At 37.6% G+C, this 111,077-nt stretch overlaps 1 protein-coding gene across 2 annotated transcripts; it reads right to left on the bottom strand.

Moving 5' to 3' along the window:
• Positions 1 to 6,272: 6,272 nt before the first annotated feature.
• TSG101 (tumor susceptibility gene 101) lies at positions 6,273 to 110,614 on the bottom strand. 2 transcript variants are annotated; one of them, XM_083114366.1, is made up of 11 exons: positions 110,492 to 110,604; positions 102,631 to 102,715; positions 90,531 to 90,629; positions 84,051 to 84,135; positions 82,314 to 82,379; positions 57,236 to 57,399; positions 51,790 to 51,913; positions 46,502 to 46,722; positions 32,024 to 32,245; positions 17,283 to 17,416; positions 6,273 to 6,931 (listed from the first exon to the last, which is right to left on the bottom strand). In XM_083114366.1, the coding sequence occupies exons 2-11, from the start codon at positions 102,631 to 102,633 to the stop codon at positions 6,745 to 6,747; spliced, it is 1,305 nt and encodes a 434-aa protein (XP_082970492.1). In that variant the 5' UTR covers positions 102,634 to 102,715; positions 110,492 to 110,604; the 3' UTR covers positions 6,273 to 6,744. The 2 variants fall into 2 exon arrangements, with proteins under 2 accessions (XP_082970492.1, XP_082970493.1); XM_083114367.1 differs by lacking the exon at positions 102,631 to 102,715 and having other exon boundaries at positions 110,492 to 110,614.
• Positions 110,615 to 111,077: the final 463 nt, after the last annotated feature.

The raw sequence follows: 111,077 nt of genomic DNA, 5'->3' as shown, positions 1-111,077 counted from the left end.
AATTACTTGCCGCAATAGAAGAATCATTAATTTTGAAATGTACGAGGGGATGCTGAAAAGTTCGTAGCCCAGCGTAGAAGGGATGCACTTGGAATGATGAAACTTCATAGATACTCAACATACTCCCCTCGAAGCTCAATGCACTTTCTAGCCTGGTGCTCTAACTTTTGCAAACCACTTTAAAATATTCTGAAGTTTGCTTCTCGCACCAATGCTCTGTGACCATAATCACCTCCTGATCTGGGGCAAAATGACGTCCCTTCAGGTGTTTTTTTGAGCTGAGGAAGCAGAAAATAGCCCGATGGAGCCAGATCAAGACACTGAAAACCCAGATCTTGCAATTTCTGCTGTGTTGCTGCTGCTCGATGGGTAGGGGCATTGTCATGGAGAAACAGGACACTCTTTTTGAGTTCGCTTACTGAGCAGACATGGTCACTTAGTAAACCTGAAGCAACAAGAAAGCCTATCAATTATGCAACACTTTTGGTATATGTACATGCAAGGATATGTACTTTCAAGACATAATGTGAGCTTGCTCTAAACAGTTTGGGAACTTGGTCGGGCTACAAACTTTTCAGCATCCCCTCATATATAGGGTGATTCAGAATTCTTATTACACACTTCTAGGGGTTGTAGAGTGGACTGAGCACATCAATTTTTGATAAGGAACCTATGTCCGGAAACGTACCATTTTGCTACTACACAGATGACAAGATCACATAATTTCACATCTCAATGGTTGACAACCCACATTGACAGCTGGCGACATCTTCAGTCACCTGATGTCATGTGTGCTGCTTCCAACGTCCTCTGTTTACAATCTGGTGTGCTTCGACCTTCACGTCAGTTCCTATTCAGTCGTGGCTGCAGACAGTTCGCTGTTTACAATCCGGTGTGCTTCAACCTTCATTATCTAAAAGCCATCTCTGGAGGCAGTTCAAGCTTTTCCTCGGGAATAAATTAATAACATCAAAACTACCGTCGATTTTTATTTGTTTTAGTTGTGTGGTTTTTGTTTTTAACTTTTTTAACCAGTGAAGGTTTTCATCGGGGTTTTTATGCCGTCACAGTAAGTTTTTTTTATCCTCAACCTGAATCCTCAACTTACGATTTGACCATGTTTGGCACTGAAAGTTTTTATTTTCTTTACCTGATGAAGGAAGTAGTACAGACTTTCGAAATGTCGCTTTGAACCATTTCTATTCACTCACGTAAGTCATTTATATATTTTTATGTGTATTGATTGTGAGTAAAATGCACCATTGTAAAATGTTATACAAAAGTAGTATTTAACAAATTTTCAGTTTTTTAATAGAAAGTGAATTGTCTAACATAAATTAATAACTGTAAAAAAACCATTATAATCATGCTATGAGGATCTTTGGGACTGATGCGGTAATGACCGACTTCTGATGCGTTGAGACTCTGGTAATTTAAGAGAACTGTTTTACCTTAGGCATAGTTCTACCAGATGCATAATACGGTACATCGATTTAGATTTTAGAATATTTATAATACTAAAGAATACATGTTGGTATGTAGAACCGTAATTACAACCGTCTAATACATCGTAGATAGTAGGAGATGCGCGCGGAGTATGTTGCACAGCCGAGCTCACATGAGCAAGTCAGTCAGTCTATTCCCTGCGCGTGCATGCACCGCAGATGGCTCGCAGCAGAATGCTTTCATTCCCGAACATACTCCCCCCGGTTGAATGAACATAATTCAACTAATCTCCGTCTGGACTCGCAGGCGGGTGCAAGGAGAAAGGACCATGGATAGTGATAGCACACTGTCCTCCCTCTGTACCATGTGCAGACATGTGATATGAAGTCATCAACCAATCATATGGACAGTGAACTTTGCGTGTGCTGTCCTTCTCCAATTCCCTACCCTTCTTCTCTTGGTCACCTGTACTCACAACATCCCTGTTTGTTAAAATCGGGGTTGTTAAAGGTCCAGGAATTTAAAAGAACTTCAATTCCGGCCCAGAAGAGAAAATCAGCAAACATAAATGGGTTCTAGACCGTACAGAACCTTTTTTTTCTGTCAAGTATTTCAATTTGGTCCAGGAACGTTTTTTCCGGATCAATATAAATACGGTCCAGAAACCTTTTTTGTAGACTTCTGGATCAACTTAAATCCAGTCCAAGTCCCGTATTGAAATGAAACAACACACAACTTGGACCGAATTTATATTGTGCGAGAAAAAAGGTTCTAGTCCTTTTGCAGAACTCAATAGAACACATTGGAATGGATTGGTTCCTGGACCTTTAACAAGTCTGGTTAAAATGTGTAAAACACTTTGGATAAAACTGTATTTTACATCAACATTTTGCTCATATGGCTTCATTGGGACTGGACCTAGAGTTTAAAGTGGGATCCGAACCACTTTACAATGTGCATCAACCCTTTGCAAGGTGATAGCGTAAGCCACTACACTATTGGAGAGGTCCTCGTTGTAATGTGTAACAGCAAAATTTAGTTTCTTTCATTTTTGGAATAAAAATTTTGATGCTTATGAAATAGTATGAATTTCTGTTTTCACTTTTTACTTGTCAAAAATTTGTGAAATTATGCGATGAATGGAAAAATGGTTTCTACAAAAGTTGTTTATTTTTGTAAGAGGAATAAAAATATTAAACAAAAATATTTGATTTCCACTTAAAAAATTTTAGTGACCTTCAAAAAGGCTTCCTACTAAAACTATAATGGCATTCTCTTTACCCCTTAAAGTCAATTAACTTTTATTTGAAATATTTCTTTCGAAAATGCTTTGTTAGTAAGATATTTCAAGTTATTAACTTAAATGAAACAAGGGGACATGAAAAAAGAGTTCCAATTATCCAAAATTTGAATTAACAAAAACATAACATCATTAAAGATGATTTTGAGGGAAATAAGACTTATGTTTGAATTACGATGTAATTCAAATTATCCAAGTTTGAATTAAGGGCATGCGATACAGTTTCCACGAGAGTCTTCCCAAGCCCTTCCGTCCGTGGCAGTGTGCCAACTTAGCTCTCTTGAAGCCAGATCTGGCTCTTTCATGCACTCGTTTGGCTGTGAACTGGGATCCTACCCTCATGCTCCACTATGATGCCACCACTGGTTCCGGCCCACATAGACCAACTTTTGTCATAATTATAAATTTTGCATGTGACATGATATTGTTATATTGGCTGGATCGCCCCACTCCCTCTTATCTCCCAAGCTACTTCTCTATAGCACAACGTTTGATGTGAAATTGATATAATATTGTTATCAAGGAATTCTTTATTTTCGATTTCATACAGGGTCCGGCAGAGGAGTTAGATGGTTTTGAAATGTGAATAACACCCTTAATTTTCAAAGGTACAGAAATGTATTACTACAGAAATACAGCTTATTGTATGCCATTTTTATTTACCATGACAGTTCGTGCAAAAAAAAAAATGCCTTCAATTTACTTCTATACACATTCGAAGGCCTTTTTCCTTTCCATTTAAATGACCTACGTAAGATCTTGAGTCAGCACTTTGTCCATTTGAACAATTGAAAGAAATTCAAATCAACAGTCGGCGATCCGGTGAGAAATGGGTGCCTGCTTAACTGTTTGTCAGCCAAGTAAGCATGGAGCCCTGGAATGTGCAACATCGAGCGTTTGTTGTGGAGGGATTCTTCAAGACTGGAGAATCAGTATTGAAAACTCAGCATCTTTTTCAACGTCATTTTCATGTGGCACGCCATGGGTGTGTACCAAGCTGCAACACTATCCTCGCGTGGGTGCAGAACTTCAGATTGACAGCATCAGCTATGAATAGGTCATCACCTGGCGTGTTCGAACCCATGTCATGCCACATGAAAATGACGTTGAAAAAGATGCTGCGCTGCATTTTCAATACAGATTCTCCAGTCTTGAAGAATCCCTCCACAACAAACGCTCGATGTTGCACATTCCAGGGCTCCATGCTTACTGGGCTCAGAAACAGTTAAGCAGGCTACCAACTTCTCACCGGATCCCCGATTGTTGATTTGAATTTCTTTCAATTGTTCAAACAGACAAAGCACTGACTCAAGATCTTACGTAGGTCATTCAAAAGGAAAGGAAAAAGACCTTCGAATGTGTATAGAAGTAAATTCAAGGCTTTTTTTTTTTGCACGAACTGTCATGGTAAATAAAAATGGCATACAATAAGCTGTATTTCTGTAGTAATACATTTCTGTACCTTTGAAAATTAAGGGTGTTATTCACATTTCAAAACCATCTAACTCCTCTGCCGGACCCTGTACAACCATCGGTGGATATTGAGATGGGCGATGCCACCGGATCTAGATGTTGAAAACTAAACTCTAAATTGATGACAATTTATTCTAACGATAATAGAAGTGTCCCATCCCTTTGACAACTAACATTATCCTAGAAGGCACTTTATCCAGCCTTCGTAAATCTAGCTCCATGAAAGTAAATTTAACTCCATTTAAGGTGAAATTTAGTTCTTCTGTGCGCATCAGGTTTGGCAACACTGCCAGGAGGCAAGGAGAAAAGGGTTGATCATATGGGAGTATGATTTTATTCGTTCTCTTGGGAATATAAAACTTCCGATGGAATAGAAACAGATGTCAATGGGAAGAGAGCAGTTCAAAGATGAATTTCACCAGCAGAAAAGTCGAAACTTCCATTTGATTAGCCGTAACTTGATGTTGAAGTTGATTCCCCATAAGGAAAACATGGGATTCCAAAAATTCTTATTCATCATATTTTTCAAACATGTTGTCCAGCTTAATAATAAACATAAAAAAACACAAAGCTTCCTCTTGAAACATGGAGAGAAATTCATACTCTTGGATACACCCAGGGTTTCTTTTTAGTAGCAGTGCCCAATCGGGCAATATTGAAATAAATGCACAATTGGTGCGTAACTGTATCTTCTCCCCTTAAAAAGAATCTATTGTATTCAAAATGAAACACTGTTAACTTGCTCTTATATTTTATTATAATACAATATTTAATTATTCAATTTCTTACAAATTGCAAAATTCATTTATGAATATGTGACAAACTGAATCATTCTCTAAAATTACATACCTGTATGAGCTCATAATTTACTCAAATATACATGTCACTCAATACAGTTGTTTCCATTATTCACAAAGATAATACAGAGACAGTGAGTGTTGTTTCGATTTTCCCCGTTCTGTCAAAAATATTATACACAAAATATAGATTACTACTATACATGAACAAATAGTAAAACCTTTTTCATATTAAGGCAGATTAACTTCATATTTCCAAAAGTATTTTCAAAGGTTCAAATCAAAAATACTTGTTGCATGAGAATGACCATTTTAAGTTTGGAATTCTCTTGCAAACTGACACGAAGCAACTATAATACTTCACAAGCGATTATTATGCAAAATTCTCCACGTAACATGCCACACAAATGCAAAACAGGGTGGCCAGTGTAGGATCATAATAAAATTGAAGTATAAATGAATTCCCAGTTTTCAAGGTGAACTTTCCAAAAATTCAAGATGTTTTCTCTATTTCAATCTTACTTATTACCGCATCTCCCCCTTCTCTCCCTACACACATGCACAAATATACAGTAAAACCTCGTTAACCCAGACTAATGGGGGAATAAGTTGACTGGATTAACTGAAATAACCTAAAAGAACAGTAGAAAGTGCATTAAAACTCCGTTTATAGCAACAAAACATGTTTATTATGGTGTATTTAAAGGGCATGGCCTAAATACACTATACAGTACAGTACAAAGTCTGTGGGGAAACAGAATTTCATCAGTGGTTGACTGCCTTTTCTTCGGGAAGTTCTCTTGTTGACACCTAGCTACAATTAAGACCTTGCATTCCTTTTTTTTTTTTTGTCATTTGCCTGTTCGGATTAAGCGAAGTCCAGCTTAACGAGGTTTTACTGTATTAACAACATAAAGGATCCAATGTATCCAAAAATTCTAATTCAATTAAATGGTATGGATATTTAAAATATTTAATTTTAGGTGCAGAGTTTACATTTGCCATTTCACATATTCGGACTCCAAATATATCTAAAAACACAAGCCACAAGATATATTTACGAAAAATTGTTAATTGTACAAGAATTTCAAACTCAAATTTACCTAGTCAAATTTAAAATATGCTATCTTGCATTAATCTTCCATCTGTCAGGTAGATTGTTCTGCAAAGGACACTAACAAAGTAAATGGACTGAGAGCATTCTGTTTTATTTTTCATGCAGCTTTCTTTTCCTTCCTCGACAAAAATAAAAGCTCAACTGTGAAAAACTTCCCTCAGGGCATTTATAAACATGTATAAATTTAATGGGATTTGCATTTTAATAAAAGTTGCAAGTTTTCTTGTCTACTGAGAAAAATTCATGCAGAATTCGCGCATAGATTCCCGGAGCCAATAATTCATGCATAATTCCTGGAATTCTCTGTGAGTAGCCACCCTGTAAAACAATATTTAACTGATTTTAGGATCAAATTATGATTCTGTGATTTTGCACACAATGCCAAGTCTAATGCCCACTGATACAAATTAAATCTTCACACATCAAACTGAATGTAACATTTTGATCCGATATAACAAAATGCTATGGAAGAAATTCTTAAATAAACTCTGCAAGTAGAATTTCACTCGAAGCCTTACATTATGCCTTTAAGAGTAACCGCAGCAATGTTAACAATTTTTGTAGCACCTGTATAGTCAGTCGGTAGGGCATTTCCCCCCATGAAATGGTAGCTAGCCTGCAAGCCCAGCCTTCTGCCTACACTTATGCATCAAGGCTCTGAGCATGAACTGCTTCCGGGACAAAGCACGCACTTGTTTCAGGAACACATCTAGGTCAATAACTCCACGTCGCAGTGCTTCTCCCAGGTAATAAATGGCATCCTCAGTTGCTGCTTCTTCAGCAAAAGCATTTAACAGCCTAAAACAAAACAAAGCATATTCAGTCTATTATAGATAGAGCTACATATACGTGTATATGGCGAATTAAACATCAAGATTTTGGTATAAAAACTGGACATATTTCTGGATCGAAAACAGTATATAAAATGGCATATCAATATTACAATGGTAAATAAAACACTAAATTTGATTTGAAAACTACACTTACTACACAAAATTAACATTTCACTTTTAATAGCGCTTTTATATAGTTATCAGAGTATTAAGTTTATCCCTGTATAAAGGAGTCCATTTTTGCTTCTCAAACATTTACGACAGAATTAATTTATTTTCCATGATTTGCATAACTCACGGAATAAATCAGACTCAGAAGGTGTTGTGTGTTTAAGAGTTTATTTCGCAGTTTCCAGTTCATTTCGCATCATTTCGTGACAAAACATTGTAGCACATCTTTCAAAAACCTGAAAAATTAACACTACAATGTGTTATTTCACATTTCATGTTTTCGTCAAAAATGAAATATACATGCCCCTAATTACACAGCATTGTTCAATAAGTTTTGCCTCCTGGCCTATAACTATTCAGTAAGGGAAGTTTAAGATTTTACATTTAAATAAAAATGTGGAAAGTCTGCTCTCAGAGGTTTTTTTCTGTTTGAGGTAGTGCCACTGACATTGGAGCAATAGCTTAAAAGATGTCGGACCACGTGGATGGATGATTCAAGCAGCGTGCTGTGATTGAAATTCCGGCTGTGGAAGATGTTCCACCTATCGAAATCCACCATCGGATGCGTGTGTGTGGGGAAGCATGCACAGTCAGGAGATGGGTGCAGACTGTACAAGGACAACAAAGCCACTTTGAAAGACAAGCACTGTGGTGGACGCATTCTCTGCATCCAATCGAGATATGGTGGCACATGTGTTGATGAAGTAATTTGTGGTAATCGCCGGAATAAGCAGAGGTGATCATAGATATTTTGGGCATATCACTTGGAACAGTGAATCACATCATCAATGACGAACTTGGGTTCAAAAAGTGTGTTCCAGATGGGCCATGTGCAAAATTTGGAGGAGAAGGGAGATAACTTTCTGCGTTGTATTGTCACCGGGGATGAGACATGGGCTCATCATTATGACTGAATGACTAAACGACAGGAATCCGGACTCACCTCATTCAAAGAAGTTCAAGACACAATCATGAGCTGCAAAGGTGTGCCGTTGGGGGACTACATCGAAAAGTTAAGTTACCCTTTAATAGAGTACATTCCAAACTTTCATTTCAATGTAAAATCATAAACTTCCCTCACTCAATGATGGCATATCACATACTGCTCTTCAAATATTATTAAGACTGAGATCATATCTGCCCATTGGTGCAAATATTTTTACACTAAACATGGACACCAGTCAATATCTGTGAAACTGGAAACAAAAAATATTGGTTTTAATAATTGGCACCAATCAAAACTTTTTCATAGTCCCACGATCCCATGGATTTTAAAGTGCAGACCAACATTTTTGAGGATTAAAAATATTTTGAGAATTAAGCAAAACATGCAAAGTTTGATTATTTTGCAGCACTTTGTACCAAACGAGGATCCTATGATTAAATGGTATGTCTTTTAAATGTGTGAGTTGGAAATTTAATAGTGGCAACTAATTATTCTCAAATGACTCAAGAGAGATACCTCTGTGAAACGTTTACAGTCCTTCGATGTAATCACCAGCATTGTGTACAACCGTTGCCAGTGATGTGGAAGGCACAGTGTTCCCACGTGAACTTGAAATGTATTTTCCCTGAGATTTCCCAGAGTTTCCCAGAATCTTCAATTTTTTTCCAGAGTAGTCAATACACAATGCAATATTGCTGTATTTTTTAAACAATAGCCTCCATTTCACCTCATAGCCATAACATCACCACTTTAATATTATTATTATTAGAGATGAGCTGGACTAGCTGGTTATTAATTTTATATTTCTGAGTGCTTCAGCTTTTGTGGCTATTTTGCACCCTTCTAAGTATAGAGGGAAAATTCCCTTATCTAAAAACCCTTACCTTATAATTAGAAAATTTAAAGAAAGGGGTGTAAAGAAACCTTGGAGAAATGATAAAAATGCAACTTGTAAAGGGACTTCCAAAGGACAAACACGAAATTTTAAAAAAGCAAGGATAGTCTAAAAACTCCTCAGAAACAGTATAAAAGGAGCAGCGCTCTTCTCAAAAAAGATAAAAACATTTGATAAAACACTGCCATCATCTTCCAACATGGATGGATGATAAACCATTGCGAAGGTTAAAACTCTGTCTGAGAAAATTAAAATCGGCACATGCGAGAACAATGTGCCGGACACTTAATACAACAGTATGGCACAGCAGAGGGTCCAGCCCTTGCAGCAAATGGCAATGTGTGAGACAGCTGTGTCAGATTCGAAGCAGAGTGAGTGAATGAGAAGGTTTACTTTCTCGTCAAGCATGTCTCCATGGCCGACCAGTTTCAAGTGAAAACATTCACGGAAGGAGCCGCTGTTCTGTTTTTATTATGGAACAACGCAAAAGTCAGCTATTGGCATATTTTTAACATGTGTACTTTCATATCGTGAGAAAAGAAAATGTGTCTCATCTCATGTTCTGAACAACTGTGGCAAATCTTCTCCTCTGATTTCATGATGTACGTCGCCTCTCCTTGCCTTCTTTATAACACTGCCGCCAGGGACGGCTACAGGGGTGGACCCAAAAATTCCTGTGCCCATCCGATTGCCCACCCAATCAAATTCAATAAATATATGAGGAGTTGCGGATATGAAGGGCGAACTCAACAAATGTACATTGTGAGGGAAATGCATCTCAAGTTGTCAGGCACAGTGTGAACTCCACAAAAACTTGGTAACAGTAGATCGGAATGTTTCATGCATGATTTCCAAATATTTTTGTGGAGTTCGCACTGTGCCTGACAACTTGAAATGCATTTCCCTCACAATACGTTTGTTGAGTTCGCCCTTTGTATCCGCAACGCCTCATATACAATTAGGAAATGCAGATGGTTCTGTAAGTATAGGCTATATTGTCGATACTAGAAATACTAGAAAGTTCACAAGCTTCATCCCATAACAAGCTTTGATGTCATTTGGCGAAACTTTTGTCTAGTAAGTAAGTTTACAAAAATTACCAAATATCCTGTTGGATGAAATCAATTTAAGCTTTTCTTTCTTCTTTCTTAATTTTGTCATTGGAAAGCTAAAGGTACTATCAGAACTCTTTTTTTAAAATGTGATCTAATTAACACTGCTTAGATAGAAGCAATCAATAGGCTTAGTAAGTTTTATGGGATACTTACAATTATAAGGTTTATGATCAAGAGTTAATCAGAATTTAGGAGGATTTGGAGGGTTGCAGCTCCCAGCCTTCAATGGGGAAAAATTGATTCGAAAGCAGCCATATATTGAATATATATATATATATATATATATATATATATATATATATATATATATATATATATATATATATATAAATCAAATAAGGTAAAAGGAAACACTCACCGGACAGTAGGAAAATTCAAAATTTTCGCTAATTTATAGCATCATCGGTGTGAGAAGAAACAGAAGATGGAACCGGAAGTTGGGGTCCTGCAGAGTTGCCAGGTCCCCATTGAAAAAGAAGCGGTGCGTAGAACGAAAAAAAAACACTGTTTCGTTTTTTTTTCGTTCTACGCACCGCTTCTTCTTCAATGGGGACCTGGCAACTCTGCAGGACCCCAACTTCCGGTTCCGTCTTCTGTTTCTTCTCACACCGATGATGCTATAAATTAGCGAAAATTTTGAATTTTCCTACTGTCCGGTGAGTGTTTCCTTTTACCTTATTTGATTTTTACTTAGCCCTTTTGGCCCTCCTTGCTTTTATCCATATATATATATATATATATATATATATATATATATATATATATATGGAATGTGGAAAAATATTTAAAAATATTTATAACTAACCATCTGACACGACTTGGGCTATAGGTTATTATAGACTAACTGAAACTGTCCATAAATGGAAGTGAGTTCTTGATGTTGTCAGCACCGGCCCTCCACATAAATCTCGGCCTGGGTATGATCAGAGTAAAAAACAATAAAAAAAAATAAAAAAAATCTTCTTTACCTTGCTTCCTCCAGATATGCACGGAATTATATTGACCATTTTAATTGGGTCCACACTGCAATACCAGGAAAGAAGACATGCGGAATTATATGTTTGATTGATTATTTTTTTTTTAAAAAAAAATTTGCTTTCCTTCACTTTTGGCTAATCGTAATGATGATATGATGAAATGAATGGACACTCACAAAAACACCCATACTCAGACCGGGATTCGAAACCTGGGACCCCTCCATCATAGCACACTGCAATAACCACTCTGCGGGTAATTTGATGTGCCGCTTTCTATATTCTATCACATTTTTTACATAGCTGTCATCTTCAAATAATGAAATGTATCTAAAAAAACAATTTTAAATTTGTTTTAATTAATAACGAGTACTCACAATCACTACCATACCGAGGTGACCAAAGTTTAATGTAACAGTTTTGTAGGTTTGGAAAAAATCTATTGAATTACTGAATCGATATTATTAGTGGCTAGCACTATTTACAAGTTCTCTTCCAACATATAAATTTTCACTATCAGTTATGCAGTTCTTATGATTAACTTGCATGAATTTCAAAGAAGAGGAAGAAAGTGGTGGAAAGAAAGCTTGATTCAAGGGTCTCTGAGACCTATAATGAGGCAGCCAAATTAAAGAAAAAAATTGCAAATAATCCAGTAGTGATTTTTTTTAAGTCCACATGCTCAAATAAGCTAATTGTCACTAGATCTCCATTTTAAACTGTAGTCCTAATGAGTGTGCATTGTGCGTCTTCCACTGCGAAACAAACCAATCAAACCCAGGACTACTTAATTATAAGGCGAGAGCGTTACGCGATCGGAGAGACGATATACAGAAATAACTCCGTCAACCATATCATTTTATCATAACATAAGAAGCGTCCATTTAAGAGGTGGATTACACTATTATTATGATTGGCCCCTGGACGTCTGTAGAATTTTTTCCAAAGGAGGGGAAAACATGGTAATTTGTTCCGGCCCCTTAATAGTGTTGCCCCTCAAAGAAACACTGATTAAAATTGAAGCTCTCATGTTCCTACACACCCGCCCATCCAATAATTAACATAATTTTCTGTGAATGAAATGAAATATATGTGTGAAATGTATAAGTTTATGGTAAGATCCATTTTCCATGGAGGGGTGTTCCCCCTGTCACTTTCTCCCCCTTCTGAACACCCATGGATTGGCCCGAGATTTAAACTATTTATTTCACGTACGGACAAAAAATATTTGAGACTTCCATAAAGCAACATCGTTGTTCGCAGAGTTATCTGTTTTGATAAAAAATGAAGCATTGTGGCGTTGAAATTACTAGGAGTAGGTTACCTCAACTTTCGAAGTGCTATGAACTGTTGATACTCTTATTTGTGGAAAGTAATCAAGACTGATTTGGCTCATTGTTATATTTCACGTCGATTTTCTGCTAGTTTTGACCAGTGGTGACGGTGAGGTTGAATGGTAATTACACGAACCTCATGAAGGTACGAACACAAACAAGCACGTAGACACGAAACACCAAAAGGAATATCTTGACTGAGGTTACAGGTGCCAGAGACTCATTTGCCTACAAGAATACAGTCTCCAGGGTGTACTATTCAGGAGGGAGGTTGACATTTGAGTTTGTTCAAAAAGAGAGAGGGGGGGGGGGAATATATGTTAGTCAAACTCACATAATGCCTTACATTTGTACTGCTCACCCTCATTTATCAATATAAAACTTCTGTCCACCAGGTCGAAAAATTCTGGCACCACCCCTGACTGCGACACTGCACTCTTCTTCATTGCAACTTGAGACCAACCACTGCCATAACCTTCCATCATGTATCGTGTTTGAAACTAACATTGTGTTTTTGTAACATTGTTATAGCTTGGTTACTATTTAGGACAGTAAAGTAGTAGCAGTAGTTCTAATAAGACTCCATACTCACTCACGTAAGTAGTTAAATTAATTAATACTATTTAACGTATTTATTTCCTTCATTAGTGAGTAACACACACAAATCTACAATATGCTAGCTTGGTTACGTGCAAATCAACCGTATTTTATGAAAATTAGTACGTACGAGGGATATTTTTTAAGTAAGGTCCATTTTGCAATAAAAACAAAGTAAGTAAATGATTTTTAAAAAAAAACACATTTATTTTCTGAATTTACATACACTTCTCTATTTTTCTACATAATTTCCTTGCCGGTTTAAACATTTATCGTAACAAACTACAACTTTTTGGATACCCTCCTCAAAGAACTCTGCCGCCTGTGATGACAGCCAGTAACTAACTGTTGTTTTCACTTCCTCATCAGTGTCTAAACGCTTGCCGCCCAGGAAGGTCTTCAGATGGCGGAAGAGGTGGTAAGTCGCTAGGCACAAGGTCTATTTGTGAATACTATTTGAAATTGCACTTGAGCTCCCGGCATTCTTTGAGCAGCATCATGGCAACTGTGTTTTATGTTTTGTTAGTAAACTTTTTGCTGCAAGGAACAACAATTAACTCAGCTTCCATGAAAAGTAACTCGCTATCATCAGAGTTCTATGAGGAGAGTATCCAAAAACTTGTACTTCGTTACAATAAATGTTTAAACCGGCAAGGAAATTATGTAGAAAAATAGAGAAGTGTATGTAAATTCAGAAAATAAATGGTTTCTTGAAAAAGATTTACTTACTTCGTTTTTATTGCAAAACAGACCTTACTTAAAAAATAACCCTCGTATAACACAGAATTACGTAGAAATGCATTACATACAGATAAGGTTTAATTAACACGTTTTTAAATTATATTTTGCTGGGACCTACAGTAATTTACATATAAAACAGCATTATGCAGAACTGAGTTACATATAAAGCAGTCGCAACTGTAATAATAATAATACATCTAAACAAATTCTAACAGTATGATTTTTTTTCCTTTTGTAATCAGTAAACTTAGAATCACTGCTGTGTAGACTTGCATGTAATGGCATTCAAATGGAGCATGTATGCCCTGGATTCCCACAATTCACAAAAACAAAATTCCCTGACTTCTTGTGGTTTTAAAGTATTGTTAGCGATGGGTCAATATCAATTTTTAATCATACCAATAACTGATAAAGTAAAAAAGAAAAAGTAAAGTGTTCCCCTGTGCTTTGCACCATGCCACGAAGGTGTATAGGGGTGTGTGGAATTAGGGGCCCACACTTTCTTGATCACGGCATAAGGTGGGGATGATGTGATCAGCACCATGTCCCTGGCTGCCTTAAGTCCCCAGAGTTTCAATCAGGTACCCACTTTATATGATGCTGGGTGGCGCTGGAGTCAATTGAACAGGTGGGGAAAAAAATCTCGATTCTCCCCTGCTGGGGATCGAACCTGGGTCTCCCGCATGGTAGTCAGATGCCCTAACGACTGGGCTACCACGTCTCTACATCCAATATAAAATTCCAAATATTCCTTGAGGAACATCGATGGTGAGCTGCAGTAGCTCAGTCGTTAGGGCATCTGACTATCATGCGAGATATCTGGGTTCGATCAGTCTGAATTTGAATCTCATCATTAGACCTTGGATTTTTAGGTTCTAAAAATTGAGCTTTCAGGTTCCTACAATAGACTCTAAAAATCCTAAAATAGGTTCTAAAAATTCTAAAATAGGTCCTTAAAATATTAAGTTAGGCTCGAAAAATCTTGAAGTAGGTTCAAACAAACTTAAAATAGTTCAAAATTCCTGAAAAATGCTGATTAGGTACAGTCACCAGCAATGAAAATGGGACACCTATATCCTGAAATATGCACTATGTTGCATAATGTTATGTGTGTTACCTAACCCTACGGTGATGGCAGAACTTACCACTCTTCACCGTATAGTTAGACAACAATGTTTTTTCATGTTATCCACAGTCAAACTCAGCAATTTTGTCTGTTAGGATCATCTTAGATGCTGAAAATAATATTTCAACAAAAACATAGTCAATGGTGTAAACTTCAATGCTCAAATGTTAGTTTTCAAGGTGTGAATGCCACAAAGCACCGAAGTGATGCGAAAGTTAGGAAAACCACACAGATCAGACCACTTCGGACTGTACAGGTAACAGTGGCACCAGATATTTGAGCTTTGAAAAACCACCATGGGTTTAGAGGAAGGGAAATTGACCGAGAGTATGTTCCAAACACGTTCATCATTGAATTTTTTAGTGACCAAACAAAGCAAATGTCTCTGTGTGACATAAAATTCCTGTAAGACCTTTAAAAATGTATAAAAACCTAAAAAAAGGTTTGAATTAGGCACATAAACCTAAAATAGGTCTAACAAGCAAAATAGTTTTTTAGGCACTATAAAACAACCTCAGTTGTTGTGCTTTTTAACAACTGACATAACATATTATTTCTTACATACCTGTAAAGTAAAAATAGGTTAAACACCTAAAATCCGAGGTCTACTTATCACACTATCATAGAGACTGGTGCTTATCCACTACATAATGATAAGTGCTGGGAAACTGTTCACACATGTTTACTTAAAATTATCATTATTAGTTGCTGGGACTTTGGACTGCTGTTGAATGTGTTATTCAGGGAGAAATTACAGGAATGTATACCGGGTGTACACGAAGTGTCCGACACATTTCAATTATTAATAAATTAGAAACTAATGAAGATACAAAGAAGCTGGTTGCAATGCTGGATAGATCAACTCAGAAAGTTTTATATCCTGTATCAGAACACTTCTATGAGGGTGGATCAAATGAAAACGGAACAGTGGATGTATGTGCATGGCGATAACCCTGTGTAGAAGTAGAGCGGGAGGAGGCAAAGAAGGAAACCCCTACTGCATAATGGACTCGCCCTAGATAGTTGCATGTAAGCGGTGGGGCAGCAGTATTGTCCTAGCAGAAATGAAGGGCAAACGGTCCAGCCTGTTGTCCTCTGGAATGGTTTTACTGCATGACAACGTGCGGCAACATACGTCAGCTGTTACAAAAAACACGTTGGCGATGTTTGAGTGGACAGTGTTGGAACACCCACCATACAGCCCTGATCTATTGCCATGCAACTTCCATATCAATGGTCCATTGAAAAAGGCATGGAAGGGTTGGCGCTTCCAATTGGACAATGAAGTCATGGACAATGTTCGCAACTGGTTCCGATCTCAGCCAAAAGAGTTCTACAAGCAGGGTATTCACTGCTTGGCGAAACAGTGGGACAAGGGCTTGTGTAACTTTGGAGATTACGTTTGAAATTAACCTTGTTGATTTCATTCTGTGGCCCCTGTTTCATTTTCATTTGATCCACCCTAATATGTGTGCTCCTTTTGTTGCACTTTTGTTTAAAAACAATGTCTTAAACATATCCCCACAGGAAGAAAATCCAATGGGGTTGTGGCTTTGGGGCCAAGGAATCGAACCACCAATTCAAATCCATCTTCCCGGAAAGTGTTCGTTCAAAACATGCCAAACAATGATGACGAACCTTACAAAAGCGATGAACATTGATGAACTGAAAGCCAGAATAAACAACTCAAGGTTCAATCGTGCTTTTATGCATGTACAATCACGCATACTGTACTTTGATTGGAAGAACATTAGGTAATCCACTGATTGGTAAATTTTGCTCCTTGTCATGGGTACATAGTTAAGTCGTGCAGTATCTAAAATTGTGCTTTTGTTGAAATGGGAGGCAGTTTTCTATCACATGTTTAGTCACTCTCATTATTATAATTAGAGACCAGATTTTAAAGGGAAAAGTTTTACTCTAAAAAGGACGAAATGGAAAAATTATTGCCAATAAAGGAAATTAAAAGGACTATAGGTTATTCTTGGACTCCACTAAATACTATTTTATAGAGGGAAGGTAAGGTAGAAGGTGCTTGTTCTTACTTTCCTCTAAGCTGCACCAAATAGACAATTATTGAATGTTTTGTTCAGGTAAAATACAGTCGTACAAAATATTTGATATCTTGTCAATAAAGGGGCCAAGGAAGATGTTTCTTTAAACAGGGAAAAAAGGAATGTAGGCTGAAAAACTAGTCAATAAAGGGACCAGAAAGAAAAATGTTTTAAAGAGGGAAATCAAAACCATGGAATCTTGTTGGTGGAAAATAATTAACTACGCTGTTGTTATTTATTCCATGATCCGTATTGAATAATAATAAAAAAGGAATTCCCTTTAAAATCTGGTATCTAATTATAATACTTGCACTCAAGACAAATTGTACCCAATACAATAAGAACATAATATTTAATACTTACTGTTTGTACAAGGGTGCGGTTGTTGTAACAGCTTCATCTACGTCTATAGCCTCATTCTCGGACATCGTGGATAATACTTTATCCAATTCACGCTCCTTGTCTTGAAGAATAGTTATGTTCTTATCTAATTCCATCTGGTAATATAAAACAAGAAGTATTATTATTCTACTTTTATTTGGGACACCCTGTACATATACAAACAAAAAAGACATAACTGAATTATCATCTGTAGTTTTCGAGAAATAATGTACAGTTGTCCAGAAGGAAGTAATTAGGGTGGTTTCAAACGAACCAGCATACATATAAAGGTTAAACAATTTTCACTTTATTTTCTGTCCAGCACATTCCGTGGCCTCTGACCCTAATTCCTTTTCATGGATTGTGGTTGAGCATAATATACTCTATGTGATCAGAAGTATCTGGACACCCACCTCAAAATGAAATACAAGTTTGGGCCGTAAACACTGACAGTCAATAGAGTGTTGGCCCACACCTAGTCTTGATGACAGCCTTTACTCTTGCAGGCATACTTTCAATCAGGTAGTCAAGGTTTCCTGGCGAATGGTAGCTCATTCCTTGCAGAGCGCCGAAATGAGAAGAGGTATCGGTGTGGTCTAACATGAAGTTGGCGTTCCAAAACAACCTAGAGATGTTCTATGGGATTCAAATCATGACTCTGTGCAGGCCAGTCCATTAGTGGGATGTTGTTGTCGTCAAACCACTCCCCCACAAGCCCTGCAGTATGGATGAGTGATCAGTTGTGTTGAAAGACACAATGGTCATCCCCGAACTGGTCTTCGACGGTAGGCAGCATGAAAGCGGTTAAAATGTCACCAATGTAAGCTTGTGCTGTGACATTGTCACGTAAAGCAACAAGGGTGCCACATCCCCTCCAGGAGAAACATGACCACACTGTGCCACCTCCAAATTTCGCTTGTTGGCACTATACAGTCTGGTAGATGTCATTCACCAGGCATTCGCCACACCCACACCCTACATCGGATTGCCACATTGTGTGCCATGATTCATCACCTCACACAATGGTTTTCTACTGTTTTATAGTCCAGTTTCGATGCTCCTTGCACCATGAGAGGCAACGTTTGGCATTTGCCTGTGTGATGTTTGGTTTATGGGCAGCTGCTCAGCCATGGAAACCAAGTTGCCACACCTCGCGCTGAATGGTGCTTGGAGTAGATCCTGATGCAGTTCGGAGTTCCTGTGTGATGGATGATTGACGATTACGCTGTACGACGGTCTCTGGAGGTTCACATGGGAGGTCGGCCTGCACACTTTTGGGTTGTACACGTCCCTTGACGAATTCCACTTCACTATCACATCTGAAACAGTGGACCTAGGGATGTTTAGGAGGGTGGAAATCTCCCACACAGACTTCTTACACAAGTGGCACCCAACCACCTGACTACGTTGAAAGTCTTTTCTCAGACCGTCCCATACTGCTGTCTCACGCTGTCTGCAGACTACTGAGATCGCTGACCATGTGTTTCACGTGGTAGATGGCATTACTGTTTCGCGGTGTGTCCGGATACTTTTGATCACATAGAATAGAAGATATATGATATTTACATCTCATTGGTAGAGTCATAGATGTTTCGTTTTTGATGAAAACACGAAATGTGAAATAACATTTTTCATGTTTCTGAAAGGTGTGAGGTGCATTTTCCTACACTGTTGTGTCATGAAATGATGTGAAATGAACTGCAAAATGGAAAATAGACTATTAAATACGAAATTTAGATTAGGGTTTATTTACAGATGCGACACTATCTGAAGTTTGAATTATCCTGCGAGTTACAGAAAATGAATTAATTCTGCTGTAAATATTCGAGAAGAAAAAATAGACCCCTTTATACATGAATAAATTAATACTGTGGTTTTGATTGATTGAGTTGGTTTTTTAAGTCCACTGTATGCACAGTAAGGCTAATCGGGACTGGACTTATAGCTTAAAGTGGGATCCGAACTACTATGCGCCTCTCCACCGGGAATCAAATAATACTCTGATATTTAAATAAATGTGCTATTGGTTTTCTTGTATGTATGCATTGCTTGCATTGTAGAATTATTTCTCTTGTAGTTTACAGTTATTACAAGCACAAAAACACAGTTCTTCTGGAATCAAACTAAAAATAAATGTCTGATGAAGGGAGCATATGTTCTCCTGAAACATCACAATGCAAAACTGCGTTTTTATGCTTGTAATAACCGTAGACTACAAGAGAAATCACGTGCTATTAGAAGGGATACGTTTATTTTGTGAGATAAGTGCAGTTTTTAAAATTTAGGATTATAGTCACAATTTTGGAACCAAAGTGTCATTTTATATGCTACTTTTGATCAGAGTTTTTACTGCTATAACACCCAAATTTTATTTCATTTACCACTTGGGAATCCGAATTTCACTTTACGGTAATTTTGTTTCCTTATTTACCAAAAATATGTGCCTTGGAGTTCTTACATTCATGTAAGCCACATACATTCATTTTCTACCTCATTAAAAAAAATACTTAAGTAAATATGGCAATTTCAACCATTCAACAAAAAGAGAGAGACTGAACAAGGCAACACATTAAAGACTACTATTGGGTTAAAAATTATGGAGTTTGGACTCCAATACCTACATAAAAACAAGTTCTTCTTTGTAGCTGATCAGTGGTGATTCATTCATTCTTAGTTTTGGACTTTTAACCACTGTGTTAATTTTAAAATACCAACGTTTCGGAGGCTAATTCTGCCTCGGTCTTTAGGGTAGTGTGTAATCTACTAAATCATACTTCAATTCATGGACACATGATATGGGGGATGGTGTCTATATAGAGAGTGAGAATCTGTATCACTTTACAGATACATCTCCAACCCTACTTTGGCCAGTCTGCATGCAACCATTCAGGGTCTGACAGTTGCACGTAAGCGGCACTGAAGGAGTACTACATTTTTGGGGTTGATATCTAGCAGTATCAATCCCTTGACAAGGTGGAGCCTGGGCCACCACAATATAATCCTCCCTGGCAGCCTGCATAGAAAAATAGGTCGTGGATACGAGACGAAGTGGAGCCTGGGCCACTGATAATCCTCCCTGGCACCTTCATGTACAAAGGTCCTTGTGACCGGCAGACGATGTGGAGCCTTGGCCAGAGAATAATTGTCCAAGGCAACCATTTATTCTCACTCTCCATATAGACACCATCCCCAAACACATCATATATCCAGGGATTGAAGTATGATTTAGTAGATTACACACTACCCTGAAGACAGGAGTCAGAATCAGCCTCCGAAATGCTGGTATTTTAAAATTAACACAGTGCATAAAGTCCAAAATTAAGAATAAAAACAAGTTATATCAAAATTTAGCTTATTCAATTCTACGTTAAGCTATGGTAACCATTTTCTTTTCAAGTATGTTAAATTTTTTTATCATCATGAGAACAAAGTACTGGTTCTTTGGTGGTTTTCAATAACTGCTCTCTTTGAAATTCTATAAATAAAAAAACTTGTGGTTCGATCATGATGAAATGTAAATACAGTGCAGGTAGAAAGGTTTTAAATAAAATTCTTACATTTCAGATTTTTAATATTGGCCAAAAAAATGTTCTATGAATTTTGTGGAACAACTTTTTCTTAGTATTGGAAGTCCTACAAATACGATCTTGGTCTTGTTTTGAATCTCTTTGCAGCTGTTTTTAAAATCTACTATCATTGTCATTTCCCTGGGCTACCTTCCCAGAGGCAGAGCTGCATGCCACCAGGTGCATCCCCAGGTTGCGGATAGGGAAACGGCCAGCAGATATGTTGGCTAGCTGGAAACAGTCGCGGACAAGCAGCAGCAGGATTAGAGGAGGCAGCGAGATGTGGAGTGGCATCTACATTTCAGTAAATACTGCAAGACTCCGAAGAAAATCCTGTTATGTGGCGAGGTAGAGCTAGCTGCCACTAAAAAAGCTCAGCCTCTGCTGCCTTGCAGGGAGAGGAAGGATCCCCAAAGGCTAAGGGAAAGAACCCTGACAAAAAACCAAAGGGGCAGAGAGGGCTCCGAAGGCATAGTGAAGCCAGTCTCTCTAGGGGAGTAAACCTCAATCAAAAATCCTGGTCCTCCCAGTATGGGGGTTGGGATGGGGCTGACAACCCCACACCGCAAAATTAGAAAGGTTTCGTAACCAGAAAAGGAGCCTCGGAATGGGAGCCACAAATGGAAACGACAAGGCAACGGAAAATGAATATGAAGATTGGTACATGGAACGTCCAAACACTCTATAAACCAGGGGTAATATGAGGTTTAATACAAGAACTTAAAAAATATGACATCCAGATAACAGCTATACAAGAAACAAGATGGAAAGATAAAGAAATCACTGAACATAGGACTCTTACAATTTGCTACGGTGGAAAAGAAGGAGGAAGAGAATTTGGAGTGGCATTTATAATTGATAAGAAGATTAAAAACAATATCGTGAATTTTAAACCAATCAGTGAAAGAATAAGACCTGGTTTTTTAACCTACCTTGATAAATGCACACACCCCAACAGAGGAAAAGGATGAGGTAACAAAGAATTTATTCTACCAACAGCTAGAAAGAGTCTATGATTCAATGCCCAATAATGATACAATAATAGTCTTAGGACACATGAATGCCAAAATTGGAAAAGAGCAAGAATCTAGAGGAACGATAGGTATTCATAGTCTGCACAATGAATCCAATGAGAATGGGATGAGACTAATGGAATTTGCAGTAAGTAAGAACATGATAATTAGCTCCACTATTTTCCCACATAAAGATATACGCAAAAGAACATGGATATCACCAGATGGTCAAACAATCAAATTGACCATGTCCTAATAGATAAAAGATTCGCCACAAGCATATTAGATGTAAGAACCATGCGAGGAGCACATTGTGGATCGGATCACCACCTGGTAACAATCAAATACAGATGCAGAATGAACAAAAATAATAGGCAGGACAAATACAAGACTGAGGGATTATAACAAGAAGAAAAACTCACTGAATACAGAGGAGTTATAAAGGGAAAAAATGCAAACAAACCCAATAATACCAGGAGACTCTATAGAGGAAATGTGGGAAAAAGTAAGGGAGAATGTAACAACAACAGCGAGAGAAATATCAAGAGAAACCAAAACAACAGGAATGGTTTGATACGGAATGTAAGGAAGCGATTGAATTTAGGAATAGAAAATATATGGAATACCAGGATAGACCAACTAGAGGAAGAGAAGAAATGTATAAAGAAGCAAGAAGGACAGCGGATAAAATTTGTAGAAAGAAGAAATGGAAATATATAAATGATAACCTGAGACAGATAGAAGAATTTAAGGCAAATAATATAAAACAAGCTTTTAGAAAAGTTAGATCCTTCAAAGAAGGATACAAACCAAGAACAGATCTAAAGTGAGGGAGAAATAGTAAGTGAAAGACAGGAGATTATGCAAGTATGGAAAGATAATTTTGAGCAGCTACTAAACCCACCCCTGAAAGTAGTAGATAATGTAATAGAAATACAGATAAATAGAGAACAGCAAGATAATATAGAAGTACAAATCGAACCACCAACAGAAGAACAACTTAAGAAAGTAATGGACAGACAGAAAAGGAATAAGGCACCGGGAAGAGATGGCATACCCAGTGAACTACTCAAAAAAGGAGGACCGGAAATAATAAAGGCAATATACCAGTTGATATATAAAATCTGGGAAGAAGAACATATGCCGGAAGAATGGAAGAATAGTATTATATGCCCTATTTATAAAAAAGGGGATAAGCTAACATGTAACAACTACAGAGGTATATCACTTCTGTCAACAGCATATAAAATATTATCAGGACTTCTTAAAGAGAGATTGGAACCCTTGGCGGAAAAATGCATAGGAGAATACCAAGCAGGTTTTCGAATAGGAAGATCAACAACAGACCAGATTTACACATTAAGACAGATTACTGAAAGATGCTGGGAATACAACATGGATCTATATATGATTTTTATAGATTTTAAACAGGCATATGATAGTGTACTGAGAGGGCAATTGGAAAACATAATACGGACGTTTAAAATACCAGAAAAACTGATTAAACTGATTAGTCAGACAATAACAGGAACCAAAAGCCAAATTAAAATACAGAACAAACTCACAGAAGACATACTAGTGAACCAGGGATTGAAACAAGGTGACGGACTTGCTCCTTTACTTTTCAATATGGTTTTAGAATATATAATAAGACAAACTAACATAGACAGAAATGGCACTATAGTATATAAGACCACTCAGATAATGGCTTACGCAGACGATGTAATTATCATTTCAAGAATAATGGCAGCAGCAGAAGAAACATATACTCAATTTAAAAATGCAGCTAAAACAGTTGGCCTACAAATAAACTTAAATAAAACATAAATGATGATCCAGAGTCTAAACACCAAGGCATATGATGCAAGAAAAACAATATCAGTAGGTAATGATGATATTGACCTAGTAGAAGAATTTGTATATTTGGCAGCAAAAATACATAAAGATGGAAATGAAAGCTATGGTATCAAAAGAAGAATAAATCAGGGAAACAAAGTTTATTTTTCCCTATTGCTGATATTCAAAACCAGGGAAGTACACAGAGTAACTAAGGTTAAACTATATAAATCTATAATCAGACCAACATTGTACTATGGAAGCGAGAGCTGGACGTTCAATAAGAAATCCAAGATGGACCTGGATGCTTTGAAAGGGAAATTATGAGAAGATTATGGGACCAGTAAGAGACAGAGACGGATGGAGACTAAGGTACAACAATGAATTGTACCATCTATACAAAGAATTATGTATATCCCACTTTATTAAATTTAAAAGACTAGAGTGGGCAGGATACGTCCAAAGAATGGATGCACATCGCATACCCAAGATAGTGGTTTACAGTACAATAGGAGGTAGAAGGTCTGTAGGGAAACCCAGGAGAAGATGGATGGAGGTTGTGGAGGAAGATGTGAAAGGAATGTTAGGAATAAGAAATTGGAGGGGGAAAGCTTTGAACAGAGAAGCATGGAGGGGCTCTATTATGGAGGCCAGGGCTCGATATCGGGCTGCAGCGCCATAGAAGATCATTGTCATTTCACATCACAAAACCTATTTTATACAGATTTTAATTCACTGGAGTAAATAAGTTAGTTGAACGTGGCAACACCGCACACAGTGAAAGCCTGAAGTTTCCACGGTTCAACGGACATTGTTGTAGTGACAGCATAAGCTAACTTTTGATGTAACTTGTTTTTATGTAGGTCTACTCGTTAATTCTTCACTGGAGTATCCATAATTTTTAATCCAATAGTACATGGATGTTTTAGACTTGACGAGACAATGTAATCTTTGCACAGGGTGTCTCAGCTGATTCGCCCTGATTTAAATCTTTATTTAAAAAAAAGTACAACAATAGATACAAACTTACGCAAGGTACTTGTTGGCAAGAGGAAGATTCAAAGTTTATTTTAGTATGTTTTCAATATGGTCACCGTGCAGTTTGGCAACACAATGAAGGCAAACACTAGTACTGCATCGGACCACTTCTGCTCCCTAAAACGCGTCCGAATCTCCCACGCTCGAGCATGCTATGAGTGGAATGATTGACCACGTCCCGTATTTCAGAGCCTAATAAGCAGCATACGAGGGTGGATCATTAAGTATCGCACATTTTTCCCCACTATGTTATTGTTGCTGGGACGTTGAAATTTTACAGATTTATAGCTTGAAGTTCGCGCTAGAGACGGCATTTGTTCGATCAGGTATAACTCTTGCTGCAGAAGCGTGAACTACTTAACAAAGATGGCGCACATGTTATTGTCATCAACGTGTGAAAAGCAAAGAGCCGCAGTTCGTTTCTTGTGGACGAAAGGACAAAACCAGAGTGAAATTCTTAGGGAAATGTTGGGCGTGTATGGGGAAGACCGTTTGGACCGTAGCAACATCTCCAGGAGTTGCACATTATTTCAAGGAGGCCGTGTGAACCTTGTTGACTCGCCACGTCAACGGAATGTTACAGCCATTGAGCAGGCAATTCTCAACGACCGGCGGATCCATCTCAGAACCTTGTCAGGGCAGTTCAACATTTCAGACTTCCATCTGTTTGGCCCAATGAAGAAATTCCTAGGTTGCCAGCGCTTCAATTCCGATGAAGAAGTGCAATCGGTTGTGCGCAGATGGCTGTATTCCCAATTAACGGAGTTCTATGAACAGAGTATATTGAAACTAGTGCCACGATGGAAAAAAATGTGTTGAAAGACTTGCCTCCTATGTCGAAATGTAGCTAAAAGATGTGGTTTCAATGTGTATAATTTATGTTGTCTTACCTCAAGGAATATAGAAGTATTTTAGGAAGAGCCTTCCGAGACACGGAGCTCTCCCATTGGCCAGAAGCCGCAACGAGCTCTGACGTGACCAAGGGGATCTGTCAAGGGGCGAGGCTCGCGTAGCAATGGAAGCTTACGGGAAATATTTTCATTTTTAATTGTCCATATCTTGGTTCTATTAACCATTTGCAGCAGAATAATAAGCAAAACGCAAGGAATAAGACCTAGGCAATAATATGAAGAAGTTTACAGCACGCAATTACAATAAATGGCATTATACAAATCAAACAAAAAGTAATCACGACTATCCTCTTATATCGCCCCTACATTGAAATCTGAAGTTGCGTATGGGTAAATACATACAATTTTACGTATTAAATATTTCGCTACCACACCAATACTTATTATCCTTCATACCTTCAAATTTTCACAGATGTTTGTTATTAATAATTTGTTCATTATAATTTATATATCTAGTATACATAGGATGTCGCTGTCGCTGTTGTTATATGACGTCGCTTTTCTACGTATTTAGGGTAACCGCAACAATATCAATGAATGATGAAATGATAAATTTGATGGGCTAGATGAGTGTGGCAAGCACTGGTGTACGCAGGGGGGGCTTAAGGGGCTGCAGCCCGCCGAAATTCTTAGAAAATAAAAAAATCAAATGAAGACAGTAATGAAGTAAAAAAAAAAAACTTTAAAATGACCCCCAATTACTATTTTTGTGTTTGAATAACTTTTAAAACGAAGGATTAAAATGGTAATTGGAGCTCGTATTTAATGAACATAGAACAGCGACAACGGGATCAGCGAAATTGATTTTCGGCGATACATTCTATGAACCAATCTCATTCTGTTCAGTAAAGGTTAGATTCATGGCACTGAACCCGCGTACAATTTGAATTGAATTAACACAATCCTTGAGTGAGGTGGAAATGGGTTTTGGATATTTTTTTTTTGTAGATGTGAAAATCTTTAACTAGTGATGCAAACATGCTTTCGCTTACATTAAAGTTTACACTATGGTAAAATTGCAGAAATATTCTACCTAAACTGATTTGTATTTAAAAAACCGTAACATCAAAATACGTTTTTTAGAAATTAATAAATAAATAATAAATGGATAAAATGCAATGTCGTGGGAAAGCGTAATCCCTTAATAAATTCAAGGAAACTCGTGCCAGCTCGATGGCGAATCTGGTCAACCGCGTGTTCGACTTTGAATCCCATCACTGAAGTTCCCGACTTGGAGTCACGTCGTGGGCATTGATGTTCTTTGTGCCTGCCCTTTCATCAATTTTATGTGATCAACACTCATCGCCGCGATTAACCAAAAGTGGTAAAAAAAAGCGACGTCAAATAACAAATACATGAACAATAGGCCTGGCCTCTGTCTTGGTTTAGCAATCTGATTTGTTAATCACTATACGGTGGAGGCCGAGGCGGAAATAAATATCAGTAAGAATAAAAATTCATTACAACTTACCCTTCCTGGAGACTTATGATTTTGAAGACGATGCTGGGCCTCCCCGATGGCGCAGTGGTAGCGTCGTCGCCTTGTAATCAAGGGGTCCCGGGTTCGATACCCGGTGGAGGCACAAGTGGTTCGGATCCCACTTAAAACTGTAGGTCCAGTCCCGATTAGCCTTTCTGTGCATAAAGTGGACTTAAAACACCAACTCAACAACAACTCAACTTGAAGACGAAGCTACCCACTGTCGTCTTTTTCTCGCTGCACTTGCTTCCATGGACTTGAGTTTCATTAGTTTATTCAAATGTCGAATTCTAATAAAAGTTCTTGTTCTGACATACAGGGAAATCATCTTTTCGTTAACTTCAGGAAATTTTGACTGAAGTACTGTCTTTAGAGTGTCCATAACTTTATGTTGCTTGGAAACAGTTGACCCATGGAAGGATGCAAACACAATTTCAAATTGAATAACTTTTTCCATATCCGAACCACTACGTGCCTCCACCGGGTACTGAACTGGAATCCCTCGATTATAAGGCGATGATGCCATCATTACGCCATCGGGGAGGCCCTCAAAATAGAAATAGATTTGGTGCCAGATTCCTTAAAGCCCCAATTGGTACACTCTGAAACAGCACAAGAATGTTTACCTTTGGCACGCTTATTCATGGTACAGACACCGAATAAACGTAATACGACCTAAAATTACTCGCTTTCAATATTCAAGACAAACAGCACAAGCACTTCTGTAAACGAATACCTGATCGCTACTACTGGACCTGCAGATTTTTCTGACATCTGGGAGAAATCTGTGCCTCGAAGTTGGCTTATACCGAACAATGAAAGCCATATCGCTTTCGGAAACTGGAAGCAATTATTTTCCATTTGAATGTTCCCATCTGCAGGTATGAACCCCCTCGGTGTACGTCAAATCGTCTATCGTATATCCCTTACCTGGAGGAATCGCTAGCGTAACGCTCTATGAACTCAGAAGCGAACCTTGGTTGAGGCATGGGTGTGTATCATTGTGTGTCTCATCTATTTCATTTTCATTTCATTGCCCTAGTTTGCTCTATATGTCAAAAAGCGACGTGAAATAATAAAACAGATTGATTGAATTGGCATTTTAAGTCCAGTTTATGTACATTGAGGCTAATTGTACCTACCGTTTAAAGTGGGATCCGAACCACTACGTGCCTCCACCGGGTACCGAACCCGGGATCCCTCGCTTATAAGGCGATGACGCCACCACTACACCATACGGGAGACCCTCAAAATAGAAATAGATGAGAACGTTAATTGGTTCAGTAACGATCTCGCTACCCAGCGAAGGTTTAAGGCTCGAGTCCCGCCTGGACATTGTGTCCCTTTGCGGGTGTCCATCTATTTCATCTATTCGTTACTCATCCTCGCCTTCCAATTAGGTAAAAGTTACAGGAAAGCAACCCAAAAATAAGAAAAAATATTTGCCTCGTAATGACGCAATTTGACAAGGACGACTGCAATATTTTTTCACAGGAGAGGCAGCAGTGCTCAAAGAGGGAAAGGTTTTGGAATGCTATCTCTCTAGTTAAGAATATCCTCTTAAAGAAAATTCCCCCACTAGGATAAATTGCATAGACATTCTCCACCCACTGCATTTTGTCTATGATTTTGCAATATACTCGTACTTATTATGTTATGCAGCAGTAATTATTTCTTGTCAACAATAAGTCGCCCTTGCAAAGAAGTTGCTGAAATTTTTAAAATACAACACTACCTGAATATATGTACAATATATTGACATAATTTGATGCATGTTTCTTCCGTATCAAAAAAACACTACGTGTTAAATAAAAATTAAATAAGAAGGATACTGTTATAGACATTCGTATTATTGAAACTGATGGCAATATTTGCATTCATACGGCTTAGACGTTTATTATTGCGTAACTGTAACTTCATAATAATAATAGTTTTATTCACACGCACACAACACCGAAATTTTGGAGCTTCCCGTGGATGCAACTCGACAGGACTCATACCACTGCATTTTGCATACTAGCGACTAGCGATGCTCTGGCGTCTGGACTCGTGGCCATTATAATCCTCGGTGGGGCTCGTATTGTGTTGTCCTTGCATGTTTATGATTGTCCCTTCATCCGCCTCATCTTATCACCATTCATCCTCATCTTTGCGATTAGCCAGAAGTAGCAGAAAAACGAAATAATAATAAATCAATACGTATGTATGTGTCGTTCATTAAAAGACGAATTTCTATTGGGTTGATCGCTACTATGAGGATGAATGATGAACTAATGAGTGGAGAATGAGACAAACATTGCTATATGCCTTACTATGGTTCAAACTGGGGCCTCTGGCTTCCTAAAGCGTTATGCTGTCATGGAGACCCGTTATATACATATAAAGGGACTTGCTTAATCCTTTCCGTCCAATCTTACTCTCTCGATCCTGTTGCAGTTATGTCCACACTATAATTAATTAAGTTAGTAAACTATTTGCATGAAAATATGCGCATGAGACTCTACTCCCAACCCCCTCCAGCACACACAGGCATTTAAAATTGTTTCACTTTACGATTTTTCGGGTGTTCTATCTATTGTGTTCGTCTCAAGATGACACTCTCATCTAATAATCATTTAACTTCATTGCTGTGTCTCGTAATCAAGGGGTCCCGGGGTCGATACCCGGTGAAGGCACATGGTGGTTCGGATTCCACTTTAACCTGTAGGTCCAGTCCCGATTAGCCTTACTGTGCATAAAGTGGACTTAAAACACCAAATCAACCAATCAACCAACCAACCAACTTTATTTGTTGCGTGTAGAAGTGTAGACAAATATTGTTAAAGAACCAAAGACATGGATTCCTTTTTTGCTGAATTCAGCAAGAATTTGTTCGTTTGCCAACCTCAGTTAACTTGAGAAGGTACGGGAAAGCAGCGAAGAAGAACTACATGTTATAAACATTGCTTCCCAAGAGTTACAATCGCCTCTATGAGGCGATAAACTTGTACGATTTTACATGTTATTAAGCGGCCCGCAGCTGAGGGATCCCCTTTTTGACGTCACTCTAGCAGAAGACCTTCACGTGCCGCCGTAGCGCGGGAAGCCGGAATAGCACCCCCTGGTCTTACCTATTAAACTTCTTTTTTTAAAAATTGTTGTGCGATACTTAATGATCCACCCTCGCACATACATACATAGAAGGAAACCAGTCTATGCAATTACAATTCTAAATCATAATTCCGTATATTATTATGTGAGACTCAAATACAGCACATATTAAAGTATGCAACATCTACAGACCGAAACGTAAAATGGATATACATGCTGACAGACCTGCATAAGCAATTACAAATATCGTATCACAGTGCAAGAAGTACATGTACATTATTGTTCACTTACCGGAAAGGATAATCATATTCTGCGAAATAATAAAATGCAGTTATAACATTCAATAGAACATCATTTCAATGTGACAATAATCCCAGAAACATAAAATGTCAGCCTAAGCAGTTTCAGCCCATAATCATCTAAATCATTTTCACATATTTTGGTAAGATAAACAAAACTGCATTTTAACATGGAGATGATAATTATGTTCACTTATTTTTTAATTTCACTTCATATTTTAATTCACGATTCATATTTGAGGACCCACTACCATAGACAAATTACGGAAATACGTCTACTAATAGGGGTCGAGAGTTCGAATGTGTTTCGCTCGTTCGGTCGTTTTTCACTCTAGCAGAAGAACTATCAATTTTGTGTGCCATCTAGCTTTGCCTGTGAGAACTATTTGCTGCTTGAGCAAAAAACGCTTATTGCAGCACTCGAGCAAACACACATGTTGGCGAAAACAAGTTTCAACGTTTCCTTCGAAATCGTTGCAGTTATCCTCTGAAATTCATCTTGCAGTTCATGGATAGTCCTCGGGCCAAATTTAAAAACTTCTGTTTCAGATATCCCCACAAGGAAAAATCACATGGATTTAAGTCTGGACTTGTGGGAGGCCACAGTTGAACATTTCACGATATTGATTAAAAAATGACATGATGTCGGAAATGTTTGTTCAGGATTTGAAGAATTTATTTCGTGGTGTGCAGACTGGCCCAATCTTGGTGAAACCACTGTCCTTGTATTGGAATATGTTTGCATCGCAGCTCTGGGATGAAAAAAAAAAAAACGGACCAATGACACCATGTCTTGAAATTGCACACCAGACACGAATTTTCTCGGGATGGTGAGATGACTCAACTCTTGGTAGTCTGAAATCGAATGTTGGGTCATTTCATGTCAAATCAACCAATGGTCTGAATCTTGACATCCCAGAAATTGATAAATTTTGGTACAGTGGTAGTATCAGTAAAATTGACTAAAACCACCAAATTTCTGATCTTTTGGGCAGTTAGTTTTGAGTAATTGACTTTTCAAAAACACAAAATTCTCAAAATTTAACAACATTTTGAAATCTTTAAACAGCTGTAGATCAAAAACTATTTGACCTAGAAAGCTCAAGTTGATGTCATTCTCTTCTACTTTTAAGGGCATTAACATGAAGTATAACATGACTGTGCTATTTGAAAGTTTTCTTGAAAATATAAAAAAAACTTTTTTTTTTTTTTAAATATGTTTTGAAGACATCAATTGTGCAAAATTTCATAATGGGACGGCAATGGGTTCCTATGGAAATTATTCTTTTTTTTGTGTTGTATTGCATGTGAAATTTGCTAAATTTATATACTTCCATTTTAAAAACATAACTTTAAGCTGAGTGGTTGATGTTGAAGTCTTCAATGGTACCTTGTGTAAGTTTGTATCTGTTGTAATTTTTTAAATAACGATTGAAATCAGGGAAAATCAGCTCAAACACCCTGTATCATGGCACAGGAAAAATGCTTACTTGTTCCTTCTCTAACTTCTCCAGAGTATCATCCAGTCTCTTCTTCCCTTGTTGCAGTTCAAGCGAAGTTCGTTTCAGTGTCTCCAACTCAGCATGCGCCTGTCCATAGTATTCTTTTATCTTTCTCTTCAGCTTATCCTCCACTGCACTAAGCAATGACGCTCGGATATGCTCTTCTGTGATCGTTCCTGCTGAGCTAACGGTGGAACTTGTTTGCGCTGACTGAGGAAAAATAATAAGAACAATTAAAACTTATTTAAAATGCAGTATTCATGTTTACTATCAAAATCAGTTAAGTACACACAACAACAAAAGGAATATGAAACAACTAAAAAAAAAAAAAAAATACTCGACAGCCCTCGAAGGGCCTTGGCCTATCTCCCGACTGCCAGTCTCCCTCCGACAATCCTACCAATAGGTGTGGAGATCTTCAACCGGTAATGGGGTGATGTGGGGTCAGCACATCGAACCCTCAGCTGTTATGGAGATTTCCCAGACCGGCTTACGCTACTCACTCATAGCTCCCTAATTTCATCACAATGGTGGGTTGCCACCGGTCCTATACACAGGCTGAAAACCAACAGATCGAACCCATGCCGCCCCACAATCAGAGCGCAAAGCAAATCACCTTACACTGCACGAATATGAAACGACTACACTTCCAAAACAATGTTTACTCTCTTTGAACTTTAATAACAGTGAAACTAATAAAGTTGACTTGACTGGACTTCCTGCATTTGAAGCTGCAATGTCTATGTTGAGCATGTGTGAGAGCATGTAGGCCTACTTTTGTTGTTAGTCCCGTCACAGCCTGCCAAGCGGTAGTCACAAAATGGCAGAGGTGAGAAATTTTTCTTTCCAGAAACTTAAGATGACTTGAATATCCATCAAGATCTCCTGATTTAACGCAGTTAAATCACTACGTGTGGGAAACTGTGACGAATGCTGTGTACTCCACAAAGCCAGAGACACTGAGTGGCGTGGGACATGCAATTGAGACAACCTACGCTTCCCTTCCCGCAGAAACAGTATCTGCTGTTTATCAATCTGTTCAGATTGCACATAATGTATAGGGTACTTTACAACTTTGATGTCATACAGCACAGCTTTAATTGACACAAAGAAACATACCATGTCCTAATATCAGTGGTGAAAGCACAGGGGGGGAAGTCAATTCTATGGGGGGGGCAAGGGGGGCAAACATTGATGGCCAAGGGCACCTGTAGGGGGGGAAGAGAAGTAATTACCCCTTTCAATTTACATTTTTATGCGAATAAAAATACATTTCGTAAAATTTTCTTGCTCGCTTCACTCGCAATGCCTGCTTTCTCAGTCTTCTCAAGTTCAGAGCCGTAGGTAGGGGGGCAGTGGAAGTCTGCCATGGGCACCGAATGATCTAAATGAAAAAAAAGTTGTGAAAGAGAGAATGCCATGGCATCCAGTGAAATTATTGGCACTCTAGTAAACCAATATTGCTTCGCTTGCAAAAGTTCGAACTAAAAATTTTCTTGCTCGCTTCACTCGCAATACCATTGTTTTCTGTAATGTATTTAAATAATATATGTTGTATATATGTATTGAATTAACTTAGAATACATATACAATTTAGTGTTAGCATATTGTTTTCTTATTTTATGTTGCCCGACCCTGTGGCCGAGTGGTTAGCACATCGCGCTGCGATGCCAAGGGTCCCGGGTTCGAATCCCGGTCGGGCTTGGTTGTTTGTGAATGTCCATTCATCAATTTCATCATTTCATCACTCATCCCCATCTTCACAAATTAGCCAAGAGGCACAAAACGCGAAGTAAAATAAACTAAATCAATCAATCAATCAATCAATCAATCTTATTTTATGTTGCTCCATGTTGCATATGTGTAAAACATATCTTGTACATGAAAGTTATACATGTTATATGTACAAAAAGAAATTATCTTCGGAATGCATTTATCATTCATTTGGGCGATTCAAAAATATAGTTTGTGTGCTTATTTCCACTATTAGCTACTCTGAAATTGACTGTGTTGAAAAAATATTCGAAATCGTTTGTTTGAAACAAATGCTACCCCCTTTTTTGCATAATTTAAGAGGATAATAACATCTTTGATACTACTACTACCACTACTAGTAGTAGAAATAATAATAATAATGCCATTAATGTTTTTTGTTGTTATTAATATTGGTACGTTTATCCTGGTACTTGCCACCCACATAAAAATTCGTGGTAGTGCTTCTGTGCCCATTTGATTTACCAACACATCAAGTTTTATTGTGTATTAGTCCACTTCAACATGTGCACCTCTGGTAGTGTGTACAACATTTAATCCAAATTCAAACTCTGTCCATACCCTCCATAACATGTCCTTGTCAACTGTGGCAATGCCAGATTAATGACAGGATTGCTGTACACTGTGTTTTTGACATAGCCCCACAAAAATAAGTCCAGGGGTGTAATGTCAGGGGGTCTAAAATGCCAGGCAATTGGACCATCTCTTCCAATCCAACATACAGAAAATGTCCTTTCCAGGACATCTCTCACATCTAAGGCCCAGTGTGAGGGTGCACCATCTTATTCAATTTCTGATAACAAACTTTAGGCATTTGTGTATCACCTGCAACAAAGTATATTCCTCTATGTCAATTACAAGTTGTGCTGTATGACATCAAAGTTGTAAAGTATCTTTTGGGACACGGCGTATTACTGCCAATGGTGGTCATTTGGATATCTATAAATTTAAGGTATGCGACCCAAAAAAAAAGTTCATGCTTGCTGTTATTAGTATTCCTGTTATTGACGTTCAAAGAGTGTAAACACTATTTTGGGACACACTGTATTAATTAATGATAAAGAAAACACGAGTGGAAAGGTTATATACTAGCAATTTGATTATTTGTTTTACCGATAGTTAACAATCAATTGCTTAATGAATAAACATGAAAATTTTAGTTATTAGCCAGATAACATGCCAAACAAAAGGTAGTTGTTTGTTTACTACTACAAAGGTAATAATCCTGACGAGCCACTCTAACTCTCTACATGACAATGTTCTTTTGTTCATTCATCTAAAAAAAGAATGAATTAAATGACAAAAGAATGCTCAATGTGTTGTCTTGAAACTAAAGTTATTGCAAGTGCATTTCACTATGTCAAAGACACGCAAGAAATATCAATGTGGCACCTCTATATTCTTGGTCCCAAACACATTGGAGGAGGTGTTATCTTCACCATGCTCAGACTACCTTAACCCTCTACCCAATTTAAGGGCTGCGTACAGGTACTCATGGAATAGAATCTGGGTAATGTCCCAGAGTAGTTTATGTAGGAACCGAACCTGGGTTTGTACCAGATACACTATGGAACAATGGGAACGTCAGCTAAGAAGGTTCCTGACAAGTGCAGGGAAATCTAACTAAGACTAGTCAAGCCCTGTTCCTCATTCTTCATCCCTGTTTATTGTGAAGGAAGCAGGGTGGATACAAATGATAATTTTTATTAAAACAATCATTTCTGATGATTTTTTAAATTTAAATTGGATTTCTTTTCATGTAAATCAATTTTTTAAAACACACATTTAAAATCACTTTTGTGGTTTTTAGCACCATACATATAGATATATATTTTTTTATAGGAAGGCTTCTTCTAGTGAACAGCTCTGCAAAATATTTGAACAGTTTATTTAAAGCATATAAAATATTTTCTGTAAATATACATTTTTCTGTTTCTGTTTTCTGCACACATGAACATATTATGGAAATGTTTCTTGGGTGTGTTAATGAAACTATAATAATTTCAGTAACTTTTCTTCCAGTGAAAATAATATATTCTGGATGTACTCTATAATTGTAACTTAAAATATTTATTATAGTTTTTGTAATTGAATTTCGGCAATTTTTAGTGATCATTTTCAAAATATCAGCTGCCATGTTTATTTACAGCTTAATGATAATGACACTATTTACGGTTCAACATAAGTAGTATTTTGTATATTATTATACACAAAGTGCTTGCTATTTTTGCTTATTAAAATTATCGACTTTTAAATCAAGAGAAATGGAACCCCGATTTTACGTTCCTCAGTTTTAGATTTTACAGCATTATACATTCAACATTAATGGTCCCAATAGAGCAAAATGCTATAAAATTTTCCCCGATTTTAACTTTTTCTCGCTTGGTCCCCTAAAAAACGTAAAATCGGGGTTCCACTGTACATATTGCATTTTATTTGATATGAGCCCCACCCCATCAGTACATATATTTTGTTTCCTTTCTTAGAGCCTACGAAACACTATTCAATGATTACAAGATTAATGTACTTTCACCAAAAGTGATTATTCAATAAATTATTTCTTAAAGTGATTTAAATCAGTGAGGAAAGAGAGAAATATGAATAGCAAACCCCACATTTTTGGGTCACACTTCCGTTTGTGCTGTGATGCATTGGCCTGGCAGCCAGTTTTGGCAAGCGAGATACACAGACAAGAGAACTCAGCATCTCACACGATGTTCACTTTCGTCACAGCATGCTCGTTTTCCAATCATGTGGCAGAAATCTTTTCTGCCTCTCTACTTGAAGATCCTTATAGTTTACATTGAAGCTACAATGAAAATACCGTACTTACATGTGTATAATGTGCACCCTGGTTTTTGATGAGAAAAAAACAACTATCATAGACTGCTTTATACGTAACTCAGATCTGCGTAATTCTGTGTGTCCCGGCAAAATATAATTTAAAAATGTGATAATTTAACCTTATATGAACGTAATGTACAAACAGAACAAAGATTTAGAAGGCTCTTAGGGAGAAAGGATTCGAGTGCCTATCTTATTTCTTTCATGACCAGGACAAGTCCTTTACATTTTGTAAGGGGTGTTATGGGACTCTTGACTCATACCGTGCGTTCATTTCGATCTGCAGCCGAGAGATTGGGAGAAGCGTGGCGGGCGGCGCTGACGGAGATGCCGACATTTGCGGCCTGTAATGCCCGCTTATTTTTATAGACATATGCAGACATTTATATAAATATTGGAAAACGATCACTAACCTGTGTTATAACACGCAAAAGTTCTTCTGTAATTCATCCAAGTTCTGCTCTTATATACACAAAAAAATACGCTTTAGAAACGATGTTAAGAGCCACAGATAATAAAACATTTTAATCATAGTTTTGACCAGTAACGTCCTGCTTAAGTTTATATCCTTGAAAGAGTTTTGTGCCGATGGGGATCGTTTGGAGGTTTTGAATGTGCAACACTGTATCAAGATTACGCTGTAGAAGAAACCGTTAAAAGTCAATAGTGTCCGTGAGCTTCCTTGCAATCCGAAATCTCAGAGCTCGAGTTTTTTGTTCCTTTGTGACTAGATGAAGACAGAGTTGTAAATATAGTGGCGAGCAATGTAAACCAAGAGCGTGTTAATTTCGTACTGTGCGCAAGAGTGTTATTCTTGGTTACTTGCAGTTACTTGTTTGTGTTATTGTAGTGTGTATGTGTGACGTGTCAGTGAGACGATTGGAATGCCAGCCGCAAGATTCACGTTAGAACGAAGATTTTTTTATGTATGACACGTACCTACGTGAAAACAAACTCGTGTCGAGACGTGTGTAGGTAATTTGTACAGAAATTCCCATGCGTTTCAACTCCACACAGAGATACGGTTAGACATCTTGTCCTTAAATTACGAGAAACTGTATCGTTAAATTTTAAAACACCTAAGCAAAAACGACGGATTCTAACCAAAGCAAAACTCGATGATATTGGTGCAGCGTTAGAACGTTCTCCAAACAAACCTCTATGCCGTGTTTCACAAGAGGTGGGCGTGTCAAAATCATCGGCACATACAGTCACTAAGCTACTAAAATTAAAACCATACTCTTATAACACAGGTTAGTGCTCGTTTTGCAATATTTATATAAATGTCTGCATATGTCCATAAAAATAAGCGGGCATTTCAGGCCGCAAATGTCGGCATCTCCGTCAGTGCCGCCCGCCACGCTTCTCCCGATCTCTCGGCTGCAGATCGAAATGGACGCACGGTAGTTCATGTAATGGGGCTTTGATCAGTCACATAGTTACATATATAATTTTGTATCTTCTGCGCCCATTGCAGTCACCAAATGATTTTTTGATATGTTTCAGAGTATGGCATGAGGGACCAAATATTTTTTTTCACGATTTTTGGTGATGACGTGTTTCGAGATATTTAAGGTCAAAGGTCAAGGTCACATGACAAAATTATAATTTTATCCAAAGGTAGGCTTGTGATATATCACTGGAAAGCTTGTTCAATTCCCTGTACAATAAGCTTTATTTGAGCTTCCTAGGCGAAATAGGGGTGGAGTTAAGGCACATTTAGTATAGCTAAGCGGGCTAAAAAAGGTCAATTTATGCGAATTTTGACCTTGAATAATTTAACAATTACAAGACACACGAGACTAAAAATTTTCATAGTTACTAAGTTCCATACATAGTTTCAACTCCCTAAATTTCTTGAAAATCAGAGTTCGTCAGGTTGTGGGCTGTGTTGATTTCATATGGAATGAATCCCAAGTAAAATAAGTTACTACTGATATTCTTGTTTTATTTATGCCTAATTCGTAGATATCTTCATTTTTAGTTATTTTTTTTCTAGATTGGTGCCATTACCGCCCCATCACCCCCTGCCAATTCACATTTTCATTTTAGTGCATTCTGAGGAATATACCTAAATTTATAATTTCATGGTGTTTCTAAAGTACTCTTTCAAATTTTAGATCTCATGGGCTATGCCTCTTCGTGAGAATTTGATACCTTGGAAGTTATTTTGGGAAAGTTATTTTCCATACCCCCTTTTTAATTTTAAGGTAAGGGTTTTAGATAAGGGGATATTTCCTGATATACAGGGTGTCATTTTAATGGCACCCACGGACCACAGATTTGTATAGAGGACATCAAGACAAACAACTTTTCTCAGTAACATTTTTCTCATTGGTGCATAGTTTCGGCACTACAGTCACTCAAAAAAGAGTTTTGCCACCTGGATGATGGCAACCCAACACAACATTTGATCGTATCTGTGACGTAATTTCCTGCGGCTAAAAGGCGCACGGCAGGGTTGCAAGGAACACAAATTTTGTGAAAAACGACAAACTACCAACCACATTATTAGATGTAAAACAGAGCGAGAAACGTGTCCAGTAGACCGAACATCATAGCCTACCAGCCAGAAGATCATCAGTCATCTCAGGGGAAGGGGGAAGTGAACCAACAATATGAGAAAACGTAAAAACGTATTTGAAATGAAGTGTCAATATCGGATAATTAATTTTATTGGACTTACAGCTTACATGTGGCTGTTTACTCCTAGCTACATGTCAAATATTTGCAAATCTCGTTGCAAGGTTGATATCTACAGGTTTGTGTCCAGATGACTCGTGGTACTTTTGTGCAGATAATGGAAGTATCCGAGGTTCACATTGCTACATTATGGCTAAAACACGTACAACCACAGTAACAATCTAATAATGAATCAGTAGCGTATATACTGCCCGGTTCACAGTTGCAAACTATTACATGTGTATCCGGTGCGTAGATAAACATGGTCGTCGGAGAGTTTGTTTTACTACTACTACTTATATCCCTGTATTTTCAACCATTTTGTCTTTTGCCTCATAATGCCCTGAATATATATTATATTATTCATGATGAAAGTTGTGCAAATTACTCACAATTATAATATTAAAATATATTAAAAACTTACGTTTTGCGAGTATCTATACGGCTTCTGCTACGTTTCGGGACGCCACTGCTCCCTTCTTCAGGCTGTTCACTTTTAGGTTATACTCAAATTCATAACCTCGTCGACCTTTTATTAGGTATAGGATATGGGATTGGTTAAGTGTGTGTGGTTAAACAGTACATACTTAACACCCATAACAGGTGTGCGTCAATTTTACCATGCTGTTTTCCTGATTAAAACTGCCCCTTGTAACGTTAAAACTTTTAAAACTAAATAGCCACGGCCCGCGTGTGCTGCAATTGCAATACTTCCAAGTTTTCCTCGTAGAGCGTGAGGCCGGGCGCCTCCCCTCTCCTTCCCCTCCAGTCTTTCCCCCCTCTCCCCCTCCTTTCCAGTTCACGCAAAGTCATGTGAGAATTCCTCTTCCATTTGAGCTTGGCGTGCTACTTCCGGGGTTACGTTAAAACCTATTTTTACGTATTCCTTCCCATCCCACTTTTTGAACATTTTCCCCCACATCTCGTCGATATTCCCATCGTCTCTGTTTAATTTATTCTCTCTTCCCTTACAAATATATGACCCTTCATATACATTCCTTCTTAAAGGTTTTTCTTCTTCCCTAAGCACTTTCCGTTTGGTGATAATGTGGCCTTCGTCAAGGATATGTTCGGAGAGCCCCGTTTTGGGAACCCCCTCTCTTATATCTTTGTCATGTTCTCCCCACCGTACATTCATGCTTCTTCCTGTTTGACCCACATATTCCTTCCCGCATTGGCAAACTATTCCGTACACCCCCTTCATCCCTCCCTCATTTATTTCTTCCTCTTGTCCATCTTTCTTATACCCGGTGAAATGCTTTTCCAAAGTTTTTGGAGCTCGCATCCCACACCTTACACCATACCCTCTTACAAGTCTTTCAATTTTTTCTGATATTCCGGGAAAGTATGGAATGCCTACATATTTATATTCCCCCTCTTCGTCCCTAACTTCTTCTTCTTTTCCTTTATTGTCTTTCTTCCTTTTATTCCTTTCTAATTCTTTCCCGTATGTGACTTTAGCTTTACCTAAATTCCCCTTTAACTCTTCTTCTCTGTACCCGTTCCTCTTTCCTATTTTCATTACCCATTCTATCTCTTTACGCAAATCTGCTTGGTTGTTACATAATCTGTGAGCTCGTAAGAAGAAGTTTTGAAATACGTTATTCTTTGTTCTGTTGGCGTGGGCCGATTCTTTGTTGATGTATAGATCTCCTGATAATGCCTTATGGTGAACCCCTGTGTAAATTTTCTTTCCTTCTAAACGAATTGCCAGGTCTAAGAAACTAATCTTACGGTCACCCATCTCCTCTTTAGTAAATTTTATTCTTTCCTCTTGCTCCCCTAAGTTTACGAATAGTTTATCTACTTCCTCCTCCTCACCAATGACAAGGATGTCGTCTACATATCTGCCGTAAAACTTAATTCCCCTATTTATTAGGCTAAGTGCTATCTCTTCGATAAAATGCATAAATATACTAGAGACGATTCCTGAGACTGGGTTTCCCATTGCTAGCCCTTCTTTTTGAATGTACATTTTCCCGTTTCCCCAAAAATAGTTAAACCCCGTACACAGGTTAAACCATCTAACATATTCCCATGCCTCGACGACATCTATACCCCTACTCATCAACCATCTTTGCAATGCGTCGGCAGCTTTTTCTCTAGGAACACTGGGGTATAAATTTACGACGTCAAAGCTCACCACGCGATCAGAGTTACTAATTTCTAGTTTTTCAATCTCCTCTTTGACGTCCTTGGAGTTCTTAATACTAAATTCTGTTTTTTCCCCCACTCTTTTAATCCTTTTAACTAGGGTTTTAGCAAGCCCGTAACCCGGGTGGTTATACATAGGAATGATAGGTCTAAGAGGAATCCCTTCTTTATGTGTTTTTGGGATTCCGAAAGCGGTTGGGATTTCCCCCTTTTTACACCCCTCTTTTAACTTTTTCTTTTCTACTCTTGCTATTGTTATACTGGTTTCTATGCCTTTATTAATTTCTCGTCTTACTCTTTTTATCGGGTTCGAATCTACAATCTTAAAATCGTTGTTGTCAAAACATTCATCTAATTTCCTCCTATATTCTCCTTTATCTATAACAACAATCTTATTTTCCTTGTCAGATCGTATAATGTGCACATTACTGTCTTTTGCCCATTTTTTAACCTTATTCAACTTTTTTATGTCTTCCTTATGTATTCTTGCCTTGTTAACGTTCCCCCTCCCGTTCTTTACCCTCTTGTTATTCTCTTTTCTAATCTGGTTTTCTATGACGTCATGAATTTTGCGTCTTACCTCTTTCTTATCTTCTTTGTCGTCAATTACTGATATTATCCCTTCCGCTGCTATAATAAATTCTTCCTTTTCAATCCTACTTTCCCCTATAGCGTATTTTTGCCCTTTTCCCATAAGGAAAAGAAAGGGGAGGAAGAAAACCTTTGTAGGGATTGATACATTAAATAAGGTTAAGTAGGCCAGAAGAATAATAAAATTCCAGCAGCATATTTGCAGTGGTGCAGCAGACTAAGGCTCCATTTATGCATGTGATTCTGTTGGATGTTCCACCTGACAAACGTTGTAAACGACAACAATTGTCATCCTGGAACATCCAAGAAACATCGGATTCATAAGAGCGCAATGCATGCAATTTTTGTCGGATGTCGCAGAATGACAAATATCGAACTGCTACTGTACGTTCGACAAAAATCGCATGCTTAAACAGAGCCAAAAAGTTTGTTTAATGACATGTGGTACCACAGCAGACAAACTCAGATGTACAAAGCTCTGTTTATGCATGCCATTTTCGTCAGATGTTGCAGTCCGAAGACATCAAAAAACAAACAATTCCATAAGAGTGTCATGCATGCGATTTTTGTTGCATGTTGTAGTGAGACATTTGGTTGAAGTTCAACGTTAGATATCTGACAAAAAATCATATGCATCAATTGAGCCTAAAATGTTCATCTGACAAATGCTGTACCACGACATTCGACAAATTACAGGGTTGCATAGTACCCTTATTTGTTTCCATGTTCCTTCAGAATGTCCGATAAAATGCCGTACTCTGACGTCCGAGAACTATCAGAAGGTGCCACAGTGGTATGCCACCCTCCCTCCATCCCCTATATTTGTTGTCCTGTCCTGCCCTTACTACTCTCATACAGACAAGAAAAATGATAATTCAATGCATTTTCCACGTAATATTTAGAGGCTTATCATTTTTCTGCCCCTCAGAAATCTATCTCTCTCTCTCTCTCTCTCTCTCCCCCCCCCCCACTTTCCATCACTAGTTTCTGGCACTGTAATTGTGTTGTGCATAAAAGAGACCTAAAAGTTGATGCCCAGACTTAGCAACAAGATTTCCTGTTCCCACGTAGTGCTTCATAAAGACACCTTTCAAAGCAAAAGCCTACCACATTCATTCCATCACATAAAAAAAAGTCTATCAAGACAAAATTCCCTGACTTCTTTTGACCTCTTAAATTCCCCGGCTTTCCAGTGCCACCCTGGTAATTCAGTGTAATTTCCATAAAATACAGTTGATTTGTATGTAACCAAGCTACAACAATGTCACAGAAGTGACAGTTTTCAGTTTCTACTTGTCGACCATGGGAAACAGAAAGAGGAAAGTTACACACTTGACCAAAAAGTAAAATTTATATGGGAAGTGGACGCTAATCCACATAAATTTGAAATAACTGCACTTAGGCATCGCTTATGCCACACTTTGCACAGTCAAAGCTAATTTAAACGATTTCTTTTAAAATTGAGTAGTAAAACTATAAAACTACAGTGCCTACTATAGTATTTCAGTAAAAAGTGTTCACTAATAAAGTGGCAAATGAAGAATAAAACTTTTAGATTTGTTAATTTACCACTTTATGACAAAAATAACCTGTATCAAGCATATCTTGTTAGACAAAATACATACAATTACAGTATTTTAATAATGATATGACATGGTATGTAAATCTGATTTTTAAGTAATTCTGTTATTTGTATTATTTTCTTTTCACCTTGGCACAGTCACTTAGGTTCAATTGTATCTTGTACATAATGTGCAGTACATTTCAGGTGCAAGAAATGACTTTCTTACTTGTAAGTCGTAAATCTGTTGCTATGCTGATTAGTCTGAATAACATCATGGCTATTCAATGAGTCAGTCACCTGTTGCTATATGTGACTAAGAGGATAACATTATCTTGTGCATACAATGAGTCACCAACCCATGCCAACTCTCCCTCCACTGTGTTTAGCATCCTAAAGCTTTCACTTCTGTAAACACCCTGTTTATTCTGCAGTAGAAGAAAACGAGATCAAAATTGTTATGGATTCGCACCATTCAGGAAGTTCTTTTCTATTATTTCTCGGCCGATCAATACCGCTGGTATACATCCCATGTGACAGGAGGTACATGCTTGAATTCTGCCACAACAGTGTGGCACTGCTTTTTTCGCTTTTGCAAAACGTTCCGTCACAAAGTAAAAAAATCATGGGAAATAGCCATTTCACTCACAACACTGATTTCTTTTTAAAATTATTATTAGAAAAGAAATACAACCTGGTAATTTGTATTTGCACGTGTTGACATATACATGTTATACGCAGTGACATGCGTGGTTATAATGTTGGATGTCTGAAGTATTCCATGCATAATACGCACTACAGTTTTCTGGGGGGAAAATTTTGGAAAAATGTGTGCATTATACATGAGCGAATGTATATGGATCAAAACTGTAGATATTGAATGAATATTCTTTTGTTGAGTTGTCCACTGAACAGATCCAAGGTGGATTGATATAAATCACTTTAAATAAATAATTTAAAGAGCAATTTACATAAGGATTTTGTAGATATCAGAATCACTTTTGGTGAAAGTACATTAATCTTGTTATCATTTAATGGGGTTTATTTTGTGTTTATCAGGCTCTAGGAAAGAAAAAGAAAGGAAACAAAATATATGTACTGATGGTATGAAGCTCATATGAAAGGAAATGCAATATGTAAACTATAAACACACGTAAATTTCTCTTGAAATAAATTTCAATAATTTTTATGGGCAAAAAGAGCAAACATTTTGTGTAGAAAACTATACAAAATACTAATCATGTTAAACTGTAAATAGTGTCATTATCATTAAACTATAAACATGGCAGCTGATATTTTGCAAACTATCATTAAAGAAATTGCCAAAATTTAGCTACAAAGCCTGTAAAAATATTTTAAGTTACAATTATATAGTAGATTCAGAATGTTTTATTTGCATTAGAAGAAAAGTTACCGAAATTATTATACTTTCACTAACACACTCAACATACATTTACATAGTAGGTTCATATACCGTGCATTCATTTCGATCTTCAGCCGAGAGATCGGAAGAAGCATGGCGGGCGACGCTGACGGAGATGCCGATATTTGCTGCCTGTAATGCCCGCTTATTTTTATGGACATACGCAGACATTGCAAAACGAGCACTAACCTGTGTTATAACATGCAAAAGTTCTTCTGCAAGACATTCTGCCCTTATATACACAAATAAATACGCTATAGAAGCGATAAGAGCCACAGATAATAAAACATTTTAATCATAGTTTTGACCAGTAACGTCCTGCTTAAATTTATATCCTTGAAAGAGTTTTGTGTCGATGGGGATCGTTTGGAAGTTTCGAATGTGCAACACTGTATCAAGATTACGCTGCAGACAAAACCGTTAAATGTCAATGGTGTTCGTGAGCTTCCTTGCAATCCGAAATCTCCAAGCTCGAGTTCTTTGTTCCTTCGCGACTAGTTGAAGACAAGAGCTGTGAATATAGTGGCGAGCAGATGTAAACCAAGAGTGTGTTAATTTCGTACTGTGCGCAAGAGTGTTATTCTTGGTTATTTGCCTTTACTTGTTTGTGTTATTGCAGTGTGTATGTGTGTTGTGTCAGTGAGACAATTGGAATGCCAGCCACAAGGTTCACGTTAGAACAAAGAATTTTTATGTATGACACTTACGTGAAAACAGACTCGTGGCGAGACGTGTGTAGGCAATTTGTACAGAAATTCCGAGGCATTTCACCTCAACATAGAGATACGGTTAAACATCTTGTCCTTAAATTACGAGAAACTGGGTCGTTAAAGCAAAACTAGATGAAATTGGTGCAGCGATAGAACGTTCTCCAAACAAACCTCTACGCCGTGTTTTACAGGAGATGGGCGTGTCAAAATCATCAGCACATACAGCCACTAAGCTATTTAAATTAAAACCGTACTCTTATAACACAGGTTAGTTCTCCTTTTGCAATATTTATATAAATGTCTGCATATGTCCATAAAAATAAGCGGGCATTACAGGCCGCAAATGTCGGCATCTACGTCAGCGCCGCCCGCCACGCTTCTCCCGATCTCTCGGCTGAAGATCGAAATGGACGCACGGTATATACAGTATGAGAAGGAGAAAAATGTAAATTTCTTATTTACATTAATCAAACTGTTCAAATATTTTACAGGGGCGTCTACTACAAAAAAAGCATCTCTATAAAAACCATATATCAATATGTACGTGCCAAAAACCATACTAGCAATTTTAATCGTGTTTTTTTTTTTAAAAAAAAATCGATTTAAATAAAAATCATATTATCCACCTTGAACACATCTAAAACACAAAAATCGGGGTTAAGTATTGTTAACACAGTCTTGAAGCATTCCCCTTTAAATATAATTTTCAACATTCTGTCTATACTTACTGCCTGCGTTGCAGCCGGAAATGGGAAATTATAGCCTGAGTTTGGATACTGATAATTTGTTGCAGAAGGATAATTGGGATATGCAGGATAACCAGAAGCAGACGATGTAGTAGGATACGATGGATATTGTGGGTACGGCGGCTGCTGGTATCCACTTGTTGGTGGATAAGGCGGATACGGAGTAGATGTTCCACTGGACGTAGTAGTGCCAGGCATAAATGCTGAAAAATGAAGAAAATGGAATTCAGAACAAACTTTTATTGTTTTGGCAAGAATAGTACGTGGGTTGTAAATAAAGTAGTGGCAACACTGTCAGGAAAAGGTAATGACACTGTGCATGTGCTATCAGGCAGTGAGCATTGTCAGTTGGGCCCATGTCCATGTGTGGAGTGCCAAAAGTGGTCGGTACGGTGAGTGCTGTGGTGTATGTAGGAAGTTGAAATGAATACCATTTTCTGTACTGCTCTAAAACATGTTTACAAAGGTAGAACTTTGATTGTGGATCAAAATCCAGGTTGCCTGTGGAAAAAATGCACGTCAGCAAGACGTTCAACCTTTGTAAATAATGTTTTAGAACAGTACAGAAAATTGTGTTCATTTCAACCTCCTACATGCACAACAGCACTCGCTGCACCAACCACTTTTGACACTCCTCACATCAGCATGGCTCCAAACTGACATTGCTCTCTGCCTGATAGCACATGCACGGTGTCATTACCTTTTCCTGACAGTGTTGCCACTACTTTCTTTACAACCCACGTATGTATAATTATGAAATAAATTTTTCAATGTGCAAATACTAATAGGCCAAAATACACTCATGCTTAAAAATTAAGAATAACTGTAAATCACAAAGTGGAATATCACAAAACCTATTTAAGGGTGGCCACTCTATGACAATGAAAAAATTCAAATACCGGAGTATTCAAAAAATGTAAACACACATTAAAAGCATGTCATACATGCAATATGCTTCAATTCACGTTGGCTGCGGGTTCAACGTGTAGTACTTTCATTCAGAAATAGCAACAGATAGCGTTAGTGTTCAGCGATGCGATGCCCTGTGCAATGCGTATTCAACAAGATGGCACCTCGCCGCACTTCCATTCAGATGTGCGAGCTTACCTGGATAACACTGTACCAGGACATTGGATAGGACGAAAGGGCCCGAATGAGTACCCACCCTGCTTGCCTGATTTAACCCCCTAGATTTTTACTTGTGGGGGACCATCAAGGACGTAGTATACAGTAAGAAGCCACGGTCACCAGTGGACCTACGCCATGAAATTGAAATGGCTGTGCAGCAATCCCTGTGGCTACTCTGGAACAAGTCATCAGGAATGTACAGCATCGTGTGCAAAGGTGTTTGCAGGCTGGTGGTTTGCAGTTTGAGCACTTATTGTAATTGCATGCAGAAACTGTGTTTATGTTGTAACTTTTCCCTTTGTATTGTTGTAATACTCAAGATAATATAGGAGCTATTCCATTTTAAAGTGTGTATACATTTTTTTGAACACCCCGGTATAATTTCCAGTTTTCAAGGTGAACTCTCCAAAAATCCAAGGATACCAGCAGATGTTTTCTCTTTTTCAACCTTACGTATTAGTGCCTCTCACCACCTGCACACAAACATACACAATTATATTAACAATATAAAGGGTCTGTGTGATTCAAATAAATCCAAAAAATCTAATTTAATGCAACGAAACGGTATATACATTTCAATTAATGTACAAAGTTTACATTTGTCATTCCACATACTCCGACTCGAAATACATCTACAAACTCAAGTCACAAATGTTACGGGATATAGTAATCTAGGAAAAATTGTTAATTGTATAAGAATTTCAAACTCACATTTACCAAATCAGCTTTAAGAAATCTTATCTTGTAATAATCTTCCATCTGTCAGATACTTTGTTCTGCTAAGAACACTAAAAAAGTAAACGGATTGAGAGAATTCTGTTTTATTTCTAAAGACAGCTTTCTTTCTCGGTAAACCTGAACTGAAGATGTGATGCAGGCCAGAATCACAGGGAGACTCAAAACTGACCGAACACTAATGGTATTCACATTGTATCTAAAGATCTTGGTTTGACGGTTCCGCGGACATGGGTAATTTACTGAAAATAGTTCAAGTATCATTTTTCCGCCCAGTTTTTGTTTGCGATTGATTTAGTCATCTGTCTGGCAGGTTCATGAGACATCTACTGTTTTGCAGCAGGTGGAGTGGTTCCTTTTCCTCCCGCTAACATTTGTGGAGGCGCTACTTGACAAGGGTGCAGGGTGCTCGCCAGCAAACAGAAACTTTCTCTTCCTATAGCTGTCTCGGGATAGCTGTCGTCCAATTATTTAATAATAATAATAATACATTGCAAATTTGAATTACAAATTAATTTTAATACGCATTTTATGGGGAATCAACTTCCCTTTTGAATTACCATTCAACTTTCAGTTAATGAGTTCACTGTATTTGTGTTCCTAATGTTTTTGATATTACTTTTGTACCTCTTTATGTTAACCACAATGATGAGAATGAATGATGATTTGATGAAGGGATGCTCACAAAGAAATGCCAGGATTTGAACTTGGGAGTTTTGCCTGCAAGATCATGAACAAACAATGAAGTCAGTGGCGGCTTGTACCCACACATTCACAATTATCTCAAAAACGGCTCGTTTGTGAACCCTTGTTTACTGAGACTTTTTTGCTTCTATTATCGTGTACTTTGAACTGTGTCAGTTTGCACCATTACTTATGATACACCCTGTATATTTCTCACCAGCTTTCATGCACTCAATACATCCATAAGATCACAAGGATAGGATAAATAACAAGAAATAAGAAATGAAGTAAAGAAAAATGAAATTAAAAAAAAAAAATCAAATTTAAAAATATAACATTCTAGTGACTTCCGTTTGTTAACCAGATACGAAATCCCTATTATCTGCATTACAATAGTTTGCATAATTGTTACTAATTGGATTACCAAGTTGCATTTTGTAGCATCGAAACACAGAGGAAAACAGTGTTCTTATACAGTGCTTGTCTTTCTCAAGTTGGGCGTAGAGCGGTGGCTAGTGTGTCGGGAAGTATAAGCGCATTGCCAGCATTTATACGCACAGCGTATAGTATAGTCAACGTTGGAGCACAATTGGAACATACTCCTCAAAAACCCCTCCGGCGCCTTGCACAAGAAACTGATATTTGCATGACATCTGTGTGGTGAGCTACCCAGCTTTTAAACCTCAAGACATACATAAGAAGAATTGAAGGAAAATATCAAGAGAAAAATTGAAGCACTTTCAAAAGAGGAACTGATATGTGTTATTGAAAATTTCCTACAAAGATACCGTAAATGTGTGGTTGCAGGAGGACATAATTTCCAATACCTCTTGTAACAAGGTCCGTGCTTATTTTCATTGTAACTGTCAATGTACACTGCTCCACAAACCAAGGGATTATGAGAGCAGTAGAGTATTACAGAAAATTGAGAATAACATTACAATAAAATATCTCTTCTGCACATATTCGCCAGAATTTTATTTAAGCTTTGTCACGCTACACTGGCATTTGTAGAGAGGGGTTGACGAGGCTTCAGTCCCGTCCGAAATTGAGAAAAGCAACATTTTGCGTTCATATGTTTGCAATTTCCGTGGAGCATTTGGTGCGGATTTCCTGTTAATGGATGACAATGCTCGTACGCACCATGCACATATTATGTCTGAATTCCTGGAAATAGAAGACATCGAACGTATTGATTGTCCTGCATGTTCACCGGACCTCATTTCCATTCAGCATGTGTGGGATGCTCTTGATCAGGACTTATGAATACCAATATGGTACAGATGCAACATGCAATGAAAATGACCAGCAACATTGTACACAGGATGAACCCTTTTTTGTGTGTTTGTTTCCTTCTGTTCCCTTGGTGTTCCTTACGTTTTGTGGAGCAGTGTAATTGTATGAGCTTATTTCATTACACAGTTTCAGTTATGCGGATGTTGCATCCGGTTTGCCGGCAGACGTGCTCTTACTTTTCGGCACGCTAGCCACAATTCTACGGCCCACTCGACAGTGAAAAGCACCGTGCAGAGTAGTCAAAAATAAACCACACTTTGCTTGCTTCTGCCATGTCATTGCCCACCCTGTAATGTGGCCATGCAATGAATGAATGAAAAGTGTGGTCAAGGGAGCAGATTTGCATCAGCAGATGTCAAGACATCCCCGGCATGCACTCAGCAGAAGGTCGTCGAAAATGACCTGCAGGACTCTTTTGATACATGGTAAGGATGCAGGAAAATTATTGTTACCCAAGGTGCTTACTTTGAAGGTAAATGTTAGCACAAGTTTAGTTTATTTTGGACTGTAAAATGTAGATAGGTAAATCAAAAAGTAAGCTACATCCTCCCATGAATAAAACAAAGAACACATATTAAAAAGAAACAATATTGGACAAAAACGTATGAACACTTAACTTTTTTCGACATGGTCACCAAGTGTCCAAGCACTTTTTGTATCATGTGTCCCACTTTTTAGATTCCTTGTGTATAAAAATTTCGTCCAATTTCTTTCAACCACTTCAACACTGCATCCTGCACTTTCATAGATAATGAGTAAGACGCACGTAACCAATATGCTATTCGTGATCATGGGGCATGGCATTGCATTCTCACCATATACCTCGACAATGCCGATGGATTTTACTCCGATTATGCCTTTGTGCCCACAAAAATCTGACGACGGAGTACATGTCGGACCACCTCCATACGATGTGCCGTACTCACACGTGACTACTCACATACTAAACCAGCTGCAGCACGGCTGCTTCAGGTGTGGGGAGAAAACATTCCAGACAGTGTTGCCACCAAGCATGATTACTGTAAATCTATTAGTACAGGAACATGGTTCGGGTGTAACTTACTTTTTGATTTTCTCATGTTGTAAATGGCATTACACCATTAAAACAGTTGGAGTAACTTTCCCAAGTCCAGGAGTGTGTTGATCCCATGTTGGGTGAAAGAATGAAGTCTCTCATAGCTCATAAACAAGAAAATGTATTATAATAACGGATATTATACACAAAAACACAGTTCATACGATGAAGAAGTACCATCACTTGTGGCCACGCCATGCATATGACGTGCACTTCACGTGGCAGACCACACTGCCATCTAGCGCCACCTTAACATCATTTTCCAATTATGACTATATTAAAGAACTGAACACACGTACATACAGAAAACCCCTCTACAGAAGCTTGTTTAAAATATGCTGGTGCTACTTACATTGGGTAGGATATGGTGGTGTTGAAGATGGAGGTTCCGAAGTTCGAGGCTTAGCATACACTGGAGGAAGATCTCCAAATGTCACTATCATCACTTGGATTAGACCGAGAAGATCAGACTTAAGCTGCAATACAGGAAATTAAAGATAACTATAATTTCACCAAAGAGGGAAAAAAGTGTAAGGCTTGATTCACATCTACGCTCAAGTAACGCTCAGATCACCCTCCGCTCACAGTCCAGTCAAATATTGTTGAATGATTTTTAACCCAGGAACCCTAACATAAAATTAGCACTCTTTAACACTAATATGGGGTTTCCTGTAGCCCCACTAAAATATACAACAGGGTGGCAATAAAGTCTTTCCCTCATTACAAAAATTTATTTTAAAAAAACTATTACAGCTACATACATAATTACTGTTATTTTAAGTTAATGTACTCATTATTTTTTTCTTCTTTTGTTTTAGGTACAAGTTGAGTTAATATAGGAGGCGCTGCAATCGCTGAAACTGAAAATGGTGATTTCAGTGCAGGAAAAGGCACAGTGTGTATTACGGTATAATGAGACCAAATCGGCAATTACTGTGCAGCGAAATTTTACAAGGGAATATGGGCGACCACCACCTGATCAAGCATCACTGAATGGTAGGGTCGACCATCCGTCAGTTGAGAGTGTTGAGGCTGTTCAACAAGCATATCAACGAATCCCTTCCAAGTCCACTTGTTGAGCATCTCTGGAACTCGGAATTCCGTGGTCTACAGTCCAAATTTTTTTACACAAACGGCTTCAGTTACATGCATATAAAGTCCACTTAGTGCAAGCTTTGAAGCCAGAAGCACAATACAATAAAAGGACAGATGAAAAGCATTTTTACAAAATATCAAAGTGTTTCTCACACTGCAGAATGTCGTACTTTATTTTGTTACCCAGTTTTTAGAATCACCCTGTATATATCCATGAGGTTAAGAGCAAAGAAAGTGATAGTGTTTCCATAGGGGAAATAAAAAGAGACTGTAAGAATGTTGAAGCAACATATGAATGATGTAAGACTAAAGACAGAAATGTGATATTCGAGCACACGAGAGAAACGGAACATTATATAGAATGGGCTAAGACTAGGTGGATAGGGAGGGAGAAGAGAGGACTAGTGTGGAAATGGAAAGAGGCCAAGGAAACTGATAAAAAATGAGAAGACATAATGAACTGGAATGAGGGACTTAAGGTCAGCAAAGAATGGAAAGAAGTGTTAGAAAGAGTGGAAAGGTTGAGAAAAAGGAAAGGGGGAAAAAGGAAGAATAAGGAGAAAGAAAAGAGGAGGGCAGAAGCCCAGGAGATAAGCAATCTGTCCATGTCCAGAAGTGGAGGAATTTATAAGAGTATCTGTCAATCACCTGTCAGGAGACTGCATGCTGTCACTGCAACCTTCAACACACGTTCTTACTCCCTTGAATAAATATCTGTATAAAATCGATTTCGCAATTCGAATTTAACAATGATAAGAGTTTTACAAACAACTGCAAACAACAAGACCAAGATTGTATTAATAGGACTACCCAATTCTAAGAAAAAGTTGTTTCACAAAATTGATAAGAGCTCTCTTTGTCATCTGCTTAAACCACCCCTCGCCCAAAGTTAAGGTAATTTATGCAAGTATCCCCCTCCTCCAACCCCACCTTTAAAAATTGTGCAGCAAGAACAGAATTAACATAAAAAATAATGAAGTGTCAGAGATGTGCACTAACGTTTCATCAAAGGGAAATGCACCCTTAGAGAACTATATGGAATACAGTTTCATAGTTACACATTTTTAGGTATAAACCATATAGAAAAAAATACAGGGTGTCCCAGTTAAAAGTAGCTCGGCTCCAATCAACAGTTACATGCCAAGGATCATGAAATGAAATGAAGTGTGTGTACTTAGATTACAGAAGATGCTCAAAATGACGGCATGCATGATCAATACACATCTGGGCATGCCTCAACATGTTCAGCTGCACCTTACACAATTCTGGCACGCCAATATCACAGATAGATAGCATAGCATATGTTTTCTTTAAGGTTGTCCAACATGTGTAGGTTGGTGGCGTAAACTCTGGATTTCAAATTGCCCCAGAGATAAAATTCACACATCATTAAGTCAGGGGAACACAGTGGCCACAAATCACTGTCATTTTTTTTCAACTACAGGACAGACGTTACATGATATGGATTCAACTTCAGAGATAGAAGGATGCGATGACATGAGTTCAGGACACGTTCACTTGCTGACTTAACTTCCGAACTGATGTGCTATCCGTTGTTGGACATCCCAACCCTTTCAGCGTACGGACTTTTGGTGTTTGCGTTCACTTCATATTGCTCACAGAGCCAGTTGTGTGCCACTTCTGCATCCAATGTTGAATGCATAGTTTTGATGGAACACTTCTGCCAGGAAACGTGTTGCTGAAGATGTCTCGTGTTTCCTTAAATGAACTGGTACGCACGAATGCCTGCTCAATGGCAATTCTTTCTTGCAATGAATGATGACCTTGAATGTCTACAACGGTTCACGTTACAATGATTTTACTGGTGTAATATAACCGCCATTTGCCTCATAAGCAAATGTCTTTGAGCCGGGCTACTTTCAACTGGGACCTCCGTTATTATCCCATAACATTTTTACAACACTGTAAAAATGATAAAGAATAAATGCTACTTTCATCAACATTGACTGGGGTCACTAAGCTTTCTACATATTAACATTTGCATGTTACGGTATGACCATGTGAGGGATAACAGGGTGGCCACTCTAGGACGATGATAAAATTCAAGTATAATTCCCATTAAACATTAAAATACTGACAAAGGCAGAATTTATTATATAAAAAATATATACGCTAAAAAGGTAATTTCCCATCTTCTAACAGGGTCTTCTTCAGATGAATATTCACACCAGAATGTGAATATTCATATTTCATTCATTCATATTCATAATATTCATTCTAGTGTGAATATTTGTCTGAAGAAGACCCTGTTAGAGGGTGGAAACGTTACCTTTTTAGTACATATATATTTTATACAATAAATTCGGCCTTGGTCAGTATTTTAATGTTTTATTAACATGGAAGCAAGGCTTAACAGTGATATAATTCCCAGTTTTCAAGGCGGACTTTCCAAAAGTTCAAGGGTACAAGCAGATGTTTTCTGTTTCAACCTTACACATTACTGCCACTTTCTCCACCCACACAAATATATGAAGAATATAAAGGGTCTGTGTGATTCAAATGTCCAAAAATTCTAATTTAATTAAATGACACACACATATACAGGGAGTCCATAAAGTCCTGCCAAAAACTAAAACTCTATAACTTGAAAACTATTAAGTTTATTAAGAAAATATTTTGTGTGTACTTACAGCAAGGTTGAAAGTTTATTTCCTGCTTGCTACGTTCATCGCCAAACCTCCAATTGTGCACCATTCACGTCCAAACACTGTTGCAGTCTTTTTGTGAAACTGAGAATTGCGTGCTGACGGTGCTCTCTCGGGATATACAGAATCACATCTCTTATTTTTTCTTTTAGGTCATCCAGATTAGCTGGTTTCTGTGAATACACCTCGGTCTTTACATGTCCCCACAACCAGTAATCACAAAGTGTCAAGGGCCTCCCCGATGGCGCAGTGGTAGCGTCGCCGCCTTGTATTAAGGGGTCCCAGGTTCGATTCCCGGTGGAGGCACATGGTGGTTCGGATCCCACTTTAAACGGTAGGTCCAGTCCCGATTAGCCTTACTGTGCATAAAGTGGACTTAAAACAACAAATCAATCCAATCCAATATAAGGTGTCAAGTCTGGTGATCTTGCAGGCCAAGGTGTGGGCCCAATCCATCTCATGTCACAGTCTTCGACTATCAGTTCGTGTACAAATTTTAACTTGTAGGGCCGGGCCTTCAACTTCTTGCGTACGATCTTGGGTAACATTGACTTTTGTATTCCCAGTTCCAGTCATCTTCGTTTCAGCGATTTCATTGGACCCCGATGCACGCTGTCCAGCACTGACTGAATCACATCGTCACTCGATCCTGGCCTTCCACTGCGTGGCAAATCTGACACGCTTCCCATTGCCTTGAACTTTTCCTACCATCTCTTGATACTTGAATTACCTGGGGGTGGTTTCCCATATGTTGTCTGGAACTTTCTCTGCACTGAAACACAAGATTTTAACTCTGCAAACCACAGAACACACTGTGCCTTATCCTGGATGGATGCCATCTTAAGTCACATGATCACGTGATTACCAGTGCAAGCGTCACTAAGCAGTGTGGCCAGAACAAAACTTTAAACTTCCACCCTTCTCACCCAAAAAAATCTTTCGTCTGTTAGATTGTTCTGCTAAGAACACTAACAAAATAAACGGATTGAGAGAATTCTGTTTTATTTTCAACGCAGATTTCTTTTTCTTTCCTCCATAAAAATAAAAGCTAAACTGTGCAAAAATTGCTTCAGGGCATTTATAAATATGTGGGTTGGAAATTTAATACTGGCAAATATTAATTTACAAATGATACAAAAGAGATACACCTGTGAAACTTTTACAGCCCTTTGATGTAGTCACCAGCATTGTGTACAACCGTTGCCAGCCATGTGAAAGTCGTAATATTTCTGTAGAATTCCTGTTCTGTTGATGGATTGAATGGAGCGGTCTATTGCCAGGAGAATCTCTGGAACAGTTCGGAAGTTTCATCTTAGGGATCAAATCAAAGTCAGAGGGGTTGGTAGAGTACTTGTCAGCCCCATCAAGCTAAGAAATCAGCCACAGGTTGCGCTACATGCACCCAAGCATTGTCCTGCAAAGTTATGGGAGGATTCAGCAGAATTGGGAGGATTCTTTCACAACGCAAGTTACAGGTTATGTTCAAAAAATGAACAGTAACACCACAGACAAGTTAATAAGTTAATGAAATTAACTTGTCTGTGGCAATACTGCACATTGATGGTATGTCCTGGACGTATGGTGAGAATCAGCAGAACTTTCACAGTAGTGGGGTTCTGACTACACAACTTTAGACTGCCAACTCCACTGATACTCTATTCCTCTTTTCACTGTGCACACGCCTAGTGTTGGAAGGAAGGGCCCATTTACTGGAAGGTAGCTCTGGTATCAAACTAACACTAAGTGAAAAGTGGCAGTTCCGATTCATGGTGTATATACAGCAGTGCTGCCACTATGAAATTTCTAACCAACGTATGAATAAATTAAATGGGATTTGGATTAATAAAAGTTGCAAGTTCTCACATCTATGGAGAAAAATTCATGTATAATTCCCGGAGCCAATAATTTACGCAGAATTCAAAGAATTCCTGGTGAGTAGCCACCCTGGATAAACAACTCTCCAAACTTTACACAGACACAGACACACACACACACACACACACACACATATACACACTACAAGGAAACACAACTTACAGGATTCCAGTCATGGAGATATGGCAAGTATATTTTCCCATTATTATCCACATACCGAGATACTTTAATCTGCATGTCTGCTGTTGGCTTCACATAGCACATAGGTGCATTATTGGGATGCGTGTCCATGATCCATACGGCAATTGGTATGTTGTATGTATTTCCTGGCAGGAAAAAAATTGATTAATTAAATACAAACATCAGACTCATGTTCTTAACCCTACGGTGGGCACGGTATTTTTTATAACAGGGGGAGGCACGTGAGGGATTTTGTCACCCAAGCCATTTTTCATTTAAAAACTTGCTTGTTTTACATTTATAGTTGAATAACTTTATTTAGACATGTTCTTACATTCTTTATTTGTATCCTTGAATGTACAAATATTTATTTTTTATTTATTTTCACCCATACAATGAAAAGTTGTTGTTCTCACATAATATATCTTTGAGTTTATACATCTTTATGATATTTATTCATTTTCGCATGTAAAATAATAAGATTATTGCAAACTTTATTTGTGTCTTTGAGTTTACAAATGTTCATTTTTTTGTTTCTTTGCACTCATACAATAGCAAGTTGTTTTCTTATATAATATATTTCTATCTTTTGGTTTAAATACTTTAATTATATTTGTTTTTTTCCTCTTGCACAATGTTTGTGTCTTTGAGTTTACAAATGTATGTAAATGTGTATTTTTTATTTATTTTCACGTATACAATAAGAAGTTGTTGCGTATTCCATAAATGGCATGATGAATCGATATAAATATTAAATAACAATCAAACTTTATTGCTATAATAGTGATCGGTGATAAAAATAATAATAGATACAAACACAAGCATAAAAAATTATAATAATAATTAAAATTTTAGTTACACGAGAAGGCACGCGTGGGTCACTCAGTCCCACCAAGAATGCAAAGATATGGAAAAATGCCTCTGGTATGTAGAGAAAGGTAAACAGAAGAACGGCACCTTCCTCCGTCGGTAGCAGAAACTCCAATTGAAGAATACAAGAGCGGGTGGTGCCAGTCACGTCTCGACACGGCAAAAAAATGTGGTTGTGGAGTTACAAAGTCCCCCAGCGTGCCCGGCTGAGGGTTAATATACTACTGGGTGAACCATGGACAGGGTGGATTGATTTAAATCAGGTGATTTTTAAAAAAAAAAAAAAAAATCAATTTAAATCATTTTAAATAATTTATGTACATATAGAGAGGCGCAAAAGACAGTTTACCCAAAAAGCACATTGATAAACGATAGTGTATGTGCTTCTTGTGTTAAGTAATATTTTTTAGGTATACGGTTCGTAACATTGTCATGTGATGCTGGCAACAGTGCACTCGTTATTCTTTTGTCGACAGTTTAGTCTCTGGCTTGTTGTAGTGTGGTTGTTTGTTGTTTGCAAGCAAGTTCTAGTCTGTGACGTGTTGAAAACTGCAATGGCACATAAGTACACCACAGAACAGCCTATGTGCATGCTCCAATTGTGGTGGAATCATGATAAAGATACAACCGAAGTGCTGGCAGGTTTTTGTGCCAACTTTCCTGATGTGCGTTCATCAACACGGCAAGAAGTGTGGAAACTGAACAAAAAATTTGCAAAAACGGTAAATGTTGCAGATGCACCAAGGTCTGGATGACCTGCAAGTGTTTGTACCAAAGAAAACAGACAGTTGGTCACCCAAGCATTGTCCACAAGCCAAGCAGAACACTGTTTTGTATTGCAGCAAGATGGAGCTCCTCCACATTATGGACGTGATGTTCAATTTTTTTTTTAGATGACACATTTGAAGAGTGGATAGGATGCCGTGGTACCCATTGATTGACCTGCACGTTCTTGTGAATTGACGCCATGCGATTTTGCTTTGTGGGGAATTGTTAAGGATATGGTATACTCATCATCACCGGCAGATTTGAATGCACTGAAAAACTCAATGATCAATTTGTTTCATGTCATCAACAATGATACAAGTTTACTGCATCATATTTGCAATTCTGTTGTTGATCATTGCACACAATGTATTGCAAACAATGGAGGACACTTTGAACAAAAGCACTGAAACTGGAATTTTGTGTATCTATGTGTATTTTGTATGTATACTTGAACTTGTGTATGGATAAACTGACTTTTGCGCCACCCTGTATAATGTAATAAATAGAGCCCGGAAGTTTGGCAAAATGCCTCTTTTTATCTACTGCATATATTGATAAAATTTTTCCGGATATACATTTCTTATGTTGTTTCGAATGTTTTAGAAGCCTTTTCATTTTGCCTATTTGGGACCCCACTGCCTATTTTTATTTATAATGCCTTTTTTTGCCTTTTTCAATGAAATTGGACCATTTTTTTTAAAAAAATGTGTATATAAATTATTTTTCTCCCAAAAAACGTTGTTGGCATTTATTTTTCTTCCGTTTATGTGAATAATTTTCGCCTTATTTAAGTAATATTGAACTCATGCATGTTTCAACATTGCTGAAGGAGAAAAGTGTGAGAAAATGTATTTCATGCTCAGTTAGGATATTGCCTTTCGGTTAACATTTCCTTGTGCATGATTGACTGCTGAAGTGGACAGGTTGATTTCGAACACAAATAAGATATTTATGAAATCTCCCTCTCGAACCCGAAAATTTAAGGAAGTTGCATCTGAGCTTAGTTTACCTCCGCAACCACTCTTGACGAGATGGGGAACCTGGATATCAGCAGCTATATATTATGCTAACAACCTTGAAAAAATCAGTGAGGTGATAGATAGTCTTCCAGAAAATGAAGCGGCTTCAATTCGTGAAGTGAAAAAACTCCTGTGCTATTCAAGTTTACTTTTGCACATTATGGTGCATTGCCAGAGACAATTACAATTATAGCATTCATCTTCGAGGAATCTATGCAGCAGATGATGGAAGTGCCAGGAGAAAAGGGGTCAGCTGTTGCGGAAAAGTGCAAACGAGTAGTGAGTGCAAATGAGGACTTGAACCAATTGAAAACAATTTGTGATATTCTAAAAGGTGAAAATGCTGTTACCAAATTGAGTCCAGCTACATTAGCTTGTTTTATGTATGCTCCAATAACTTCCATCGAAGTAGAAAGATCATTTTCTATTATGAAAAACATTCTCTCTCACAGACTACATCAATGAATGTTGAGAACTTAAAAAAACACCTTGTAGTTATGTGCAATCAAGACGGAGAAAATCGAAATGCTCTTCCCAATGTAAATTTTAACATTTTGCCAGAAATTATAGATAAAAGTAAGCGCTTTCCAAATGTGCCTTTTTCGGTTTATTTTGCCTTTTTTTTTTTTCATTTTTTGTGCCTATTTTCCACATTATAAATGCCTTTTTGCCTGCCTATTTTAACGAAAATAAATGTCTGAACTTCTGGGCTCTAGTAATAAATAATGTACATAAGGATTTTGTAGACATCAGAATCACATTTGGTGAAAGTACATTAATCTCGTAATCCCAAACAAGATTTTTCCATGGTGCCAAAGTCAGAATATAAGCCTATCTAACACTTACAATGCTCAGTTAGTGTGGTTAGGTTGCTTGCCTTAAGTTAAAAAACAAACACATATCTCAAATTCAGAAACGTTTTATGTGAAAAGAGTACTAAATAAGAACATATTTGATTGATTGGTCTGATTCTAAAACCGTGTGTGGACTAACAAATAAGTGTCATTTCAGTTAAAATATTGGAACATTTCGCACACTTTAAGATCCACTGTCGTAATCATGGAATGATGTTTATTAGGCTCTACGAGAGGGAACAAAATACATGTACTGATGGAGTGAATCTCATACGAAAGGAAATGTAACATGTAAACTACAAACACACTTACATTGCTCTTGATTTAAAATTCAATAATTTTATAGGCAAAAATAACAAACGTTTGGTGTAGGATATTAAGTATTTAAAAAATATTTAAAAATACCAAAATATAGCTTACTTACGGTTTGCGAGTATGTACAGTATGCCAAACATATTTGACTTTTTACGCGTTTGGAGCTTTACAAAGAAAAGAATGTGGGCATGGGAGTTTTATCAGGAATGGGTAAGTTGTTAGGGAACCTTTTTTACCACAGTAATACCTTTTACCTTACTCCTTGTTTCACTTTTATTTGACACGGCTTTGAAGCAATTTTGCTAGCCAAGGAGATAACCTGAGGAAGGGAGCAGTTGACTCCCGAAACGTAGTTTGGCATACTGTACATACTCAGAAACCATAAGTAAGCAAAATTTGGTATTTTTAAATATTTTTTTAAATACATAATATTCTACTAAGTGAGTAATGAGATATGAGCAGAGGTCGGAAGTAGCGCGCTACTTGTAGCGGCGCTACTGTAGCTAGCTACAAAATTCTTGTAGTTTGTAGCGAAAATCACCTCGCTACCGCTACTTTTCTTGTTGGAGTTTTGAGGTAAATGTTTACGTGGCAACAGTGTTTACCAGAGAAGAAGAAGAAGAAAGGTTGCCATGCAACTGTGTAGCGCGTTAACTTTGTTGTTTGTTCCTAAAGGAAAAAGTATAAACATCTGTGGTATAAATACCTTCGTCTTTGGTCTCTCGATCTCATTTGTATTTTGTTTGGGAGGTAGTGGAAGCTCGTGAGCCCGTTAATTTTGTGCGTCGCCTTTGTTTTATAGTACCACGTTATTATTATGAGTGATATCGACAGCGACAATTGTGGAAGCAAACCACGCGAGAAGTTGCCATGGGAAGAATACAATAAGTTTTTTACTTTCAAGAGGACAGGGAAAAATGGAAATTTCATTGTAAGCTGCAATCTTTGCTGCATAGGAAACGAATTGTCGGTGACGAAGACCAGCACATACAATATGAAAATTCACTTACAGGTAAGTGTAAAATTAAAGGATATAATAATAATGAAAGGGGAGATATAAACTCGGTCACATGTTTCATTACAATTTCTTGAAAGTGTGTAAATGTAGAAATAATGCAATTACATGCCACGTTGTTTACCTGCCAGTTGGTAACCATTAACATTTATCATACATTTGTACATTTTACACAGTTTTTCTCCTGTGTGCTATTTGGACAGTCTTTCGAACAAAGGCATGTAGTGCTCACCGAAGTCGGTAAGTGGTTGGTTTCATTAAATAGTACTAGATTTTCGACTTCTGTCCAATGTATTACTTTGGAAGGATTAATTGAAGCATGCGAAAGTTTCCGAAATAAGTTTTTAAAATTGTGCAGAACGTGCACCTAGTTTTAGTCGAAGAAACCTCCAACTGTGCGCCAATTTCGTACTGGAAAGTAATTTCCAAAGTTTCCGTGCCCATAAAATTGAGGTGTGTGTGTTAACCTCAACTTTGAAACATTCGCCCGTAAATAGCGAGACCCGAATATAAAGTTCGGTATTATCTAACCTTCTTGCTTGGCCGAATCATTTTCTCATGAATATAGTAATATTTGGGCCTAATCTGCCGTTTTGCAAATTGTCCAACGTACTGTTATTTCAACCCTTTTGGAAGAGCAAAAAATATTGTAGACGAAATGTTTGTTGCTTAGAATTTTGATCGACGTCTTCAATCGAAGTTATTTTTTCCCCGCTTAAATAAGAATTTTCAAAGGGATTGCAGAGAATTTCACAGTGCGAAAATTGAAATTTAGAGTTATAATGAATTTAATACCTTTTTCACTAATCAGGAGCTACTACAATGTGGAGTTCTTAAGTCAATGTGGTGTTCATTGTCATTTAATATCATGCACGTGTGATATGACCACAAAAGACATAAAAAAATGGAAGTGACTCTTTTCACCAGGTGGTGGGAATAGCATACGAGGCTATTTTCACCAACAAATGTAAATACTTGACCATAGCATTGTATTTGGCGCAAGTTTCTTTTGTTACATTGCGATTTCATCATTCTACGAATGCAATTTTTATATGCTTAGATTTAAATCTGTTAACACATACTGTGGAGTTTTAGTGATTACTTAAAGATGTATGCTTTCATAGTTATGTTAGGTGGGCCAGGTTTGGTTTTCTTAGCATTAAAATAAAGTCCCTAAATGCATTCTACTAAACTTCCGATTTACTTCTACTAGTCTACAATACTTAAGTTGCTTCACGATGGAAAATGCATTGTCCGTGGGAAGCACGCATGCTCGCCTAAGGTAATTTTTAAGTGTTTTTTTCAACATTTATAACTTTTACCGAAATCCAAACAAAGGTTCAAATTTTGTGTGATAATGATTGCCAAAATTCTAAGATTAGTCTTACTGCTAGGATAATTTGAAAAAAAAAAAATCATAAAATAATCTAAACCGTTACCCACATCCATGTTTGATACCCAGTGGAGGTACATTGTAGTTCAGATTTTAAAATGTAGGCCCATTCCCGATTAGCCAAACTGTGCATAAAATGGACTTAAAATCTCATTGGGCAGTAGTACTTAAGTTACTGCTAAGGAGTTAATTTAAAGTAAAATTGGTGCAACTACTACTGTCACAAAGTAGTGAGAATAGCAGAAAGTGTTAAGACCAGAAATAACCTGATCTGGTGTTGGGAAGTATTTACAAATAATTTTAATGCTGGAAGTGACCTGCCTAACCTAACAATGAAAGCACAAGGAATGCAATGCCTCTTTCATACTACATCATGTGACATATTAGCAGTACCAATTCATATTAGAACACCTTGTGATATTTTTCAAACTTCATAGTGTGAAGAAAAATTACTTGTCCATACGAAAATAAATGCACGCCGACATAAGTTTCTTACACATCAACAATTAAGGAATGCACACATACATGTAGTAGGCCAGGTTGGAGATCATACACATGAGAATTTAAATTCTGGTGAAAATAGCTTCAAAGCTAGTTTCACCACCTGGTGAAAATAGTTACTCCATAAAAAAAAATATGTATTGAGAGCAATTGAACATAACTGCATAACCTCATAAGAATCACTTCCTTGTAGTTGATATTCTTCCTGCCCCTCCAATAAATATCTCTCAGGGCAGAATAACTTTTTTGTAGTGAAAATGTTGAGACTGTGAGTAAAGTGTACAGATAGGTATCCGAGTAGCCATAGCCTGGAATGATGTTGAAGTGACATTTTCTCATTATCTGATTTCACAAACTTGGAGACATTTGCATTACTTTATGAATCTGGGGTCCTGGATTTTCAATTCGTGGAATAAGGTGTTTTGACAAGTTATGAAAGAGTAGAGCTGTAGAAGGTATGAGTCAAAATTCTTGACCCTCGTCCCCCCCCCCTCCCCACAAGGGTTGGAAATGAATAAAAAAATTATTATTCTTATTCACAGCTTTCATTCTTTCTAGTGTAATTAAACACTTATTTTAAAATTTAACATACTGCTTTGATATGGAATTCATAGCTAGACAAAAAATGAAACTGACTAATCAGTTTCTTCAGTGCATTCTTCAAATTTCAGTTCCGTTATTAAATGGAATGTGTGCACATTCATAGAGCTAGAATATATCCATACAGATATCCTCTAGTGTTCAAACCCAGTAAAACTTGACGTTAACGTAAAAACAAACATAACATTTATGTTACCACTTTGCCATTGGGTAAGCACTAAGGCTGAGCCAATATCACTTGGATGCTTGGGAATTGGAATGATAAAAGCTTTTTGAAATATTGATTGATATCAGAAATTATACTGCTCTAATTATTTGCATAAATTTACCAAAGTTTTTGCTTTAAAATATTCATGAATATTTTATGTTATGCTAATACAAAATTCAATGTTTTTGCACATAAATCGGGCACAACTTCCAATTTTGCATAATTCCAAGGATAATTAGCCTCTGCGAAAGTGTTTTGTGCCATTTATGTGGATCCTGCATACAATCAAACAACAAAAAAGTATCTGCCAGTATTGATAAATAGAAAAGATGCTTTCTGATACAGATACCACTTGTATCAGCTCAGCCCTAGTAGGCACACACATGAGGCAAAAACAAATTAATTCCTAGAAGCAATACCCAATGTCTTCTCTCATGACATGCTATTCACATTAAGGGAAGTGTTTTCCCACAAACACTAGGGACCAAAATTGTATATATTGTTTCCATTGCAGAATTATTTATCTCAAGACAACTTCACGTCTTTAGTTTCTGAGGTAACATGGGAGAAAGTTGCCATGGAATTCCACAGTATTTATTCATGACAGTCTCTGCAACTTTTATTCTTATAACGGGACCTTATAAATGGTCCCGTGGCATTTTACTGTATGGTAACATGTGTAAGATTTCCTGTGATTATTTTAAATCCCAAGTATTTTGTAAGAAGTTCAAAATTTCAGAGATTAAATCTTGTTACTGTATCACTGCACTTTCATTTGTGCACCTATAGTCATAATATTTTTTTCTTTAGAGAAAACATGAGCAGAAGTTGGGAGAGTTGAATAAATCCATCGAATCAAGCAGAAAGAGAAAAAGAGAGATCTGCGATAGCAACCAACGGCAGAAGCAGTTAAAATTAAGCAGCCTCAAAGATGGAAGATTCTCTTTTTCAGGTGAGTTATTTGTGAGAGCATATTGATGTTTGGGATTTCTATTTTGGTTTTCATTGTTCTTATACCACTCATGAGTGAACTGTGACTGTGATGAATGGAGAGAATGAAAGAGACAGTCACATCCATACTTTACCCACGATCCAAACCAATTGATGAAGGACAGTGGCTACTCACCGGAAATTCTGGGAATTATGCATGAATATTTTGTTCCGGGAATTATGCATGAATATTTTGTTCCGGGAATTATGTGGAATTTTGGATTCATTGGAATCGCACACTCTTCATATTGTTAATATTTTTATTGAGGGGCGGTAGTATGTAAGTTTGGAATAGAGAAAACCTCTGCTTGCATCCTTGAATTTTTGGAAGGTTTGCCTTGAAAACCGGGAATTATACTTGAATTTTTTCATGGTCTTAGAGTGGCCACCCTGTGAAGTAGCATGCTAATGCTAGCAAATCCACCATAGGGACTGGCAATTTCATAATTTTTATTGTACAATTCTTTTGTCTTCAACCATGGGCAGTGCGAGGGGGTGCTTGCGTGCCCCTTAATTTTCTTCCGCATGCCCTACGTTCAACTGAAAACCCTAACTGTTAGAGTGTATATTATGTCATGTCACATTGAGCACAGAATGTCAGGTACTGAATGAAGTAAGACCGTTATTATTGTATGCAATGGACAAGCACGTAAAGAGATGCAGCGGCAGCCTCTATAAAGATCAGTGGCAGATTTTTTTCTTCAGTCAGCATTGTTGTTATGATTGTTTTCTTCCTTTCTTTCATTAAGTGCTCTGTATGCGGTTTTCGATAATCGCCTATAGCAGAGATTCCCAAACTTTTTTTGTTTCACGCACCCTTAGTGTTTCAAGATTTTTCCGAGGTGCCCAAGTCAGAATGTAGGCCTATCTAACACTTGGCAACACTCAGTTAGTGTGGTTAGGTTGCTTGCCTCAAGTTAAAAAAATAAACACACATATCAAATTCAGAAATATATTACACATAATAAAAAGTACTAAATAAGCACATACATTGGAGTGTCATTTCAGTAAAATAGAACATTTCGCGGTGTGCCTGTAAACCATCCAGTGTGCTGCAGTGAACTGTTTGGTAACCACTGCCCTATAGCTTGGTGTGAGTTATGTTTTTATTTTATTTGTTTTTTTATTGTTGATAAATGGTTTATTTTTCGCCTACTTGTTCTTCCTCTTACTGGAGCAAAAATTGCAGCTGCTTTCAAATTATCAGGAAATTATTTAAGCAAGTTGTAATGTGAAGGGTAGTTTTCTTGTTAATACATTCTATGTATTTGTTCCACATTACATGTCTAGTAAACGTACCATTTCAGGCTTTTTCAGAAACTCTTACGAAGAGGCCCAATGTTCACGAAAAAATTTTGGAATAAGTTATTGGGGGTGGGATTTTATCCTGAAGTGGCAGACGGAAGGTACAATGTACTATGCAATCGTATTTTGTAACTCCACTGGTTACATTAAAAAGGTTCAAGAATTGTGTTTTTAAAGGTCAGGATAATTTCATTTTGTATTTCACTACATAGTTCAATGAGACTGCAACGTGTATCTGAATGTTTACACTGCATGACAAATTTCTTGGAGTATAAGTATCATCATGGACGTCCAGGGGGAGTTCAAGCTGGGGGGAGCGGGGCACAGCTTCTCGTGAAAATGGATGTGAATCTAAAGATATATAATTTCATTTCAGTCAGTAATTTATGTTAATCAGTGGAGGCGATTAGGGGTGTAGTTGCCCCCCACTTTTTGCTATTTATGCTAGTTACTATGCTAAACCTTATCTACCAAGAGAAAGTAAACTGTTCTTCTCACACACACCCTCCCTTTATTTTTTAAAGATTGCATGCATGTTAGTTGAATACTGATAATTATAATTATATATTGAAACTTTTAATTAATTCTTAATCTTTCATGGCATTAATCAAATTTCATATCCTTTCATTTGTAGGGGAAAACCAAGAGAGTATAGACAATAAGTTGCTTGAGTGGATAGTAGATGGGTTGCATCCATTCTCTGAGGTGGACAGACCATCGTTCAATGACTTATGGCAGTCTTTAACAAAGAAGAAGTTGATGTGCTCTGCGACCTTAAAGAAAAAGTTGGGGGAGCAATATGAAAGAATGAAATCTTCAATGTTAGACGAATTTGAAAAGGTCAGTTTTGTCTCAGCCACAGCAGATTGTTGGACTGCACATCATAGGTCCTTCTTAGGAGTAACCTGCCACTGGTTGGATCCACTGTCTCTAGAGAGGAAATCTGCTGCTCTTGCATGTTGGCGTCTCATAGGAAGCCATACTTACGATGTTTTGGCAAAAGAGCTGCAGGACATATTTATCAGGTACCACATTCATAATAAAGTAGTGGGTGTGGTAACTGATAATGGATCCAACTTCGTGAAAGCCTTCAAGGAGTTTTCTGCAAGTGAGCCGGAGGACAGCCAAGAGTCTGATGTGGTGGAAGAAGAAATTACAGAAATTCTTGCCACAGGAGATTGCACTTTGCCACCACACATTCGCTGTGCAGCACACACTTTACATCTTGTTGCAGTGAAAGATTCAGAAAAGGCTGCATCATCAGATGCAAATTAGAAAAGGCTCTTCCGAAGTGCCTTCGCTAAAGCACAGGCATTGTGGAATAAATCCAGGCAGTCTTCCCAGGTTGCTGACATAGTGAAAAAACAGCTTGGTGCATGTCTGATTGTACCAAATGCAACACGGTGGAATTCAGTGCATTCTGCTGTATCGGCACTATGTCAGCATTTTACAAAGCATGAGGAGAAAGTGCATGCAATTTCTGATGCAGTTGGCCTGTGCAGATTTTCTCCACATGAGATTGAATTTTTGAAGGTAGGTCCGATATGATAAAATTACTTATGTAGTTGGCACTCATTTCATACTCTTAACTTATTCAGTCATTGCAAGCTGTACTTACAAACTGCTATAATATTCTTAATTTTTGCCTTCAATTATTATAGTGTACTTTTTAAGATTCCAAAGTGCAGAATTTGCATAATATATTTCTCATAAATTTTAAGTGATGCATACACTTATGTGCTGGAATCAGAAGAAATTATTAACATACATTTTTATTGTGGAGATTAGAAACTGTTTGCTGTGTTTTTCCAAAATGGATTTCCTTTGAATGATATGCTACATTTAAAGTACATGAAGGAATCATGCTTATGAATTGTTTTTAATATTTTCCCCATTGTTTATTGCTATAACAAACATTATATTTACAAATGAATAAATTAATTCCTACAATGTTTTAAAGTAACGTACATTTTATTTTTGAAGGAATATGCTGAGGTTACACCACCACTAGCCAAAGCAATTGACATTCTCCAGGGAGACAAGAAGGTGTCCATTGGATATCTCCTTCCCACACTTCACCGGATACTTGGTTTGAAATTGGATTCTGGGGATGTAGCACATTGTGATGCCCTTGCCAGAGCTATTGTTGATGGTGTGAATCAACGGTTTGCAGGCATTTTATGGGATAAGGATACAGTGCTAGCTGCTTGTTTCCATTCAAGGTAAGAAGTTATCTGGAATTAATTCACTGCAGTGTCTTTTATATCTTGATTATTCACATGAAAGATGCACGATGTTTTACTTTACATAACAAAACATCAACATTGTTAACTTCTCTTATAAGATAACAATTACGTGCTTTCATATGTGCACAAATCAGAATATAGTTGCTTTATTTGATGTTCAAAATAATTTCTTGGCAACCTGTATTTTATTTAGTGCATGCCAATGTTAAACTTGTCTTTGGTTGAGAGGCGGATATCTAGTCTTGGCCAATAATACCTTGTTATGTGAAGTATACATTTCAGCTGTTTCTTTTCACTATTTTTTTAACATTTGTCTCATACTCATTTCTTTTTATAAATATATTATTTTATGCAGTTTCTCAATAGCCTAAGAGGTTTTCTTTTATAGTTTCCAGAACTTGATAACATGGTTGTTTATTATTTTTTTCAGTGTTCAAATGTAAACCAGCTGTCTTCCATGGTGCAGTAGTAGTTATCAAAGCATACTATGATACCCAGGAGTCTTGGGTTCAAAGCCCAGCCTGGGATTGTGTGTTTTTTGTGATTGTCCATTCATCAATTTCACCCATCCTCATCTTTGCGATTGCGATTAGCTCTCTCCCTCTCTCAATATGTCACTTTATTGTCTCACTTATTTTGTCCCATGCTGTACTTTTCAAATATCTCCCTCTCATATTGAAAATAAACAAAATCAATTAGTTCAATGTAAACCTGCAATAAACTTGAAATTGTTGCCCCAAAGTGGACATCAAAGATTTGTTGTTTTTTTTGTCTTCAGTGTAGTTAACCAATACCCTGATATAGCACTTTTATTGTATTTCAGATTCAAATTGTCATGGCTTGAATCGGAAAAAAAGAGTGAGGCACGCAGATGGATGGAGAAAGCTGTATCTCATGATACGAAGGAAAGTTCAGCTTGTGAGAGTGAAGAGAAGCAGCTAGACGATTTTGAAGATTTTTTCAAGTTTGAGCAAACACAATCGGAAACAGAACTACAAGAACTGTGCAGGTTTCTAAAGGATGGTCCCAAACCTGTGGAGACACTGCACAGTTACAGTAGCAAGTTCAAATAAATTTTCATAAAATTGAACACTGTTATGCCGTCAAGTGGAGCTGTTGAGCGTTTGTTTAGTGTTGGCGGAAACTTGTTTTCCAGCAGAAGGACATGGCTGACCGACCAGAACTTCGAAATGCAGCTGTTGCTAAAGTTCAACAGACAGTTGAATTTGGTTTAAAAAACTTGTATTGGACAAACCAAACATGCATGTTATACACAGTTAATAAAGTGTTTGTACATTCGCAATAGGACTTTCAATAGTGTTATAAAATTAATATCTTGTCTCATACCAAAAGTTTGTCAGCAACTAGCTTCAGGACAGGTTTTCCTGAAAACTTTTTTTTTTTCCCAAATATCTATTGTGAAAGTTTAGTATATAGAACAGTAATACAGAATCATTAACTTGAGTGTTGATATAGAATGCAATGAGTGAGGGTGCAGCCCAATAGGTAGAGAGAAAAAAGTGGACAATAATGCTTAGTTGTGCTGAAGAAGGCTAGTATCAAGATAAGGACATCCAGATGATAGATGTAATGATATTACAGATAATGTATGTATGCACACTTTAGTTATTTGATATCTGGATACATTGACAAATAAGTATGTAGAGGATGTATAATCAAGTACTGTATTTGGATATTATACATCCAGGTGTATAGTTTACCAAGTACCTGAATAATTTTATTATCTATATATTAGGGCTAAGCCAATACTAGTTCGAATCAATATCAGTGCCAACATACATCATAATGGCGATACTTGAAAAGATGTAATAATTCAAAGTAGGTCAGAATGTGTAATATTTTTTATGATACTGCCCCAGTGGAACTAGGCTATTGTCTTGAATATTGATTTTCACGCAAGATGATTGTTTGATCACCTCATTCATTTTACTCCCAATGTCTATGGATATTTACCCTCTGCAGATTCTGGAAAAAGTATGTCAGCATCTATGATACCATTCAATGCATGGGACTCTGTATCAGTTCATTCCTACTATACATTCATGGTGTCGAAATGCTGTCAGGTAATCCAATGACTATACAAAGGTACCTAGACATCCAAATTGAGGATATTGGATTTCCACTATTCAAATTGCTAAAGATTTATTTATTAATTAAATGATTGATGTGTAGGAAATTTAGATATTGCTTGTCATAGTTCTCTGGGTTCATGCTCCTGATAATTCTCTTAGGAGTTTATGAAAAGATGCAATTGAAACTTTTTGTTCAAAATCCTTCCTTCATAATTTTTCATTGAAAAATTAATTGTTGCCACCAAAAATGTTAAAACAAGTCAGATGGTAACTCAAAAAATATATCAATTGACTGGTATTGTGATAACTGCCTATTATCTAACTAACAGCTGGGAAGTTTCAAATTTCTTCAGGACTTGTTTTTTGTTCATGCAGAAGTAGCAAAAAAGTAGCGAAGTAGCGAGTAGCGCACAGGAGTAGCGTAGCGAGCTACTTTTAGGTAAATGTAAATGTAGCTGTAGCTGTAGCTGTAGCGAAGCTACATTTTGGAAAAGTAGCTGTAGCTGTAGCGAAGCTACTTTTAAAATGTAGCGTTCCAATCACTGGATATGAGTTTGGTGTAGAATAATATACAAAATAATAATTATGTTAAACCGCAAATAGCGTCATTATAATTAAACTGCAAATAAATTTGGTAGCTTATACTTTGCAAAAATTGTCAAAATTCAGCTACAAAGACTTTTAAAAAATATTTTAAATTATATTACAATTATATAGTACATCCAGAATGCTTAATTTTCATTGGAAGAAAGTTAATTAAAATTAAATTATTATTAATTAATTAATATGAAATTATTATAGTTTCACTAGTTGATTACCTGGAATTTCCCGGGTATTTATTTATTTGCCAGCCGGATCAAGTGAGTTCACGAACTCTGGTGGGAAATTGATGACCTCATCGGCATCTACTACGGCATCGATACACCTGTATTCAGTGACTACGCCTGGTAATATGGCTAGTATTTGATTGTTTATTTTGTTGACTACTTCATGTCATTGTGAATGACACCAATTAGCTTAGACACTCCAAAAACTATGGCTTCGACACTAATGTAGGTCATTTTTAACATTTTATATTTCACCCCCTCTCACCCCACATGCAGATTAAGTTATGAACTTCGAGTTGAACGGTATTCATCTTAGCGACCCCAAAAACTATGGATTCCACACTAATAACATTCGTTTTCAATTATTTTTACGTCACCCCCTTCCCCCGCACCCTAGGGGTGCCTTACTCCTAAAGTATTTCTTTCCAGATTGTAAGTCATATGTGTACCAAGTTTGGTTGAAATTGCTCCAGGCGTTTGAGAGTTATGCCGAAACAAACATACATACACACACACATCCACTTTTATATATATAGATTACATACATCCAGAATGTTTAATTTTCACTGGAAGAAAGTTACTGATATTATTATAGTTTCATTAACACACTCAACAAACATTTTCATAGTAGGTTCATATATACAAGTATCAGAAACAGAAAAATGTATATTTACATATAATTTTCTATTTGCTTTAATAAAACTGTTCAAATATTTTACAGGACCATTTACCAGAAAAAGTCCTTCTAAAAAAAAACATATAGCTACATATATGGTGCGAAAAACCATACAAGGAATTTTAATGATCATCAAAAATGATTTTTTTAAATAAAAATCATAATTTTTATCCACCCTGGTCACGAATGAGTAGCTTGGCTCCACAGTATCCTATGGAGGGTTTATTTTATTCATTTAAACGGGGACCATTTCCAGAACCTTTTATGAGAAGTGGGTGTGTTACCAAACCTTTTTTAAGGAAACAAATAATATTACCAGAAAAAAACAATTTTTCGTTTTCGTAGTATTTAAAAAAAATAGTATTTAAGAGAAGCAATGTGTACAACTGAAAATATAATTCCTTTCTCTCTTTCACAACTTAGAAACACCTCACAGGTGTAGGTATATTGCTCGCTTTCCAAGCTGTGTAACATTGATATGTAGAATAATAACATAAGTCTAGTGGTGTTCCACAGATTTTCATTCGGGGATGGGGCAATGACAGTGAAAATGTTTCTTTCTCTTGACTTTAAAATGAACTTTGTACAGGGACCGGCAGAAAACGCTGACGTTTTGAAATGTGTATATATAAATAAAACAATTAATGTAATGCAAGGTTTAACAATCAAAATTGCTACAAAAATAATTGCAATTTTAGTGCTTAATTATTTTTTCTTTGTTTTGAAAATTGTGTCCCATAAATGATGACCTCCATTCATTAAACATTCATGTAGCCTTGCCTTTAAGTTGAATGTCGTCCTCACGAGCATGGAAGAGGAAAGAAGGTTTTACAGGATTCTCGTTGGGAAACCTGATGGTAAGAGACCTGTAGGAAGGCCAAGATGGAGGGATAATGTTGAGATGGACCTAAAGGAAATCTGTAGGGATGGAAAAGAGTATATACTCTGGAAAAGAGTATATACTCTATGTGATGAAAAGTACCCGGACACACCGCGAAACGTGTGTTTATCATAGAGGGCGACACAGTACTGCCATCTACCGCGTGTAACACATAGTCAGCGAACTCAGTAGTCTGCAGACAGTGGGAGACAGCAGTATGGGATGGTCTGAGGAACTCACAGACTTTCAACATGGTCAGTTGGTAGGGTGCCACTTGTGTAGGAAGTCTGTCTGTGAGAGTTCCACCCTCCTAAACATCCCTCTGTCCACTGTTTCCAATGTTATAGTGATGGGATGTGTACAACCCAGAAGCGTGTACCCCAACCTCCCATCTTGACCTCCAGAGACCATCGAGGGTCGTACAGCATTATCGTCAATCATCCATCGCCACAATCACACAGGAATTCCGAACTGCATCAGGATCTACTCCAAGCACCATTATTGTTTGGCGCAAAATGCGGCAACTTGGTTTCCATGCCCGAGCAGCTGCCCATAAGTCAAACATCACACAAAAAATGCCAAACGCCACCTCGTGTGGTGCAAGGAGTGTCGCGTCAAAACTGGACCATAGAGAGTGAATGCTGTCATCAAGGCTAAGGTGGGCCAATACTGTATTGACTGCCAGTGTTTCCGATGGAGGGTTGCCCAAACTTGTACTTTATTTTCAGGTCGGTGTCCGGATACTTCTGATCACATAGAGTAGATCTTGCTCAGGATAGGGACAGATGGAAGGCCTGTGTTGCTGCAGCCATGACCCTTCGGGTTTAAGAAGGCTACATAGTTAGTTAGTTAGTTAATTCGGTTTTCATGATGGTTTATTAAAAAGTAAACCTTCATATGAGATATTAATGTAAATTTTCCTGTTTTTGACTGTCTTTCTCCTCATGTAACTTTGTTATCCATGCAACATTAAACTCAAATTTTTCTGCAGGTCACTCAGTCCTCTTTATGCTGTAAATATGAAATTTTATTAGGTCCCTCACACAAGATACTGGGCTCAAATTTGAAAAAGAAATAGCATTTTTAAGGAGCTATAACTAAAAGAAAAAAAAACAGTTACAGAGATCCAATATTTTCTGCTAAACTTTTTGTTGTATATCTTCTCTCTAAAAAAAATTATACTTCTGATATTACACTAGTGTGCAAAATTAAAGCAACAAATGTAAACCTCGTCCTGCAGGTAGAAACATCCCATACAATGGTCCAATGGTTAAATGCATGCTTAGTATTATGGTCGTGTGTTTTAAATGGAAGAGGACAGTCGTGTCCAGCAGAACTGTATGCATACAGTTTGATGACTGCAGCGCCCTTAGCGACAGATGTACCTTCTGGTGTCTGCTCGTATCAGCGCAGCATTGACTTGTAACGTGTATACAATATGCTATGGTACAGAGGAGACATATGAAGACTCGCTATGGTGGAGAGCGATAGGTCGAATGGATGCAGGGCAGTTGCAAGCTGATTTGTCCAGATGGCTCAATATGCATCGATCTGTTGCATCTCGTATGTGGCAGCAATTTGTCGAGACTGAAAATGTATCCCGACAACCTGGGCTAGAACGACCACGAGCGACAACAGTAAGAGAAGACTGTTATATGGCCCTCAGAGCAAGATGATATCCCCATAGTACCACACAGTGGGTGGCATCTGACCTTGCAGCATCCACTGGAACTGTTGTATCCAGATGCACAGTGAACAGGAGGCTTCGACTTAGAGGACTGCATTCCAGGCACCCAGCTGTTTGCATCCCTTTGACATGACTTTAGAAAAGAAGACGTCTGGAGTGACGCCGTCAGCATGTCAACTAGATGGATGAACAGTGGGCCAAAATTCTCTTCAGTGATGAGTGAAGATTCGGTCTCCACTCCGATTCATGAAGGACCAGGAACACGATTTCGACCCGAGAATATTGTGGAACGAGACCAATATGTAGGAGGCTCCATCATGGTGTGGGCAGGTATCATGGCAACCAGAAAAAAGTGCTCTGCACAAAGTAGAACGGCTAAACCGGCAAGGTTTAACTGCTATCAGGTATCGAGATGAGATATTGGCTCTGCATGTTCGGTTGTTTCGAGGTGCAGTCGGTCAAGAGTTTCTCTTCATGGATGATAATGTGTGGATGACTTCCTGACAGGTGAAGATATTGTGTGCATGAAGTGGCCTGCTCGCCCACCCAACTTAAATCCAATAGAACATGCTTGGGATTATCTAGGACAATGCATTGCAGCACGCCAGCATCCACCAACCACTCTCCAGGAATTACGTGATGCTTTACAGGAGGAATGGGCATTATTGTCACAAGGTGACATTGGTGTCCTCATTTGCAGCATGCCACATCGTTGCCAGAGGTGGTCACACACCATCTTGAAAGAACATAACCAGTTCTGTTTTTTGTTTGTACTATTGACTGAACGTGTGAATGCACAATGCAAACAAAAGTATCCCCCCCCACCCAGAGTCCTGTGGGTACATGTGGTGCCTTTTGTGTTAAATATGTGCAATAAATCAATATTCATGTGTGTTTCCTGCACTTATGTATGTGTTGCTTTAACTTGCACACTAGTGTACATTACTTCTCTGCTTAAAATAATCTTAAAACTGATTTTTGTTCAAAAGCGAATATCAGATTTGGCTCCAAATTTCAGCCAATTACATAAGAAATGGTTAAATAGACGTACAGGACATAAAATGTAGCTTGAAATGTACTAAAAACAATGTTTTTTACCCCAGCTTTGCATTGTATCATGCCGAAGCCAAAGGGCATTTTGAACTCAATTTTGCTGCTATGGGCGCCAGCACGAGTCCCGCCAGTTTAACTTGGTGCATTCAGCTGGCTTGTGCAAACATGGATTCGTTCTACATTCGCCTCCTACATGGATGATCTGTACTGTTTTGCCGACGAGTTCTCGGTTTTATTGACCACCCTCAAAAGGCTGTTTCAATGCCTAGAGGCAGCTGGTTTGAAACTTATCCCTTCTAAATGTTCCTTCGGTTATTCCCAAATTCTCGCCCTCGGTAGCCTTGTGGGTTGTTTTAGCTATCGGATTTCAGATAAGATTATTGAGTACAGAATTCTTGTGAGAGATTCATCTTTAAACTCAAAAAGCAAGAACATGTGTCATCCTACATTCAGAACTTAAGGGTATGCAGAACAATTTCCGCCAGGTTCATCCCTCCGAGTCAGTGTTGCCAAATTAGCTCTTTTGGGGCCAGATCTGGCTTTCGTGCACTCGTATGGCTGTCAACTGGGATGCCCACCCCCATGCCCCACTATGATTCCACCACTGGCTTTGGGCCATATAGACTAACTTTTGCCATGATGTTATACTATTATATTGGCTGTGTCGCCCCACACCCTCTTACCTTCCCAGCTACATTTTTTACAGCGCCATGGAGATAACATAATATTGTTAATCCTGGAATCCTTGATTTTCGATTTCATACGCCCATCGGTGGATTATTGAGATGGGTGATGCCGCCAGAAAACTTAGAATAAATTGTCATTACTTTAAAGTTAACGGTAATAGCAGAACCCCCACTCCTTTGACACCTAAAATTAAAATTACACTAAAAGGCATTTTATCCAGCCTTCGTAAATCTAGCTCCTGAGAAGTCAGTTTTAATTCAAGTTAACATGAAATTTAGCTCTTTTATGCACATCAGGTTTGGCAACATTGCCAGGATGACCGTAGGAGGCAAGGAGAAATGCATTGCACTTATGGGAGTATTATTTGATTTGTTTTCTTCGGAATATCAAACTTTCCATGGCCTAGAAAAACATATTAATGGAAAGAGGGCAGTTTGATGAAGCTTTTGATCAGCGGAAAAGTCGAAACTTCCATTTGATTAGCTGCAACATGAAGCTGAAGTTGTTGAGTTTTTTTCCTCCATGAGGAATACATGGGATTCTGAAAATTCTCACTCATCATATTTTTCAAGTATCATGTCAACATAGAAAAACGCTTCCCCTTGCATCATGGGGAGAAACTCATACTCTTGCATATGCCCAGATTTTTTTTAGTAGCATTGCCAATTCCAACGATATTGAAATAAATGTAACTGTAACTCCTCACCTTAAGTGGCTCAAAATTTGTAACACAGGTAAAAGCAATTTTCTGACTCTTACTCACAAAGTGCTTCATTCCAAAGAACCACTATATTTTGGAAAGATTAGTAATTACAGTTGAGACTGCTTTATACGTAACTCAGTTCTGCGTAATTCTGTTTTTTATATAAATTACTGTACGTCCCGGCCAAATATAATTTTAGAACATGTTAATTAAACCTTATTTGTATGTAATTCATATATATGTAATTCGGTGTTATACATACTTACTGATTTTCATAAAATACGGTTGATTTGTACGTAACCATGCTACAATAATGTCACAGAAGTATACATTTCTGGTCGTTACAAGACAAGTTTCAAACACGAAACAGGATAGGCAGGCATGACGGTGCTTGGTCTCAAATTGCGAGAGAGGCGAGTGTGGGACGGTTGTTTCACAGAGAAGGTAAGGAGAGGCAGCGTGTGGCATGAAATCAGAGGAGAAAGATTTGTTGGGAACATGACAGCATGAGATGCATTTTCTTTTGCACATAATCGTGATACGAAAAATACACATGTCAAAAAGATGCCGATACTTAACATTTGCTGTGTTCCATAAAAACTGAACAGCGGTTCCTCCAGTGAACGTTTCTCAGTTGCTGCTGGTGGGTAATAAAGCGTATTTTTAATGTATTCAAGAATCAAATTTTTAGATTCGTTTCATTATGAGTTCACTCTCAAGTGTTGCCAGATCCTACTCAAAATTATTTTCTGTTTTACATCTACAATATTACTAACACAAAGAAGTAGTTATTTGTAGACCTCGGATTTTTAGGTTCTAAAAATGTACTTTAGGTTCCTAAAATAGGCTCTAATACTCCTAAAATAAGTCCTAAAAACCATAAAAAAGGGCCTAATAATCCTATCCTAAAATAGGCCCTAAAAATATTAAATTTGACTAAACAAATCCTGAAGTAGGGTCCAAAAAATTTTAAATGGTTCAAGGATCCTGAAAAATACTATTATGTACAATTGTTAAAAACAAAATTTCAAAGGAAACGTGAGAAATTTTAATAGATATGTGTAACCATCAAATATTAATTTTCTAACCAAATCTTCATTTCTATGCATCGTTTTCAAAATGATGCACTAATTATTGTAATACTAATACTTGAACTGTTGGCAAAAGTTACTTATCGATATGATAAATGAATTATGTATAATTTCCTGCACAATACATATTTCTTTTTCTTTTTTCATATTATCTTTAGGCCATTTATCTGTGAGGATCATTTTAAATGCTGAAAATGATCTTTAAACAGAAGTTTAAGTTAGTCAATGGTGCAAATTTGAATGCTAGAAAGCACCAAAAGTAAACAGATCAGAAGTTCGAACTTTGGACTGTGCAGGCAACAGTGGTGCAAGTCATTTTGTTTCGTTTAGAGATTCAAAAAACATTATGGACTTAGAGGGAGGAAAATCGACAGAGAGTATGATTCAAACAAGTTAGTCATTGAATTTTTTCATTACCAAACAGAACAAATACCTCTGTGTGATATACAAATAATGTAAAACCTTAAAAATATATATAAAAACCTAAAAAAAGGTTTTATTTAGACACAAAAACCTAAAATAGGTTCTAACAGGCAAAATAGGTCATTTTTAACACTATAAAACTTCATCAGGTGTTGCATTTTTTTGATTAAATGCTGACGTGACTTGTTATTTCTAATTTATCTGCAAAGGGAAAACTAGGTTAAAAACATAAAATCCGAGGTCTAGTTATAAGATACAATTAGAGTATTTTAATAATGATATGACATGGTATCTAAATCTGATTAATAAGTAATTCGCAGTTATACATATTATTTTCTCTTCACCTTGACATACGTATAACTCAGTTTCAAGTGTAACTTCAACTTACACTCCTATTCAACAAGACAAAACAACTTGCTCTCAGTGCCTTCACATAGAACAGCGGTGTACAATAAATCGTTTACAGTAATGATATCCCGGTAATAGAATGCACCACCAACCTCGCTGAAATGTATGAATACTCATACAATGCTTAAAATAAATTTCAAGCAATACCTGTTGGAACAGCAAGGGGATCAAAAATAGTCAAGCGACTACAAAGGAAAATTCGTACTTCTCTTGCTAAATTTTATAATTTTTTTCTCCTTACTGGTTCAACCTTTCCACTCACCGGTGCTTCCACACTCTTACAGCGGTCTAAAAAATAGTAAACTCACGAGAGCCCTCCTACCTACTTTCTTGTTTTCAACCCCTAAGTGCAGCACGCACCTTTGCCACCCGTTCAAGAGACCATTCCCTCCCACAAGACAACGTTTTATGGAAATTCCTTAACGGTCACTGCTAACAGAGCGTGGAACGACCTAACCAATGACATAAGAAACTCTTCTTCACTCGGCCAATTCAAATCAAAATTAACAAATCATCTTCTGGAGTCAACTTACCAGTACTGAAAACAGGGATAAAAAATTATACCTTCGTGTAAACTTGTAGGACCAACACCCAGCGACTTTTTCTGTAATTTGATTATGTTTGTTGTGTGTGTTTATGTTTTATGTGTATTTTTTTTTTTACTTAGTGTGTATGTATTTTTCTGTTTTTATTTTTTCTGTTTTTCGCATCTTCTTCTTTTATTTTTTTCTGGTGTTTTTCTTTTTTTGGTATCTTAATGTTCTTAGTTTTTATATATTTCATTTCCTGGTATCTTAATGTTTTTATATATTTAACATACAGTTAGCTATAAAAATCAATTTATAAAATGTAATGTAGAGATGGTTAAGTGAAAGAAAAGGCTTGTGCCATAACTTCGCCATCCAAAACAAGGAATAAATAAATAAATAAATAAATATTATAATTTAATCTAATTTAATGAGCCGTGATAGCTCAGTCCTTCGGGCATCTGACTACCATCCGAGAGACCTAGGTTCGATTCCCAGAGGGGGAGAACCGGTTTTTTTTTCCACCTGTTCAAGTGTTTCCGGAGCTCACCCAGTCGTATAAAGTAGAGGAAACTCTTGGGGGTAAAGGTGACCAGGGGCATGGTGCTGATCACATCACTCCACCTTCGGACGTGGTCAAGAAAGTGTGGGGGCCTAACTCCACATCCCCTATATGCCCTCATGGCATGTGCAAGGAGTGCACAGGGGAGTATTTTACATTCTTTACTTTACTTACTATTATAATTATTGTTATGTTCCATACTAATTAACATTATATTTTCTGTGTGGAAATTTCTTTGTGCTAATATTGTTGTCACTCTGTTATGAATTCTGTAATTCGTTATGTTTTATCATTTCTTATGTATTTTATTATAATTCTCTTTGTCACTTTCTTAAAGAAAAGGTTTGATTGTGAGAGTGGTCCAAGAAGCCGAAACACACCTGCTTTAATAAAGATGCTTTATTATATTATTATTATGAGGGGGAGTCAATATATAAGTTGCAAAATGAAATATCTTCGAATTGTTGCAATGTGAAATTGTTTTATGAATATCAGTAGTTGCACTGATCCTTTCACAAGTATCGGTGTAGGTGGCAACACCACCGTGTATCGTATACAGTGCTAATAGTCACATTCTCGTGTGGCGGTGAGTCATTCGAGTGCCAAGTGGGTAAGATGGCAGGTGTTCAAAATCACCCAGTCAGCACAGAAGGTGATGGTCACCATGATTTGGGACGGAATTTCTGTCCCCAGGTCACACTGTCACTGCAGCCACGTATTGCAGAACCCTGACGAAGTTACGGTCAACCATTCGCACGAAATGTCCAGGTGCTTTGAGATATGGAGTTCTTCTGTTGGATGACAATGCTCGTCCACACAGTGCCAATACCACAGTGGCTCACAGGTTGGGAACGACTGGAACATCTAGCCTACAGTCTGGATTTGGCAAAATCCGACTCATCTCTTCGGCCCACTGAAGAATCACCTGGATGGTCACCAGTTCCAGGATATGGAGGATGTCCATCGGGAGGTTACCAGCTGGCTACGACACCAACAACAAACCTTCTTCGCTGATGGCTTTGAGGGACTCGTGGAACGCTGGGACAAGTGCCTAAATGTTCATGGAGATTAAGTTGAAAAATAAACCACATTTCATCAGGTAACTATTTCAACTTTTCTTTTTATTCCATTTTGCAACATATATATTGACTTACCCACGTAGTATTATTGTTAATGTTTTTATTGATAATGTTTGCACTTGGCGTGGGCTTTGAATTTTCTACACTATACAATCCATTAAGTTAAGTCTAGTCTGCATTTGTACATAACTGACTATGAATGACATTCACTAAAACACTGCAAAGCAAACACACACTTATGGAAAATACAATCTCGTCACATGCTCTCATAAAAACTTACCTTTATATGTCACTGGAATTGTGCCACTTAGGTTCACCAGCTGTTTTGGCAATCCATTTGAGAACACTAAATGAAGAAAAAGTTCAGAATAATCAGCATTATTTATTTATTGAGAGAATTTCAGATACAGCATGTAGCCATTTTACACTGAAATCATCAACAATGAAAAGAATAAAAATAAAAAAATAACACAAAGGTTTAAAATAGATAAGTCAAGATAGCACAATTAAATATTATTTAGCAACATATTTTCTGATGCTAGACTGAAAGGCGTACTCTGAGGAAAATACATCAGCACTTGATGGGAGGTCGATATATTGAGTGGGAAGTCTGTGGAAGAGCGATCTTTTTTTTAATTTCCAGTCTAGGTTTTTCTATCTAAAATAGATCTGTGTTGTGCGCATGGGCAATTGAAAGTGAAATTCCTGGATGAGCATGTTTCAACGGATTTTGCCATTCACAATTTTCTATGAATAATTGAAGTCATTCAGTAAACAGCGCTGATAGGGAGTCTGTAATTGCAGATAGGACAGGAGATGTGGTGTTTAAAAATTGCATAATGAGGGAACCCTGTAATGAACTATAGCCAGGAAAAACTGAAGGACAGAATCGATTCTAGAGAATTGAGTGGGACTCGCCATGGACCAGACTGGAGAGTAGTATTCTATTATTGGGGAAATGAACGACTTGAAGTATAAGGCGAGGTTGAGATGTCACTAACTTCGGTGAAACGATACAGTAAACCTAAGACAAATCGTCATGTGAAAAGTAGAGGAATAACTCCAAAAATCAGGTTTTTGGTTTGTTTAAATAAACTATTATGAAGAGCTCTATTTGGAGTAAAATCAGTGTATCGACATCTATTCTCCTTAGTGATAGTGTTTGATTAAAGTCAGATATACGAGGTCTTTCTAAAAATAAATTAGACTGGCAACCCTGTCGGAAGTATAGATTCTGTATGGCTATTATTGGTTTCGTTTCCTGATGTGACATTTATGCGATGGAAGGTTATAAACCAATTTTGGGGTTGAAAAACATAGTGCGATAATTATGCGATGAAATACGGTATTGGCTGATGCAGGCAATTGGTAAAATTACTGATAATTTTATTAACCAAATACAGGCTAGCGCATATTGTATCTACCAGTTTGAGTTGTCAACCCGGTCAGAATGCACGTGGGGCATAGCTACTTCAGTGGAGAGTTGGGAGTCAGGCAATTAGTATACCAATGAGCATTGGCCGGTGCAGACGTGCATTGCGGCGGTGGAAGCCTTCATCCAAACAGGCACAGAGCACTGCAGTGGAACAATGAAGATCACCATGCACTTGTTCCAGACACACTAAGCATTTTGAGGTGGGTTAGACAGTGGAGAGCCACGGGTAATGTTGGGAACCGTCAGTTGCCGTGAAATACATGCTATTCCACAGGACGTCATAAAAGCCTTCCCGCATCACCTCGAACAGTGCATCCAAGCAGAAGGAGGACATTTGGAGGACGTTATTTTCAAGATACGCTGATGTCTGTATTGTCCATATTCTACACTGTATTAAATGCCTATGTGTATATTTTTATTTAACAGCCATATACAGTTACTATAAGCCCTCACCGTCTTTCTGTTGTCATTTGAAGTTGGTATATGCAATATGCACCACCCTCTACTTCTATAATTACTATGTAACTAACTGCAAAAATATGCAATTTTGTTATTATTTTTATGAAAACTATATTTACTTACCAAATCGGTCAGAACTACACTGCAAACCATGATAATTTCTTAAGACATTCATTATATCTCTTTTTGTTTTGTCCTCATTTTGGTACTGAAAAAAAACAAAACAATGTGTTTTACTAGAAAAGACCCACATTTGTACCTAAGTAATACTTTTTTTTTGTACAAAGCAGTCGATTTTTAAGATATTCATAATACATCATGTTTCAAAATGATGTGAACGATTGAACCCGTTATAATTGATTCATAAACTGTCAAATTAAGATAGAACTTCACACATATATAATGTAACTGTTCAAGCTTAAGGGTCAATGGTTATTGCAAAGATAACTCACAAATTCTTAATGTGAATACCTTTCGTTAGTATGCACACGTCAATATGGTAATCTAACTCCATCCAGACCGACCTACTCTCGTAAAATGCTGTCTCCTCACCACTGGCAGTCATTTTACAATTGGGTCAGCTGGCACCTGGTGGCAGAAATTAGAACTACTGGGACAGTTCCAAAAATTTAAGGATGTGTTCAAATGTATTCCATGGGATATTCGATCAGTGATTATGTTGCATTGTTCATGGAACGTGTTTCTATCGTTCAGATCATTTTGAAACACCCTGTGTACATTAATTTAGTTGCATTTTGGAGTTCAATAAAGTTTCAGCATATACCACGTATATCATAGAAAATAAAACATTTAGTGGGGACCAGAGTCCAGGGTTCGAAATGCCATACTTATCTTTGCAAAGTATTAACACAAATCGAAGCTTGTTTGAATTCCAGACCACTGACTGCTCTATCCAGGGTTTCCAATGACATCCAGGCACTTACTTCAGACCATTTCGTAATAGAAGATGCATTGATAGCTTACTCCAGATAGGGACTTTTCTACAAATCAAAATCAACAGACTGTCGAACTGGAAGCTCATGCAAAAGCTGATACAACATTTCTGGTACGGCTGGTACAATATTCTACAAAGTGCAATATGAAAAATGAATTTGTAACTAATCTTAATTATACAGGGTAATTCAAAATGAATGGTACAACTTTACACAGTATGACGTTGCTATTTATGATATAAAATCAGACAAGGCATCAATATAAAGAAGAACTCTGGAGTTTTACTCACATAACTCACATTATAAAGATTCAACATAGGAATCACATGTAATGCTATAAACATCCAAACGATAATCAAGTACTTGCTATGCACAAGACAGCAAGTCGTTGTCAACAGTTTCAAAGGCACTAACAATTCACAGTTGTACCTTCGTCAAATCTTTCGGGAGGGTGAAACATATGCATTACTACTGAAACACATGCGGAAATGTCTCTGCACCATTGTGATTGAATCAGATCTCGATAGCTCCAACACACAATACACCTTCTACTGGTCATTAGCCATTTTGCGACACTGGCAATCCTGGTGGAGCATGAGCTAAGCAGAATAAGCCCGCTAAGTGGGAATAAAACTTCCAGAGTTTTTCTTCATATTGATGCCTTGTCTGACTTTCTATCATAAATAGTAACGTCATAACAACTGTGTAAAGTTGTACCATTCATTTTGAATTACCCTGTATTATAAATACTATCAGTACAGAAATGATCAGTTCTGAGTACAATGAGTCTGCCAGTCCAAGGTAGCCAAGGATGAAGCGGCCCCAACGGCTGCCAAAGTGAGTGAGTGTGTGAGTGTGAGATAGATATTGAGTGACTGAGTGAGTGAGTGAGATTGATTGAATAAGTGAGAGTGATTGAGATATATTGATTGATTGATTGAGTGAGTGCATGAGAGAGATTGAGTGAGTGACAGAGAGAAAAAGTGAGAGATTGATTGATTGAGTGAGAGAGAGAGAGTGAGAGTGAGTGAGAGAGTGAGAATGAGTGAGAGAGAGAGAGAGAGAGAGCACCATGCATTCCATGCAAGAGACTGCCCTTCCCTTAATCACATAACTTAACGTAATACTTCCCAAAATAAACAAAATACTAAGTAGCATCAAACTATCTGATTCATATTTTGCAAGCGAGGAATATGGTTACAAGGAGAATGAAAAAACATTTTCAATTTTTATAATGGATTGATAGGATATCACTTATCACCACCAGTAAATTTTATATCCATAGTTTATTGGCTTTGGCAAAAGCTCATCCCTAATTAGTATTATTTTTACTTTATAATACCAATAACAAAACTAAATAAAGAATGAAGTGACTTATCTGTGCAAATAATTACAGTGCAGGAAATAAAAATTTCAAACACATCATATATAGAACATCTAAACATTTTCACACTTTTGACAAACAGAAGTTCACAAATGTACACAACATCGTAATATTAATTAATCAGTAATGTAAAATAAGCTATATCTTGAAAACAACTTGTGGGTCATTCCATGTCAAATCATCCAGAATTTTGTGAAAATGTCACCCACCATCCCTGATTTTGATGAAATTCGATATGCTTATAGAACTTTTGATGCTGATTACAAAAATGACAACTTTTTTAAAATTGGTCAAGGGGATTAGAAGTTACGCGCTCTTTAAGATCTCCGTGTACGCCACATGCGGCTCCACTTTGAATATCACGTATTAGGTTATAAACGATCGTATCTTCCCTTGGGTTTGCCGTAGAAACTTCAACTTTGTTTTCTTTTGTTCAGAATAGTATAAGCTTTCATTTAAATAACGTTTCAGATGAATGCATCAATAAACATGTATTTTTACATATAGTTTTATGTATTTTTTTAGAAAAATAAATGACCAACTTCAAGAGCAAATTTCATGCAATGCCCCCCCTTCAATTTCCCCCCAATTTTATATGTAGGTAGCTCAGAGTATGTACTAATGCCTGATGAAAAAATTGGGATGGGCGGTTTAGAGACAGGGTGATAAAAAAAATCATTTGCATAAAATGACATTAAAAGTAAATCTTATTAAAAATGCTTATGTATTTAGCATAAAGCCTGAAGTACAATATGTTTCAAGCTACAATATTCGATATTTATGTTCACTATGTGTGAATGTAAGCGTAAGCGTAACCTGGCGGGGGCAAAGGGAAGCACTTGCCCCCTCCCAAATTTATAATTAATTAAAATTTACAAGTTAAATATATTTTGTGATCCTCCTGGCACTTGAGGAAGAAACGAATAAAGAGTAATAATTGTGACTTTTCAAATGTATTTATCAAATAATCCAGGACACTATTTTTATGCGATGGAAAACTTTGTGATTATCTCAACCCAAGGATAGTTTCCAAGTCACACCCATTAATATAATACCTAAAAATTGTACTGTATGCATTGCCAAAATTTCATGTACTATAAATTGTGCCGTTCACATTTTAGATGGATATTTTGACCATTCCAAACACACTAAAGTATTTGACTTATCACTAAGTACATATGTCCTTTTAATTGTGTTGTTAATGTCCACTGGACACAGAATATTTTGTGGCCAGTAGTAGGAAGTTGATGGACCAAGTAAATGCAAGAATTTAATAGCTGCATCTCCATTTTCACTTGGACTTTTGAAGCAATCCTACAAACAAGTTTGAGTGACGCACATACATGCTACTACATAACTGTTTACAGTTGGAATTCGGAAAGTCACTTCTTACAAAAGCCAAACCATACAGTTATACAAAACATATTACATCAGCACTTACTATTTTAGCTCTGACTGTTATACAACTAGTGTTTCGAAGTAAATAGTTACAAAGTTACAAGTACAGTTACTTTTTATTTAGGAATTCTAACTGTAAAAGTAACGGTAACAGAGTTACTTTTTGCAGTAGGGAAATAGCTAAATTGGACAATTCTGTTCCAGACTATAAAAATAAAATATGTACCTTCTCTGGATGCTACGTGAAAGGATTTTCTTGGAATTGCTGGCAAGGAAGATATGCTTTGTTGCATGCTAAATTTAGAACATCCACGCTTTACTGTAATTCATTTCTAATCGTATGTGAAAACTAATTTGTTTTTGGCAGACTGCTGTGTTCATTTGGAATGTTGCTGTCCAGCTAGGGAAAAGTCATTGTCGAGGGAGTGGATCTTTGGATCTTGTTGAACTTGGAATGGAGGAGAAAGAAATAGGTGGAAGAGGAATCAATCAATGACACCATATTCAAAATACCGTGGTCAGCATACAAATGATTTTTTTAATTATAATCGTTCAACCAAAGCTGACTGTGTTTTCCATATTTATTAGCAGTAATAATGTAAATATATGAATACATATTATGTACTAGAAACATAAGTAAAACAAGGAAGTCTTCATGATCATTGATTGTGTGTAACTTTAACACAAATCAATGATCATTAACAGTACGTTACTGTTACAGTAACTGTAAAAGAAACTCAGTTACTTTCAAAGTACCAGTAACAATAACTGAGTAACTTTTTAAATGAATGACTGTAACTCAGTTACTTGTAAAAAGTAACTTACGGAACCTGTAAGTTCAAAATAGTGCATACCTCCTGGTACTGTTGTAGTACTTTGCAATCGCTGACACATTGTACTGTGTGGTATTAATTCTTACTTCATATTACGTATCCCCATGAAGAGTAGCCAAAAAAGAACTTCCATATTGAGATAAAATGCACAAAGAGAATGTTCTTGAAGATAAATTTGCTAAACTTGGAAATGTTAATAATTATTATATATATAATTATATATTTTTTTAAAAAAATGAAGATAGTTGAATCTAAGTTAGATACAGTGAAACCTTGATTTTACGTTATCTAGGAGATCAAGCTGAAAAACTAAAAACGCGGGAAAATGGAAGATCTTGGAGAATTTCTAAACAATTTGTGTTGGGACCACCAATATTGAATGCAAAATAAAGGAAAATGTAAAATCGAGGAACTTAAATCGGGGTTCCACTGTAATTATTACTTGCAAATTTTAAAATTAATCTATAAATTTGGGAGAGGGCAAGTGCTTCCCTTTGCCCCCGCCAGGTTGCGCCTATGCTTACATTCACACATAGTGAACATAAATATTGAATATTGTAGCTTGAAACATATTGTACTTCAGGCTTTATGCTAAATACATAAGCATTTTTAATAAGATTTACTTTTAATGTCATTTTATGCAAATAAATTTTTTATCACCCTGTCTCTGAACGGCCCATCTTAAAAACCGCGTAACTTCTGATCCCCTTGACCAATTTAAAAACAGTTGTCATTTTTGTAATCAGCATCAAAAGTTCTATAAGCGTACCGAATTTCATCAAAATCGGGGATGGTGGGTGACATGGCCTGGATGATTTGACGTGGAATGACCCTTGTGTAAAACATAAGTTACTGAACTAGTATTTACTCTCAGCATACAGAATCATATTCTAGTCTCTCATATGTGCTTCATTGGGAAACATCGTTCCATTCGGTTTTCTCCGAGCTTTGCATTTTTTTCAAATCCACGAAATTTCCAGGTTCTCCAGCTGTTTTAGTAACACCATCCTCCACTAAATCTAACACTGTCTTATTCAAAGATACAAGGGTTGCACAGAAAGTAATGCCCCATATTTTTTTCTCATCCCAGAATGAACGGGGCAGTGTGTAAATGGAAGGGTAGCAACATTATAAAGTTTAATGCCCAAACATGTGTAAGTACATAGTCGTCCGACAGATAGAACTGCAGTAGAGTCTGTGAACATGGCATCTGTAAGTGACACATTTTACAAACAACGAGTTGTAATTGCATTCTTAGTGGTGGACAAAGAAAGTGTTGGGAACATTCACAAACAGTTGTGCAGTGTATGGAAGTTCTGTGGTCGATAGGAGCACAGTTGGACGCTGGGTGCAGTGTGTTCAGGCTTCAAGAAGTGGAGAAATGGAGCTGCATGATACGTCACGATCTGGGTGTCCTTAAACACCCACCAGCCCAGACATGTTGCAGCATGCCAATGGCATAATTCGTGCAGATCGGCACATCACAAGACGGCAATTGGATGTACAGCTTACCATTAGTAATGATTTATTGACACTTTGGGTTATTCAAAGATATGCAAAAGATGGGTTTTCTCAGTCTCACAACCGAGCACAAGCCTCTGAACCCAAGAGGCAAATGCCATATTTTGATTGAACTGTGCTTCCCCCTCCCCAATGTTCCTGATCTGGCACCATCAGATTTTCATCTGTTTTTGTTACTGAAGGATGCGTTGGGAAAGGTTTGAACGTGATGCAAGCATGATTCGTGCAGTGAAAACATGGCTACATGAACAGTACACGAGCTGGTACAGGGAAGGAATTCATACCCTCATTTTGGACTGGCGTAAGGCCGTAGACATTGATGGAGGTTATCCAGAAAAATAACATGAATAAAGGAAACATTGACATAGTGTGTGATTTTCAAGCATTTTAAATAAAAAGTTTCCAAGAAAAAATTGTGGGGCATTACTTTCTGAGCAACTCTCATATATTGTTGCACCAAAGAGTTTAGAATGTTTTTTTATGTTTAATATAATAAAGAAATAACATTTCTTACCTTAGTGAGGTATTCCTTAAGAGTTTTTTCATCTTGATTATGCATGTTCAGTTTTGAATGAATACAGCCAAATTTGAAGCAAGAAAGGCGTTTATCAACCTAAAATAACAATGCACATTAGACACTTCACACTACCTCTTATATTTAAAAAAAATTGTAAAGACTTTTTAAGATTTTACAAAATTATGGAATAAATGTACAGGGTGTTCCATTTAAACCACCTAGATTTGATTATTGCTAAAAGGTTATGAAACATAATGGAATGTGAGTGGTACTAGACGAAAGAGAAACTCAAAGAATTTTATTGCATGAAGCACTAAACACGAATACACCAATACACCTCTACACTAGACTCTAATACATATCTATGTGTGCACCGTTTGTAGCAAGAATAATGTATAATCTGAGAACCTCCGGATTGTTTATTAACAGTTTCAGTCGCCAAAAACTTCGCACAACATGCCTTAATGTTTTTCCCACCAGGTGCTTCACTTCCATATTCTCTCCGGTAATTTCTTTGCACTGTAATGATTGATTTGGTCTCTGCATACCAGAATACAGATTGTGGCGCTGCATAGTGAGAGAACGGTGAACTTCGAAGTCATGCAATAAAATTCTTTGAGTTTCTCTTTCGTCTAGTACCACTCTCATTCCATTATGTTTCATAACCTTTTAGCAATGATCAATTGAAATGTGGGAGGTTTGAACGGAACATGCTGCATTTACTCATGTATAATGCACACTTTTTCCAACATTAATATTACATATGTTTTCACTATGTCACTGCATATAACATGTACGTATATATCAGAAGGCACAAATACAAATTACCAGCTCGGATTTCTTTAGTAATAAAAAATATAATATTATGAAGTGAAATGGCCATTTTCCATTATTTTTCACTTTGTGTCGAAACGTTTTGCAACACAAGACAAAAGTGGCGCTGTGCCGTTCTGGCAGAATTCGAACATGCACCTCCCATCACACGGGTGGTAGTTGTTGGACGAGAAATAATAGAAAATAACTTCCTGAGCACTGTAAATGCATAACATAATTTTGATCTCGCTTTCTTCTATTACAGGATTGGAAAGGTGGTTACAGAAGTGAAAGCTTTGGGATGCTAAATGCAGTGTAAAGAGAGGGGAAAGGTGAGGTGGATTGGTGACTCACTGTCTTCTCTTGGTCCACATAGCAACAGGTGACTCACTGATAGATGCATATATTTTTGGTAAATGAAAACGCAAAATTTTGGTGCAAAAACAGAATCAATTTCGGGTGCAAAAGTGGTAAATAAAATAAAATTTCGCTGTGATAGCGGTGAAAAAGCGGTATATAAAATGACATTTTGGTTTTAAAAAATGTGAATATAATGCCAAATTTTATTTAAAAACTGCACTTATTACACAAAATAAACATATCTTCTAATAGCACATTTTTGTCATTACAAGAATATTAAGTTTATTCTTGTACAAAGTGGTCCATTTTTGCTTCCCAAATATTCACAGCAGAATTAACCCTTAAGTAGGTATGCAGGGGTAAAATTGACCCCCACGTAGGAATTTTTTAATACCTACACACTTGTAGGTTGACCACACTGGTAGTTTTTCTAGTACCTTCCTAAAACAGTCTGATTCAATCGTCAATGTTATTTTCTTCAGTGTGTGAATAACTACAGCAAGGTGAAGCTGTTCAAAAGTTGATGGGGGTCAAATATACCCCATGAGCCTGGTAACATGCAATTTTTGTTGTTCAGTTTTTTAAAACTTTGGCTTACTATGCTTCATGAGTACAATATTTTAGCAGCTTTTACTGGCTTAGGTTGATTGATTGATTTAGTGTTTTAAGTCCACTTTATGCACAGGAAGGCTAATCGGGACTGGACCTACAGTTTAAAGTGGGATGTGTAATCATGTTTTAAAGAGGACGTTTCTATTTTTTAAGAAACCGTCCAAAACCATAAAGTATAAAGACAGCATGAGCGTGTGAGGTGGGTATGGGATGAAGTTTCATTTGAGAGCAACACTAGTTCATCTGAAATGCTTCAAGATGAAGAAGATGATGGAAGTTATTTCCTGGGAAAAGATAAGATAATTCGATAGAAAAAAAATTGCCATTGCCTGCTCATGTCTAAGTGTTCCCACAAGAAGTGTGAACATTTTTATGGCTTTCCAGACAATGTGCAGCAGCAAACAAATACTAAATCTGCTATCGAGATGTTTATAGATGGCACTACTGTGAGGATAATTGTCAAAATTATCAATAGGTACATAGACATAATACTGAGAGAATTTGTAAGGGAAAGAGATGCCAAATTGACTGTTGAAGCAGAAGTTAAGACAGTCTTCACCACTGAATTTGAATTATGTGGTTACGGACACAGCTTACTTCCTATGGATCCGAAACGTCTGTGTGAGTTCCTCCATGTTCGTAGCATAGCCTGATGCACCCCATGACAGCATATTGCAGGTGATATTGTGAAACGCTGCAGACAGTGTGTCTTTCAGCTGCTCGTTGTTGGAGTTCCGTATTTCTTCTTTCAAAAGTCCAAAAGTGGATTGTCCGGTGTGTTGATATCTGGCATTCTTCCAGGCAAAAGGCAATGGAGTCGGACATTGTGCTGACTCACGTCCGATCAAGTGATTTGCGAAAGTTTCATCCAGGCAAATGCGGATGATCAAAGCGAAAGCACTGGTGCGCCATTGTTTTGCAAGGCAATGGCGTTGCAATTCCAATTGCCACCAACTAATTGATCATTCTCAGATAACTATGCTGATTATCAGAGACATCGAAAAATAAGGACCAAGAAGTCATCCCTGCCCAAACCATAACATTAAACAGATTGTGCTCGATTTCCTCAAAAGAGTAAGGATATTCTTTTGCACAGAAAAAGACATAACGATTACGTGAGCTGCGATAAATCACACACTCATCGCTCATGATTCTCTCCACAGTACACAAGCCAATGAACGCTCACACTTAAAGCACTTTTGTCTGTCATCACGGCTTCCCCGGAATGTTTGTGCATTTCTCCTGCCATCAGGGGCAGCACAGTAGCCAGTGGTGCCAGTCACACCTCAAAGAGACCCATTGAATATTCGTGACAAACGTATTTTTACTAACAGTGTAAAAGGACTTTCCACAAGCCAACTAAAATTTTGTCAGTGTTTGGGATACTGACGATTGACACAATGGCAGCATAAGGATACTTTTATTTTTAGATTTTTAGATCAACAAAAAAACAGAGACAATTCAATCTCTATTTTTGGACACAAACAAATTTTCTTTGATAGCTGGCCAAGCATAAATGCTGTGGCATTTATAAATGGGTTACAAAGTAAATACTTGCAAAAAAACCAATTGATAATATGCAGGTATACACAAAAAACATACAAATAAGTAAAAAGAGTTCTAGTATTAAATATGTTACCAATTAATTCAGGCAAAATTAGTACATATTTTACTCAAACACAGCATATGACACCTGCATCTAATAAGCTCCCTGGACAAAAAAAAATATTCACCCCCTCACAAACGTACAGTGGTCCCTTTATGTCGATATAGATGGCATAGCATGGGTACCACGAGGCCACATGACCACTCACCACGGACGAATGACCGTCGTAGTGACATGAGTGTGCCAGTAAGTGTGTGTGTAAGTAAACCGTGCATCAAGGATGTGACAGACTGGCAAAAGGGGAGACTGTGTTTGGGTACACAGTGAATGAAATTGCCCGATTCGTTGGTATATCAACGTGGACTGTCTAAAGTGTCTACAAGAAATGGTGAGCACGAAACACACCATCAGAACTGCAGTCACCACGTGATCCTAACCCAGAGGGACCGGAGACGAGTGTCACGCCTTGTCAGTGAAAATTAGTTTCGAACCTGACAGGAATTGTTGCTGTCCATGAATGCAGGTCCATCCCCACCTATTTCTGAATGAACACTGAGCAGGGAACTGCATGCAATGAACATTTGGACTAAAGTATTACGCAAGAGGGCACTGCTCACAGCGGCACGTCTTTAATGGGCTCGAGAACACAGACACTGAACTGTAGGGGACTGGAAATGTTTAGTGTGGTCTAACGAGTTCCGATTTTGTCTTTTTTTCATTGATGCCAGACTGACGGTCCACTAAAGAATTACATCCGCAGTGTGTGGAGGGTGTGGTTGAAGCGGGATGGTGGGTCTGTGATGGTGTGGGGGGTGTATTTCATACCACAACTTGGGCCCACTCATTCAGGTGTCTGTGAACATGAACCAGCATGTGTATCTGGCATTTTTAGTGACCAGGTGTTGCCATTTATCCAACATCTTCATGCTGACTATGCTGTGGACACTCTTCCAAGATGACAACTACCGTGTGCACAGGTTTCAACGCGTGTGTGCATGGTTTGAGAAACATCCGACACCCTGTCACACCTGGTCTGGTCCGCAAAGTCTCCCGATTTGAACCCCATCGAAAATGTGTGGGACTATTTTTGGAGCAGCGGGTACAACGCAGACATCACGATCCCCGTACTTTGCTAGAATTACGGGATCTCCTGCTGAGTGAGTGGATTCACCTCAAAGTGGCATACCTGCAACACCTCGTGGAGTCACTTCCTCACCGAATCCAGGCGGATATCCAGGCCAGAGGTGGTGTTACCCAGTATAAGGTTAGTTCTCGAGGGGGTGACTAATTATTTGTCCAGGGTGCTTAAATATTGAGTTATCAAAAGAGAAAGCCAGAATTATAAAAACACACTACTCATAAACTATGAAATATGTTGAAATTAATCATGTGTTAAAACTAGACAAAGAACACAAGTTTTGATGAATGGGATTGGCGATGATCACCATACAAACTTGGCACAAGTTTTAATACCTTTTCGAGGACTGCCATGTGAAAATAGAACTTCTATCAAAACATATGAAATACCTCAAGACAATTTGAAGCACTCCAATCATTCAGATATGTATAGCAGTTGTTGAAACACATACATTTTTAAAATGCTGGAATTTTTTTAATGATCCTGTACTTTATATTACAGTTGTAGTACTGATATGATGTAGCAAATACCAAGTGGATAATCAAGTTGAAACATGGCATTTACATGTCAAACTTCATTACAGGAAATGCTCCTCTACAGCTTTGGACAAGCATAAAGAAAGCCAGGCCTTTCAATCCTCACAATCTTGATGGGGTGTGAAGAAGTTCGTGGTCATCACATACCCATGCAGGTGTCCTTACAAGAATTGACATGTTGTGGTCACATGTCTTTTCACAACTCGTTACAATAGTGAGGAAGATATTTTTTTTTGTCGGGAGCAAGACTGTAACCACGTTCATTTTGTGTGCTTACATTGAACTGTTTAAATATATATGGAGGTTATGCAACACATATCACACACACTTCACTCGCCATGCTGATCCAACATTTCATATGTATCATGCACTATAATCTATAGTTCAAATTGTTATGATTAAGATAATATAAGTTATTGAAAAACACCATCACAACATCAAACACATTCTGCTAACCTCTGTTCAAAAAACACAATTTTAAAGATAAAAAAAAATCATTATACGAGGGCAAATTGAAAAGTCATTGCCCCTGTTTTCAGCCGAATTATTAGTCTGATTGAGAAACCGAGATATACATTCAATGCAATAGGTTTTTCTTGGAACGGTCCAGTGTATGCTATTCTCTGCTGCTCCGTGGTACAGCGCTGCTGTCAGTTTGCAAAGATGGCTGTAGTACTCAACATGTCCACTGCATATGAGCAGCGAAGTATTAGTTTTCTATGGAGCAAGGGACGAACGCTCATCAACATCCATAGGGAAATGCAGCTGATGTATGGAGACAAGTGTCTCACTTTGAGAAGTGTGGGGTGGTGGTGTTGTGTGTTCGAAAATGGCCGAGAAGGCCTTCATGACAACAACTTCGCTCATAACGGAAAACATTGCCCAAGTGGATGCAATGATGAAAGCGGATCAACGTGTGCATCTGAAGGACACTTCCAAGGAGCTTGACATTTCTTATGGCAGTGTTTATGATATCATCCACTGAATATGTTGCTGTCAGGACAGAGGTTCATTTGCGATGACGAAGTGAAGATCGCTATACGGCAGTGGTTCCAAATTCAACTGGCCAAACTCTGCAACAGCAGCATCTCCAAACTAGTGGTGTGAAGGGACAAATGGCCGAACTGCTGTGTGGCTTTTACGCACACAGCTGCAAAAAGGGAAATATTTATGTAACAGTGTATTTCGGTGTACATGCTCTGCCTAGGTTGCCTTTTGCTCGGTAGTCGGGGAAGCCAACGTTTGTGTTTCCTCACTGGCTTCCCCGTTTGAAAGGTAACAATAGGATCTAGCCCCGAATCATAAAAATAAAAGTCCAATAAATAATTTTATTAGCCTGACGGTTGAGAGGCGGGTCATTTGTCGGAGGTATAAGTACCGGTTCAGACTTGTTACGCTCTGTCATATCTTAGAATCCCAGGCTCGCAGAGACTTCGATACAAGGCCCAATGAAGTGAGGCCGTTTTTATGGATGTATAGAAATACACACAGAGTGAGCGCCGTAGTGTAGGGACCTGTGCGTGATAAACTGCAGGGGCAGGTTAGCTCTATGGTAAATAGTGCGCTCGTAGAGTAAAGTGTTGATAGGTGCAATTCTCTGTGTTATGGGGCAAAAGGCAACCGGGAGCAGTTGATACTGGATTTGTTTGGAACGATGTATATATGGCGATGGGTAGAAGTGTAAATAAATGTTGTACATAAAAAGAAACCTACGTGATACGTGATTTATAGTCAACAGTACATAGAACAATTCCTATATTTTGATTTTCCTGCATGCTTATTATTTCAGCTGAAAAAAAAATGAGGCATTTGCCCTTGTATGTATGGTTTAAAGCCAGATGAACAAACTCTACTTTGGGGGGGGGGGGGGGAGGAATTTCAAAAAATGCATTTTTGGAATGTGTATGAATGGAAGTATTTATTAGTCACATAATGCACTACCTTCGAAGTCACTACTGTAGTGACATTTGTTTATGTTGTCTTGCAACATACGAAATTGCAAGTGAGCAGTAGAAGAAAAACAGAGTAACTAAATACTTCTTTAGTTTTTACCAAAAAGAAAAAGTTGCATAATAATACTATTGCTACAAATCACCGTCTGTATCTTAAGGGCATGTGAAACAGTGTCCAGGGGGATCTTCCCAAGCTCTTCCCCTGTGGCAGTGTTGCCAACTTAGCTCTCTTGGAGGCAGGCCTGACACTTTCGTGCACTCCTTGGGCTGTGAACTGGATAGCCTGCCCCGTGCCCGACTATGATACGTTCTCAGGTTTCGGCCCACATAGACCAACTTTTGCCATGATTATACATTTTGCACGTGATGTGATATTGTTATATTGTCTGAGTCACCCCACCCCTTCTTATATCCCCAGCAACTTTTTTTACAGCGCAGTGTTTATGTGAAATTGATATAATGTTGTTATCAGGGAATCCTTTATTTTCGATTTCATATGACGAATGGTGGATTATTGAGATGGAACATGCCGCAGAATCCAGATGGTGAAAACTAAGAATAAATTGTCATCAATTTAGAGTTAACGGTAATAGCAGCACCCCACCCCTTTGACAACTAACATTAGCAAAGGAAGCACTTTATCCAGCCTTCGTAAATCTAGCTGCTTGAATGTCAGTTTTAACTTCATTTAAGATGAAATTCAGCTCTTTCATGCACATCAGGTTTGGCAACACTGCCAGTATGGTCCTAGGAGGCAAGGAGAAATGCATTGGCCTTATGGGGAGTATTATTTAATTTGTTCTCTTGGAAATATCAAACTTCCGATGGAATAGAAAATGACATCAACAGAAAGAGGGTGGTTTGAAGATGTGTTTGATAGGCAGAAAAGCTGAAACTTCCATTTGATTAGCCGTAACTTGATGTTGAAGTTAATTCCCCATAAGGAATACATGGGATTCCAAAAATTCTTATTCTTCATATTTTTCAAATATCGTGTCCAGCTTAATAATCACCATAAAAAAATGCTTCCACCTGGAACATGGAGATAAACTCATACTCTTGATACACCCAGGTTTTTTTTAGTAGCAGTGACCATTCGAGCGATATTGGAATAAATGCACAATTGGTGCATTTAATCAGATTCATTAGTCAATGCATTCTGAATAAAAATAGCATGTATATGCACTGACACTGCAAACTTGTGGTGCATAAGAAGTGCTTTTTTTTCTGGCAGTACATAATGGTACACCATACGGGCACCTTTTATAGGTGAGGATAAAACAAATAACATTTTATTTTAATGAAAGAAGTGTGTGCATGTCTAACTACATAGATGCACAATAATTTATGAACATATCTCTATATTCTGAGTACTTCTTACGATAAACACAATAACAAGTCAACCTGAAGAGTAGTGGGACTAATCTTGCCAGATAAAAAGCAGTCTACATAACTATTTGGGGTGGCACATGCACTATACTAGAGTACATGGGACCACTTTCGCTCTATCATACTCGTTTGAGTCTCCCACGCTCGAATGTATAGGTTTAAATATGTATCATCTCAATGTGTTAATAACTGTAGAAATATATGTGTAAAAATCTGCACTGGTAGTTTCAGCCTATAATCATCTATTTATTTTCATTTATCGCTATGTATTAGTATGACTAAACTACATTTTTGCATGGAGAAGATGAGTATGTTGACTTAAGTTTCAATTTCACCACAACTTTCACTTAACGATCCATATTTGAGGGCCCATCACAGACAAATTACGGTTACAAGTGAACTACTGGGCTTCGAGCATATACTGATCGTTTTGCGAACAACACTTGAGCAAAGACGCTGTTAATTTTGTATGCTACTATGTAGCGTCAACTGTGAAAAACGCTCATTGCAACACTCTACACCAGTGTGGGGGCAAAAGTGGAAAAAACTGGCCCCCTCACCACCCCCCCCCCCAAATCGCAGCCATTGATCGACACTATACATTCTTACTTGAATATAGAAAGATTAAGAATTAAGTAAGTTGTATTTTTCTATTTGGTTCTTTTGTGCCTCCCTAGGTAAGTTATGAATGCTGGCTATGCTACCTTGCCCAACTGCAGAGGTTGACTAACAATAACTTCTGTGCGCATGTTGAAGGGTGTGCGCCTCGTCCAATGAATGCACGGAGGGGAGGGGCATTCATGGGAGGGGGCTTATTCGCGGTCCAATACTTCTGTAGTAAATATGTCAGCTCGCAAGTCTAGGGGAACTCTGTATTCAGGAGAGTGCCGCATAGTGTTGAATGTGTTCGAGAACAACTTGTTTCAATAGTTTAAAACATATGGCTTTGTTTTTTTTTTACAAATGTTTAAAACAAAGTGCTTGAAACATGTTTTTCATACTTGTTTAAAAAGCTCATTTTGATACATGATGTTTCATAATTTGTGGTTATTTGCATGTTTTTTGAAAATGTATGTTTAAATTTGTTTTAATTTTTTTTCTGTTCTTCGTAGCATCAAAAGACAAATAAACGTGCAATATTATTTGTGTAAAACAATACACTGGCCATTGTTAAGAATAAAAGAAGAAATTGGCAGCAGAAAGTGTTTTGCTTTATGGCCGTTACACCGCGCAGCACTTAGTTGTTCATCCCGCACCCTTCTCCACCTAGTCTGGCCCCGCCCACAAACTTCCCCCTGTGTGCATCGCTACTCCAGAGAATCCGGAAAAGCAGTATACCAGGTGTATAAGCTTAAATCTGCTGTTTTGTAGTTAGAAAAAAAATGGTTTGTTCATAGAAGGCAACAAGAAATTTATTCAAAGTACTTGCCCTCGCGAGATACACATTTTGCCCACCTCTGGGGCAATTTTTTGATACCACGCCAGAAAAAGTAATTCTCTTTCGAGGCAAACCACTCATCAAGCCATTTTCGGACATCTGCATATGAATCGAAGTGCTGCTCAGCGACGACGTGGCCCATCGACGAAAACAGATGGTAGTCGGAAGGGCCCAGGTCTTGTGAATAGGCGGGATGGGGTAGCACCTCCCAGTTGCGTGTCTCCAAGTAGTTTTGGACCAGTCTTGACGTGTGCTGTGGGGCGTTGTCGTGGAGGAAAATCAGCTTGCCATGTCTTTGTTGATAATCCGGCCTTTTGTCACACAGAGCATGGTGCAATTTCATCAGTTGTTGGTGGTAGCCGTGGGCAGGGACAGTTTCACCAGATTTCAACAGCTCAAAGTAGACGATACCCTGTTGATCCCACCAAACCGCATCGTCTTCCGGCTGAAGCGATTTGGTCTCGAGGAAGATGTTGATGGTTGGCCGGGATCAACCCACGATTTCTTGTGTTTAGGATTCTCAAAATATATCCACTTTTCATCGCCACTCACAATCCGATGCAGGAAAGACTTTCTTTTATGTCTGGCAAGCAAGATTTCGCATGTGTTTTGGAGTCTCTCCAGCTGCCGATCGGTCAATTCAGGCAGCACCCATTTTCCGATCTTTTGAACCTTTCCCATGGCACGTAGACGCATGGAAATGGCTGCTTGAGTAAGACCCAATTGCTCGGCAAGCATCTTTTGCGTTTGGGTATCGTCCTCGTCCAAAAGAGCATGCAATTGATGGTCCTCAAACTTCCTGGGCCGATTTTCACACTTCTTGTCCCTCAGGTCAAAATTGCCGTCTTTGAACCCACGAAACCAATCCCTGCACGTTGTTTCCATACAGCACTGTCACCATAGGCCTCCACAAGCATTTGATGCGATTCGGCAGCCAATTTCTTCAAATGGAAGCAGAAAAGCAGACCTTCCCGCATATGCTCTTTTTCTGGCACAAAACTAGACATGCTTACCACAGGAACACTGTCTGTTGTTGTCTGCACATGGTGGCGATGTGCACTGATTTGTGTTGGCAGATGTCCAACTCATACAAACACCAGGTATGGCGTGCCCATGGTAGCTTCATACACTCACTAACACCATCTATGAGCAAACAGCAGATTTAAGCTTATACACCTGGTATATGTAGATGCAACCACACATTTGCTTCATCGTAAATAATGGAAAAAAATACTTTCCGCAAAATGAAGCTAAGGTATATGGTAAAGTTCGCTCTGCATACAACAACATACTATCAACGCACATTTAGTGGATTTGAGGGGGGTAGAGCACTACAACATATTCTCAGCCAAAATGGAGGTATGTTATCAGCTTAACCCTCCAGGGTTGTCCCACCCAGGTATTTGAGGCTGGGTGAGCCCCAGAGCCACTTTAAGTAGGGATTAGGGTGGTAAAATTCCAACCTTAGAACGAACACCTGAGGAATCGAATCCAGGTCTTCTGCATTCCAGTCAGACACCCTACCAACTAGACCACCATGGCCTTAAGTCCATATTGAAAAATAAAATAAAAATTAGGAACTGACAAAGCATAAAAAAATTGTTTGATTGCCAATAATCCACATAGAGTAATAAAAGCCCAAAAAATTGGTGTGTATAGTCGAAGCACTAGCATCTTTAAGAACAGGCTGACTCTGGAGCCCACGGAGCGCGCCCACCAGCTGCAACAATCACATTCAATGCACAGTGTTGCCACACATCTACTCTATGCCACCTTGTCCCTGCCGTGCTCCAGCACCTTCCCACGGTCTCCACATTCAAGTTGCAAACTATGGCAGCAGTGTATCCGCAGTCATGTGACTGATACTCCACGTGGGGTAGACTAGCAGAATGACAGCTGCACCCATTTGCTGAAAGTTGATTGTGATCGGACAAAAACTCATCCGCTGTTTAACCCCACCCATGTATCTGGTGGCAGCTTCCTTCAGTTCTTGGGCGTTAACGAAGTAAATGCGTAGACTATATAAAAATGACTTGCCGCAATACAAAAACCGTTAATTTTTAAATATTGTCTATATATAGATGCTCAGCAAAAAAGGCCAATTTTTAAAGAGTCTATAGCTCTGCCGCAGTTAATGGGTTAGGAAGTATTATGAAGTACATAACATTCAAAAATTTAACCAGAGATTAGCAGCATAACAATACTTAAAGTAAAAAACAATTCACTTTTTGCATGCACAATGCATGTAGTCACCATTTGATGAACACAAATTCACTTGTGATGGCTATTCTTAATAATCTTTTGGCTTATCAACATGTACATATAGACTGAGGGTTATCTGCAAATAAGGAATGTGACTTATTAAATCATAGTTAAATTAAAAGAATTGCTAAATACGAGGTCTGACAATTAAGTTCACAAATTTGCCACCATTTAGCACTGAAGGCAGCACTATACAAGCAGCTCTGTAAGATTTTGTAACCTTGGTATTTCAGTATCTCACAGCACTTTTGCATTGATATGTGGTGGATTTCTTCTGAGTAGCGTGCATTGTTGTGTGCTTGTGTGTGTGCACTGTTGTGAAAATGGCTGAGCTGGAATTAGAGCACTGTCTGTACGGGAGTTTTTGACCAGGAAACAAATATTTTTTGTAGACCACCTGACCTTGCACCCAATGACTTCTTTCTTTACTAGAAGATCAAACAAGTTTTGAAAGGAAGACATTTTGTTGACAATGAGGACATTACGGCTAATACAACAGCAGCTCTGAAGGTCATTCCAGAATTGCTTCAAAGGGTGTAGGTGCTGGCATCATGTATAGCTTTCCCAGGTGAGTACAGTAAAACCTCGTTAATCCAGACTAATGGAGGAGGTAAGTTGACCGGTTTAACAAAAGTCTGGAATAACTGAAATAACCTAAAAGAACAGTAGAAAGTGCATTAAAACTCAGTTTATAGCAACAAAACATGTTTATTATGGTGTATTTAAAGGGCATAGGTCTAAATACACTATACAGTACAGTACAAAGTCTGCAGGAAACAGAATTTCATCAGTAGTTGACTGAGTTTTCTATGGGAAGTTCTCTTGTTGACTTCTAGCCACATTTAAAACCATGCATTCTGTTTTTGTTTCTTTTATCTTTCTTGCCTGTCCGGCTTATCGAGGTCCGGATTAACAAGGTTTTACTGTACCTTGAAGGTGACCACAGCACTATTCAGCAATAAGGTATGTAGCATATTTTCTGGGATAAGTTCGTGAACTTAATTGTCACACCTCGCATTAATATTATATCACTGCAATACTCATAAATAACACATTCAATTTACATCGTATAAATCAAAATCTGAAACTTGCTATGTTGTGATCAACTACCTTTAATACTACTGGTACAAAAATAAAGGGTACCCTTGACCCTCTGTACCCCCTTGAGAAAGTGAAATATTTGCATCGTTTATGAAGACTTTGTTGTTTATGAATGTTTTCAGTTATTTTTAGCTTGCAGAAATGTGTTATTGTGAAGTAAAGTACATCTGTTACCTTAGCGTGCTACTTTACCGTGAAGAAGAACAGCCTGTAGGCTTCGCGCAAGTGAATATAGCACACAAAATGACATTCCACTCCACAACAGCAACTATAATTTTACATAGGTTAGAATTTATAGGTTTGGTATTGATAGTTATTTTTGCCATGTTCTTTTGCTATTTTAATGTCCATACAAACACTTTTTACTAACAAAAAGTTGCAAAAAGACTCCAAAATTGCATGTTTTCACTTACGTGGGCCAAGCTTTGGGATCAGATATCTCCATTATTTGTGCTTTCCTAATGCTGGAACCACATTTATATTATGTAAAACATTGAAATCTGTCGATTAAAAAACATTGACGTAATTCTCAAGGGGGTACAATGGGTCAAAGACCCCGAATAAACTATATCTTAGCAAATATAAGCAGCTCATAATTTCTCTAAAATGATGAATATGTAAAAAGTTATTACTTTCTTTTTTCAAATAGATGTAGGGGCTACGGAGAATACTGCTTTCATCAAAATGGGCACTGCATAATGTCTCCTAAAATGCATTGCAGGTATTATTTATATTCCCCTATTCTGTCACATTTAATGAAACAGGCTAGTGCCTTCAATGGCCCAAGTTCCCTTTGTTTTATTAGGATTTCATCATGCTACGAATGCAATTTTAACATGGTTCAATTTTGATTTACTTCTGTTAACACATACCACATTGTTGCCAACTCCATGTGATACAAGGTATATTTGGTGAAACAATGTATCTTGCATTATTTGGAGAGTTGTTTATGAAATGTGATAAAATGTATAGTATTATATAGTATATAATGTAGTATAATAAAATGACATCATGGCTTACTCAAGAACATGAAATGTGGCATGTTTTAAAGTGTTGCTTCAGTTTATATTATCAAGGGGGGTCAAGTTTCTTTTGTTTAATTGAGATTTCATCATACTACGCACTCATTTATTACATGGTTCAATTCAACTTGTATTTGTTTTTTACATGGTTCAATTCAATTTATATTTGTTAATACACATTATGGATTACTTAAGATTTTGTTCAATTTAGGTATGCTTTCGTAGTTAGGTTCTCTTACATTAAAATAAAATCCCTAAATGTCTTAGCATTAAAATAAAGTCCCTAAATGCATTCTATTGAGGTTCCGATTTACTTCTACATTAATTCCCACTAGTCTACGTCACGATACTTACAGTCGCTTGTCACCGGAAAACACATTGCCCATGGGAAGAGTGCATGCTTGTGTAAGGTAATTTTTAAGTTGCTTTTATCAACATAAATAACTTTTTCGAAATCCAAACAGTGCTCATTACCCTAAGGAAGATTCAAGTTTTGTGTGCCACTGATTGCCAAAATTCTACAGCTATTAGTCTTCCTGCTAGGAGAATTTGAAAAAAAAAAAATCAGAACAGTTACCCCAACAATTTCATTACATGAAACTCAAGTGAAATTGTAACAATTGGTGGTATCCTTACCCCTCTGTGCCGTAAGTAGAAAATTTCTCATGGTTTACGAGGGTCACTATTTATATTTTGAGCCTAACAATGAAAAAACAGGAATTTGGCATTCAAAACTGCTTTATTGTTTTTCGAAGTATTCTCCTTTATGGTCAATACACTTTTGCATTCGTTCGAACCATTTGTCAAAGCAGTTTTTCCAATCTTCTTGAGACACCTCCATAATATGGTTTTTGAACGCATCAACGGCATCTTCCGCCGACGAAAATCGTTGTCCACGCAATTTATTCTTGACATTCGGGAACAAGAAGAAGTCATTGGGTGCCAAATCAGGACTGTACGGTGGATGACCCATCAATTCTATTTTTTGACTGTTCATAAAGTCGGTTGTTAGACGAGATGTGTGACAGCTGGCATTGTCTTGATGAAGAATGATCCGACGGTGTTTGTTTGTTTTCCGTATTTGACCGAAGACCTCTGGCAAACAAATTGTTGTGTACCATTCAGAGTTGACCGTTCTAAGTTCCTCTAAAGGCACTGTGCCACATGACCAGTTTTCCCGAAAAAAACAGGCGACCATTTGGTTTGATGTACTTCGAGCGCGAACAACTTTTGTTGGATTGGGTTCATCTTGAAACACCCATACATTCGACTGCTGTTTACGTTCCGGCTCATATGCATATATCCATGATTCGTCACCTGTTACAATCTTATATACGTCTTTTGAAGCACCACGATTGTATTTATTGAGCATTTGTTTGCACCAATTGACGCGAGCGTCTTTTTGAGTTTTTGTCAAATTGCGTGGGATCCAACGAGAACATACCTTTCTCACAGCTAAATGATCATGTAATATTTTATATATGCTGGTGGAACTAATGCCTATGGTTGCCTCAATCTCACAGTATGTCACATGACGATCTTGCAGTATTAGGTTTTGCACAGCATCAATGTTTTCTTGAACAACAACTGATTTTGGACGACCTTCGCGAATCTCGTCGGTGAGCGAATGGCGGCCATGATTAAATTCGTTATACCAGCATTTCACAGTGGCAAAGGATGGGGCTTCATCGCCAAATGTGGAAGTAAGTTGATCGATGCACTCTTGTCTTGATAATCCACGTCGAAAATCGTAAAAAAATCATCGCACGAAAATGTTCATGAGTTAATTCCATTTTATTGTTGTCGCAAAATCTCCAAGGCAACATAAACAACACAAATGAAGCTACTGACAAAACATTTGAAGTACGTTATGGTCAATAATGCCAGACGATTCCGTGCAAACGTCAAATCGCGCCTAACTTCAATCAGTGTTGCCAAGGCTCAAAATATAAATAGTGACCCTCGTATGATGATTACGTTGTTTATAAGCATTCTTATTCGATTTAGATCACAGAGATATGTTATATTGAAGTAATGAGTGATTTTATGTGGTACTACTCATAATGATGTCATTACATTGTTGCCAATCACATGTGCAACAAACTATATTTGGTGAAACAATGTATTTTGCATTGTTATTTGAAGTGAGTAAAATTTCTCAACACCGGACAGGCCTGGGGAAAAAATAAATGTTCGTTATTAAGAAGTGTCCGCTATTCAGAAAAAAGTGTAGGATGTTACACAATAGGATAACCATATAACAGTACGTACTTTACGAACATAATGTTTTTTTCTTCCCTACGTTCAAGGAACAAAATACTGTGGAGCGATTTTACAATACCGGACCCTTCTCCAATTTCGCATACTCACTAATTTAGGGCTCCTAATCATGAATCTGAAGTTAAAATTTGGCACTCACATGTTGAATTTGCAAAAAAAGGGGGTCCGTGATCGCAACCGACAATGCAAGATTGCTCATTGTTTACAGGTTTCCAATACTGAAAGAACAAAATTACAACCCAAATTGTATCTATATTTGCCTAACCGAACCTAACTTTACCGTGAATGGTGTCTGCAGCCCTATAAAAAAATGTTCCAATACTTAAAGAACAAAATTACGGCCCAAATTGTAACTATGTTTGCCTAACCTAACCTTAACGTGAATGGTTTGTGGGGCACGCTAAAAAAATTTCAGTTTCGTAGCACTTGAGTGATCTGTGTTTTTTCAACAGCAAACCGCACAGCCATGTCTCGAACACTAAGTTTCTCCTTCTCGTAGACGTTGATAACTTCAACTTTTCCCCTCAGAGTTCGTCGTCTGCGTTTCTGCGACATTGTAGCAGAAGTGATACACACTTCTCAAGATAACCACACAGAATACTATCTACTGTCTGCACTTTTAAAAAGAAGTACGTTCGGTGTAATATGAAACAATGCGCACTAGTTCGAAATATTGGCCATTGTTGTGCTGAATTCCAGGAATTGCAACAATTTCATTTCAGGCTGTCCGGTATTAAGAAGTTTTATTTGCATTGGGGAGGTAGTTTTCAATGTCCGCATCCGTCCGTTATTGAGAAGTAATATTGCCATCAAACCATAATTATGTATTTCTGCCAGGGAATTTAAAAATGTCAGTAATTTAGTTGTCCATAAGGAGAAGTTTTACTGTATTATAAAATGACATCATGGCTTAATCAAGGACATGAAATGTGGCATGTGTTACAGTGTTGTTTCAGTTTATACTATCAAAGGGGCCAAGTTCCTTTCGTTTAATTGCATTTTCATTATGCTACCCACGTTTTAGAGATGCATGTTTCCTTTAGAATGGTTTTTCATTTCCAAGTACTCTTATATAATTCTTCACTTGCCTGCAGCCATTAGGTTAGATTCGTTAGCTTTAATTCTCTTAGCATAAATACACTACATTTAGCCTGGCATCAGAAGACGAAATATGACAACTGACCGATAAGGTGTTTGACTTACATGTAATAAGTGAAGCCCCCCACAAAGGAAAGGGGTAGTCTGTGAAATGTCTTGTTGGAGCGAAATAGGTAGCTATGTTTGCGCAAGGTATCTCTTACATCTTTTGGTATGAATTTACAATACCAGAAGTATATCCAATTGCTTTTAAATTCAGCATACTCACTATTTTGGTCTCGTAATCACGAATCTGCAGTTAAAAACTGGCGGTCACGTCTAGAAATTGCAAAATAACCTTGTCAATTACCAGTATGATTTTCCATACACTAACATGGAAACCATGTTTTCTGAAATGAAGATGTCTTCCTTTCCGCACAACGGTCTTGCTACCTTGTGTTCTTACGTAGTCATAACACAATGTTGCTCAAGTGTTGTGCAATAAGTGGGACCCATTCCATGGAGAGTTGATTTGCGTGTGAGAGAATGGCATCTTGCGTAAAAGTGGAAAACGTGTTTCCCCCTCGAACCATTCACGGTAAGGTTATGTTAGGTTAGACAAGCATAGTTAAATTTAAGGGCCATCGTAAACATAGTTTCGAAACACTAATCATTGCAAAAAATTAGCTGTTCATAAATCAAGGGTGACCGCCAAATTTTAACTGCAGATTCGTAATTACGAGGCCAAAATTAGTGAGTATGCCGAATTTGAAAGCAATTGAAGATACTTCCGGTATTGTAAATTCGCTCCCATCTTTTTGCTATACTTGCGTAAACTTACTTTTAATTTTATTTTTCCAGAAATCCAAACGATAATCTTTCAGCAAGGTTCAAATTTAGTGTGACAATCATTGCCTCGATTCTGCGATAATTAGTCTTTATCCTAGGAGACTGAAAAAATCATGGTAAAACTTCGATAGCGTCCCAACGGATTTCTTCATTTTTACACAAGAAACTACTTACCGAAATGAGTTTCTGTACCATTTAGAAGCTCTCGTTGGTATTTTCTTTCGAGAAAAACCGATGTTGTCCGTATATGCTAAATTGAACGAAATGAGTGCTAATGGAAACTAACTTAACAGGCCTAACCTAACCTCGTAGGCATACCTCGTCCCTGTGATGGTTCGTGATTTTTTGGGGCTACCTGTGGATGATTTTTGGGGCTACCTGGGGATGGTTTTTTGGGCTAACATCAATGGTTTAATAATTACTCTTTATGTCAAAAATTGAACTTTTTTCATGAAAAAATCAAAATAGAACCTTGAAGAATCTTTCGAAATGCAGAATAAACGAGTGAGAGGTGTTGGGACGCTATCGAAGTTTTACCAAAATCATTAAATAATTGAAACAGTTACCTACAAAGGGATTATCATGAGTACTGATTTGGCATCAGTGACCTTGCTGTGGGTGGGTGAACATACATGAAGATGATTGCCATGCTGACAATAACATTACACGCTTGTTAGGCTAGAAATATTAGATTTAATGCTATTAAAATCTCCACGTGTTTCTTGCCTTGAACATACAATATTTTGTTTTAAAAAACTGTGAAAGGAAAGTGCTATGGGATATGACTGTCCCTGAGTTTTCTTCATCCTGCAAGCATACAGTGAAAAATGCATTTTTTAAGGTATATATGTATATTTATTGACTCTGGTTTTATTTTAGACATGACATACTTTATTTGATTAGAAGTTCTAGGTGTGGTATTTGCTTGTTTTTTCACTTCTTGAATTTTACATCTTGGTTTTTACAAACCAGAATAGGAGGTATTTACTTAAATGGCACATACTTTGGGATCAAATATCTTGATTATTAGTGGTTTAAATGTTATGAAACAAATTCTCCACATAAAATATCAAAATCTATCGATTAAAAAAAATCGACGTAATTCTCGAGTGGGTACAGTCGAAAAGGGATTTGTTAGTTTTTTTAAAAAAATTACGAAGATCAAGTTTAACAACTACGTTTGTTGCATCACTTGTGTGCAGTATTATAAATTGCACAATGCTTTTGACTCTCCAGACATTCGATTATTCTTGAAGAATCTGTTGAATTTAGGAACAGTTACGATTCATATTTGATATTGACATTTATGCAACAACTAGTGCATTTCATACAATTTACTATATAAAAATGAGACATTCAGTAAGTGAATAGACCAGTGCATATCAAGTTTTCATTCAAAACTAGAAAAGACTGTTTCACGTAATCATGAAATGAGTCACAATTTACAATGAGGATTATGACGAACAGCTCTTATAAATTGGCCTTATTTACACTCAAATGTTCATTGAAAACACAATCATTACCTTTGTAAATATTTTCTCCACAGTAAACTTAACACTATTAAAAACACAAGTGTTGTTTTTTCCCGAATTTCACAAAACATTAAGCGAAAAGGCACAGATCACAGATTATATATGTGGGTTTTGTCCAAGGAATATAGAAGTATTTTAGGAAGAGCATTCCGAGGCACGGAGCTCTCCCATTGGCCACAAGCCGCAACGAGCTCTGACGTGACCAAGGGGACCTGTCAAGGGGCGTGGCTCGCTTAGCAATGGAAGCTTACGGGAAATATTTTCATTTTTAATTGTCCATATCTTGGTTCTATTAACCATTTGCAGCAGAATAATAAGCAAAACGCAAGGAATAAGACCTAGGCAATAATATGAAGAAGTTTACAGCACGCAATTACAATAAATGGCGTTATACAAATCAAACAAAAAGTAATCACAACTATCCTCTTATATCGCCCCTACATTGAAATCGGAAGTTGCGTATGGGTAAATAAATACAATTTTACGTATTAAATATTTTGCTACCACACCAATACTTATTATCCTTCATACCTTCAAATTTTCACAGATGTTTGTTATTAATAATTTGTTCATTATA

This window comes from Lepisma saccharinum, chromosome 29 (genome assembly GCF_977018435.1).
Source record: "Lepisma saccharinum chromosome 29, izLepSacc3.1, whole genome shotgun sequence".
Taxonomy (NCBI): domain Eukaryota; kingdom Metazoa; phylum Arthropoda; class Insecta; order Zygentoma; family Lepismatidae; genus Lepisma; species Lepisma saccharinum.
This window is presented reverse-complemented; position numbering and strand designations above follow the sequence as displayed.

What these genes read in the sequence shown, in the direction of transcription:
- TSG101 (XM_083114366.1), bottom strand. An exon ending in GTGTAGTTCTGACCGATTTG is followed by an intron (nt 82,380 to 84,050) that starts GTAAGTAAATAT and finishes TTCTTCATTTAG; the next exon opens with TGTTCTCAAATGGATTGCCA. An exon ending in ACCACCATATCCTACCCAAT is followed by an intron (nt 46,723 to 51,789) that starts GTAAGTAGCACC and finishes TTCATTTTTCAG; the next exon opens with CATTTATGCCTGGCACTACT.